At 43.5% G+C, this 144,179-nt stretch overlaps 2 protein-coding genes across 6 annotated transcripts; one reads left to right on the top strand and one right to left on the bottom strand.

Annotated features, from left to right (window-relative positions):
• Positions 1-48,645: 48,645 nt before the first annotated feature.
• Positions 48,646-90,173, top strand: EVI5L (ecotropic viral integration site 5 like). 5 transcript variants are annotated; one of them, XM_063449252.1, is made up of 20 exons: positions 48,646-48,815; positions 52,325-52,491; positions 66,766-66,931; positions 71,037-71,261; positions 71,885-71,959; positions 72,043-72,168; positions 73,172-73,315; positions 73,789-73,878; positions 76,046-76,143; positions 76,368-76,428; positions 77,465-77,518; positions 78,128-78,160; positions 78,890-79,030; positions 80,267-80,395; positions 80,911-81,051; positions 82,747-82,905; positions 83,603-83,746; positions 83,863-83,958; positions 84,066-84,161; positions 85,738-90,173. In XM_063449252.1, the coding sequence occupies exons 2-20, from the start codon at positions 52,325-52,327 to the stop codon at positions 86,020-86,022; spliced, it is 2,430 nt and encodes an 809-aa protein (XP_063305322.1). In that variant the 5' UTR covers positions 48,646-48,815; the 3' UTR covers positions 86,023-90,173. The 5 variants fall into 5 exon arrangements, with proteins under 5 accessions (XP_063305322.1, XP_063305321.1, XP_063305320.1 ...); XM_063449251.1 differs by having other exon boundaries at positions 83,600-83,746; positions 85,741-90,173; XM_063449250.1 differs by having other exon boundaries at positions 83,600-83,746.
• A 13,967-nt stretch (positions 90,174-104,140) lies between these two features.
• On the bottom strand, positions 104,141-128,917 carry TGFBR3L (transforming growth factor beta receptor 3 like). Its single transcript, XM_063446327.1, has 8 exons — positions 128,889-128,917; positions 125,289-125,466; positions 123,709-123,843; positions 123,314-123,625; positions 116,374-116,509; positions 114,790-114,831; positions 114,593-114,703; positions 104,141-104,278 (listed from the first exon to the last, which is right to left on the bottom strand). Exons 1-8 carry the CDS (start codon positions 128,915-128,917, stop codon positions 104,205-104,207), a joined length of 1,017 nt encoding a protein of 338 aa, XP_063302397.1. The 3' UTR covers positions 104,141-104,204.
• Positions 128,918-144,179: the final 15,262 nt, after the last annotated feature.

Here is a 144,179-nt window from a genome sequence, read left to right as displayed (position 1 = left end):
TGGTCTGGTATCTGACGCTGGACATCCTCACACTTTGCATTAATTATTTTAATTTGGAAATTTGGACACCTATTATTCTCTACGGGGAATGAATAAAGATGGCTGTTACAAAGTTCCAAATTAGCCACTAAGAGCGTTATCTGCTAAATTACTGAAAGATCACAATTAAGATGTTACCATGTATGGTTAGACCACAGAGCTTAGTTCTTCCGCTGATTCACTTTTACTCTCGCAGTTCTTTTAACTGTTTCTTTGTGTTAATAAGGAGGTTTCTCCTTTTGCTATATGGATCTATATTTTATCTCTGTATAATGGCACAGAACTGAGCAGTGAGACTGCACAGGCATGATCTATACACCAAAACCGCTTCATTAAGCTAAAGTCGTTGTGGTGACTATAGTGTCCCTTTAAAGAATATATTTGCATTTGAGAAGACTGGTGAGTGCACTCTTACTTTGTATAGATAGATAGACAGATAGATAGATAGATCCAGGGCTCGAGTCCTGCAGGAATGCATGGGAATGGCGTTCCTGCACTTTTTCCACAGCAGGAACGCCGTTCCCGCTACCAGTCCTGCAGGACCTGCCCTGCTACCTGCACATCACACGCTGTGTTCCCTCTCCAGCTCTAACTCTCGCAAGACCCGCGGTTGTCAGAGCGTTGCCACGGGTTACCATGGCAACGCTCCGCACAGGCGAGTCTCGCGAGAGTTAGAGCTGGAGAGGGAACACAGCGTGTGATGGCCCCTGTGTGCAGCGGCTGCCTCCCTCCACCAGACCACCAGGTGATCTCCCCCCTCCCTGGCAAGCAAAGAAGCAGGGAGGGTGGAATAAAATAAAAATATATCAACACATAAAGTAAAAAAAAATGCTCCCCCTCCTAACACACACACACACACACCATCTAGCACACACACACACACCATCCAGCACACACACACACACACCATCCAGCACACACACACACACACCATCCAGCACACACACATCATCCAGCACACACACATCATCCAACACACACACACACACACCATCCAGCACACACACACATCATCCAACACACACACACCATCCAGCACACACACACACACACACATCATCCAACACAAACACACACACACACACCATCCAGCGCACACACACACACACATCATCCAACACACACACACCATCCAGCACACACACACATCATCCAGCAAACACGCACACTCACATCATCCAGCACACACACATCATCCAGCACACACACACACACACATCCAGCACAAACACACACACATCATCCAGCACACACACACAAACACATCTAGCACAAACACACATCATCAAGCACACACACACACATCATCCAGCGCAAACACACACATCATCCAGCGCACACACACACATCATCCAGCGCACACACACAGTTAGAGTTAGAGCTGGAGAGGGAACACAGCGTGTGATGGCCCCTGTGTGCAGCGGCTGCCTCCCTCCACCGGACCACCAGGCGATCTCCCCCCTCCCTGACAAGGTAAGAAGCAGGGAGGGTGGAATAAAATAAAAATATATAAACACATAAAGTAAAAAAAAATGCTCCCCCTCCTAACACACACACACACACACCATCCAGCACACACACACACACACACCATCCAGCACACACACACACATCATCCAGCACACACACACACACATCATCCAACACACACACACACACCATCCAGCACACACACACACACACCATCCAGCACACACACACACACACACACATCATCCAGCGCACACACACACACACATCATCCAGCACACACACACACATCATCCAGCACACACACACATCATCCAGCACACACACACACACACACATCATCCAGCACACACACATCATCCAGCACACACACACACACACACATCATCCAGCACACACACATCATCCAGCACACACACACACATCCAGCACACACACACACACACACACATCATCCAGCACACACACACACATCATCCAGCGCACACACACATCATCCAGCGCACACACACACATCATCCAGCGCACACACACACACACACACACATCATCCAGCACACACACATCATCCAGCACACACACATCATCCAGCACACACACACACTTCATCCAGCACTCACACATTGCATTCATTGTACACAATCTGCACTTACTACAAACACACTACATTCATTATACACACTCTGCACTCATTACAAACACACTACATTCACTACACACACTGCATCCATTATACACACTCTGCACTCACTACAAACACACTACATCCACTATACACACACTACATTCACTATACACACACTACATACACTGCATTCATTATACACACTGCATTCATTATACACACTCTGCACTCACTACAAACACACTACATTCACTATAAACACTCTGCATTCATTATACACACTCTGCATTCACTACACACACACTACATACACTGCATTCATTATACACACTGCATTCATTATACACACTCTGCACTCACTACAAACACACTACATTCACTATACACACTCTGCATTCATTATACACACTCTGCACTCACTACACACTACATTCACTATACACACTCTGCATTCACTACAAACACACTACATACACTGCATTCATTATACACACTGCATTCATTATACACACTCTGCACTCACTACAAACACACTACATACACTGCATTCATTATACACATTGCATTCATTATGCACACTCTGCACTCACTACAAACACACTACATTCACTATACACACTCTGCATTCACTACACACTACATTCACTACATTCACTATACACAATGCATTCATTACAAACACACTACATACACTGCATTCAGTATACACACTCTGCACTCACTACAAACACACTGTATTCATTATACACACTTTGCACTCACTACAAACACACTACATTCATTATACACACTCTGCACTCACTACAAACACACTACATTCACTATACACACACTACATTCACTATACACACACTACATACACTGCATTCATTATACACACTGCATTCATTTTACACACTCTGCACTCACTACAAACACACTACATTCACTATAAACACTCTGCATTCATTATACACACTCTGCATTCACTACACACACACTACATACACTGCATTCATTATACACACTGCATTCATTATACACACTCTGCACTCACTACAAACACACTACATTCACTATACACACTCTGCATTCATTATACACACTCTGCACTCACTACACACTACATTCACTATACACACTCTGCATTCACTACAAACACACTACATACACTGCATTCATTATACACACTGCATTCATTATACACACTCTGCACTCACCACAAACACACTACATACACTGCATTCATTATACACCTTGCATTCATTATGCACACTCTGCACTCACTACAAACACACTACATTCACTATACACACTCTGCATTCACTACACACTACATTCACTACATTCACTATACACAATGCATTCATTACAAACACACTACATACACTGCATTCAGTATACACACTCTGCACTCACTACAAACACACTGTATTCATTATACACACTTTGCACTCACTACAAACACACTACATTCATTATACACACTGCACTCACTACAAACACACTCTGCACTCACTACAAACACACTGCAGTCATTATACACACTGCATTCATTATACACACTCTGCACTCACTACAAACACACTGCATTCATTATACGCACTCTGCACTCACTACAAACACACTACATTCATTATACACACTCTGCACTCACTACAAACACACTACATTCATTATACACACTCTGCACTCACTGCAAACACACTGCATTCATTATACGCACTCTGCACTCACTACAAACACACTACATTCATTATACACACTGCACTCACTACAAACACACTCTGCACTCACTACAAACGCACTGCATTCATTATACACACTCTGCACTCACTACAAACACACTACATTCATTATACACACTCTGCATTCACTACACACACACTACATACACTGCATTCATTATACACACTGCATTCATTATACACACTCTGCACTCACTACAAACACACTACATTCACTATACACACTCTGCATTCATTATACACACTCTGCACTCACTACACACTACATTCACTATACACACTCTGCATTCACTACAAACACACTACATACACTGCATTCATTATACACACTGCATTCATTATACACACTCTGCACTCACTACAAACACACTACATACACTGCATTCATTATACACATTGCATTCATTATGCACACTCTGCACTCACTACAAACACACTACATTCACTATACACACTCTGCATTCACTACACACTACATTCACTACATTCACTATACACAATGCATCCATTACAAACACACTACATACACTGCATTCAGTATACACACTCTGCACTCACTACAAACACACTGTATTCATTATACACACTTTGCACTCACTACAAACACACTACATTCATTATACACACTCTGCACTCACTACAAACACACTACATTCACTATACACACACTACATTCACTATACACACACTACATACACTGCATTCATTATACACACTGCATTCATTTTACACACTCTGCACTCACTACAAACACACTACATTCACTATAAACACTCTGCATTCATTATACACACTCTGCATTCACTACACACACACTACATACACTGCATTCATTATACACACTGCATTCATTATACACACTCTGCACTCACTACAAACACACTACATTCACTATACACACTCTGCATTCATTATACACACTCTGCACTCACTACACACTACATTCACTATACACACTCTGCATTCACTACAAACACACTACATACACTGCATTCATTATACACACTGCATTCATTATACACACTCTGCACTCACTACAAACACACTACATACACTGCATTCATTATACACCTTGCATTCATTATGCACACTCTGCACTCACTACAAACACACTACATTCACTATACACACTCTGCATTCACTACACACTACATTCACTACATTCACTATACACAATGCATTCATTACAAACACACTACATACACTGCATTCAGTATACACACTCTGCACTCACTACAAACACACTGTATTCATTATACACACTTTGCACTCACTACAAACACACTACATTCATTATACACACTGCACTCACTACAAACACACTCTGCACTCACTACAAACACACTGCAGTCATTATACACACTGCATTCATTATACACACTCTGCACTCACTACAAACACACTGCATTCATTATACGCACTCTGCACTCACTACAAACACACTACATTCATTATACACACTCTGCACTCACTACAAACACACTACATTCATTATACACACTCTGCACTCACTGCAAACACACTGCATTCATTATACGCACTCTGCACTCACTACAAACACACTACATTCATTATACACACTGCACTCACTACAAACACACTCTGCACTCACTACAAACGCACTGCATTCATTATACACACTCTGCACTCACTACAAACACACTACATTCATTATACACACTGCACTCACTACAAACACACTCTGCACTCACTAAAAACACACTGCATTCATTATACACACTGCACTCACTACAAACACACTCTGCACTCACTACAAACACACTGCATTCACTATACACACTCTGCACTCACTACAAACACACTGCATTCATTATACACACTCTGCACTCACTACAAACACACTACATTCATTATACACACTCTGCACTCACTACAAACACACTACAATCATTATACACACTTTGCACTCACTACAAACACACTACATTTACTATACACACTTTGCACTCACTACACACTACATTAATTATAAACACTGCACTTACTACACACTACATTCATTATACACATTCTGCACTCAGTACAAACACACTACATTTATTATACATACTGCACTCACTACAAACACTTCATTATACACACTCTGCACTCACCACAAACACACTACATTTATTATACACAATCTGCACTCACTACAAACACACTGCATTCATTACACACACTTTACACTTACTACACACACACTACATTCATTATACACACTCTACACTTACTACAAACACAGTACATTCATTATACACACACTGCACTCACAACAAACACACTACATTCATTATACACACTCTGCACTCACTACAAACACACTACATTCATTATACACACTGCACTCACTACGAACACACTACATTCATTATTCATACTCTGCATTCACTACAAACACACTACAATAATTATACACACCCTGCACTGCACTATATGCATAGGAGTGTAATTTTTATTTTATTTTTTAAGGGGGGGGGGGGGGGGCAGGAATCTTGGGTGAGCTCCCAAACTTTTTTCCGCAGGACTTGACCCCTGGATAGATCAATAGATAGATAGATAGATAGATAGATAGATAGATAGGAATTTAACAATAAATGAGACAATTACAAAATGTTACAAGAACAATAGGTTGATGAGCCTGCTCAAACGAGCTTACAGTCTATAGATATATGAAGATGTGTAGATATCACTTATTTATTACCAGCACCCTGAGGCTTTTTCAGTCATTTTTATTTTTAAATTGCCATAATAATCTGTTAGATAGGTCAATGTTTCAGTTCATAGATAGAAATATGTAGATATATGGTACGATATAAATAGATGTAGCGATATATATATATATATATATATATATATATATATATATACATATAAACTATAGATTTATGTATATAGATGTCGCTTATTTATTTAATCACTCTGGGACTTTTTCATATTTCTCAAGTCATTTTAATTTTTAAAATGCTATAATCATCTGTTAGATATATATATAACACAAAGTAGTAATTGCTTTGCAGTCTATATATCCACTATATCCAATATATATATAGTATTAGTATATTAGACTTGTGCAATTCATTTTGGAGCACGGTAAATATATATTATACATATTAAATGTACTGTAAGTGTTTAGAGCAAAACACAATAATAACTGTATAGTTAAAAAGAAAGTAAACTAACTTTCTAAGCTTTAAATAAATATTATCAAGGGGATTGTAGTACAACCCAAGGGAGACTGAAAAAACGTAAATGCAAAACTAGAGATCGTTATGAACGCTATAATTAAAAATTTCACTGAAGAGGTTACAGCCTTGTGTCTTGCTTCCTTTTTCCATGCTTCATGGCATTGGTTTGTATTGTAATGAGTCAGTTAACAAACAAAGTTAACGTTATCTGTGCATCATTTCCCAGTGCAGTGTGTGCTACCATGAAAACATGGAGCATTGCATTAGGAACAGGAAGTAGTGGGCAAGATTGACGATAGAGACGGTGAAAGTTTCTTAAATTGGATACCTAAAATGCATGAATTTCAGACATTACTTTATTGCTTTGTTCAACTAATTTACCATATTTTTTGCTAATATTAAAGTACAATTTTTTCTTTTTGCTTAAGAAAGTATTTTTTGAGGACTGGGATGAAACGCCTCTAGGCCTCTAAGTAGGAGAGTAGATAGGGAGAGGGTGGAGTGCGCATGTACAGGGAGTGAGTGTATGTTTTGTTAAATGTTTACTATCACAGAGCAGTCAGGAATTCTTTTTATGGTCTCTTACTATAAGGTTCCCATTGGGAAACTAATGGGTGTATGATATTCTAGAGGAGTTTTATCTCAAAGAATGTCAAGCTTTTTTAACAATGATGTGAATTGTAGGCAAAACTAGATGACTTTATAATTCTCCAGTTTGGCTAATTTCCCCAGCTTCATTACTTGGCTTAAAATTTCTAGTTCCTTTGTCAATTCTCCAAAATCTCTAGTGTAGTGAATAAACTTTGGGCATTTGTGCAAGTATACATATTATGGTACATAGACGCCAACACGCAGTGTTTGGGCCTATCCTATCCTAGTTTTTAAAAAAAGATAGAAAATATATTACTGTTTTTGAAGAATGACACAGGACACTCTACATTCCTTTTTTGACGCAGATTAGGTACTGTATTAAATTACACCACATGGACGGCATCTAGACTGGAGCTTCTCAAAGAGGATGCATGCTTAGAGACATGATCTAGCTAACTTAAGGTTCCCTGACAATAGAGAGGTCAAGTTGACCAATGATCCAATTTGTCCAGGGCAAATATTGCTGTCAGTCTGTTCCTGTTTCTGCCATAAAATGACTCCAATTTTAAATGCTAAAAGGAATTACAGATATTTTTTCAATAGAATGGTATTTAAATTTTATAACATGACAGGAGGCTTCCTATTTTGCATTAACTCTCTTTACTAAACTCCACAGCAGTAAAGAAAAACGTAAAGAGTAACAAGTAAATCACTGAGCAGCATAGTATATAAGGGTCATGCTGCCTGCACAACTTCCTCTTTCTTTACTGCTCCATCGCAGACAGGTCAGACTTTTTGCTCCCCTGGAGCTTTATTTACTTATTGTACATTAATCTTGATTATATTCTACTATTATCATTATTTGCTTTTACTATTATTATTATTGCTTTTTACCTGTATTCTTGTTCTGGGCTGTGGGACTAGGGGCTCTCTGTGGGTTTCCACCCTTCTTTCCTGCCCCTCTAGTCTTTCTGGGACCCCCCCTTGGCTTCCCCTCGGTTTCCCCAGGTTCCCCCACTGCCCTCCTAGCCTGGAGTGCCCTCCTGGGCTTCCTCCTTGCGGCCGAAACCACTCGCGGCCGTTTTCGCGCCGGCCCGCTTCCAAACGCAGCCGGCCTCCAAAAATTTAGTCCCCGGCTTGCGGCCTACACTCGCGGCCGCCATTTTGGATCGCGGACATTGCGAGATTTCGCCCATCTTAATTTTACCTCGTGCATCTCATTGGGGGCTCAGTGTGACTGTACTAACTTGCTGTTACCCCTACATTGCTGTTTTTTTCACCTCCTTTGTGTCTGGCACCCCTCTTTATATCAGTATCACATGCTGTGACATAGCTCTGCATTGCTGGACAGTTGAGGCTGTCTCATATAGTGTGCTGCACTATGCATTATATCAGTATTACATGCTGAGACATTACTTTGCAATGCTGGACAGTTTGTGACTGTCCTATATAGTGTGCTGCACCAGTGGCGGATCCAGGGGGGGGGCAACGGGGCAATTGCCCCCCCCGAGAATACCGACGGTCTCCCTCTCCCTCCCCCTCCCCTGCCAGCCCTTAAATGTGCGTGCGGACCGGAGGGGAGATCACAGATCTCCCTCCCCGGTCCGCAGGCACAGTGCTGGCGGCCGGCGGGGGAGGGAGGGAGTTAGAGGGAGGACCCGGAGGTCAGGCTGCAGATCCTCCGGGTCCTCCTCTCGCGAGATTTGGAGCGTTGCCGCGGTTACCACGGCAACGCTCCAAATCTCGCGAGAGTGAACTCTAGCCCGGGAGCGTGGGCTAGAGTTCACTCTCCCCACTGGGACCACCAATGAATCGCCCACCGGACCACCAGGGAAATGTCCCCCCTCCCCCAGTAAAGGTAAGAAGGGAGGGGGGACATAGAATATTTATTTAAATAAAAAATAAATATATATATAAAAAAAAAAGACCCCATACCCTTATATCACACACACTGCCCCCCATTACACACACACTGCCCCCCATTACACACATACTGCCCCCCATACACCCACACTGCCCCCCATACACACACACTGCCCCCCATACACACACACTGCCCCACATACACACACACTGACCCACATACACACACACTGACCCCCATACTGCCCCCATACACCCATACTGCCCCCCATACACCCACACTGCCCCCATACACACACACTGCCCCCCATACACACACACTGCCCCCCATACTGACCCCCATACACACACACTGCCCCCCATACTGCCCCCATACACCCACACTGCCCCCATACACCCACACTGCCCCCATACACCCACACTGCCCCCCATACACCCACACTGCCCCCATACACCCACACTGCCCCCATACACCCACACTGCCCCCATACACCCATACTGCCCCCCATACACCCATACTGCCCCCCATACACACACACACTGCCCCCCATACTGCCCCCATACACCCACACTGCCCCCATACACCCACACTGCCCCCATACACCCACACTGCCCCCATACACCCACACTGCCCCCCATACACCCACACTGCCCCCATACACCCACACTGCCCCCATACACCCATACTGCCCCCCCTACACCCATACTGCCCCCCATACACCCATACTGCCCCCCATACACACACACTGCCCCCCATACTGCCCCCATACACACACACTGGCCCCCATACACACACACTGACCCCCATAGACCTGTACTGCCCCCATACTGCCCCCTCATACACACACACTGACCCCCATAGACCTGTACTGCCCCCCATACTGCCCCCTCATACACACACACACTGCCGCCCCATATACACACATTGCCCACACTCACACATACACTGCAATACTCACACACACACACTGCAACTGTTACACACACATACTGTCCCACACATACACTGCATCCCTGACATACACTGCCGCTCTCACACACGCTCACACACTGTCCCCCTCACACACACACTGCACCCCTTACACATTGCACCACTCCCACACACTACTGCTCCAATGCACTACTGCAGCCCCATTTCCCAGCAGACTTCAGGTAAGTTTTCAAACTGTTCTTAAACGGTTTGACTACTTACTCTGGGAGGGGGTCCCGGCACTATAGACACCATAACCACTACACTGAGCTGTAGTGGTTATTGTGTCTGGATTATTTCTTTAAATAATCTACAAGTGCCCCTCCCGAGATCAGGCTCTGGATCCGCCACTGTGCTGCACTATGCATTATGTCAGTATTACATGCTGTGACATTGATTGGCATTGCTGAACAGTTTGAGACTGTCTCATATAGTGTGCTGCACTATGCATTATATCAGTATTACATGCTGTGACCCTACTTTGCACTGCTGGACAGTTTGTGACTGTCTTATATAGTGTGCTGCACTATGCATTATGTCAGTATTACATGCTGTGACATTGATTGGCATTGCTGAACAGTTTGAGACTGTCTCATATAGTGTGCTGCACTATACTTTATATCAGTATTACATGCTGTGACATTACTCTGCATCGCTGGACAGTTGGGGCTGTCTCATATAGTGTGCTGCACTATGCATTATATCAGTATTACATGCTGTGACATTACTTTGCAATGCTGGACAGTTTGTGACTGTCTTATATAGTGTGCTGCACTATGCATTATGTCAGTATTACATGCTGTGACATTGATTGGCATTGTGCCTGTCTAGGATTACCTGCTCAGCATTCCATCTGCTTCTAACAGACTGCTATTCAGTGTGACTGTCCAGGATTACCTGCTCAGCATTCCATCTGCTTCAAACAGACTGCTACTCCTATCAAGCTCTATCCTGTGGCTGGGTCAGTCAGGTCAGTGCTGCTGCCTGTTTATTATTGTGACCTGCACTTAAGGGTCCCAACCCTGTGCAACCGGGGTGAGCCCCCACTATAAATACGCTGCTTATTGGGAGACTAGCTGTTGCAGTTCTCTCTAACTGGGTGAGCCCCAGTTTTAAAAGGTCACTACTATACCCTGCTGGGGTTTATACTGGGCTCTGTTCCCATACTATTAAACTGACCCTACGCCTGCTCTCAAGACCTGGGTGCCCGTTTATTACTGTGCCTTTCAGTGACATACCAGCCTACCCTTATCATGGAAGATTCCCAGAACGTCCCTGTGGACTTCCAGGCCATGATTAACGCAGCTTTCGCTGCCTCTGTGGAAAAGGCACTCTCCAAGGCCCGAGCTTCGGCTCCTGATGTACCTAAAACCCGCAGACGTCCACGTCACGAGTCGGACTCCGAACTGTCCGACTATCAGACAAGGGATGAATCCCGCCCTACAAAACGCCATGACAAAGGCGAGGACTATGCACCCAAACCACCCAAGGGTAAGGCACCTGCCAAGCGTAAATCTGCCAAACTACACACCCCGGCCCCGCGTCAGGAGTACTCTTCAGATGAAGAGCAGGGCCCTGCCCAGTCTATGTCAGTGCTGGATGAGTGGCAAGCTGACGCTTCTGAGTCGGATTACGACACATGGGGCTCGGATGAGAAGTCTGTCTCCGCTTTCATGCGGGAGACCCTCCTGGGTGCGGCCCAGACAGGAGGTATCGAGGACACTGCGGATGCAGAACCTCCTCTTGACTCAGACACCATTGTGGACCCCTCAGGTCAAGCGATGTTCAACCCCCGCAACATACGGCACCTCAGATCGGGTGACTGGTCGCCTCCAGAACACCTTTCCAGGTTCATGCACCTGTGGCTCCGCAAACCTCTGGAGAAAGAGGTCCGCAGCCGACTCAGGTCTGAATGCCCACGCCCTTCCCTGCCGGATAAGGTCGCTCAGACCCCAGAATTTGACAAGGTTATGACGACCTTTATGATGCGCAGTGGCAGAGACCCTCGACGAGGGGTAGAGAAAGGCCTATGGGGCGCCCAAGATAACCTACTGGATTCCGTAGGCCCCCTGGCTCGCATTATGTATCTGGCGGATGACGCCAAAGCCGATTCTTTCTCCACCGAAGACATCAGGGAATGGGCACATGATATTCGTGAGTGGGCACTACGGTGTTTTGTTTCATCGGAAACACCAATGTTACGCTCTCTTCGGAGAGACGAAAAGCAGCGTTATACCGTATTAACGGTAAATTGGCAGACCTTGGCACAAAGGAGTTTGGGCCCCAGGCACAAGGGAAACTTTTCGGTGAACAGTTCCTCAAGGAACTAAACAAACATGTCAACGTGTTCACCTCCCTAATAAGGCGCAATCCTCTATGCGCAGAGTTTTCAAGAGCAACCCTACCAGAGGGGTTTTTGGAAGGGCTGGCCGGCAACGGGGCCGTGCCGCCAGCCGATTTTGGCCTTCAGGCCCCCGTACTCAACCAACTCCATTCTATCCAACAAGTGTCTACCAGCAACGACCCTTTTCCAGAGGCTCGGATAGAGGCCGTGGACCCCGCGGACGCGGACGTTCCCGCTTTGCTGCAGGTAAGGACCCATATTCCTCCGTTGTTACCATGCACCCGCACTGCGGGACGTATTTCCCTTTCTTTCCACAATTGGGCCGCCCTATGCTCACCTGGCAGTGTCCCTACTGGGATCTCTGGGTTTCATGGTGAACCAACAGAAATCGGAGCTGACTCCTACCCAGACGATACAATTCCTCGGCTTCGAGATCGACTCGACGACTTGCACTCTGAGACTACCAGCCTCAAAGATCACAGCCATTCGCAAGGAGATTCGCAGGCCAGGATTGTAGGACTCCTCTCTGCTTCCATTCAGGCCATATTTCCGGGTCCCCTCCACTACAGGGCCATGCAACGTCTCAAGGCGAAGTACCTATGCCACAGGCCTACTTACGACCAACCCGTCCCGGTAACGACGGAGGTTCGCGAAGAGCTGTCATGGTGGCTGGACAGCATGCAAGCCTGGAACGGCAAGACCATATTCGGAGACACCCCAGATTTCATATTGGAATCAGACGCCAGCCTGTGGGGATGGGGTGCCACCAACGGAACCATCTTCGACTATTGCCTCCCTCGCAACATCACGCTACAGGCAGAATGCTTACCGGGAAAGATCAACCTCACAGCCGACTGGTTCTCTCGCCACTGGAGAGACGTCAGCGACTGGAAGCTAAACACGAGAATCTTCAGGGCCCTGGCAGCCCGGAGGGTCCCTTTCACCTGGATCTGTTCGCTTCTCGCAACAATCACCAGACTCCGGAGTTCTTCAGCTGGCTCCCGGACCCGGAGAGCAAGGCGACGGACGCATTTCTCCAACGATGGCCAACGACAGGAGCCTACGCCTTTCACCCATTCTCAATGATTGCGAGAACATTACACCAGATGCGGACGCAACAGATCAAACTGGTTGTCATAACACCCTTGTGGCAGAGCCAACCATGGTTCCCAAACCTCCTGGCCTCCTCCTACAGGGACCCTCTCCTCCTACCCTCCTTCCCGGACCTGCTCACGGATCCCAAAGGGTATCTCCACCCACTCCTCCTGGAAGACCGGCTACCCCTGGTGGCCTGGTCTCTTTCCGGGGTTCCTGGCGAGTCAGCGGACTATCGCAGGCTGCTAGGGACCTCTTATGGGACTCATGGGCCCCGGGAACTAGACGCTGTTACATTTCAGCTTGGGCCTCCTGGTCTACTTGGTGCATGGAACGGGACTCCGATCCCTTTACAGCACCTATTCCCATGATTCTTAATTTTCTCTCCTCCTTGTTCTCCTCTGGCCGCTCTTATCGTTCGGTCAACGTCGTTCGCTCCGCGATTTCGGCGGCTCACACCCCCGTCGGGGATCTCCCGGTCGGCAAAGACCCTCTGGTCTGCCGCCTACTCCGCGGTATGTGGCTCCGCCGCCCCCCGGCCCCCAGATACCCTCACCTATGGGACGTGGGACTGGTTCTCTGCTTTTTCAGGGATTGGCTTCCGAATGACCGCCTCTCCCTACGCCAACTATCCACTAAGTGCGCTTTCCTCCTTCGTCTAGTATCTTTCCGACGGGTTTCGGACGTTCGGGCTTTCGACGTGGACGCTTTCGAGGTGGCCCCTGAAGGGGTCACGTTCCACATTTCCCGTCGCACTAAGTCGGGCTCGACTTCGGTCTTTTACCCCTTCTTTCCCGACGACCCGCAGCTCTGTGTCGTGTCCACCCTTCGCAGATATGTTTCGGTTACCTCCTCACTCCGGTCCTCTACGTCGGGCCAACTCCTGGTCTCCTACGTACGCCCTCACGCCCCAGTCTCGGTCACCACACTGGCCCGATGGATCCGATGGATCCTTTCCCTCGCAGGTATAGACCCCGCGTTCGGCGCCCACTCCGTTCGCGGAGCGGCGGCGTCTTCAGCCTTCCTGGCAGGGGCGTCCCTTTCGGATATTCTCCGCACGGCGGACTGGTCTAGGGAATCCACTTTCCGTACATTTTATTTTCGCACTCCCCCTTCTGCTGGGATGTCTCTTCTTCAGCGTTAAAATTGCAAAATAGGAAGCCTCCTGTCATGTTATAAAATTGAAGATTATGCTAGCTTTAGTGTACTAATAATCTTAATTTTAATAAGGACAGGAGGCGAGTATTTTCCCTCCCTTCTGTTCCCTACCCTGACTCCTCGGGGAGGAGTTTTAGTTGTACAACATACTTACCATAACACATATTTAGCCTCTGGCCAGTTTACTATCTGTTTGTACTGATTTAATTTACACCATTTTGTTAAAACACACAGGCGTGAACTGTTACGGTTCATTACCTAACCGATTTTATACTCTCCTTTCAGTGTAACCCTCTTCAGGACCTCCACTGGTCGCTGGTTTGTTAACCTCACGACTCCGTAAGATGGGATGGCGGCTTCGTTTGGTCTTACCTCCTATCTCGTTACCAGGAGTCTCCTCAAGTTCCGCTCGCCAGAGACCACAGTTACAGTTTCGTTGAGTTTCTGGATGTTCGAGCATCTATCTGGACTTGGATGTCGCTTCAAGAAAGAGGAAGTTGTGCAGGCAGCATGACCCTTATATACTATGCTGCTCAGTGATTTACTTGTTACTCTTTACGTTTTTCTTTACTGCTGTGGAGTTTAGTAAAGAGAGTTAATGCAAAATACTCGCCTCCTGTCCTTATTAAAATTAAGATTATTAGTACACTAAAGCTAGCATAATCTTCAATTGTATCTAAATTCTACCAGCCCACCTTGGACCTATGTCTTCATGCACGTAATGTTGGAGGCACACAAACCCATTTCCATTGAACATTTCATAAGTACAGGATCCGTGTTTTTTTTTTTAACCTTATTAACATTATTCAGTAGGGATATGGAGCAGGATTCTTAGCTAGCATTACTAAGCAAAACATAAAAAATACAGTGTTTTAACACATCTACATTGCATGTTTAAATTATCCAATGTATCACTTAATATAAAATGTATTCATAAGATGGACTTAATAATAGCTTGAATTTTGAACTGGTTGGAGTGTATGAGTCTCTTCTTTTAAAGACATAGTTTTGAAACATGGTGTATTTATTCCATCTAGTGGCCATGATTATTACATCATGTAGAATACGTTGAAAATTATTCCAATCACCAAATTACCACGTCTGCTTCGTTCCAGTTTTATTAAACCAAGTCCCCCGTCTGTCTATGGGCATTTGCATTGGTCAATAGCTCCAGTGATATCATCAAAACACTTAGATCTGTTGGAGGTTCTTACAAACACACTTGCCCCCAGCAGACACAAACACTCAGACACAGAGACATATGTTAACAGATACACACACATGTGCACAGCCTGATACAAACTGCCAGACAGACTGACACACACACAAGGATACTCACTGCCAGACACACACAGATAACAATAAAAACGGCTAGACACATATACCTATATCCACTGCTAAACACAAACACACTGTCAGCACACCCACACAGCCACCCTTCTTCTTTCATACCTGCTGCAAGAATGTTTGGTTCCCTTGAGTTCAATGGGGATTTGGCTTCTTCTTCACTCTTCTGTGGCTTCATCACATCCTCCAACGATCATGTAGGAATGAAATTTTGAAAAGTATATCAGCTTGTGTGTTATTAGTTTAGTTAGATTAATTGTCAATAATTGTGACTTAGTTAAAGATCAGGACACATCTTCTGAGTAATTAATACAGAAATCCTGGCAGTTGCCGAGAGTTCACAAACTGTATTAATTTAATCTTGCTCTCCTATCATCTCAATGTTATTTGTCATGTCTACCCAATTCTTCCTTTAAAATCTCTAAAATCCCTAAAATCTGTGACAAAACCGCAGTTCTGCTACAATGAAGAGACATTGTTTCCACTTAAGAGCTGTTCTCACATTCCCTGAGGTTTCTCCTACCCCTCACCAGACACAGCCCCAAATAGTGCCCCTACTCTAAAACCCATCCGATGACCGAGCCTCACAGGGAAAGCCACAAGCCTCCTAGCAGTCAAAACCGGTTGGTGATTCAACAACATGAGTGTGAAAAGGGAGCTCTTTTGACCAAAGGAGGTGGATGGTGAGAGTTATCTAGAGACATAAGACATATGGGGGTTATTTAGGTTATTTAGGTTTTTTGTGTGTTTTTGTGGCATATGGTAATGGCACCGTGATGTCTGGGAGATAATTAACCCAGCGGTTACTGATCGACTTATCTCCTAGGAGGTGCCAGGGTAGGGTATTCACTGTTCAAACCATGGATCCCCTGTTGGGGTCGTTGTGTATAAAATTATATATGTTCTCAATAAATCAGTTCTTATTCTCCATTCACTAAGTCTTGAATAGTGTTTGGATGAGACAGCTATAACAGCTCCCAGTATCCAGCACCGTAAGAGAGGGGAATTTGATGGAGACACTCAAGCTGAGTTCTGAACTCTGTTACTTTCTTTTTTTGAGTCAGCAGGCTGAGACTGTATTAATTAGGGAGAGGTGAGTGGATAGAGACGGTGAAGGATTCCGGGTCCTGAATACCTTCCCTCCACTACCCTTCCAGAGACTCTTTGACAATATATATAATATTTATTTATTTATTTGAGGGGAGTGGAAGGGTAGAGGGTGCTTCCCATGCTCTGTGTCTAAAAGCACATTCAAAGTAAAGTCTGCCGTGCAGGTGAGGATGACAACATCTCTGTGAGAGCCGCACAATTATAAAGGGAGTGTGAGAAGAGTGAAGTGTGTAATTTGATCTTGTGTTTCCAATCCCTCTCTAGTCCACTTACCACCAACTTAAACTTCTTAGCCAGGAATGTAATAATTAATAAGGAAATAGCAATTTTAAGCCAAAATAGCAAAACTGGAAATAATTCTAGTTCAGCTATTATTGTAGCTTTGCAATTTTGGCTTGTGACAAGGTACGTAACATTTAATCTTGTGCTGAAGCCCCTGGGCTTTTGCTTCATAGCAATACCCCATGTGAAAGTATATTCTCGAGAAGATGGATTACGACTGTGGCGGTACCAGCCTTGCCACTGGGCATTGGAGAAGACTGATTGCCAGCCTCCTGCCATGTGACTATGGCCCTGGGATGTATTGCCTGCTCTCCTGTACTGCTGAGGATTGCTACCATCTAGGTGGATTTGGCTATGGAGCTTGTGTAGTGCCCTCTGTTGGTAGCAACAGTAATATGCACTACCTGAATAGCAAGACTGGTAATTTGCATATTCGGGTAGATTTGCATATCGCTAATTCTGCATGCAGGAGAGACATTTGTGTTAATTATGGTCTTCCCCACCTATTTATAAATATGTAATTATGTTATAATAAGTCACTGAATGTTGCATGCTATGATTTGACTGTTTGTAATTTTATTGAGTTTTCACAGCAATGTTAATGTAATGACCAAATGGGCTAGTCCCAAGTAAAATAAAGTTTTAGTCAGTTCTACTTCACCCTCAATTTGGAGTCCTGTCTCTTATTGGGGGAATCTGCTACAAGGGATTGCTATGCTCTGCATATTCCCTTGCTATAATCACTCCTAAGCTCTTTTAAGAGCTCGTTCCTGCTTCGCTCTGGAAGGAAGAGAGGTTCGTCCTGCGGTGGTTGTGGTGTCGGCTAGAGTGCTTGGAATCCTCAAGAAGCGCTAGGAGCATCCATCAACGGAGGTACCCAGTCGGGGTGCCAGGTGATCCGTTACATTGGTGGCAGCGGTGGGATGGCTTCCTAGCCTTGGGAAAACCAGCACTACTTCAGAGATGGAAGGCCTACTTCCTTTGATGCCAGGCTCCAGCAGCGAATACAGGATGTGATGCGCAGTATGGAGTATCCTATCCCAGAGGAAAGAGAGACAGAGTGGAGGGTGGCGCTTCGTACCGATCTCTGGAAGGAGGACATCGACGAAATTCGACCCTTCCGGTTTGAGGAAATCCTGACCAGTTTAGTTCCTCCTCCCCAGCAACCAAGCCTGTTATCAGGGGACCTTGGTACTGTACCACATACGTCCCAACCAGCACCAGAGATGGAAGATCTTATTGACTTGTCCTGGGAAGACACCCAGCTGGCAGGTGGAGATGGGACCGAGGTCTCTCTACCGGCCCTACAGGGATGCTGGGCAGTCGACCCAGATCCCCAGCGGCAGTGAGTCTCAGGGAGCCGAAGGTGCAGTCCTTCCTCCCAAGCGGAAGTGTGTGTCCTTAGGAGAGGAGACAGTTGGTCCCTCTCCCCAGCAGTCCAGGGAGCCGAAGGTGCAGTCCTTCCTCCCCAGCGGCAGTGTGTGTTACAGGGAGCTGAAGGTGTCGTCCTTCCTCCCCAGCGGCAGTGTGTGTCATTAGGAGAGGAGACAGTTGGTCCCTCTCCCCAGCGGCTGAAAGTATGTATGGGAGAGGAGCTTGTTACCCCCTCTCCCCAGCAGCTGAAAGTATGTATGGGAGAGGAGCTTGTTACCCCCTCTCCCCAGCGGCAGCTTAACCCACCAAGGGGAGACAGTAAGCTCCACAACAGTGCAGATGGGACCGTGGTCTCTGCACATGCACCACTAGGGGTAGGCAGGGCCGTCTTTAATATTGATTGGACCCTGGGCAAAGCATTTGCTTGGGCCCCCTGGTACCCTCTCCCCAGGGGTGCAATCCCGTCCTCCACCCCAACGCAGTGGCAGTCCTAATGTAGAGAGGTGCAAGAATTTTTTTTGAGCCTCCCTATCGCACGGGTGATTAAAAGGTAGTTCCCCATCTGTCGTGCAACTCCAGCAATGCATTGACAGCTGGGGCTCTACCATTTACCCATGTTTGAAGGTTTGTATTTAGCACTAAGCTGTTTTTATGTGTTTGAATGTAAACAGGTTTTTGTATGGAATGTATGTGGTGTTGGCGTACTTGAATGCATGTATTTATGTGTAGTGTTGGTTTTTGAATGCAGGGGTGTGTTTACATATAATTTTGGTGTGTGTTTGTACGTAGTGTTGGAGTTTGAATGCAGGGGTGTATTTGTATGTAGTGTTTGTATATGTGCATACATCTCCGCATTCACACACTCACACACATAGATATTTATACACACACACACACACTGAAAAACATGCAGACACACCGATATACACACTGGCACACATGTAGATATACAGACACATATACACACATGCAGATACACAGACACACACACAGATACACCGAAACACACAAAGACAGCATACAGATACACACTGATACACATACAGACACACAGATATACAGACACATATAGACAGACAAACTGACACATACATACTGACATATGGATACCGACACATACACTGACAGACATGCTGACACAGACACATACTGAGACATACTGACATACATTCACAGACACACACACAGACCTACTGAAAGGCACACAGACAAACTGACACACATACACATACCTACTGACACACACAGACCTATTGACAGACACAAACACAGACCTAGTGACAGACACACACACAGACCTAGTGACAGACACACACACACAGACCTAGTGACAGACAGAAACACAGACCTAGTGACAGACAAAAACACACACCTAGTGACAGACAAGACACACACACACACAGACTGACACACACACACCTATTGACAGACACAGACCTAGTGACAGACAGACTGACACACACACTGACTGACACACACAGTCCTACTGACAGACATAAACACACACATACTGACATACACATGGGCAAACTGTAAAGCCCCCCTCCAGTTTCCTACCTTCCCTGGGGTTCAGTGTGCTGCCTTGGGTGGTTGGGAGTTGGGGACTGGCTCTCTTTGCTCAGTCCCCCTCCTCGCTGCCTCCTGGCTCAGGCTCCCTCCCGCGCGGGTCATCATCTCTGAGGGAGGAAGTGACTCCCGGACGTCACTTCCTCCCAGGCTGCCGTAAAGCAGGAGGCCCGGTCGTGCTGTTAAACAGCCACAGCATCCGACCGGGCCCGTGCTGAAAAGTGCTCACCGGGTGGCCCTAAGTGTATTGGCCACCCGGTGAGCACCCTTAGAGTATGGGCCCCGGTGCAGCCGCAATACAAGCCCCCCAGGAGTAACTGGGCCCGGGGCAGCTGCCCCATTTGCCCCGCGTTAAAGACGGCCCAGGGGGTAGGGACAGTCGGTCCTGTCCACCAGCAGCAGGGCTGTTTAGCCAAAGGGGAGATAGTCGGTCTCCCCCTCCAGCAGCAGGGCTGTGTGTCCAAAGGGGAGACAGTCAGTCTCCCCCTCCAGCAGCAGGACTATGTAACCAAAGGGGAGACAGTCGGTCTCCCCCTCCTGCAGCAGCCCCAGATCTCGAGAGAGGAGCCTACCAACTCTTCTTTTCAGCATGGCTCCAACCAGGCTACTCCCGTGGTAGCGCTGGCACTCAGCAACCCACCAAGGCAGCCTATCAGTACCCCACACAGCCTTGGTGAGGCACCTGGACATGGACGAGCTAATCTTTTACCCAGGTGTAGTAACCATGTATTGTGGGTAGGCTGTATTACTGTTTGTTCTTCATGGGTGGGTTGCTGGACTAACCAGGGCACTGACCGGCAGGAGGTCAGATACCCTGTTAGTCTGTTTGGAAAAGGGGAGAAATGTGGCGGTACCAGCCTTGCAACTGGGCATTGGAGAAGACTGATTGCCAGCCTCCTGCCATGTGACTATGGCCCCTGGGATGTATTGCCTGCTCTCCTGTACTGCTGAGGATTGCTACCATCTAGGTGGATTTGGCTATGGAACTTCTAGTTCCAAAAGCACTCTAGTTAAAGTTTTAGCTGATCGCGGTGACTCTGCAACCCGCTTTGGAATTCCATGAGGATTTTGGGTTGCTCTCAGTCAGGTGCACCATGTCTCAGTGGTCCCCATGGCAGAGGAAAGGTGGTTCTGGATGGCCAGAAAGGAAAGCTGGGCTGTGAGACTTGGGCTGGAGGGTTAGTCCATAGTGTTACAGTCGTTATAGAAGAGGTGGAAGCCTGGGGAGACATGTACCCAGCCTAGGTGACCAGAGGGCCTGTCACACCCCAGCTTGTGACTGTTCTCCTCTCTTCCATTTAGTTTCCAAGGCACAGGAACAGGATGAATTCCACAGGAAGGTAGTGTAGACCTGATCTACATATTGCTGATTTATTGAGTTAGTTGAAAAGGCACTATGTTTATGTGTGTAATATATATGTGCAATTTAATTCTTCTCTGTACATAAATTACTACACTATATACCTTCTCCCTTCTGAGACATCATTACAGGAATATCCAAAAGGGCATGGGCGTAGGAACCCCAAAAAATCTGGGGGGGATAGAATTTTTACTCGCCGGGTATACTCTTATTCCGTAAACTAGGAGTTGTTTATCCCATTGTACAGCGCTACGGAATTTGCAGTCGCTATATAAATGATTAAATAATAACATTAAAGGGTCACTACAGGGAAGGGGTTTTACTTACCCGGATACAGCCCAGGGATCCTCCTGATTAGAACCACCCCTACCCTTCCCATGAATATTAGAACCACCCCTACCACTTCCATGCACAAAAGAACCCCACCTACCCCTTCCACGCATACTAACCCCCTTCCATGCATATTAGTACCCCCCTAACCCTTACCATGAATATTAGAACCACCCCTACCCCTTCCATGCACAAGAGAACCCCACCTAACCATTCCACACATATTAACCCCCTTCCATGCATATTAGAACCCACCCTACCTCTTCCATTCATATTAGTACTCCCTTAACCCCTTCCAATAATTTTTCTACCTCCCCCCTCCTCCCATCCATATTAGTAGCCCCCTAAACCCTTCCAATTATTTTTCTACCTACCCCTCTCCCCCTATCCTTATTAGTAGCCCCCCTAACCCTTTCCAATTATTTTTCTGCCATGTTAACTAACGCCAGTGCTGGAGTGCCGACGTTTTTACATTAAAAGGCCTACAGGGACAGGCTATAGACACCAGAACCACTACATTAAGTTGCAGTGCTTCTGGGGACTATAGTGTTTCTTTAATGTGAGGTAAATTAGAGATTAGTGCCACGAATAATATGCTAGATTGCCGACTTACAACCAGATGAGGATGATGATGGGCTCTAGGTGCAGTCTGGCTCCACTGGTCTGGTGTAGAACAGGCTCTCTGGAGGCTCTCTGTAACTGTGGTCACAAAAATCAATGTTCTGTGAGAACGGGAAGCAGCTCCATTTTTTGGGGGCCCTTTACACAGCTCAAGGTCTGGATCCTAGGGTCCACCTTCATGTTCCACCAATGAGTTTGTTCACAGGGGGTGGAGTGTGTAGGGGATGTCCTGATATGTGTGTAAGGAATGCATTGTGTGAATCTGTGTTTGTATGTGTAAGGGCTGCAAGGTGTGATTCTGTGTATGTACGGGATGCAGTGTGTGCGTCTGTAAGGGGTGCATTGAGTGTGTGTACGGGGTGCATTGAGTGTGTGTAAGGAATGCATTGTGTGTTTCTGTGTGTGTAAGGTTGCATGATTGTGTGATTGTGTGTGTGTGTGTGTGTGCACGGGGTGCATTGAGTGTGTGTAAGGATGAATTGTGTGTTTCTGTGTGTGTAAGGGTGGTATGATTGTGTGATTGTGTGTGTGTGTGGTGGATCTCAATCTCTCTCCCTCCCTTGTCACTCTCTTTCTCCCCCTCCCTCCCTTGTCACTCTCTTTCTCCCCCTCCCTCCCTCCCTTGTCACTCACTTTCTACCCCTCCCTCCCTGGTCACTCTCTTTCTCCCTCCCTTGTCACTCTCTTTCTCCCCCTCCCTCCTTTGTCACTCTCTGTCTCCCTCCCTTGTCACTCTCTTTCTCCCCCTCTCTCCCTCGTCACTCTTTCTCCCCCTCCCTCCCTTGTCACTCTTTCTCCCCCTCCCTCCTCACTCTCTTTTTTCTCCCCCTCCCTCGCCATTCTTCCCCCCTGTCAGTTTCTTTTGTCCCCCCCTCTCCCCTGTCAGTTTATTTTGTCCTCCCCTCCCCCCTGTCAGTTTCTTTTGTCCCCCCTCCCCCTGTCAGTTTCTTTCTTCCCCTCCCTCCCCTGTCAGTTTCTTTCTTCCCCTCCCTCCCCCTGTCAGTTTCTTTCTTCCCCTCCCTCCCCCTGTCAGTTTATTTCTTCCCCTGACTCCCCCTGTCAGTTTCTTTCTTCCCCTCCCTCCCCCTGTCAGTTTGTTTCTTCCCCTCCCTCCCCTTGTCAGTTTCTTTCTTCCCCTCCCTCCCCCTGTCAGTTTCTTTCTTCCCCTCCCTCCCCCTGTCAGTTTCTTTCTTCCCCTCCCTCCCCCTGTCAGTTTCTTTCTTCCCCTCCCTCCCCCTGTCAGTTTCTTTCTTCCCCTCCCTCCCCCTGTCAGTTTCTTTCTTCCCCTCCCTCCCCCCTGTCAGTTTCTTTCTCCCCCTCCCTGTTTCTTTCTCCCCCTCCCTCCCTGTTTCTTTCTCCCCCCCTGTTTCTTTCTTCCACTCCCTCCCTCCCTGTTTCTTTCTCTCCCCCCCTCCCTGTTTCTTTCTCCCCCTCCTTCCCTCCCTCCCTGTTTCTTTCTTCCCCCCTCCCTCCCTGTTTCTTTCTTCCCCTCCCTCCCCCTATCAGTTTCTTTCTTCCCCTCCCTCCCCCTGTCAGTTTCTTTCTCCCCCCTCCGTTTCTTTCTCCCCCCCTGTTTCTTTCTTCCGCTCCCTCCCTCCCTGTTTCTTTCTCCCCCCTCCCTCCCTGTTTCTTTCTCCCCCCTCCCTGTTTCTTTCTCCCCCTCCCTCCCTGTTTCTTTCTCCCCCCCTCCCTGTTTCTTTCTTCCCCCCCTCCCTCCCTGTTTCTTTCTTCCCCCCCTCCCTCCCTGTTTCTTTCTCCCCCTCCCTCCCTGTTTCTTTCTTTCCCCTCCCTCCCTCCCTCCCTCCCTGTTTTTTTCTTTCCCCTCCCTCCCTCCCTGTTTCTTTCTTTCCCCTCCCTCCCTCCCTGTTTCTTTCTTTCCCCTTGAAAAGGGTGAGAGAGATCTACTTTATTTTTTAAAGCAAGAGCTAGCTCATATAGCTTGATTATATGTTAGTGCTTTATTTGTATGTATGTTTTCAGAGTATTAAACTATGCTTGGTTTATTATTTTGCTTTTAGAATTTACCAACTCCAGATAATTGTTGATAAATTTCCATTTATATTATATGTTGCACAATTCTTTACACAGATTGGTAAATCTGAATATTGTTTGTTGGATATTTGTTTTGTGTGTTTTTGGGAATCACACGTATGAATGTGGTAGACGCTCACAGTAATAATTGATCACTTATTAGTAATTATATAATATTTACTTTTACATAGCACTCAACACGTTTATTAGTTTGTTAATTGCTGTATTGGAATTTCACCGAAATTCAAATGCAATCCAAAGTTATCATAAAACGTTTTCTTATGGTAAAGCTTGAAGTTGACAAAAGTTGACTAAAGGAGGAGCTCCACTGTCAGTTTGTGTCCAATCCCAGCAGCCGTCACAAATGACGGTTGTGTGACTCATGTTTTTTTCTGTAGAGAACCCTAGAGACTCATGGTATCCTCCATAGACCTCAGTGTTGTACTCTCGCGCATGCTCAAGAGTATAGCACTGATATGGATCCTGGCACCTGACATGCCTGGAGCTAAAGAAACATGTGACATGATAATGGTGGCCATCAGAACCATATTTCCGAGGTCTTTGTGCAAAATATCCGCTTTAACTGATTGTTTACAAGTCAGCTCCTATGTGTAAATATTGTCTTGCAATTTTATAGCATAGTCCATAGACTGAAGAGTATTGCTTACTTGAAGTTGCCCTCTCTAAAGTCTGCGTTGCCGGATTAGCATGGCCTTGTTCTGGCACTTGGGGCATAGCAGGGAGTAAGCAGTCAGGCTGACAATTTATTTGGTCTTAGCAGTTATACCGCTGACATCTTTAGGTATGTGTGACTGCAATCGTTACCATGGAAACACAGTGCGCACATTGGCATCTCTGTAATTACGTGCAAGTGGAAACCATTAGCGAGCTGGTTTTATTCTGCTACAACAGTTACATGAAAAGACCTGAAACGTTAGATGTTTGCTGCTTTGGGCTCTTCAGTAACTAAATTGCCGTGCAGGCTGATGCACAAATGGACTAGTTACATTTAATCAGAGCATTCAGGAATAACCAAAGCGTGTGAAACATTATTCGCAAAATGAAGTACAGACTCTGAAAAGTCCCGGTGCGAGGCGAAGGAATGTGAATTGTCATGGATGGGGGAATCATTCTCCTTAAATCACCATGCGGCTCTGTGTGATTATACTATCTATCATGTCGTGTTAGAATCTCAAAACTGAAAAATGCCTGAATCCACGTATACCTGGTTCATATGTACTTTACTCCTTACTTTTTACTCTCTGTTTAAGGCACTCCACAGCTCCTATAACACACACTATCTGAGCAGTATGCTCACTCCTGCTCTCCACACTTCCTACGACACACTATCTCCGCAATATGATGACACTTGCACTGTGCTGCCCAGGGGCAGATCCCTTGTGTCCAAAGATGCAGGACACCATGTAACTGATGCAGTATGGCAGAACAGTACCCTGAAATTGGGACTGTATGGCCAGGGAACCTGCTATCATGATTTGTGGTCGGGTTTGGGTAACAGGTTTACAGCCCCAAGTCCCCCTATCATCATTGGGACTACTACTATTCTCCACATCCTTTTAGCCACAGAATAGTGGGAGTAGCATGTCTGTTATGTCCAATTCATCACCTGGGAGGTGTTTCTTTTTTTTTTTTTCTCGTCCTTTTATAATTTAATTGATGACTCAGAGTCTAAACAGACAGAAACATCTGTAGTTGCAGCAACAAAGTCAGCTAGGCCCTTGAATGTGATTACCAGTTCCACAGCAATTTCTGGCAGTCAATAAAAAAAAATCTAATTTTATTTCTGGTGCAGCTGCGGCAATTCCTTTTTTTTCAAATGCCTATTATTGTAGTGGTTTCGTCCTGCCTGGCTGGCTCTTTCTGTGTCTGCTCCCTCCGCAGACGCAGTTGGAAGACGTTAATAAGGCATTGAGGATTTTCCACACTGAAGGACAGACTGGCTTTGTGAGGAAACTTTATTCTTGTCAGGGTGGAAGGGGTGCGCGATTTGTCAACTTCCCACTATCTGTTTCCCTAAATTTGTTGGTAAATCCCCTTTTTTGAACTTGAAATGAGTCCTGCTCACTAGTTTCATTAATACAAGATAATGGAAGGCAAAAGATTGCAATCAATCATTCTATATTCTCTCATATTCTCTCACTTCCTTTTTTTTTTTTATCCAGATATTTAAAAAAAAAAAAATCTAATTTTGGCAACTCAGATTGTCAAAATGATTGATATTACATAGCCATTAGGCCAGGTATTATTGTGACCATTTTTTCAATATTGTGAATGTGTGTTCGCACATTCGTACTGACGATTTTTACTTCTTTTTGGGCCTATTTCTTGATAAAGAACAGGTGACTAAACTAAATTCTGTTTACCTGAAATATTCCGGAAGAACCAAAAATGTTCGCCCTGCACAAGTCTTGTAGCCCACATGCTCTGTATGCTAGTGGCCCAAGGGCAATTGATACCAATAGCAATCCTTCCCTTCTTCCAGCACCAATGTTTGTTTTTGTCAGAATGCTATAGGAAGAGATCCACGATCTGGTAAATACCCTATTTTGGGTGTCTAAGGAGTATGTAAAGTCAACAATGCCCCCAACCTTAGCCTCATCAAGACAAAGGTATAGACAGACAAATCCTTAGTAAGAGTGATTAGGCCACTTACACAAACTTATGAGATTGAGATATAATTTCTCAACACTAGGTGGCAGTGGCATACTTCTCAGTGTCATCATACTTGATTTATAGTAAAAGTTAAGGTGAGCTTATAGTGGTCAGGAACATAGGGGTTAGCAGTGTGTGTTTCCCTTTTACAAGTATCTACATAAAATAAAGCACAAGGAGTACCCATCATGCTTTTCAAGTATGTCTCATATGACATGGCTTTTAAGACTACATTTCATATAAGCTAATTTATAGGTGGTTTTGTTTCTCAACTCTCAACATAATAGTGCCTTATGCACGTTAGAATGCCTGGTGACAGAATCCTGTATACCATATACAAATGTGATTAATATTATTATAGTACATACAGATTAAACAAATTATAATTAATGCTCTGGGCCTTCTTACATGTTTACTTCAAATAGAGTAATGATTTCCTGTAAGTAGAGAGGAATATTAAAGGGGAACTATCATGGTAAATAAACTTTTGATATAATATATAGTAAAATGTATCAGTTTGTAAAGATATACACGTAGCCCTTTGTTTTAAATAATGTTAGGGTTTTAGGGTTTTATTCTTCACTGCAGCCCCTTCCTTTGGCAGAGCAGTGCCAATAGGTGCTATTGTTGCCAATGATTGAGTTAAAGCCTGCAAGAAATTGGCACCAATGATGTTATGTGCCTCATTTGACAACCTTTAAGAACACAGGTAAATAATTAAATGGTTTTCCCTGCTTAATACCTCACCGCATATAACTCTGACTCTTAATATTTAATCTCCTAGACTCGTTGTTAGATGGCTAGGGAGTTACTCATAAAACCACTGAATGAGCCACAGCCATAGCTTCATCAAATTTAACATACATATACTTAACCAGAGACCTATCATACTGAAACAATAACATTTTATTGGTGCCATGCAAATATTCATTAAAAAAAATTATACATATTATACTATTATTATGATTTGTCAGGAAAATATATGATTTTTAAAGGCAAACTTGCTGACTTCGATACTGGAATCCCTCCTATATAACACTGCTTTAGACACTGTGAGAGGTCTATACATTAGTGGCTCCATTAAACATACATGCCTTGTAACTTCATACTTACACAGAGACTTTCATGTAAAGACAACCTGAGTTTCAAACATGCATTCACAAAAATGAATATACACACAAAAACATACAAACACACAAACACATACAAACACACAAAAACACACAAACATTACTGTTATTTTTGCTTCATAAGCTTTAAAGATTTTGCATTTCTTTAATCACAGGTTAAAAATATGCTTTTCTTTTATAAACAGACGTGGGATAAAACTGATCACTAAACGATAACCATCCAGCAATTGCTCTGATATACTCCATGGTCGCTTGGTCTGGTGCTTAGCTGAAGGTTAGAAAGGGACATCTTATGTTACAGCTTCTTGCAAATGGGAAAGAAAAAGAATCTTCCCAGATCCCTCATCTTCACATAAATACCTATTTTAATACTGCTGTTTTTCTTCACCCTGGTTGATAATATACATAGAGATATAGACATTTTGATTCCAGCTACAAAATTATTTAAACTGACCTGCATATTTGTATCAGATTTTTTGTGCTAATTAAATAGTGATTGGTTAAAAGCCAATGCTTTATTTTCCTCTGTATATCAGTTCTACTAGTGGGATGCAGTCTCTCTAATATAGGATTAAACCATAACTGGAGAGAGGCAGATTTAATAACATTCAATATGAAGTTACAGAGAGTTCAAATGTTTAAAGATAGCAGTGGAGTCAATGTGCTTGGTTAAAGGAACTCTATAGTATCAGAAATACAAACATGTGTTCCTGACACTATAGTGCTAAAATGCAGCATTAGGTCCCTAGCCCCCTCTATCCAAAGATTAAAGGTGATTTTACTCACCTTTTTCACACCGTTGCTCACCACTAGCTGGGCTCGCCTGGCTCGGCCTCCGTGGCTGAGATCATCAGTTTTGATGATCTCAGCCAATCCAGTGCTCTCCCATAAAAAAGCATTGGGAGGGTATTGCACATGCGCAACAAAACTCTGCACTGTGACAATCAGCATCTCCTGATAGGGATGCATTGAATCAATGCATTTCTACGAGGAGCGTTCAGCGCCTCCATGCAAAGTGTGGAGACGCTGATTGTCACTGTAATTTCTGAGATACAGCAATGTTCCATTGCAGGACTAAACACACAGCTCAAGTGGCTACCTCCCCGACAGGCACTAGATGGTGTTTCCACACACACAGCAGAGTCAGACACGGATCTTTGCCATTCGATTTCCTCACACATTGCATAAGGACATCAAAAGTTATATGTTGATTGGATACAATGCTTCTTTGAAAGGAGCATTTGATTGGCGAGCATGCGCCTTTTGAATACAATGCTTCTATATGTGAAGCTTTGGTTTGGACAAAATATCATCAAACCTGATGACCGGAAAGAGGTGGAAATGGCTGCTCAGAAGAGGCTGTTTCAGCACTGGATTCTTGGTGAGTAAATGTACTTTAAAAAAAAAAAAATATATTAAAGCGGGGTGCTTGAAATTTCAAACAATTTACCCTGCTATTCCAGCAGCAACAACAAAAATAAATGAGGTGCCTTTAGTGTTCCTTTAAATTTTGACATTCAGATTTTAATAATCTAGGGTACTGGCATTAGTGTTTAAAACCACATGAGCAGGAAGGGCAAAGCACTAGATGGCAATAAAATTATGAATTTAGCCTTTAAAAGCAAGAGGTGTGAGACTACAAAGTCAATTTAACATAGTAATTCCTAGGACTCATTTTGAATAGGCTAAAGTATTCACAATCAAGTTTATCACGAAAAAAATAAAAAACATGACAGAATTAAAGCAAACTGACACTATTTTGCAAAGAATCCCCCAAAAGTACCCTGTCTGAGTGCATGGTGGCACCTGGAGTCTGTATCGATGGTGTATTCTCCTTCACGAAGGCTGATGTGAAATGTCAAGAAATTGCGGTACAACCTGCTGGAATATTAGACCATTGCCACATTTAGACAGAAATCATAACAAAAAAACAAAACAAAATAATCAATTTCAATGTTTATTCATTGGAGGCTGGTCCATATGGATGCTGCGGGCCCCTAACCCCTCCAATATTTTTTCAAAACAAAAAATACAATCTATTAACGTGGTAACAACTAATGATAAGTGATAAGATGACTGGAGATGCTACTGAAAGGCTGGGCAGCTAATTATGTCAGGATTTTGAAAAATTGTCACATTTCCTGGTACTGACCTCTCAGGCATGCTTAGTCTGCTTTAACATGATTTATGACATCATACATTGGCTTTGCGTTGGGCCTGGCAGCCATAAAAGATAGACCTACTATTCTGTATTCTAGGGTTGTACTTGGGCAGGGGCAGGCAACCTTCGGCACTCCAGATGTTGAGGACTAGATTTTCCTTGATGCTTTGCCAGAATTATGGCTGTAGTCCACAACATCTGGAGTGCTGAAGGATGCCTACCCTTGAATTTGGGGTGGAATCTAATGTCCTCACCACCTCATCACTATTCACCTCATTACTAAGATTTTAGAAGAAAGAAAACATCGAATGGTAAGTTATTTATTTTTTTATTTTTTTACAGGTTCTTAGTTAAAGGTCCCCCCTCATTATTTTTAGGGTGAGGGGGGTAGATAGGGGGATCATTTTTTTTGGGGGGGGGAGGTGACTAGGGGTTTGGGGACCCCTAGTCACCTGGGGGGGAATTTTTTTTAGGGCCCCCACCCGCCGCTCAGGGGTGGGGGCCGGGGGGAGGACAATAGGTGTCTCTTCATAATTCTCCTTTAGGGCCCCCACCCGCCAGGGGGGGGCCTATTTTTTTTTTTTAAACAGTGAGCAGCCACAGGCTGCTCACTGTTTAATAGACATGCCCCTACTCGCGGTATAGCGAGTAGGGGCAACATTTACTAATACTAAGTCATTTTTACTTAGTATTGGAAAATTTGTCTGAAAGACCAATTTAGGTCTTTCAGCCTTTTGGTGGATAACTCCCTAAAACCGTGGGAATTAGGGAGTTATCTACTAAGCGGCTGCAATAGAAGTCCCGAAGTCCCGAAATTCAGAAGTTCCGAAGTGCCGAAGTGCCGAAAGTGCCGAAGTTCCAAAGTGACGAAGTTCCGAAGTGCTGAAGTTCCGAAGTTGCCTAATTTCCGAAATGTCGAACTGCCGAAGTGCCGAAGTTCCGAAGTCGCCGAAGTTCCGAAGTGTTGAACTGCCGAATTGCCGAAGTCCCGAATTGAGAAAATTCAGAATTTCGGAATTCCGAATTTCGGAATTCCGAATTTCGGAATGCCGAACCGAAAATTTTCCCCATGCACATGCCTAGTGTTGAACACAGCATGATGTCGTATCATGAGGTCAGTGGTTGAGTACATGGGGCTAAATGGACAGAGACCAGCAAGTCTGGGGCAGAGTCACCTTCTGTTCATGTTTTCATCTCTTCATGTTCTCATTATCCTTTCTGTTCTGTCATAGATGTTTTGTTAGGATCAAAATGTTTGTCTTGTTTTCCTATTGTACAGTGCTGCAAAATATGTTTGCCCAATATAAATAATTTTAATTGTTATTATAATTACTATTATTATTTACAAAGAGCCAATATAAGGTGCGACAATACAACCACGACTCTACACAAGTGTTTTAACTTCTTACAATATTATCTCTTCGGTATAACAAAGTCCTGATCGCTGCATGGCGAGACAGAAGCTGATTGTTATATGTCCTTCCAGTTCATTTACAGAATAGCCAGACTTTTATTAGGACTTAGGGTGGTGACCGAGAGATTGCAAAAATAAACAGACTGAGGTTGGGTGTTTTCAACCACAATATGAATGTGCTTACCAAAAATAGGATGTGAAACTTTGCTCAGCTGGTCCATGAAAACTTAGAGACAGTCGATTCACCTCATCTCTAGGTTCATTTTGCAATCACAGTCACACTTCTGCCAAAATATATATCTACCATAGGCCTTGATTTAATAAGCTTTCCAAATTGTTCGATACTGTTAAAAAAACTTTCTAAATAATTTATCTACAAAAGTCACCATTAAAGTCTATGGGATTTTTTTTTTGTAGATAAATCATTTGAAAAGTGTTTTGGACAGTATTGAAACATATGGAAAGCATATAAAATGTAGGCCACAGTTGCAACGTATTTACAGTTATCTATGTCAGATAATTCAGACCTGACACGTTTGTCAGTCTTGTGTTCGGAGAAGAAGGAAAGCAGGGGTGACACGTGAGGGTCCCACTAAAATAAATAGTGTTACTGACAACGTGGGTGCACATAAAGAAAGTGTGTCATGCCAGCCCTATAATGTCATCATAAATAAACAAAAGAACAGCTTTATTTAAAGTTGAAATGTTCCACAAACACAGTTATCCTGCCCAATTACGGTACATTGGTATCTTGAGAAAACTGTATTATTAGAATATATTAACTGTTTGTTGTATATGCACATGTATATTTATGTGATTTCTGAGTGTAACATGCATATATACATTTCTATTCATTTGTGCATTATATTGAGCGCGCGGGGACACACACACACACACACATTCCATACTAAATAGATGTATTATATATTAAGTAGTTTCATTTTATCTTGTGTGAGATGTGAATAGGTAAAAAAAAAAAAAAATTAAAAGAAAAAAATCTGCCTCCTAACTTTTCCTTGTGACTGCGATAATAACTCACTCTGGTATATTTTAAAAGAAATGTTAAAGCGTTCCATTAAAAAAAGTTTTAACACAAGTTAATTGGGTGATTTTCAATGTTTTCATCAAAGATGAATATTTAGAGGCGCACCTATGTTACATGTCACCCAGGACAAGTTACATGTCACCCCGTTAAACTAGAGAATTTTCTTTTGATAGGGAAATCACCTTCACATACATTCATATACACATGCATATAGGTATCATTCTACACACACAGACACAGACTCACACAGAAACACAGACTCATAAACACACATTCATACACACACAGATTCTTACAAATACACACAATCTATTTTTTATTATTTTTTTTATCTTGATGCATAATGGTATAGTGGACCCTGACCCATGGGGCTCAGTGGTTTGCTGGTGGGATCAGTCTCTGTACTCATTGCCCAGCTCCCTTCTGCTCTGTACTTAAGCCAGGGCTGGGCTGACATCGCATTCCAGCTCAAGCATCAGTACAAGGTGAGCGTGGGAGCTGATAAATCAATACAGAGTGAATCCAGCAGCCTCCTCACCACCTTGACCACAGCCACGCACAACAGCTAAAGAGCAGCCACACGCCAGTCAGTAATGGGTGTGTGGAATGGATGTGTGCTGCGGTCTCTCTAGTATGTGCTATGCTACTGATAACATTCCAAATACTACTGGCACTTCTGTAGCAGGCAGACCCCACCATCACCAGGAAGAGGCTTACCAACCAGGTGTGTCTGATTCTGATCTATGGGGTCTACTCTCATCACAGTCAGACAAAGTTTTTATGCTGCTTAGAACAGAGTCAGATTAAGATTTGCACAGGGCCGTAGGCAAACTGTCAGATTGGGGCACCACCTAGGGTCCTGGGCTCTGTTTCTATGAGTGTTGTGTGTATGCATACATAATTGTCATGGAAGCCATGACTTATCCTATACTCCCCTATTTTCACTTTTCCCGTTGTACCAAACCCTGTTTTGTCTCCCGAACGCAGGCGCGGGACCTGGTCGTCGAGTGCGTGGAACTGTATTTTGGATACTTGGCCTTGCGAACCCCAGGAAAATCGTACCGTTGCCTGCTTTGTTTCCAGACACGACAGGAGAGCACTTTTGGGGGAAAAGCCACTCCCGAACGGGGAGAACATTCGCTCCCTACAAGCCAGCCGATACCTCTTTTCCCTTGGAACTATTTTAGGCAGCAGCCACACGTGTAAAAACTTTACCCTAGTGGCGATTCGGCTATACTACATGGATCTGAGTGCTATTTGGACAACTTGGGTGCTCAGATCCGGGCTATCGGGGAATATAATACTTATGGTGATTCCTATTGATATTGTATTTATTTTGGGGTGTTTTTTATGTGCTATGTATTGTACCTCAAGAGCCTGGGAGATAATTAATTTAAGCAAAAGCAAGCTCACTTATCTCCCAGATATAGAGACGCCTGGGCGGGTTTGCTATTGTGATGAACAAGGACCCCATGCTGGGGATATTGTATATAAGCAGGCTGTAACGGAGCTCCGTGTACTCCGACCGAGTACTCTCCGTTGATGGATGCTCCTAGCGCTCTCAGAGGACTCCAAGCACTGCAGACGACACCACAACCACCGCAGGCTCCACAACCGCCGTAGCTTAACTGGAGCCGCGCCGTCTTCCTTCCACCCTGGATCGGCTTCTGTCCTCCAGGACCGTGTGGGGAAGACCTCTCCTCCAGGAGAGCGTAACAGGAACAAGCTCTTAAAAGAGCTAAGTGATTAAGAGCTCAGGGGAATATGCAGCGCATAGCAATCCCCAGTGTGATATAGCAGTTCCCTCCAATAACGAGACAAGGCTACGAATTGAGGGTCAGAAGAGGTCTGAGGACTGGAGCACCCAGCCTGCTTTTTATTAGGATAAGGTACACACAGGACACTCCCAGGGGGAGGCATAAAATCACCAATCACACATCTGGTGCAGCCCACACATTTCCTCCCCTCAGATAAACAGTTAAACCAATTATTACATACAATAAAAATACAATTTTTACACACACACTGTAACTTTAAAACCATACATTCAATTTCAATAAAAGTTGCATATTCAGACTCAGCATACATCAAACATAAACACTTCCAAAAATCAGCCAAATCCCTCCAGTGGATCAAAAGTTAGCTGGAAGTACTTTATGACCGACCGCAAGCACAATTTCCTGCCCAAAACAGTTCCATAGATTTGGGCTGTGCGGCCGGTCAATTTCATGCCGAAAAAACGACTAAGTCCCATTTCGAACGGGACTTAGTCTCTGGAGCTGCAAGTTCAGTATGGGAGAAGGTAAGGGTCAGCGGTGTTCGGCAAAATGTGTAGCCGATTTTGGTTCCACAGAATCTTTAGCATACACCGCTGACCGCATTCGAATGACTAAAATGGCCGCCGCCACGTGTTCGGCTGCCGAATGGCGGCCACCCAGCGCTCGGCAATTAACCTGCAGTAACCTCACAGCCTGGGAGGTAAATTGCCTGCACACTTTAGCTTCTGGGTGGTCCGCCTGTGTGGTACTTGGTTCAGTAAGCCCTATTTACTGAACCAAGTGGGAGAAAGCCAGGGGCAAGTTATTTTACAGGTCTGGGGACATAGTCTTAAAGGGACATTGTTCAGCAAAGTCACAATATGTCCCCAGACGGTTCTTAAAGGGCCATACACACCCAATAAATGTTAATAAGTTTTCAGGGGCACAATCTTCCAGGGGCCATAGTCATGAGGCAGGAGGCTGGCAAACATGCTTCTCCACAATCCAGGGAAGCAGGGCAATTTCTCATTTAAAGGGCCAGTTACAAATAGCGATTTGTAACACAGGCAATCTTACCATAATAAAACAGTCCTAAGTACCCAATACGACTGGTTGCGTCCAATATATTATGTGGAATTTCTACAAAGATCGGGAGAGCTATAACACTACTGAGCACATCTGGAACTAGGACTAGCAGCAGGGCTGTATTTGCCGCAAGGCAAACAAAGCATTTGCCTAGGGTGGCACATTCAGGGGGTGGCCCTAAGTGCCCAGGCAAGTGATTAGTTTGCCTCACGTCCTGGGGGGGAGCAAGAGGTGGCCGGCTGGCTCGTATTGTAGACGAATGGCGAGGGAGTCCTCAGAGCAGAGCAGGAAGAGATCAGTTCCCTCGGCACCTCTATTAAGCGCCTGCTCGCCCAGACGAGCCGGCCCAGCCAGCAGAGCCCACAGAAGCCAGCAGCTCCAGGAGTCTGTCCGCCCAGCCAGCAGCCCCAGCTAGGAGCCCAGCAACGATGAGTGTATGAGAAAGTGTGGTGGAATCTCGGTAAAAATAAATTTAGTAGGCCGAGATTACCACGTGGCATGTGTACGTGCATATGCTGACGTATCGATCAGTTGGTTGCACGAGGCAAGATACGATCAGTAGTGTACGGAGCATGTGCAAGAATACAGGATGTAGTATTCCCCCTCCTCCATTGTGCTGGACAAGCCATGCGGTCAAGCAGGAAGTTAATTCTTATTTGTGTTGATTGGTTAAGAGAATGTGCGGGTGGAGCTTAATATGGGAGGAGTTATGTGCCTATATAAGGAGCCTGCACTATTGTCCGGGGCTCAGAACTTGCTGTATTTTGGTGACGTTAGTCCCTCTGAGTCCCGATCGGTGATCCAATAAAGAATCTCTTCCTTCCTGAAGAAACCTGTGTCCATCTCTCTGTGCTTCGCTTCCGTCAGTTTCTCCGGTATCATTTGGTGCATTGGCCGGGAAGCTCATCGTTCAATGGTAGCTGAGAGGCAGAGGCGTGAGACGGTCTATCTTTGCCCACGTTCTCTACGGCTGCACCCCTGAACTTCTGCGTGGACCTCCCTTCGTCTCGGCGCCACTGGTCTGTTGTCCAGGAGATCATCGGCCTCTACGTGAGAAGTGCTGGGGTGTCCCCGTCGATGAGTGTGAACTCAGGTTCAGGAACGAGGAGGTAAGACAACTGCTGTTTTAGACGGCAGGACCCACTAGGGGTATACCGATTGTGCGGTAGGCCCAAAGGGGTTTGAATCTGTGTATCTGCCCCCTCTGTCGGAGGGAAGGAGCGAAGGCGCACCGCTCGATCGAACGCTCTTTAGTCAGACCGTTTGATTTTGTTAGTCAGGCGGGGCTCTGGTGTAAATAGCCCTAGCCGGACACCGGTGTCTTGTCTAGACTAGCGTTCTAGGGTGTATATTTTGTTCGCTAGGTCGGAGGGACCGGGAGACTAAGCGGCGTCTGTGTAAATTCGGTTCGCTAGCTCTCATCCTATCTGGGCTAAGTGGGAAGGCGTGTAAATTTGGAACCCACTAGACTTTTGATAGTGCGACTAAGAGGCGTCTGTGTAAATTCGGTCCTCTAGCTCGCTATATATGGTGATTGGGCAGTGTGGCTAACCAAAACGTATGTAGATAGTTTTTAGGTAGTCCATTCAAGGTACTGGCCAATAGTTTAGTTGGGAATTGTAAATGTGATAAAGATTGTTTAGTAAAGTGTATATCTTGTTAAATAGCGCGAGCTCAGCCGTCTAGCGAGAGTGTTAATAGTGTGTTGCTGTATTATAGTGCACGGTACCATAACCCTGTATATTTACTGACACTGTATATAAGTACTAATCATTGTCGTCCATTGCATGTTTAACACCATAACCACTAATAATTGTATTGTGACCTTAACTTGTGCTTTGACCTATGCTAACCGTACTGTAACCGCTATTTGTAAAAGACGATGTTACTGGGTGTGTTATAGACGGGTAATTCGTATATAGAGAATTATAGCGTGGGTGACTGTATAGTTACGCCAAAGGGCATAATATTGATTATCTAGTGACTGGTGTAACAGCTGTGTGTGTACGGGAATTCCCTGAGTGTTTATTGTGTTATTGTGTACGTTTCACTTGGTAACCGTACCACGTGGTGCTGTTGCCAGAGGAAACGGGTGTGACTGTTGAATAGTACGCGTGTATAGTATTCGTTGTCGACGACGTTCCATTGTTAAGTATGGGTGCGTCGCAGTCAACGATTCCGGATCCCTTAGGTTGTATGGTGAAGAATTTTAAAAAGGGATTCAAGACATGTGATTTTGGGGTTAAAATGTCTCCTGTACGTTTGGTCACTTTGTGTACTAGGGAGTGGCCTACTTTGGTTGCGGCATGACCGCCACGTGGCAGTTTGGATCCAACTCTGGTACAGCGCTTACACGTGGCTGTATCAGGTAGGCCTGAACTTTACGGCCAGTTTCCTTATATTGATTGTTGGAGACAGGCCGTAAATGACTCGCCAAAATGGCTCCAGACATGCCACGAGGAGCAGTGTCGCCTCATGGTAGCTAGGACTTGTTCGTCCACTAGGACTGGTGTTAGGCCCATTTTGGACACGCCCCCTGAGTCCGAGATCCCTTTGCCGCCCCCTTACTTTCCGTTAAGAAGAAGTGACGCAAATGCAGGAAGTCCTGCAGCCCTCCCCTCATTACCCCCATCCACTTCCGCTTCCTCCTCCAGTACAGGATCCACCCCCCCTCGTACTAAATCTCCCCTTCCGGAATCAGAACCAACCCCCATTAAAAACGAATATCCTGATTTGGCGCCACTTCAGACTTCCGGTCAAGCTTCATCTAGCTCGGCTCGAAGTGTTTTATTTACAACCTTTTCCCAAAACCAAGCTCCCACATCCCCATACCCTATTTCTCCCCGACTGGAACCTATGACTGACGCCCCTCCACGTAGCCCCATACAGACCCGACAGTTGACCGGTGCCCAACAATTAAAACACTATCAGATGCCTCTTCGTCTGAATCCTGGGCCAGCCTATATCGATGCCGCAGGCCAAATGGCACATGCTGACCCAGTCTTTGTATATGTCCCATTCACGACAACCGATCTCTTAAATTGGAAGACTCACAATTCCTCGTATACTGAGAAACCACAAGCTATGACTGATCTGTTCACCTCAATAGTACAGACACATAACCCGACATGGGCTGATTGCCAGCAGTTATTAATGACTTTATTCAACAATGAGGAAAGGACAAGGATTAACCAAGCGGCCATTAAAGCACTAGAGGATAAAGCCCGTACTTTAAACCAAGCCAATCCATCAGCATGGGCCGCAACACATTATCCCAACACCGATCCCGATTGGAATGTAAATGGTGCTGATATGGTTCAACTCAGAGCCTATAGAGACGCTATAATTGCTGGCATGAAAGCCGGAGGAAAGAAAGCTATTAACATGTCGAAGACAGTTGAGGTGATTCAGAAAAGTGATGAAGCGCCCAGTGTCTTTTATGACCGATTATTGGAGGCATACCGCTTGTATACCCCCTTTAATCCGGAAGACGCAGACAATTCCCGAATGGTGAACTCCGCCTTTGTCAGCCAAGCTTACGGAGATATTAAGCGCAAGCTACAAAAGTTAGAAGGGTTTGCAGGTATGTCAATCACCCAACTAATGGAGGTAGCGAATAAGGTTTATATGAATAGGGAAACAGAAAGTAAGAAAGAGGAAGAGCGCAAGATGCGTAAAAAGGCTGATATGCTAGCGGTAGCGATCGCAGGCGTAGATAGACGGGGCCCAGATAGAGACGATAGTAGATGGAATGAGGAACCTCTAAGTAGAAATCAGTGCGCATACTGTAGGGAAGAAGGGCATTGGAGAAATGAGGGTCCTCGAAGAGAACAGTGTGAGAGAGACAGACCTAGGACAGGTTACGGAAACTTTAGAGGCAGAGCGAGAGGTAGAGGAGGCCCCGGAGGGAGTAATGGTAATAGAGGGAGTAATGGGAACAGAGGAAGTGTTAGGGAAGACAGGTATATTCCAGCAGCGCAAAGGTCCCGCGATAGAGAAGGTAGGGACTTTGTGGGATTGGCTGACACGGTCATGGAGGACTATTGATACCGACCGGGCTCCATCCTCCTTGGTCGAGCGGAGCCTATGGTCGATGTATCAATAGGGGGAAAAAGGAGTGCGTTCATGATCGACACTGGTGCTGAACATTCAGTGGTGACTAATCTAGTTGCTCCTCCATCTGGAAGGACTATTACTGTGATAGGAGCAACTGGAAGAAGTGCTGAAAAACCGGTTCTTAAAAGTCGACTCTGTACATTGGGAGGCCACGTAATAAAACATCAATTCCTTTATATGCCTGAATGTCCAGTCCAATTGCTGGGACGTGATATGCTATCTAAGTTACAAGCGCAGATTACGTTCCTACCAAATGGAACAACATCTTTAAAGTTTAATGGACCTTCAGGTATCATGACATTATCCGTACCAAAGGAAGAAGAGTGGCGACTTTATACAGTGTTGACTAGCCAAAACCCTAGGAGTGATGAGACATTATTTAACATACCAGGAGTTTGGGCAGAGAACAACCCACCAGGACTGGCCCGCAATATTCCACCTATAAAAATTGAACTAAAACTTGGGGTTTATCCAGTGAGCCTAAGACAATACCACATCCCGCAGAAGGCTAAGAAGAACATCCAATCCTATCTGGATAAGTTCATACGGTATGGTATCCTAAAATTCTGTACTTCCCCCTGGAACACCCCATTGCTGCCTGTTCAAAAGCCCGGTACAGATGAGTATCGACCTGTGCAGGACTTGAGAGCAGTCAATGATGCGGTTGTTAGTATCCATCCAGTTGTACCCAATCCATATAACCTGCTTGCTTTAATTCCGGGCGGGGCTACCTACTTTACAGTCTTAGACCTCAAAGATGCCTTCTTTTGCCTCCGAATTGCCGCAGAAAGTCAATGTATTTTCGCTTTCCAATGGGAGAACGCTGTAACGGGCTCAAAACGCCAAATGACTTGGACAAGACTGCCCCAAGGGTTTAAAAATTCACCTACCTTATTTGGTTCAGCCCTAAGTCAAGATCTATTGGATTTCGAGTCCATCCCAGGAGAGTGTGTATTGTTACAATATGTAGATGACTTGTTGATAGCAGCAGTTACAAAAGAGATCTGTCAGCAAGCAACGCACGATCTACTACACATTCTCTGGAAGGCAGGATACAAGGTGTCTAGAAAGAAGGCTCAGTTGTGTTTGCCAACTGTCAAATATCTGGGATTCCATATCTCTGAAGGTCAAAGAATTATGGGGCCAGAGAGAAAAGAAGCTGTCTGCCAAATACCAATACCCAAGAATAGAAGACAAGTGCGAGAATTCTTGGGGGCAGCAGGCTTCTGTAGGATATGGATTCCCAGCTACGCGATACTGGCAAAACCTCTGTACGCAGCTATCAAAGGTACAGAGCACGACCCCTTCTTATGGACCCAAGAACAGCAAACGGCATTTGAAGATGTGAAGAAGGCTTTGATGAGTGCCCCAGCATTAGGTCTACCTGATCACACACGACCATTCTATTTATATGTACACGAGCAAAGAAGAATGGCTGTGGGAGTATTGACACAGTACTTGGGATCATGGCAAAGACCTGTTGCCTACATGTCTAAGCAATTGGATGCAGTGGCCAGCGGACTTCCACCTTGTCTAAGAGCCGTAGCTGCAGCCGCCCTGCTAGTAGCTGAAGCCGATAAACTCACTCTGGGTCAAGAACTTTATGTACGAGTCCCACATGCAGTACAGACGTTGTTGGATTACAAAGGAAATCATTGGTTTAGTAACAGCCGTATGACCAAGTATCAAGCAATGTTGTGTGAAAACCCCAGAGTGCATTTAGAGACTGTAAACACCTTAAATCCAGCTACCCTTTTGCCACAACCTACTGAAAGTCAACATGATTGTTTGGAAGTAATGGATGAAGTATTCTCAAGTAGACCAGATCTTCGTGATTTTCCCATCCAGAACCCCGATGTTCAATATTATACCGACGGCAGTAGTTATGTGAAAGAAGGGATCCGCTATGCAGGATATGCAGTAACAACAATAGACAAGGTGATAGAAGCTCGGCCACTGGCGAAAGGAACATCAGCACAAAAGGCAGAATTGATAGCACTGACACGAGCGTTACAATTGGCTGAAGGTTTAAGAGTGAACATCTACACGGACTCCAAATATGCGTTTTTAACCACTCATGCCCACGGAGCTTTGTATAAAGAAAGAGGACTACTGAATTCAGAAGGCAAAGAAATAAAATACGCAGCTGAAATCCTACAACTATTGGAAGCAGTGTGGGAGCCGAAAGAAGTCGGTATCATACATTGTCGAGCGCATCTGAGAGGAGATGGTGATGTAACCAAGGGAAATCGGATGGCAGATAGTGCAGCTAAGCGTGCTGCTGAATCAGGAAGACAGAAGTATGTGGGGCATATAGCTGCTCTTATACCAACTCCACTGTCCCAATGGACTCCAGTTTATACAGCTCAAGAAGAGGAGTGGTTAAAGACTGAACCAGGAAAGTATTTGGAGAACAAGTGGTATCAGCTAGAAGATGGAAGAATAGTCATACCAGCATCACTAGCGGTAGAAATTGTCCAAAATTATCATAACGGGACACATTCTGGGAGAGACAGTACTGAAGAATCTCTCAGAAAACATTTCTACATACCAAGATTGTCCAACTTGACTCAGGCCATTGTACGAAGATGTGTAACGTGTGCTAAAAATAATGCAAGACAAGGACCAGTAAAGCCACCAGGAGTCCAGTTCATGGGGGGACTCCCCATGTCCGATCTACAAATAGACTTTACAGTGATGCCTAAATCGGGTGGACATCGTTACCTGCTGGTGATTGTGTGCACCTATTCAGGCTGGGTAGAAGCATGTCCTACTCGTACAGAGAAAGCAGGAGAAGTTGTGAGATTCCTGCTACGAGAAATAATACCCCGATATGGACTACCCTGTTCTATAGGATCGGACAATGGTCCAGCTTTTGTTCATCAGTGCCTACAACAACTGACTCATATGCTTGGTATAAAGTGGAGGCTTCATACTGCATATAGACCCCAGAGCTCTGGTAAGGTAGAGAGAATGAACAGAACTATTAAGAACCAGTTGGCTAAAATGTGTCAGGAAACCCAACTTAAGTGGAACGTTCTTTTACCCATAGCTCTATTGCGAATCGCAGTACCCCTACCAGAAGGATGGGCCTCTCTCCTTTTGAAATCATGTATGGGCGACCACCTCCCGTACTTGGTAACTTAAGGGGGGATTTGAGTCAGTTGGGAGAAGGAATTACCCGGCAGCAGGTTGTAGAGTTGGGTAAGACTATGGAGGAGGTACAGAAATGGGTACAAGATAGATTACCTGTGAATATTTATCCCCCTGTTCATAGTTATCATCCAGGAGATCAAGTGTGGATTAAAGAGTGGAATAATGTACCGTTAGGGCCCAAGTGGAGAGGTCCTTATGTTGTTCTTTTGTCTACCCCTACAGCGATAAAAGTAGCCGAAGTGACTCCGTGGATACATCACTCCAGGGTTAAACCAGCAGCAGTCGATTCTTGGCAAGTTACAGCAGATCCAGAGAATCCCTGCAAGATCCGGTTAAAACGCACTACTCAGTCGGAGTAACGAGGAACTATTGTGGATTACAAATTTTATTATTTTTGGGATTTGGTGCGTGAGTGAGAAGGCCATAATAAAGCCTGTCCGCCCACCGACGTATAGTTTATAAGCCAGGGAAAGTCTCGAAGGGACTCCTGTGAAGACGAGCAGAACTCCATTCCCTGCAGCCCTTACATCCTGGAAGCTGAGGTGCCTTCGCACGGACGAAGACTGAGGATGACGGCGAAAGATGTGTTTTTGATAGTGTTTATTTATATGTGTTTTTATATTCAGGAAGGTAGAGGTACCGACACTCCTAGCTGTGAGGTATGCATTAAGACTACGAGAACAGGTAACCATATTTCCCAAACCCTAATTTGGCATTCACAATATGAGTGTAAAGGAGATGTATCGAGATGTAGATACCTAAATATAGACTATAGTGTGTGCCATTTAGGAGTAGGAGAACATAAGTGCTTCAGTCCGGAGTATCAACCTCGTACAATTTGGTTGACTCTCAGGAATGGAGATCCTCAGGGGACCCTAATTAATAAGACGGTGTTAGAATCCGTACATTCTTCGGGTGTTCTGCTATTTGATGCGTGTAAAGCGATATCGAGTGGTAGAAAGCCGTGGAATGTATGTGGGGATCTTAGATGGGAGAGGACGTATGGGTCTAATGATAAATATATTTGTCCCAGTAGCAAAAATAAATATGTGAGTCCTAGATGCCCAAATAAAGACTATAACTTCTGCCCATATTGGTCTTGTGTGGGGTGGGCGACTTGGGGACAGACAGTAGACAAAGACATGATAGTGACTAAGTTGCCGACTAGCCCATATTGTAAGTCTATGGAATGTAATCCCATCAATATACTTATAAATAACCCCGATAAGTTCTTAGACAAATATGGCAATTTATTTGGGTTTCAAATATACGGGACGGGTTTAGATCCTGGGACAGTATTGTTCATAGGGATAGAGACTGATACGGTATCCTCCCAAACTCATCAAGTATACCATTCCTTTTATGAAGAGATGAGTATAGATAATAAGATCCCCCATAATGCTAAAAACCTGTTCATTGACTTAGCTGAAAGTATTGCCGGTAGTCTTAATGTTACCAACTGCTATGTGTGTGGAGGTACTAACATGGGAGACCAATGGCCTTGGGAAGCAAAGGAGGTAATGTCCGGTTCTGAGGCAGTTGACCAACTAATATCTACACAAGCCGATTATCATATGAGTGTTAGAGGTAAATCTGAGTGGAGATTAAAGACCTCCATCATAGGTTATGTTTGCATAGCAAGGAAAGGAATAATGTATAATACTTCTGTAGGAGAATTAACTTGTCTAGGGCAAAAAGCTTATGATGATGATACAAAGAATACAACTTGGTGGTCGGCTTCAAATGTCTCAGAACCATCTAACCCGTTTGCTAGATACGCCAATTTAAAGGATGTGTGGTTTGATTTATCCATCACATCTACCTGGAGAGCCCCAGCAAATTTGTACTGGATCTGTGGTAAGAAAGCCTATTCGGAGTTGCCACAGGACTGGGAAGGGGCATGTGTGTTGGGTATGCTCAAACCATCCTTCTTCTTGTTACCGATTGAAACAGGTGAGACTTTAGGTGTTAAAGTGTATGATGTGAATCATAGGAAGAAAAGGGGACCCATAGAGATAGGCACCTGGGAAGATAATGAATGGCCTCCCCAGCGTATCATAGATTATTATGGGCCAGTCACGTGGGCTGAGGATGGTACCTTTGGTTACAGAACCCCTATTTATATGCTCAACCGTATTATAAGATTACAGGCGGTGGTTGAGATTATTACTAACGAGACATCACAAGCGCTCAATCTTCTAGCGAAGCATAACACCAGGATGAGGACAGCAGTCTACCAAAATAGATTAGCCTTGGATTACCTTTTGGCAGTAGAGGGAGGTGTATGTGGGAAGTTTAACCTGAGCAATTGCTGTCTTCAAATAGATGACGAAGGGCAAGCAATAGCTGAGCTTACTAGCCATATGGTTAAACTAGCGCATGTGCCTACTCAGGTATGGAAAGGGTATAATCCAAGTAGTTGGTTTGGTAGCTGGTACGAGTGGTTTGGAGGGCTTAAGGCAGTGGTAGGTGGAGTCCTACTGATTTTAATGTTGTGCCTACTCCTGCCGTGTCTTATACCCTTAGTAGTTAGGTCTGTGCAAAGCCTGATAGAAAATATAGCAGAGAGGAAGGCTGCTGCACAGATAATGGCGATTTATAAGTATAAGGCTTTAGATCAGGGAGAACCAATGCAGGAAGATGAGTGTTGAAGATTCACATCATAAGATAAGTCTGGTCTGGTTCATGGTAACTTGCGGTGTATGCAAACCAAGGTTAAGTGATGCCTCAAGTAATTGTGAAATATCAAGAGGCATCAAAGGGGGGAATGTGGTGGAATCTCGGTAAAAATAAATTTAGTAGGCCGAGATTACCACGTGGCATGTGTACGTGCATATGCTGACGTATCGATCAGTTGGTTGCACGAGGCAAGATACGATCAGTAGTGTACGGAGCATGTGCAAGAATACAGGATGTAGTATTCCCCCTCCTCCATTGTGCTGGACAAGCCATGCGGTCAAGCAGGAAGTTAATTCTTATTTGTGTTGATTGGTTAAGAGAATGTGCGGGTGGAGCTTAATATGGGAGGAGTTATGTGCCTATATAAGGAGCCTGCACTATTGTCCGGGGCTCAGAACTTGCTGTATTTTGGTGACGTTAGTCCCTCTGAGTCCCGATCGGTGATCCAATAAAGAATCTCTTCCTTCCTGAAGAAACCTGTGTCCATCTCTCTGTGCTTCGCTTCCGTCAGTTTCTCCGGTATCAAAAGTATGTGTGTATGGCTGTCAGTGTGTGTGTAAGTATGTCTGTGTCTTTCAGTGAGTATGTTTGTGTCTATCAGTGAGTATGACTGTGTCATTCAGTGAGTGTCTTTGTCTGTCAATGAGTATGTCTGTGCCTGTCACTGTGTCTGTCTGTCAGTGAGTGTGTCTGTCAGTGAGTGAGTGAGTGTGTCTGTCTGTCAGTGAATGTGTCTGTGTCTGAGAGTGTGTGTGTTTGTCTTTGTCTTTTAGTGAGTATGTCAGTGAGTATGGCTATGTCTGTCACTGTGTCTGTCTGTCAGTGAGTGTGTGTCTGTCAGGGAGTGTGTGTGTGTCTGTCAGTGAGTGTGTGTGTCTGTCAGGGAGTGTGTGTGTGTGTGTCTGTCAGTGAATATGTGTAGCTGTCAATGTGTGTCTGTGAGTGAGTGAGTGAATGTGTGTGCCTGTCAGAGTGTGTCAAATCAGTGAGGATGTTTGTGTCAGTGTGTGTCTTTCAGTTAGTGTATGTCAGTGTATGTGTATCAGTGTGTGTGTCTGTCAGTGAAAGTGTGGGTTGTTTAACCCCTTAAGGACACATGACATGTGTGACATGTCATGATTCCCTTTTTTTCCAGAACTTTGTCCTTAAGAGGTTAAACTGTGTGTGCCAATGGCTGTGTATCTGTCAGTGAGTGTATGTCATTGCATGTGTCAATGAGGGCGTGTCAAAAAAAGTGGAAAGCGCTTTAAACTGGATTTTTTGCCTTCTTATGGATCAACAGCATGAAGAGATGTGAAAAGGCTGAACTTGATGGACATGTGTCTATTTTCAGCCTCTGTAACTATGTGTGGTTGAGTGTTGTGTCTAGTGGATGAGTTTTATGTGTGTGCTGGTTGCGTGTGTGCATTTAGGGGAGTTTGAATGTGGCTTCTAATTTGTTCTAATTTTATGTTTTATAAAGTTGTGTGGTTCTGAGGGATTTTAAGCATTTTAATAACCACAAAACCAAGCCTACTTTGCAAAAGTTTCTCAAATTTGTTGTGATGATAAACTGTTCTATCTGCATTACACAGGCCTTGCTTTATATGGTCAGGTGGAATACATACAGGGTTTTGTTTTTTTTAAGGAAAAATATACATCTTTCTAATTTGCTTCACAATCTGCAATATGAATACATGTACTACATTCACTTAACCACCTCCATGCCTGCTTGTAGCTATGAAATAGTATTATTATTATTATTATTTTTATTATTACTTTGATTTCAAGTGTAAAATTGTTTTGCTGTCTATAAATTCCAATTCCTGTTGAATAATACAGCTTCAATGTAATACTTTACACAATAGAAGTGAATTTAAAGCTATATTTCAATATAGCTTGATTTACAATGTAATTTTAATGTGTATATGTGATATATCTTTAATTTTATATCAGTACTATAACACAGCTCCATCTGTGGATTCATTTCCAGACACTATGCTGTTTTATTCCAAATGTCCTGGAACTGTTTCCACAGCAAGACTGATGCTGGCAACTTGTGCGCTAATTGGCTGATTCTAAAGCAACTCAAACGTTTTCTCCCCCTGTGATAGGCTATAGCTATCCAATTTGTCCCCGCCCTCCTCGGCCAAACCCTCAAGACCCGCCTAACTGTCATTCTTTCGCCTGCTCTGATTGGTCGAACGCTCCCTGAGGACGAGTCGGAGCCTGCCTTTCACTCCTGTCACCGGCTTCTCCTCTGATTTACCGGCGGCTCTGCCAATCACCTGGATGCCGCGTCCTGATTGGCTGGTTGTGTTTTGACGTGCGAGGAGTGGGCGGGGCTTGTTTTGTGTGTGTCTGATGTCTCCGCTGCTCGGTGCTGTCTAGCCCGGGGGAGGGAGGAGCCGCTGTCACAGTGCTGGACCCCCGCCCCCTGGCTCCCCCGTGTCTCCGGTATGATGGCGGCTGGAGGATGGCACCGTGTGGGCCAGGCTGATGGCGGAGCGTTATAAACCCCGGAGAAGGTAATGGTTCCCGGGGTGTGTCGCCCTGAGACGGCGTCACGGGCTGGCAGTGACGTTATGCGGGAGATGCAGTCCTTGCTGGCTGTGAAGCTGCAGACCTGGGTTGGGTGACCCCACAGGGGCTATCACTGTCCTCCGCCAGCATTGCTCTGCAACAGATGGGGTTCCAAAGGTATCAGCATCACTGCCTCACACACTCACTGAGTGTGAGCATCCACTCACTGTGTCACTGCCCCACACACTCACTGACTGAGCATCCACTCACTGTGTCACTGACCCACTCACTGACTGAGCATCCACTCACTGTGTCACTGACCCACTCACTGACTGAGCATCCACTCACTGTGTCACTGACCCACTCACTGACTGAGCATCCACTCACTGTGTCACTGCCCCACATCCTCACTGACTGAGCATCCACTCACTGTGTCACTGCACCATATCCTCACTGACTGAGCATTCACTCACTGTCATTGCCCCACACCCTTACTGACTGAGCATTCACTCACTGTGTCACTGCCCCACACCCTCACTGACTGAGCATCCACTCACTGTGTCACTGCTTCACACCCTCACTGACTGAGCATCCACTCACTGTGTCACTGCTTCACATCCTGCCTGACTGAGCATCCACTCACTGTGTCACTGCCTCACATCCTGCCTGACTGAGCATCCACTCACTGTGTCACTGCCTCACATCCTCACTGACTGAGCATCCACTCACTGTGTCACTGCCTCACATCCTCACTGACTGAGCATCCACTCACTGTGTCACTGCCTCACATCCTCACTGACTGAGCATCCACTCACTGTGTCACTGCCTCACATCCTCATTGACTGAGCATCCACTCACTGTGTCACTGCACCATATCCTCACTGACTGAGCATTCACTCACTGTCATTGCCCCACACCCTTACTGACTGAGCATTCACTCACTGTGTCACTGCCCCACACCCTCACTGACTGAGCATCCACTCACTGTGTCACTGCTTCACACCCTCACTGACTGAGCATCCACTCACTGTGTCACTGCTTCACATCCTGCCTGACTGAGCATCCACTCACTGTGTCACTGCCTCACATCCTGCCTGACTGAGCATCCACTCACTGTGTCACTGCCTCACATCCTCACTGACTGAGCATCCACTCACTGTGTCACTGCCTCACATCCTCACTGACTGAGCATCCACTCACTGTGTCACTGCCTCACATCCTCACTGACTGAGCATCCACTCACTGTGTCACTGCCTCACATCCTCATTGACTGAGCATCCACTCACTGTCACTGCCTCACACACACTGACTGAGCACCCACCTGCTGTGTCACTGTCATAAAGCCTGACTGAGTGTGAGCACCCACTCACTGTGTCACTGTCATAAATCCTCACTGACTGAGCATCCACTCAATGTGTCACTGTCCCAAATCCTCCCGGAGTGTGAGCACCCACTCACTGTGTCACTGTCCCACACCCTCATTGAGTGTGAGTACCCACACCCTCACTCAGTGTGCGCATCCACTCACGGTGCCACTGTCCCACACCTTTACTCAGTGTGATCACCCACTCACTGTGTCACTGCCCCACACCCTCGCGCAGTGTGATCACCCACTCACTGTGTCACTGCCCCACACCCTCGCTCAATGTGATCACCCACTCACTGTGTCACTGCCCCACACCCTCGCTCAATGTGATCACCCACTCACTGTGTCACTGCCCCACACCCTCGCTCAGTGTGATCACCCACTCACTGTGTCACTGCCCCACACCCTCGCTCAATGTGATCACCCACTCACTGTGTCACTGCCCCACACCCTGCACTATTGTAGACATCTCACCTCATGTTTTGCCAGCAATATACCTGTAAGCGCATTATGGAAGATGTTGTCCATAACATCTGGAGTTCCAACGATTGCTTAAACCCTCATTCAGTGTGAGAATCAATTTGCTGTATCTATGTCCCCCTCTCTGTGTATTATATTAGCTAACTATAGGTTTTCCTTTTCTGCGTTACTACTATATGTGCTGTATTTCCCTTCACACCTCCTGGATAGTCCACTCATGACATTGGAAATGCTTTGGACTATTTTTCACACGACGTTCAATCATTTATGGTCACCTCCAGTCAGGGAAAGGCAGTACTGAAATACAGAGAGGTGCAGTGAAATAACCATTAGGAAAATCCATTGCTTAGGGCCTGTGGAAGGGGAGGAGGTTGGAAAGTAGTAATTAGTCATATTTACTGGTAAGTGAATGGAGATTTTAAGGTCAAAATAGCCAAACTAAAAAAATTATTTGTCCGCTATAATTTTAATTTGGTTGCTCTGGCCTTAAAGGTACACTCCAGACACCTAAAACACTATAGCTTGCTGAAGTACTTTATGTATGAAGTGTTTTCTCTTCATTTTACAAAAAAGGTCAGGTTTTAACAGAAATTGGCACTTTTCTGAATTAACATTTTTACACCCCCAGGCTGTCATTTAGACAACCGGTACTGTTACTAGTTTGTTTAGCTCAATGGAGCTAAGCTCTAGGGTCAGCAATTGCTCAGAGCGACTGCGCTTGCAAAGATTTCATATTGAGCTGCATTGAGAAGTCTGTGATTGGGCAGCCACAGAAAGTCTGGGTGGGGTTAGAAGGAAGGGATGGGAAATGCTGCTATCCTGCATCTTTTGCAAGCTGTTTTAGATATACCCCACTGAATAAAATGCATAATTGTCTATGAAAAGACAGTGCTTACAGCAAAAAGCCTACATGGACTGACTGTCCTCACCAGAACAACTCCAACTCTAAGCTGTAGTTGTTCTGGTGACTATAGTGTGCCTTTAAGTGTGGTGTTTTGGTGTCACTAGCACTTCCCAGACAGACAGTGCCATACTGTGATAATTAGATCAGTTCCAACTGGCATACATTATTGATTTCTATTATATTTAACCTATATTTCCATCCACAGCATGAGCTTTTTTTTCTTTAATTAATCATTTTTCCCTATACCCCATTTCTATTTTTGAATACAGTAGTTGCCACCAAACATTTCTCTCTTCCCCTTTATGCTTTTTCTATTTTTTTTTTGTTTGTTTTGTTTTCTTTCTGCAGCATGACTCAAAGAAGGCAAACTCCGTTACCCTAAGCACCTTGCCTTTTCCTGAATTGTTGTTATACAGGTGATTTAACATAATTGTATGTGCATCACATCTGTTTTTATGTAAGTGTAAACCTAAGCAAACTGGATGCGTTCTTTCTTCCTCATGTTTTCAACTTTTTTTTTCTGTTGCTTACTAATTAAATGTAATTATGTTTTACATTCCATTCATTCTTATCTGTTATCTGGGAGATGTGTACAAAGAGCAATTTTAGAATACAATACTAAATATGGAGCAAGCACCAATTCCATTGGTTCCCATTGCACAAACCCCACTGTATATATTTCTATATTGATATATATCTACAGTAATATTTCCTATATCATTAACATTTTCTACAAATTCTAAAACTCATCCATCTTCTTACAGATGAGCACATTGGCCCCACTTTGTCTTAGCGACATGGCCAGCCCTACCCTCAGTCCAGATGACTCTTCTATGTCTATGTCTGCAGCAGTGAGCATTTCCCCTTCAGACTCCGAGAATCTGAGTCCTGATGAATTGGAGCTGCTGAGCAAATTAGAGGAACAAAACAGGTATCTTTACTCTACTACTAGGCAACAGCTTTAGATACAATGGTTAAAAATATGGAGGTTGTCTCGCAAATCATTTCTAAAGTAGAAATTGGTTGAATATAGTGTTTGCTGCAGATTGTTCCATTCAGTGTGCATAAAACCATATTTTTTTCAGTTCTTGTGATAATTTCAGTTTGTTTCTTGGTTGCATCAAGTGAACCTTAACCATGTTTCTAGTACAAGTTTCTAATACAGGAGGTAAGCTTGCTTAGAGCAATTCTGGGACATAAACACTTTGACTATACAAACATTGAAAAGATTATATGTAGGAAGAATCTTTGGTCAAAGGTAAGAATTAGTGCAATCATTAATTAAAATATATGCCTCCATGTTTTTGACAAAAGATAAAACCTAATCATATACCGATATTCACTAACTACATAATCGCATTAATGAATGCATTCTGATATTTAAATAGTAAGTTTGATGGTTAAAGTATTTTGGCAGACACGTGGGTAATACACAGTAAATCTTATTTTTTATTGATTTATTTTGTTTGTGTGAGGATAATATATATATATATATATATATATATATATATATATATATATATATATATATATATATATATATATATATATATATATATATATATATATATATATATATAATATTGCTGGTACAATAACTGCGTTATTATTTTTAGTGAACCTAGTAAAAGATCCTGGGCAATGTTGTGCATTTTTGTTCTTTAATTTTTATGTTGTGGGAATAACTATAGTAGACAAATGGTACATGGGTCTATGGAATATGGGAAATGTTGTAAGGGATCCCCAATTATTACATGTTTATGGTACATTACTGTACAGTGGGGAATGTAGCTGAACACAAATTGTGGGATTTTAGTATGAGGAAATCCATAGCCACCGTGCCACATGTCTCAAAAAACAGAACCATTTTCTGTTGATGGTGGAAAAACGACTGCATTAAGTTTTTGAAATATCTTGGGCTGTTGTCTGTTAAGGATGATATTAAATGCTGTGCTAACTCAAAACATGAACCCACTGAAGTTTTGGGTTTGTTGTGTATATATGTCCAACATTTGGCCTCATAACTACCAAATATAGGTAAAGTAATATACGCATGGCATTGCGTTGTGTTGTGGGTATGTATCTGAACGCAAATGATCACAATTTCTAGTCGAAATTTGCATAATTGGGAAAACTGGGAATCTGTTTGCCAGGTTTTCTTTTGACTTTAAATTTTAAATTTGCTTTTGAGTTCGCCACAAACTCCAATTTAAAAAAAAAATATATATATATATATAAGACATAAACAAGCAAATCAATCTATGAAACATGCTCTCCTTGGCACTCGGAGACCATCCCTTCTTCAGTGCTCCTGATAATTGTTGTTAGTAATATGGAAATGTCACTTTAAAGGGATACTATAAGCACTAAAACAGCTTTCTCATAATTAAGTAGTTTTAGTGTATAGATCATGTCCCTGCAGTCTCACTGCTCAATTCTCTGCCATTTAGGGGTCTCTTTAAAGTGCCTGAGTGCAGTGTCCCTGTCCCACCTAGTCCTGCAATTTAAACATCACAGGTTTTGAGAAACTGCAATAATTACCTTCCTGGACTAACCCTGCATCTAGTGGCCTTCAGTCAAACAGCCACTAGAGGCACTTCTTGGATGCTATCGGAATCTAGGTCTCCTAAATGACGCTGGACGTCCTCGCGGTCTGCATGAGAACATCCAGTGTCAGTGAAATCCCCATAGGAAAGCACTAAAGCAATGTTTTTCTACGAGGAGGGCATAATGCCCACTCTGTGCATGCGCATTAGCCCCTTGTCAGGGGACATTAGAGAAGGCAGAGGAATTGGGTAAGTGACTAAAGGGTTTTTTAACCCTTTGGCTACCGGAGGGGGACCAGAGGGCACTTTGTGTTAGGAATACAAGTTTGTATTCCTAACACTAGTATCCCTTTTAATGGACACTATAGGAACCCACACCATCTTTACTCACTGTGGTGGTCTGTGTGCAGTCTTCCTGCCCCCCTTAAAGGGACACTCCAGGCACCCAGACCACTTCTGCCCATTGGAGTGGTCTGGGTGCCAACTCCCACCACCCTTAACCCTGCAAGTGTAATTATTGCAGTTTTTATAAACTGCAATAATTATCTTGCGGGGTTAAGTCCTCCTTTAGTGACTGTCTATCAGACAGCCACTAGAGGGTCTACCATGTTCTTAGAACACGAAAAAGTTTTAAAGAACGCTGGACGCCTTCATGCTATGCATGAGGACCTCCAGCGTCGCCGGAATCCCCATAGGAAAGCATTGATTAATGCTTTCCTATGGGGAGGTCTAATTCGCGTGCGCAGCCATTGCCACGCATGCGCTTTAGTTCTCCCCCGCCGGCTGATGTCGGCGAGGGAGGAGTGTGGGTGGAGCCTGACCCAGCGCCGAAGGACATCGGTGCTGGATTCAGGTAAGTCACTGAAGGGGTTTTAACCCCTTTAGCAACATGGGATGGGCCTAGGAGGAAGAGGGGCACTGCTGGGTCTTGCAGTGCCAGGAAATCGGATATGTTTTCCTGGTACTGGAGAGTCCTTTTAATCATGCAATGTAAATCATTGCAGTTTTTGAGAAACTGCATTGCAGTGTTAAGACCGTCTCTAGTGGGAGTCATTGGCTGGAGGAACACAACCATGCTGTAAACAGTTAAGTGAATGAAAGGTGTTTTTTTTTTTTTTTCTATCACTAAAGTGTTCCTTTAACCTCCCTGGCGGTAATCCTGAGCGTTGCTCATGGTTACTTTTCACGCTCGGGATTACACTGTAGTATCACTTACCTTGTCTTTACGAGCCCCTGGTGTCCGATGCCAGCATCCTTCTTCCGGGTTCCCTTTCCCTGCGAGCGCTGCCTGGCTGAATCAGGCGGGAAATTCAAAAACAAAGTAAACATACACACAATACATTGTAATACATTATAATTATTTATTATATTATAATTTATGATTTAGTATTTCAATCTTTATCATACCCGGGATGTCTACTAGACTCTTGTTTTGACATATTTAAGTGAGTTATTCCTAAGAATTACAAGCCTACAATATGAAACAACTAATTTACATACAAAACAATGTACCGCTTTAACATTCAAAAATACTGACATGATCAGATCCCCAGGGAGGTTAAATAACTTTTGTTGATATGATAAAGAAAACACACTGAATGCTATGGTAGTGCTCCCTGAAAAGACGAGAGACTACCTAGCAAGCTGGTAGGATGACAAATCGGTATTATTGTGAGCCTGATCTATCTAGAGATTAGGAGTCCAGTGGATAGGGGCGAACTAGGGGAACAAAAATAGGGAAGACCAGCAATACAAGGTGCTGGAAATAGTGGATGTAGTGCAAGAAAGTATCTCAAACTCAACAGTGTTACAGTGAAACTTTATTGACTGCTTATAAAGAGAGATACACTTGTCACTATGTATCCACAGTTACTTCTGTATCCTATAAAAGATAATCCCTGGGATGCAAATGAATAATCAGTTCAGAATGCTATTTCCAGGGAAGTATATGACAGTAAACCCCTAGACAGTATAGTCCCTAAAAGATATAAATTCGTGCAGTCTATGCATATGGTAATGAGAAGCACAATATTCAATAGGGAGAGAAAAGAGAAAAAACGTTTAGCCAATACTGATGCACAGTAATAAGTAAAAAAGAAAAAATGTCTACTGACAAACACAGGTAGCGATGAAGATAATTTATACAGAGAAGAAATCTCTTAAGGTAAAACAATTAAATCGCTAGACTGCTGGGATTCCCTTTACTTTTAATATGGTCCCTTAAACTTATATAAATCGTGCAGTCTTATACATGTAAACAATGCGAGGCACAATTATCAACAGGGAAAAGAAGAAAGAGAAAACGTTTGACAATACTGATGCACAGTAGTAAAGTGACAGGGAAAATGTCTACTAACAGGCAAAGGCAGTAGTGGTCATGAGGTATAGCGAGAGAAAGTCTCTCTTAGTAACACAAGTCAATCACTAAACTGCTTCAATTCCCTTAGCTTCTGCTAATAAACACCTTCGTGGGTGTTCTAACGCTAAATGGCTAAACTAAATACTGTTCCTATCCGTGGTATCGGACTCCAAACAAAAAATTAAATGATCAAAAGGAAAGGTTAACAACAATTAAACATAACGAAAAAAATGTGCAGAGAGGGATTTCCCTTGGTGCATATTGAGTGGTGCACGGTGAGAGGCAAAGTGCAGTGAGTGGGAATACCCCCCGTCTAAACCCGACGCGCGTTTCGGAGTCTGAAAACTCCTTCGTCAGGGGTGAAAGTTGCCGCCAGAACCCCCCCGGTATTTAAATGCATAATGGCCAATCACAGAGAAGGTGGTGTATTCGTCATCAGTGACGTAAAATTTTGACGTAAGCTTCATGTGGGTGGAGACTCATCGGCTGCTACGTCAATTGATTGGCACAGTCCCTCGGTCAGTGGGGATAGCTAAATGATATCGGTACACTAGTGTGTTACCGATTGGAAGATTAATCTAATAAAGGTTTGGTTCTTACTGGTAAGCCATTAGAATATATAGCGATCAGGAAATATCCCCAAAGAATGTAATACAATTACTACATCCTAAATATATTATATGGAAGATGGAAACATACAGTATAATACAGTTAATTATGTATGTTTTTGGATTATGGAGTGTCCTCTCATAATCTTATATGTGGTGTATATGGAGCAATCACTGGAAAGTAAAGATAATAATTTGTGGGGGAAATCCCCCTTAGTTCGTCAGTGAAGAATCCATAATACACTAAAAAAGGAACCATAATATAGAATGGTATTGATTAGATGGGGAGGGAGGCAGAAGGGGAGGAGATGGACGGTAACTACGGGACAAGTTAATGTCCCACAGATCAAATCATAATACAATAGTGTATGAAAAAAATAAAACAAAATCCCGTGAATTGATCAAAAAAATGTTATAATAAATAAAAATTATAATTAAGATAGATGAAATAGGCTATTTACAAATATACAGGATAAATAAGTATTTTGTCTGAAGAGACTTCTAGATAAAGGGGGAGTATGAAAAGCCCTCATTAAGACCTTTAGGAGACAGAGTTTTTAGGCGATAGATCCAATAGCATTCTCGTCTTTTTAGACGTTGGTCCCAGTTGCCTTTCCTCTGGTCCTGTTTGATTAATTCTATGCCTTGGAATTTGAGGGCATTGATGTCTCCATTGTGAACTGTTTTCACATGCCTGGAGACAGATGTTTCTATGTTTCTAGTTGTTTTGACTGAGTTTATGTGTTCTAGGATGCGTTTCTTAAATGGTCTGAAAGTTTTTCCCACGTACATCGCCTGGCATTGGCAGGTGATGAGATATATCACACCCTTCGAATTACAATTGAAGAAGGAGGGTGAGGAGAAATTTTCGGTATTAGAGCTATTGCTGAAATTTTTTGAGTTGGTGTTAATGTACCTACAGGCTTTGCACCTACCACATTTGTAGGTGCCTTTAATTTTTTGTGACAGCCAGTGAGTAGGTGGTTTATTCATTTGGAAGTGGCTATGTACCAAAATATCTTTCAAATTATTACCTCTTCTGGCTGTCAAGGAAGCATGAGAAGGGAGGACATCTCTAAGGTGTGTATCCTGTTTCAGGAGAGGCCAAAAGCAATTCATAATGGTTCTGACCTGGTCCCAGCCGGCATCGAAAGTGGCAATACACCTAAGTTGTTTCTGTTCACCATCTTTTGATATTGAGGGGACAGCTCCTTTCTCTCTTAATAGATCTTCCTGTTCAGTTAAGAGAGCCCTATGATATGCCCTCTTGAGGCATTTATTGGGGTACCATTTGGACCTGAACATTTGTCGCAGGTCTCTTGCTTGTGTTTTAAAATCTTCTAAGTCGGAACAGTTACGTCTCAGGCGTAAATACTGGCCCGTGGGTATTCCCCGTTTCTGTTGAATTGGGTGGTGGCTTTTCCAATTTAGAAGATTATTTGTCGCTGTACTCTTTCTGAACAGGTTAGTTTTGATGACCCCTTGTTGTAGTGGGGATACCATGAGGTCAAGGAAACTTAGGGATGGAGTGCCTATTTCTGCGGTAAATTTAAGATTCAATTCATTAGTGTTAAGGCTATGTGTGAATTGCCTAAACTGATCCCCTGACCCAGTCCATATAATTATAATGTCATCTATGTATCTTTTCCAGAGATGTATGTACTGGGTCAGGGGATTTAATGGGGGAGATGCGAATACCACTTTCTCCTCCCACCAACCCAGGTGCAGGTTGGCATATGAGGGCGCGCAAGATGTCCCCATAGCAGTCCCCTGCACCTGGTGGTAGTATACCCCATCGAAGAGGAAGAAGTTATGTGTTAGCACAAACCTTAGGAGGTCCAATACCAAATCGCTGTGTTTGTCTAGGGATGCCCCTCTCATCCTCAGAAAATGCTCTGTATGTTTTATCCCTATTGGGTGAGGTATTGAGCTATATAGAGACTCCACGTCCAAGCTGCAGATGGTGGCATTGTGTGGTAATTGAGTTTGAGTCAGGACTGCTAAGGTTTGTTTTGTGTCTCTTAAATATGACGGTAGCTGTGCAACCAGCGGTTTCATAATGTGGTCTAAATAGACGCTAACATTTTGGGTCAAATTGTTGTTGCCAGAGACAATGGGTCTGCCTGTCAGGATCTTCTGTTGCTTGTGGATCTTAGGTAGACTATAGAAAGTCGAGATGCGAGGGTTGTTAATTGCCATGTAATTATATTCATCCTTTAGAGATTAATTTGTCATCGAAGCCTTGTTGTAAAATGCTTCTTAATTTGTCTTCAAACATTTTGGAAGGGTCTTGTTTCAAGATTTTGTAGGTCGTTTGATCCGAGAGTAGTTTTTTGTTCATCTCTACGTATTTTAGAGTATCCAATATAACTATATTGCCTCCTTTATCGGAAGGCTTTATAGTTATTTGCTGATTATCCTTTAGTGTGTTCAATGCTTTATATTCCAATGCTGTTAGGTTTGAGTTTGGTTTGTAACTTATATCGTTAAATGGGATTTTTTCAATCTCCTCGCAAACCAACTCAACAAAAGTCTCTACATACTTTGAGTCTCCTAATTTCGGACAGTAATGGCTTTTGTTTTTGAGATTGGTCAAAGGGTATTTTGGTCCTACAGTATTATCACTTTCTTCTAATAAGTCTGCTAGGATCATAGCCATGCGATAATCTTTGAGGTCTAAACCTAAGTTTTTGGCTTTCTTTTCTTCATTTAGGAGAAAATTTTTGTGTAAGATGAGCTTTCTAGCGAAGAGATGAATGTCCTTAACCCAAGTAAATAACTTTTGTTTCTTTCCATGGAACCCCAGCCACACCTACTGTAGCTTTAACAGACACAGACTGCATTAAAAATTTGTTTAATTTTCAATCAGATGTTAAGTTGCCTTAGACGTAAAATGAACTTTACTCACACACCTGGAGGTTCTTGCAGGACATGAGAAATTATATATTAAACAGAATGTGCAATAAAGGCAGTTTAAACATCAGATCTCTTTTTACAGGAAGTATTTAGAAGGTCTGACATAGGCTGCATAAAGAAAGTGATTTAACCCCAAAATGGCAGATAATTGAGCCGTGAGACTGTATGGTATCATTTACACACCAAAACTGCTTCGTTAAGCCAAAGTTGCTTTTGTGCCTAGAGTGTCTATTTAAGTACAACCTGGAGTGGTAAGATAATCTTCACCCAGTGTGTTCACAGACTCTGAGCTGTAGTGGTTTTTGCTTAGAGCATCCCTTTAAATTATAGGGACACTATAGTCACCAGATCAACTACAGCTTAATGTAGTTGTTCTGGTGAGTATTCTGAGTTCCTGCAGGCTTTTTGCAGTAAACACTGCCTTTTCAGAGAAAAGGCAGTGTTTACATTACAGCCTAGTGATACTTCCACTAGCCACTCCACAGGTGGCTAATAGAGGTTCTTCCTGGGGCAGTGCTGCACACTGTGCATCACTGACATTAAGTGTCTCCACTCTCTGCATGGAGACACTGAAATTTCCTCATGAATCAATGCATCTCTGAGGAGATGCTGATTGGCCGGGGCTGTGTTTGGCATGTACTGTCTCTGCCCCTGATCTGCCTCCTTGACAATCTCAGCCTATCCAATGCTTCCCTATGGGAAAGCATTTTGATTGGCTGAGATCACCACTTCTGACGATGGCAGCCAGCAGCAGCAGACTGGGATAAAGGAACAATTTTACTATATTTAGGGGAGCTACATAGTGTTTCTTTTGTGGTTTTCTTAACACTATAGGTTCAGGAATGCAAGTTTGTGTTCCTGGCCCTAAAGTGTTCCCTTTATTTTATAGTTGTTCACATACCAGAATGTTTTTTGTGTTTTTTGTTGTTGTTTTTTTTTTGGGGGGGGGGGGGGGGGACACAAATATGGTACTACTATTACGATGGAAATCTAGTAATGCCCGTACACCCATAGCTCACTGGTATTTCTCCAGCTGTGGTTTTACTGCGATGACCATCTATATTATTTGTCTGAGCATACTGACTTGCAACCACAACCATATCTAGAAAGCTACTTGTTAGCTACACCTACTTCAAATTTGTTCAGTGCAACATTATTGCAAAGCTGAGTTATTCTGCAAAACTAAGGTGGCTGCTTTCAGTGGTAGTTTGGTTTTCCAATATGTAAAAAGAAAATAACTTTTGTAATCTCCTGCATACATTCAAGCTAGAATGGCAATGGGAGAAGTCTCGTTTAGGTTCTCATTTTATTGTTCTGATGAAATGTTGTAAAACATAGACTGTGTTTTCACATTTGCCAGGAAGTCTCCTAAATGTTTTGAGTGTATTAATACAAACATTTCAGCATTTTAACATTTTTCCTGGGATGTTGGGCCCTGATTCAAGTTATAACCCACTGTCAAGCAGACTGGCATCAACATTGCACATCAGAGTCCCATCAGTCCAAATCATGACACTGCAAGAGAAACGTCATCTGCATTTTTTTTTTCCAGTTCAATGTCCTGCACTGTACAGTAACCTATTTCTGAAGCTGAATTTGAATATTTTTTTTTTCCTGTTCATAAAAAAAGAGATTTGGTTGTGGAGCCTGTACAGCATCACCTGTTGGTTGCAATGATCTAGCAACGGCTGTATGCACTACCTGAATGGCAAGGATTGCTAATTTGCATTTTCAGGTAGATTCGCATATTGCTAATTATGCAGGCAGGAGAGATATTTTGTGTTAAATATTGTCTCCCCCACCCCCTTCTAAATATGTTATGTTCTAGTTTCCAGTATGTTTTCTGACATGTATTGGTTATTTGTATTTTATTAAGTGTGTCACAGTCAGCTTTATGTAAAACGTATGGGCTAGTCCCAAGTAAAATAAAGAATTGTATGTTCGTTCCTTTTTGGAACGGTGTCCTGTGTGGATTTTTAGGGATACCAATCATAGAAACATAGAATGTGACGGCAGATAAGAACCATATGGCCCATCTAGTCTGCCCAATTTTCTAAATACTTTCATTAGTCCCTGGCCTTATCTTATAGTTAGGATAGCCTTATGCCTATCCCACGCATGCTTAAACTCCTTTACTGTGTTAACCTCTACCACTTCTGGTTGAAGGCTATTCTATGCATCCACTACCCTCTCAGTAAAGTAATACTTCCTGATATTATTTTTAAACCTTTGTCCCTCTAATTTAAACTCTGTCCTCTTGTTGTGGTAGTTTTTCTTCTTTTAAATATAGTCTCCTCCTTTACTGTGTTGATTCCCTTTATGTATTTAAATGTTCCCATCATATCTCCCCTGTCTCGTCTTACCTCCAAGCTATACATGTTAAGATCCTTTAACCTTTCCTGGTAAGTTTTATCCTGCAATCCGTGAACCAGTTTAGTAGCCCTTCTCTGAACTCTCTCTAAGGTATCAATATCCTTCTGGAGATACGGTCTCCAGTACTGCGTACAATACTCCAAGTGAGGTCTCACCAGTGTTCTGTACAATGACATGAGCACTTCCCTCTTTCTACTGCTAATACCTCTCCCTATACAACCAAGCATTCTGCTAGCATTTCCTGCTGCTCTATTACATTGTCTGCCTACCTTTAAGTCATCAGAAATAATCACCCCTAAATCCCTTTCCTCGGATGTTGATGTTAGGACTCTATCAAATATTCTGTACTCTGCCCTTGGGTTTTTACATCCAAGATTCATTAACTTGCACTTATCCACATTAAATGCCAGTTGCCACAACTCTGACCATTTTTCTAGTTTACCTAAATCATTTGCCATTTGGCTTATCCCTCATGGAATAACCCTGTTGCATATCTTAGTATCATCAGCAAAAAGACATACCTTCCCATCAAGACCTTCTGCAATATCCCTTGTAAAAATAATAAAGAGAATGGGTCCAAGTCCAGATCCCTGAGGTACCCCACTGGTAACAAGACCATGCTTTGAATATACTCCATTGACTACAACCCTCTGTTGCCTGTCACTCAGCCACTGCCTTACCCATTCAACAATATTGAAATCCAAACTTAAAGATTGCAGTTTATTGATAAGCCTTCTATGTGCAACAGTGTCAAAAGCCTTACTAAAATCTTGGTAAGCAATGTCTACTGCACCACCCTGATCTATTATTTTAGTTACCCAATAAAAAAAAAAATAATAAGATTAGTTTGGCATGATCTCCCTGAAGTAAATCCATGTTGCCTCTGATCTTGAAATCCGTGTAATTTTCCTTTAACATGGTTTCAATCACTTTCCCCACTACTGAAGTAAGGCTTACTGGCCTATAGTTGCCCGACTCCTCCCTATTACCTTTCTTGTGAATGGGCACAACATTCGCTAACTTCCAATCTTCTGGGTCTACTCCTGTTATCAATGATTGGTTAAATCTGTTAATGGTTTTGTTAGTACACCACTAAGCTATTTTAATAACTTTGGGTGTATTCCATCAAGTCCCATTGACTTTATTTGTCTTTACTTTTGACAGTTGAAATAGAACCTCTTCCTCTGTAAACTCACGTGTAACAAATTATTAATTTGTCCTTTTTCCTAACTGAGGCCCCTTTCCTTCTTTTTCATCTGTAAATACTGAACAAAAATAGACCTTTATCTTCTACATACCTCCCTTCTTTTGTTTTTAATCTAACTAATCCTTGTTTTACTTTCCTTTTCTCATTTATGTATCTAAAAGATGTTTTGTCCCCTTTTTTTTTTATTGACTGTGCTATTTTCTCTTCTGTGTGTGATTTGGAAGCTCTTATAATTTGTTTAGCTCACAGAGTCTTCAGACCTATTGGCTGGCTGGCTGTATGATCCCTCTAGCCCAGGTATGTCGAACATGTGGCCCCCCAGATGTTGCTGAACTACAACTCCCATGATTATTTCAATGAAACAGATAGCCAGGGAATCATGAGAGTTGTAGTTCAGCAACATCTGGGGGGCCGCATGTTCGACATCCCTGCTCTAGCCAGTGGTGTATCCTGGTTTTGTGCTGCCCTAGGCAGGACAAAACTCAGGCGCTTTTTCAGCTCTTGGCACTTAATCTGCCAAGAGCCAATATCAGCACTGTACTTTAACACATGCGCGAGAGTACAGCTTTGAGGTCTATGGAGGATCCTGTGAGACCCTCCATAGAAAAAGGTTAATTTCCCTACAGTCGTGACAGCTGTTATAAAATACAAGCTTGACATTTTTTTCAAGTAGAGGAAAATTGCTGTTCCTTTTTTGTTTCTGTATATATTTTAACTGGGTTGGAATTTCAGTGAAATGGGAGTATTTGTAATAGGGAAGTAACAGCAGCTTTAACGTCAACCTGTCACCTGAGAGAACAGGTGTCCAAATATTCTGAGGAATGTTAGACCAACTGTATAATCTTAGAACACCAATTCACTGAACGTTGAAAATGTCTATATATAGTAGTAGACTATAAGTGGTATTCTGCAGGTTGCTTGTCAATGTATCACCTTTCACTGATGTGTATTTGGTAAATTGCATTGGGAAATATATGTGAGAGATTTAGAGTTTCAAAGATTTACCAGGACTGTTTAAGGGGTTTATCAGGAAACCAAAACAAAATTTTAATTTTGGTTGAAAGTTGTCAAACTGGAAATATTTGTAATCTCCGTTAAATTTCCTGCTTAACTGTTTGGTACGAAAATGTACATTTCCCTTGTTCTCTACCTTTCTTAGTATCATGAACAAACTTATTTGTATCTGTTTAGAAAAGTAAACCATTAACAGGACAATGTTATGTTACACTGTTTTTGCAGAATAAATTGTGGATATATATATATATATATATATATATATATATATATATATCTATATCTCTTCAAAAGCAGTGTATTTATTTTGTTATAATGTATGGATGCTGGTGTGCGCATGCATCTATGTCAGATTAAAGGTGCATTGTTTCACAAAATTTGTGCTTCTAGCAAAAAAAGAGATCTTGTTAGAAAATGATGCTAATTGTGCTTATTTTACTGCTCTATAAAAAAAGGGGTGGGGAAAAAAACAATTTAATGTTAAATTGGAAAAATATAGATAGCCGCGCATAGATTAGTACAACGTGTATTATTACATAAAAGTAAAATATAATGTGCCAAGATTATATTTTGTGTTTCCAAAATAATACATGTTGCACTATTATTTTTCTGTTTATTTTTGAGATACTTGACAGTGTCTAACTCGAACAGAGAATTCTATTGACATATGTATCTTATGTGATTCCACAAAAGGGTTATAATCTATCTAGGCGCGGCTATCTATATTTTTCCGATTTACTTCCACTTGTTCACAAGGTTTGGGGGAATCCTTTTGAAGACTGCCTGCTGCCTTTTTATTGGAGTATATAGTGAGCACCTTCTTTTTTTGTATTTTGTATTCGTACGATTTCATTTTAAGAAATGGGACAGTGTGTTACAGTTGTGCATTTTTGTTTACGATATGAACCTAGAATTTTTTTTTAATTTTTTTTTTTGCTGTAGTCACTCTTTGTTGCCTCTGCACTGGCTCTACTCGTTTATCTCTCCATTCCCACAAAATATGAATTGCCTGCTCTTTTATATTGAATGCCACTTGCAATCACATCTCAAAAACAAACAAAAAGTCAATAAATTAGTAAACCAGCAAATTTAATAATGGAAAATGTACAAATAAATAATATCTTTGAGAATTGTAATAGCAATATATTTTAAAGCCTTTGTGATACTTTTTTTTTCTCTCCAGATTACACAGCCCTGGTATGTGTAATGTCTGTATTAAAGATGAAGAGCAAGGTCCTTTGTTCCCACTCACTTGTTAAAGTGTCAGAAATAAATGGTTTCTTTTATTTAAAAAAACAAACAAACCTGGTAAACTGGTTTGGCTTTGGGTTATTGATTTCCCCAGTATCTGTTTTAGTCATTTAAAGTGATGTATTTTTATTTTATTTTGTTTTTGTTTTGTTTTTTTACAGCCATTTTATTTCAGATTTGTTCTTTGTGTTCTGTTTATATGGTCACAATATTACTTTATGTAGCTTATTAATGTATTAATTCCCTAGTGTTTCCTTTTAGATATTTTTTATGCAAATTGTCTAGTTCTGTTGGAGCATGGTTTTTTTTTTGTTGTTTTTTTTTTTTTACTCCTAAAGGGCAGCTATCATAGCCTGTTTTAATTTGCAATTTTTTTAAATGTATTTTATATAACCTGGTTTTAAATGAACACTGAAAGCACCATAAGCACTACAGCTTGTTATAATGTTTATGGTGCCAGGAGTGCCCTAAAAACTTATCTTGGTGACCATCCAGTCTACTTCTGCAGGAAAAGCCAAATAAAACATGGCCGATCCAGGACTTTGCCCATTGTTTGAGAGAGAGCGCTCCATTGATACTTTCGGTCAGTGAGCTTAGAGTCGCATGGCCTTGTTTAGCTTTGTTGAGCTATCCGGATTCTCCTAAAGGAGGAGATTGGACAACTACTTTAGGTTTTCACTACATCCCTGGGATGGTGTCGGAGTACTTTTGGTATCATATTATAGTATAGTGGCATGTTCATTTAAAATTGTTTATGATTTACGTTTTGATGTATTACTTTATTAGCATTTCCTAAATAGAATATTACCTAGATATTTTTGAGTAAATCAGCTGCTAGGATTTTCTTTAAATGTGACATTCTTTACTGATCTCACTACTAACAATAGGCATTATAGTACGCAAACACATTGTGTGTCCTTTCTTCTCACAGGCTCCTAGAAGCAGATTCTAAGTCATTGCGCAGTGTTACAGGATCCTGCAGGACCAGTGTCACCTCCCCGGGACCACCACCTCTGGACCAGGACAGCTGGGAACTGTGGGGGCGCATTGTTACTCACTGGGAGGAATGGACAAGGAGGAAAGAGAAGCTCCTGAAGGTATTTAACAAAAACCTATGGTCTCTGGATTGTGAAAATCTTGTGTTTTTCAGAACTGAACGTCATATGACAACACGCCATTATGCAGACTATCAACCCTTTTCCTCACACTGCATTGTAATGAAGTAAAGTAACTTCAGAAACATTTAGAATTTGTTATACGTCAAAATACACTGAAATCTCTTACATTTTAAAGGATGTTCTGGAGAGTGTGTTTCATATCACATTTAACTTCTACCTTGTGCAATTTGTTAAAACATGGTCAGTACGATTACCTGCTTTTCATATATACTGTTTTCTTGTGGCAGTATTCATGGTTTCTTGCTTCCCTTTTGAAATAAACTCACACTTCCAGAAAGCGGAGAGATAATCTAATAATTATATCACAAAGAAGAACATAAATCATCCATTCGTCAAACATCAATATCTCTAAAGATTCCGTACACCATTGCTAAGTCTTCCAAACTTCACTTTATTGATCAGGAACTGGGTTACATAACCCTTCATTAGCCTGCACAGTTGTGATTTGTTGTCTGTGTGCCCCCTGCTAATCCTGAGAGGAACAGGTCACACCATGCATTGCAGAGAATTACACAATATACTGCAGAGCTTCATCATAGCTGGAATCCTGGCTCTAGCTACAAGTATCATTGTTTTAATGCATCATACATACAATTGTTTTGCTATACCCATGTATAGCGACTCTTTTCCTCTGCAAGGTCATTTAAACCTCCAGATATTCGTCTCTGAGACTGTGCGGCTGTGATGCTGAAATTGGGTCATGCAGCAGGCTACAGTAGAGTGTTTTCAGAGCTTTAATATGGACCTGACCCGTAGTACTCTGTGAAGAAGATATCTTGCTATGATTTACTAACATTTGTTGTCTTCATTCATGTACATGCCTTTTTACATGCAACACCATGAATTAGCTCTGATTACACTTTTTATTATTATTGATCTGTGTAGACCTCCAATATATTGCACAGTGCAGCAAATGACTGTGTTTGCTACTAGTAGTGATCGCTCACCTGTCAGTTGTTTCAAACAGTATTTCTTATTCTCATGCGTCACTTGGTAGTTTTCATAGTGGAGCATTTTCATCTTCCAGCAACTTGTTGGCACAGGAAGTGAATTCCAAATTTATGGGCGAAGTAGAAGTGACTTTTTTTCTAGTTTGGCTGTTTTGGCCTTCCATTTGAATTTCACTTTGAATTCTCACTTTAGCAAATACCATGATAGTATCTATGAGATGCCATTCTTCAGGGCAAGCCAAAACACTCTTGCATTGACAAACATGCTGATGATGACTTTCCCAAACTGCTTGTAAGTATAAATTCCCCTGGTATTGATAGAACATCCAGGGGTTTTCTGGCTGTTGAACACTAATGTGAGCATGTTGGGATATGCATTACATTGGTGCTACGCCAGAGGGCTTGGTATCTATGGAGTTTCACGCAACAATGTGTCAAACTGCCACCCACTTTGAAGTCCTATTCCTGTCTATATAAAATTGCACGTAAACATTGTGGCTGCTTACACCGTGTTGTACAAGTTGTCTCTTTACTGTTTATATAAAGTGTGTGTGTGTGTGTGTGTGTGTATGTGTATCACATATATAAACATACATGCATACGAGTATTGGAAAGCATAGGTCTATACATAGTACTTTGTATATTGATATACCGTATATACTCGAGTATAAGCCGACCCGAATATAAGCCGAGGCCCCTAATTTTACCCCAAAAAACTGGGAAAACCTATTGACTCGAGTATAAGACTAGGGTGGGAAATGCAGCGGCTACTGGTAAATTTCTAAATAAAATTAGATCCTAAAAAAATATATGAATTGAATATTTATTTACAGTGTGTGTATATGAGTGCAGCGTGTGTATATGAGTGCAGCGTGTGTGTAGTAGTGCAGTGTGTGTAGTAGTGCAGTGTGTATGAGTGCAGTGTGTATGAGTGCAGTGTGTATGAATGCAGTGTGTGTATGAATGCAGTGTGTGTATGAATGCAGTGTGTGTATGAATGCAGTGTGTGTATGAGTGCAGTGTGTATGAGTGCAGTGTGTATGAGTGCAGTGTGTGTATGAGTGCAGTGTGTGTATGAGTGCAGTGTGTGTATGAGTGCAGTGTGTGTATGAGTGCAGTGTGTGTATGAGTGCAGTGTGTGTATGAGTGCAGTGTGTATGAGTGCAGTGTGTATGAGTGCAGTGTGTATGAGTGCAGTGTGTATGAGTGCAGTGTGTATGAGTGCAGTGTGTATGAGTGCAGTGTGTATGAGTGCAGTGTGTATGAGTGCAGTGTGTATGAGTGCAGTGTGTATGAGTGCAGTGTGTATGAGTGCAGTGTGTATGAGTGCAGTGTGTATGAGTGCAGTGTGTATGAGTGCAGTGTGTATGAGTGCAGTGTGTATGAGTGCAGTGTGTATGAGTGCAGTGTGTGTATGAATGCAGTGTGTGTATGAATGCAGTGTGTGTATGAATGCAGTGTGTGTATGAATGCAGTGTGTGTGTGTGTGTTGAAGAGCCTTGGTGGGGGGTGGGCAATTTTATTATTTTTTTAAAAAATATATTTTAATTTTTTTTATTTATTATTTCTTATTATTTAATTTAATTAACTTTTTTATTTTATTATTATTCGTTTTTTTTTTCGTCACCCCTCCCTGCTTGATTCATGGCAGGGAGGGGGCTCCTTCCCTGGTGGTCCAGCATTGGCAGTTCAGTGGGGGGAGAAGGGGGCTGTCAGAGCTGTACTTACCTTTCCTGCAGCTCTTATCAGCTCTCTTCTCCTCCTCTGCGCCGTCCGTGCAGCTCTTCTGTCAGCTCCCAGTGTAAATCTCGCGAGAGCCGCGGCTCTCGCGAGATTTACACTGGGAGCTGACCGAGGTGCTGAACGGACGGCACAGAGGAGAAGGGAGCTGACAGGAGCTGCAAGAAAGGTAAGTACAGCTCTGCCAGCCCCAGTCTGTATTATGGCAATGCAAATTGCCATAATACAGACTATTGACTCGAGTATAAGCCGAGTTGGGGTTTTTCAGCACAAAAAATGTGCTGAAAAACTCGGCTTATACTCGAGTATATACGGTAATAAACATGTCATTGGAATGCAATTTAAAATGTTGATACATATGACAGAACAGTAAGATAATGCTGGGGGAGTGTTCATATAAAGTGTTGGTAGTGGGACAGGAAACCCAAATCAATTATTAGTCCTCTATTCTTGAAAAGTCCCTAGTGGACTGAAACGTCGACACTATGTAATCAACTTTTGAAGCTTGAATAAATGGCACATTTTTGGCAACAGTATTTGAGTCCTGTGAGTGCACTTCCAACAAGGTATTATATATATTATATATAATTATATATACATTTTAAATTGCATTCCAATGACATGTTTATTATATCAATATACAAAGTACTATGTATAGATCTATGCTTTCCAATACTCTTATGCATGTATGTTTATATATGTGACTGTGCATTATATTTGTGTATATGAGTTCATGTGCATGTATGTATGTGATTATGTATATGTACATGTGTTTATGCGTTCGCATATACATATTTGTGTGTGTGTGTGTGTATGTATAAAGTGTACCATCTTCTGCACTGTCTGTTTTTCTTCTCCCTCTCCCCCCTCACTCTGCTCTTAAGAAAGATATTTATGACCCTCTGCAAAAATGGTGTATTTTCTAACAAACCTGTGTCTTATCTGCACTCAAGTAGCTTTAACCCCTATATCACAACTCGACACTTTGAATTCTATGTGTCGTCTTGCTCAGAAATGCTTCAGACTTGAGAAAGGGGGTTTCTCCCGAAAGCTTGTCATTAAAAAATTCTGTTAGTCCAATAAAAAAGGTATTACAAGATACAAATTGTATCTGTTTTTTACATCTACATCACTGGACTAATACGGCTACAATCTCTACTTGAAATAAATAATATAATAATATTTTTTTATTTTTTTCATTCTGTGAGCACTGTTTACTGTGAACACGTGTGTCAGTGTAAAAAATAAAATACAAATATTTTCATCATGGCAAAGGTTGCACTTCACATTTTAAATTGCACTTTTTTTGTGTGTGACATTTCTCCTCTCTGCAGGAGTTGATTCGAAAAGGTATCCCATATCACTTTAGGGCCATGGTATGGCAGATGCTGTGTAACGCATCAGACATGCCCGTGAAGAAGCAGTATGCAGATCTCCTGAGAATGTCTTCTCCTTGTGAAAAGCTCATCCGCAGAGATATTGCACGGACCTACCCCGAGCATGACTTTTTCAGAGGACAGGACAGTATGGGGCAAGAGGGATTGTTCAATGTGATGAAGGTAAGCACGTTGGAAGGGTATCACTTATTTTTATACGGAAAAGGACCTGAAGGTTGCAAATTATTTCTGCACAGCTATACTTGAGACTTGTCTGTAAAAAAGAAGACTGCACTTGAAATGAAGTCCATGTCCAAAGCGGTGATGCTTTAAATTAATTAATAATGTCATGTACTAAACATAAAAAGTGGCAGGTATGAGAAAATATACAATTGGAGAAAAGCTATACGAGTTTCACCTCTTAACATGCTACCTCAGCAGCCATCTCTCAACAGATGCCCTCTGCTGGTAAATGGGTACTTAGTAGAAATGGTTAGTGTGCACAGTCTTGCGGCAATTTGTTTGGGAATGGGAAGGGATATTGAAGCAGAAAATAAGAATGGATTTAGGTTATATAAACCTATTTGAAACTTTCCCAGATATATAGTGAGAGAGAACAAAATGGGATATAAGTTGTCTGTTTAAGGAGTTATGTAGTAACACGACAAAAATGTTGTCATCATACACATGGTTAGGCTATGCTAATGCTGTTCTGATGTGGAGCAGCAATTAACTGAATAGATTGAAAGTGGGTGTGCAAGACCTTTTTTAAATTTTTTTGTTTGTTTGTTTTTCTTTCCTACTAGGCATATTCTTTAATAGACCGAGAAGTAGGATACTGTCAGGGCAGTGCCTTCATCGTGGGCCTACTTCTAATGCAGGTGAGGTATTTTCTGGTACATCTGGTTCACTTCTGTTTTGTTTTGTGTAATTTCTTCCTTATTTGTTTTCTGTCCTCATGTAGATGCCAGAAGAGGAGGCCTTCTGTGTGTTTGTTCGGCTCATGCAAGAGTACCGACTGAGGGAACTCTTCAAACCGAGCATGGCTGAGCTGGGCCTGTGTATATACCAGCTGGAGTACATGTTGCAGGTATGCTGTAATTATATTGATCATATCTTATTGTACACTCAGATGCCGTTTTACAGTGGACTATATTTTTGCTCCATAATCCTAGGGCTACATTTCCTTCCTACTGTTCGAGCATGTTTTCCCAACCGCTTCTAAAATTAAGCGCAGACCTCCATGCACTTATGTTCACACATGCTCTAAGCCTATACTTCGAAAAGCTCTGCTATTCATGGATAATGGTACTACTGTCACTGTGTGTGAAGTAGGGTGGATACAAATGGTTTTTTTAAATTAAAAAACATATATATATATATTTAAATTAAATTTCATTCACTAAAATTCTTTTTTAGGAATATATATGTAAAAAATGTTTTTCTATTTTAGATGCATTCATGTCCAAATGGTTTTCAGCTGTAGCATGAGCCTGTCTATGCAATGTTTACATATTTGGTAAATGAATTCCATTAATCCAAGTTAATTCTGCAGAGGTAACTTGCAAATGTTTTAATCAAAAAAAAAAAAAAAAAGATTTTAAAATAAACATATAAAGACTTTAATACCATTGTTCTTCTGTAAATCTATTTACAAACAATGAACACCTTTAATTTAAGCTGTTCTCAAACATTAGTGAATTGATTTTAAATTCAAATCCACCCTGTTATGAAACATGTCCATTATTCGTAGCCTCTGTGGTTGTTTTTTGTTTTTTTCTGAAGCTATGGCATTTGGTAGCTCATTTCTGGAAATATTCTAGCAAATCATATACCTTTGAGATCTAGTAAGTAGTGCTAAAACTTGATACAGAGAATAGATAAAATGCTAGGTATGATAAATAAAAGTGGGTGGGAAGTATTAAGTAGAACGTTAAGCATTATTTAAACAAAGAACTAGTCCATATTTAATGCTAATGAAGCCCTGAGTAAATCTCTACAGGAGTGAATAATGTTACTATTTTGTGGTTTTTGTTTTGTTTTTTTTGTTTTGGTAAACATGTATTTTTTTTTTTTCTTTCTTTCAATTTCAGGACCAACTTCCTGAATTAAACCTTCACTTTCGCTCCCACTGCTTCCATACCTCTATGTATGCCTCTTCCTGGTTTCTAACCTTGTTCCTCACTACGTTCCCTCTGCCTGTGGCCACCCGTGTTTTTGATATTTTCATATATGAGGTGAGTGACCAATTTATTAAACTTGGTGAACAGCTTTGATGGATGTGTTATGGGTCATTTATCCCATTTGTCTTACAAATGTAAGTGTCCGGTTTATTACCAGAGCTGTCAGCTGAACATATCAGGAATACTGCTGCTAATGTGGCAAACTATTAATTAGAAGTTACATTCATAAAATAAACAATGCTTCTCCCCAATATTATGTTAAACTGCAATGTGATATCAAGGAGGTGGCTGTGTATCCCTCTTCTTAAGCTTTCAGGAACTTTGCAACTTTGCTTCACTGTGTACCAAATGGACCCTGCATTTAAACAGATTTTGCTCTCATTCTGCTCCTCTATTATTTCCTAGAAAACGAATAGGATCCAATGAACTACATTATCCTGAAATACTGTGTTCACTGTGGGCAGCAAATGCTTATTCTGCAATAAGATCTGTCTTACTTGTAGTGACTTTTTTTGTTTTTGTTTTAGGGGTTGGAGGTCATATTTCGTGTTGGTATGGCACTGCTTACCGTGAACCAAACTGAACTTATGCAGTTAGACATGGAGGGCATGTCCCAGGTAAACTTCCTTTCATTCATTGCCCTGATAAGCAGTGGAAAGATTGAAAAACGTTATAAGTCATTGTTTTGTTTTTTATTATCCTTACTTAAGTGATTTTGTTTGTTGTAAATTCACAAGAAAGAGGGTAATTATATAGTTGCTTGTCTGAATTAAGCTTTTTATTCTTACATTATAGAGTCTGGCATCCCATAATACCCACTTCAAGAAATTTAAGTGATTATGGAGCCTGGAGTCCATGGCTGCCCGGTCCTACATCACTACTAAATTGTCGCTCACTCATTAGTAGAGATTCTTGGTCACCTGCAGCCTGGCATCCATTGATTAAATTGCAGAGATGAAGCTTGCTCCACTTCAGACTATGCAAAGGGTAGTGGGCAGTGACAGACTGAGTGCATCAGCTAATCTCTATGGCAATCACTGGCCCAATCCCTGGTATGAGTTGGCATACCGCAAGGTATAAGCATAGCTCTGCGTCTGCCATGCTATTGGAGGCTGTCCTCCAGGCTGATCAAAATCTCTGCTAAATGATGAGTAAACAGAGTAGTAGTGATGCCAGACCTGGTGTCCATGGACTCCAATCCGTTGAAGTGGTATGGTGCCTACAGTGTTCCTTTAAATGCTTAGGCAGTCTTTTCTGCTATTACAATAGGAAAGCCTTTCAAACTAATTCACTATCGCTCACTTGCAATGGGTCTATGTGCATGTATTTCCTTCCACAATGCCAAGTCAAGGATCTCTCGACACCTTTCACTAGACTGTGAGCCTTGCATGATGGGATGTCTTGTGTCGCATTACAATGAAATACATGCCCACTAATCAAGTAGGAAGTAAACTTCAGGAATTTGTATCTTGAAATCTGTAATTTTTCTTTACATTTTCCTAGCATGATGTATAGGTTAACCCCTTAAGGACCAAACTTCTGGAATAAAAGGGAATCATGACATGTCACACGTCATGTGTCCTTAAGGGGTTAAAGGAGATTTGCCTTCAGTACATTTGTATAGAACCGGTCCACTTCAGAGGCTATCTAATATAATTCTATATCAAACCTAATTGTGTGTCTTTTAACCCATGGAATATATTCATTATCTGTCTATCACTTAAATGATTAAAACAGTAGTTTCCTTGTGGGAATTCACATTCACTAAAACACAATGAAAAGTCTTGTGTATGTGCTATGAAGGGGTATGTATGTGCTCTTTAATGCCTCAGTGTATGAATTCTTTTTCTGTTGTCAATATGTATTATTTAAACACTGGCTTTATTGTTATAGTAATGACTCAGTGACATTGGATCACTCCACTGACTGAATACTATTGATATTCAGCAGAAGACAAAATACAGTACTTTTTCAGAGCAAGGTTCCTTGATTGTGTGCAGACACACGGGTTCAATGTGCTGGCATTCTTGATCTTTGGATTGATATTGGATAGAAAGGGTTTATCCTTTTTACACAGAACTTTTTGTGGTGTGAACTTTAGTACACGACAATCTCCTCAATGTTGTAAAGAACTAAAAATGGGTCAATAGCCATGGAAACATGTGGGACGAACAAGTTGTTGTTGGGGTTTTTCTGTTTTTTTTCTTAGTCTTTGGGTTCTAAAAGAGGTTATTGGTCCTGATTACAGTAAGGTTTATTTATTTAGAGGATGAGATCAAAATCGCCTTAACATATTCTATTGCAGGCCTGAATCCACAGAGGGTTGTGGTTACCCAGTGTTTGGTGTCAATGAAGAATTAGGTGATTACATGAGCCAGTTCTTAGTTCCATTCTTATACTCTAGGTTGCCCAAAAGGTAGATCACCAGGTGTTTTAAAACTACAGTTTCCATGGGCGTTGTAGTTTTACAACATCTGGGATCTACCTTTTTGGGCACCGTTACTCTAGGATATTTCTTTCTTTCATCTGCATATAAGTGTCTGTGTTCATGCTCAAATGGGGCACGTCATTACTCCGCAATCAAACACAAACCGAATAGTCCCGACTTTTCCTTTAATTGACCATATAGAATACTAGCATTAACAAACCGAAAACATTTTAAAGAGTTTGAGCTCCCTTGGTTTTGACAAAGTTTAGGTTATGTTATTTTACAGAGCACTTTTGTTTTTTGAATGGAATAAATATGTATGTTCGTTTTGACTTTAATATTTTTTTTTTTTTTAGTATTTCCAGAAAGTAATCCCACACCAGTTTGACAGCTGTCCAGACAAACTGATTCTTAAAGCTTATCAAGTCAAATACAACCCAAAGAAAATGAAAAGGTACGAATGACTCCCTTTTTATGAGGAAACCCGTTCAAACTAAATTAGCGGGAGAATTGACATACATTTACTATTCCATTTTCTAAAATGTGTTTTCGAATAAAGATGTTCTCAGGAATTGAGTTGGTAAAGTGTGGCAGATGGAAATGAGAGGCAGATTTCCAAAACAGTGGCTCAAACTATGTTTGTTTTTAAATATTGGATTTTTTTTTTTCTTTCTACAGGCTAGAAAAAGAATATGCTGCGATTAAAAGCAAAGAAATGGAGGAACAAATTGAAATTAAGGTGCGCTCTTCTATTTTCAGATTGTGGTGAATATCCTAGAACCAAGACACATGAACTAGAATATTAGGGCTAGCGAGCCATATACCTTAACAGACTGAGGTAGAATCTGATGATATGTTTTCTCAATACAGAGACTAGATTTTACTTTAAATTATTTTAGCGGGAATGAAGTTGGCTAGTTTCTGGCTTGGGATCCATACCCATCCCACTTCACTGTCAGTCCCTCTCTGGCTACCAGGAGGCTTCCAGATGGTACTTTGTCTTTCCTACCACTGCTGGGTAGCCTGCTACTCTGTAGTGATTATATCTCTACTGAGAGAATGAAGGGGGGTATTTTTCTAATATACTTGAAGTGCTAAGGATATTCACAAACCTTAACCTTGACTGAATGTAGTGAGTCAGAGAATTGCCTTTGTAGGTAGACAAAACGGTATTTAAACTTAACATTTTTTAATGGTAAACATTTGCCAGCCAGCCACACAAAATCCTGGGTTGTACCCTCTTGTTTTCCAGATCGTGTTGTTTGATTGGAGATCTCATCCTATAATGGCATACCCCAGTTTCCAGTTCAATGTTCTTATTTAAATGTTCACCCGGTTATTTATTTCAGTATTTCAGCCTAAAAGTGGCGCTTCACTTGAGAGCTCTCTTTCTGGCGCCCCCCTCGGTGCAAATTTGTTGCTTATCCAACATGAGGAATTAAGCAACCAGGAGAGACTGGGGGCATCTTAAATACATCATAAAAGTTGTCAGGGCAACAGTAGGATGTACCTGGACCTCAGGAAACCAAATATATTGCAAGCACGTGTGGGGAAACCCAGGATTTTAATCCTGCAAAGTCCAACTGGATTTTAAAACTGTCCAAAATTAAAATGAAGAAGCCCATAATGTTTGTTTTAAAGGGGCACTCTAGTTTGACACTGAACACTGCTGTTTGGATGTATTAACATATATGTAATTGTGTGCTCCCATGTTTCCTTTACATGGCTATCTGTCTGAATATTGGACAATTCTTATCTATCTTCTTACAATGCAGCGGCTACGGACAGAAAACAGACTTTTAAAGCAGCGCATTGAAACACTAGAAAAGGTAAGAAATTGCTGTCATTCTAACATCATGAAACATTTCTAGATTTGTTAATCCCTACCACACAGAATATGGTTAAGCCATATTCCTCTTTTTTTTCCTAATCTTTCCTTGTTGGATCATTAAACATGGCTGCACTTTTAAGGATCTGGTGCCAATTACCCATAATATGCCCTTAACTCTTAGCATGGAAGGTTACAAAAACAAAATTATCTCATACTAACATCCATGAACTACTTGTCTAAAGATGGCCATTTTTAATTCTCCTCTAGTGATGCCTTTCAATTAGAACGTTGAATGTTGGTTGTTGCTCATAATAAATGGGCAGAATGATGTTTATAGAAGAATCTGCAGCTGTCTAACTCTGTCCTGCTTCTTGTAGTGCGGTGGTGGTTACCTCTTTCTTTCTCTCTCCCTCTTCTCAAATCTTTTTTTCTTTCCTTCACTTTTATCAATCCCTCTTTCCCTGTTCCCCATGTGTTTTCTCTCATCCCGTTTCTTGCTCATCTCTCCTTCCTTTCCACCTTTATTTCCATCATCTTTGGCTCCCCCCCCCCTCCCCCTCTCCCTTTCTCTTCTGTTCTCTGTGGACTATCGTCTGCGATCTGATAGGAAAGTGCGGCCTTAGCGGACAGGCTGATACAGGTACAGTTACCTCTCATTTCCTTTTTCCCTTCACTTGCGTAGAAATACAGATGATTGGAAAATATTTGGGGGGAAACTAGTTTGGGAATAAGCATGATGTATATAAGAGCATGAAATTCGAAATTAAAAGGGTGTGATTAGGTTGTTTGGATACAGGGAATTGTGCATAAGAATATGCTATCCATGCAGCAGTCATGGTAAGACATTTATATCTTAAACCACGTGCACCTTTTATTAATACAGTGGTAGAAAAGATGTGCAAACCCACTAAATTATACATGGGGAGTTTATAAGAAGGAAACAGCTGCATTATATCGAACTATGGTGTATTCTGTGAGGGACTTCAATATGAGGGATTGCTGAAGTCTTGTGCCTTGCTGGGGCTTAAAATGCATCTTTCTCTTGGCTAGATTCTAGCAGCAGGGACTATCAGGAGAGGTGAAAGGAATAAGCAACATGGCATTTATTTAAGGAGAGTGAAAGGTAGAGCAGGTCCTCTCTTCAGTTGTTTTCTCCATGTATCTTTTCAGATTAGATGTATTTGTGCAACATTCTTTATTCAGAGTACCTAGCTAGGAAAATATATCTGTCCTTTGTGATACTTTGTTGGGCTGAAAAGACGAATCTACAAGTTGATGAGCAAAATTTGGTGAGGGATGGTTGGTGACTAATTCCCTTTTGAGGAATAATGATGGATGCCATTTTGTTTTCTGGTTTCCCTTCACACAGGGTCAGGTGACCCGTGCCCAGGAGGCAGAAGAGAACTACGTTATAAAGCGGGAGCTTGCTGTGGTTAAACAACAATACTACACAGCTGCTGAGAACCTGCAGAGCGCTCAAGGCCTTATCCGGCAGTTACAGGACAAGCAGGTATGGATGACAGAAAAGACTATTCACGCAATGTCCTGTTTGTCACCATTCTGAACAGTTTATCATTTCAGCATCATATGAATATTACAAATGAAAACCGTTTTTTTTTTTGTTTTTGTTTTTTTTATTAAATGGTAAACTCTATAGAGCACTTTACTGTCTACTGCTAAATATATTGCTGTTTTTGTTTTCTGTATATTTTGATTTGAGATAGGAATTATTTTGCCTCACTCGAATAGAGTTCAGGGCATATCAGGAAAACCTGCACAACTAATTATTTAATTTCCTGATCCATTCTAACTTCTACATTGATGCAGTCAATCCACCAAAGGAGAGAAGCAAATTGTTATATGCTGGCATACACATAAGGAAGAATTTGAATATATTTTCTCATGGAAACATACTAAACTTGAAAATTAAGCATTTCCTTAAGAGATACATCCAGTTTTACTAAAGGTTGATCAGAACCTCAAAATGTCTTGACAAACACCACATTTTTGTGAATTGCAAAAATTGCTCAGCAGTGACTATAGCGGAGTTGAAGAATTTTTCTGAATCTGCTTCTTTTACCTACATTTTGAAATTCAGTTTTCAATTCTCTATAACTCTGTGTTTTGTGTCATTTAAGAATATTACCAAAGCTGCGACTTAGGTTTTGTTTTTTTCCCGGTTATAAACAGATTTTGATACATGGTAAGATACAGTTTTTTTTTGGGTGAAATAATATTTTGCCTCTCTATATTAGGTAGTGATATGCGACTGTCAGCTCATCAATTTTCTTATATATGTACTTTGCTAAAATGACAAATAAAAAAAACTAAATTTGGATTGGACATGACACAGATTTACCCTTTAATAATGTTGGGAAATATTTGTATTTTCAGTATTTAACCACCCACATGTCCGTGGAGAGGCTGCTTTAATTTATTTTTGTTGTATGTAGATTCCTCATATTATTTTAAAAAAATTAACGTAAGCCTTCATTGTGTTTCATTTATTGATCAATGTAATACCAATGTGGGGAAAATGTCGTGTTCATCTGAAAAAGGGAAACAAGTTGTGTGAAAGGCAAACAGTCTAGAACGTTCTTTAAATTTTAATATTTTGCTTCCACAAAAGAGGTCCAAGTTATTGTGAAGCCTTAGTGGCTTTTCAAAGAGCCAGGTACAAATTTCTCTTCAAGGTAGGTTACTTAAAATATTCAGGGGTTATTATTCAGTCATCTCCATCTTACAGAGTGACCCACGGGTAACAGAGGAGCTGGTGCATCATCTGGAATCTGAGCTTGAACAGTCGCGGCTCAGGGAAGCAGAGACTCTGGGAGCCCTTAAAGAGATGCAGGAGAAGGTGGTGGAGCTAGAGAAGGTATGAAGCTATTCCTAGCTTATTTTTTTTTTAATTATTTTTTTTGTAATTAAGATGCTTCTTGAAATGTTTGCTTGGCAAGGTAAAAGCCAGGCATTAGAATCAAATCTCCCAACAGAAAAGGCGGCAACAAGTAATTAAATAACTTGCCAAGTTCTCCCATTAGTGGAATCCCTGAAATACAGTTCCATGTTCGTCTTATGCAGTAGAAGAAAGAAAGAGGCAAGAAAAACTGGATGGGCGGTAAAGGGCTGAGTTGGGGAAAAATGGAAATGTATGTCCTAGCAGCAATGTATCTTGCAGATCTATGCCACCAAAAGGTCCAGGGGGAAGTCCAGCAAATAGTCTCTGTCCATGGGGTCCAGATTTTGAGAAAGTGTAACAGAATCTCATTGATGGGTCATACCATAATGAATGCAAGGGATATGTTCCTATTGAATCTTACCTGTGAAATTGGATAGTGTTCATAACACAATGACTGGGATTATGGTTAATTAATCTCCTTCCTCCTACAGAGGAGCAGCGCTCTTCCTGATGAGAGTAATATTGCCATGCTCCAGGAAGAGGTCCAATCTATGCGGAAGAGAGAAGCCCACGCTCTTCAGGTTATGCGAGAAGGGCAAAAACAAGTGACAGAGCTGAGTGACAAGTGGCAGGTGAGTTGCACTTTTAATATAATCTCATCCACTTATTATAGCCTTGTTCATTATTACATTCTCTGTTAGTGTTTTTGCTTTGTGTGTGACCAACCTTTTCATTCCAAAGTTATATGTATTTATTCTTAAGATGCCAATAGCAGTCTGTAGCAGATCCCGGGTATCCTTACTAGTTACCTCCGCTAGATTCTCCCTTCAGCTGGTACAGTAAGGCTTCAGTGATTTATAATTCCATTCCCCAGACAACAGATGGTACATTATGCTCAGAATAATAACTGATTTTATTGCACACAATGCAGCATTTTATGCAAAGACCCACAGCATGGGATCTCCATTCATTACATCACAGAGCCCTCCATGGCATCTCTGTGTCTGGGAGATAATTGTGTCAAAGCTTGCCAAATTAATTATCTCCCAGATACAGAGAGCCTATACCGGGTTTGTTTTTGTTTTGTTTTTTCCCATGTAAAACATCCCCGAACACAGACATGTCAAAGTTTACACGGACTGGTTGAACAGTCTAGGCCGTAAACCATTCCAGACGTTTGAAGTCATATGCCAGTGTTTTGAAGGGGTCTCTGGTGTGCCAAGTGGCACGGGGGCTCCCTTGGCTCGTAGGTAGCGATTTGTTCCCTGTGCTTAACTGTCCCTCCAAAAAGCACTCTAATTGGACGTTGGGAAAGGGGGGAAATCCATGATGAAATGAAACCATGATGGGCAGAAGTTCCAGGGGAAACAGACACATCCCGCTGAAGTGTTCAGGAAGTTCCGACTCATGGTATTAGCTGGAACAGAGAGAGACACTTGCTGGATCAATATGGAGGGGAGGTGGACACCGGGAGCCAGGCGATTGTTATAAACTTTAACAATTTTTTAATGGTGTGCTTGGTGGCATTTGCCACACAGTCCTTAAAGCAAACCTGTAATTTCTTGTTTTCCTAATCTTTATAAAAATCTTTTGTGTTGAAATTTTATTTACATTCCAGCGCAGTTAAAATATATGCATGAGATAAAGTAGGGACTGGATGTGGATTTCTGGCAAATTGTGGCAAAGGGCACAGCTTCAAGCAACTTCCACCCAGCCATGGGTACTGAAATAACGTGCATGATAGATCTGAATGCAGGGCAATTTTGTTTGGGTACACAAGTATTCGAATGAAACAGAACAGCACACACTAAATAGAATAAAATAATCCAGGAGATGACAGAAAACAGAGAAAAGCATTGTTGTCTTTGCAACATTTATTTTATAAGTTATGTTACTATCCACCACTCGTCCTCACCAACATTTCTATTATACAATGATTTACTTATTCAGTAAGTGCCACCTCCATTTGATTTGGAAAGTCCCGTTACTTTAAATAACTTTGTGTACACATGGCAACTTTGTGAACATCGAAATCTTTTCATGAATTTATTTCTATCTCTTCAGCTGCCTTTTTCCATTTGCTGTTTTCTACTCTATGTAATGTTTACAGTATTTCCTTAGGATGACAGTTGTAACCAATTAGTATTCCTTCTATTACTCTGCCTTCCAGATTGGAATATTTGCACATGAATATAGGCATAGACTTAAAAAGAAAAAAAAAATACAATCCCCCCATTTTTTCATGTTTTTGTTTGATTTGGGTTTTTCCCCTCATATCACAATTTTTTTAAAATCTCTCACTATTTCTATTTATTTCTGCTTCACAGTCACTGTCTTCCCGTGGTGGAAGCATCTGGAAGGATTCTCCGCGTAAGACCCCAGCAGGAGAGTTGCATGATGAGGTGATGTCAAGTCGTTTGCGAGAGGTCCAGGCTCAAAGCGAGACCCGTGAACTTCGACAGAGAGTACTCGTCTTGGAGAGTCAGGTTAACAGAATGTTTCCACAGTTTCATTGCTTTTGCTACCAAACTAATTGGCTTAGCCTTTTTTGTATAAGGCAAATTAAAAAAAATAAGATTTTTTTTGCCAAATCTAACAATTATAAAAACTAAATATACAACTGTGCTAGATACATTGGCTTGTTAAAACAGGTTTTGTAAAATGATTTGTATGCTTCTTATTAAACTAATTCTGAAGATATGAGTCCACTTGGAAAAATCCGAGTAAGTAGTAAAACAATGGTTTTAAGAAGTGGAGAATGTGTGAATGGCTTTGTAAGTCAGGACAAGAAGTTAAAATCTTCTTCTCAATGAGATTGTGAGGCTGTGAGTAGGTTTACAAAGTGTAGCACCATAACCGGAGTGATGGTTGACTTGTGACAACAATTTCTAAAGATCGAGTCTGTTCAGTGTCTGTAAGATTGGATAGAAAGTTAAACAGATTTACAAAAAAAAAAAAAGATTGGATAGAAAGTTTGCAGTTTTTGAAACCGGAGATGATGATTATGATGATTAAATATATCAGAGTTTTCACAGATATAATGGATTGCTTTTTATTTTCATGCTATCCAGATGTCCAGCTAGTCTCGATGCTCACTAGTTTAGAGACATGGAATGGGTTAGAGCATTAGGGGAACAGAATGTTCTGATTGGATGAAGTGGGGTGCCATATTTCTTTCAGGAGCTGTTGCATGAGAAACAACTCTCACGCCTGGAGAAAGAGTGCAAGGAGCTGAGAGAACGATTACAGAATGAAGCTGCTCACAGTAAAGCACTACAGACACAGATGAATGAGGATAAGCGGAGGCACGCAGTCTCTGAGTGCAAGGTGAGTGCAATCTACATTGTTAGATGGTGGGAGTAACTGTCATATACTCCCCTGTTACTGTGTCCTTCCAGACTGTCAGTTTGTCTCTTACCGTAACTCTGTGTGTGCCATCTTAGAATAAAGAAGAGGTGATGGCTGTGCGCTTGAGGGAAGCAGACAGCATGGCAGCCGTGGCAGAGATGCGTCAGCGCATTGCAGAGCTTGAAATACAGGTGACTGCTACTTTATATGAATGGAAAATGTGACACTACCAGTAACACTATGAACAGATCACTGCATTGAGTGCTGTGTCCTGGATAATGTGATTTTATTCTTTCAGAAAGAGGAGGGGGTGATACAAGGAAAGCTGAACGATTCTGACTCGTCCCAGTACATCCGGGAGCTGAAGGATCAGATTGAAGAGCTGAGGCAGGAGGTCAGTGAGTTTTTAATATGTATGAAACGTGCAGCTCTATACACAAGATACCTCTCAGCCAGGTCATTGGAGCAGCTGGAAATTACAATCAAATAGAACAAGTACGGGGTATAAACACACACAGTTGGATTTGATCTTTTAAAATCTGTTGTTTTGTTATAGTGCTTCATATGTTTCTCAGAAAGTGACAGTACTGCTTTAAGTGGATCACCCACCATGTGCCGGATTGCAAATAATGATATATATATATATATATATGCGCATGTAGAGTGACCCCCAATTGTTATTTAAAAACCATGAAACCATTATTGTGATTAGCTTGCTTTGTAGAAATAAATCCAGAATTCCTTAATTTGAATCCAGATCCACTAAAACAGAAATTACACATTTGATGTCTGTACAGATTGATGAAAGCATATAGATTTTTTTTTTTTTACACTTTAATTTTTAAAGATTTTTTTGAGGAGTCAAATGGGATTATGATTGTCAATCCCGTGGACTACCCTGAACCCTGAAATACAGTGTGATTCACAAACTGAAAACCCATAGGAATCACTTTAAAATGTCTACATAAACTCATGCGTCATAACAGTGACCTTATGATTTCCCCAAGTTACAGTAAATTTAGCAGCCTATATAATGTGTTATTGTAATGTAGTGCTGCAGTAACCCCATGCAGGATGGTTGGTGTGTACCTGTCTTCATAGTACTGTGAATTTTGTAGGCAAGTACCCTTTCAACTCAAAGCATCCTTAATACTAAATATCTTCTAACTCCATCCTAAACACCCCCACAACTTGACACTAGTGGCATTGTTGTAAATAACACAGTTGGTAAAAGCCCTGTAGTGCTGCTCAAGCAGTCCTGAAGCCACAACTGAGAGAAGTCCTTGGTTTGTCCACTTGAACACAAAGCGTGGTCCATGTTTTCCCTGCAGTCTGGGTCCTAGAGACCCATTGCCAACCTGAAATATCCTACTTTTTGTGTCAACTGAGTTGTGCAGATAAGAAGTAATACACCTAAGGCCTTGCTAGAATTATAAAATCTAAAATACTGTCTAATACCTTGTCAGGATGGCTCTAGGATTAGATTTTACCCTGATGTTGCTAATCTGCCAGATTTCATTTTTGAAGTAGCATTCAGATTGCGTTCATGTTTGTGTTTCTGAAATTGTCCACCTGTAATCCACACTTTGGTTGCAGCATAGACTTTTCCAGAGTATCATAGCATTCCTACCAGTTGTATCATAGCATTCCTACCAGTTGTACATGACTGTTTCTGCAACCTCTTAAATAGAATATTGAAGAACTAGGAAAAATGACCAAGGGATTTGGCATCTGCAAATTTTCTTGTGTTTTTTAGCTATGCTTTTCAGAAACTCACACATTTAGCCCTGAAACCAGAAGCATTTTATTTGTGGATATTTTAGTCACCATCATATATTGTCACCTGCAGATTGAGAAATACTGTAAACCTATTACTGATGTATCTCTGACATTTAGTGACTGTCTTCAGAATGGTTACATACATATTTCATTTATTTTTTTTAAATTAAACATTACTTTCTTTGTCCCAGCAGATCCAACTGTTCCATGGTCACAAACCTTATTGCGATTCCATTACGTTTGAAGGTCTACATCTTACTTCCCGCCCAGTACAGGAAGATGAGGACTCCATCCCTTCCTCCGATGAGGAGCTACTCTCAAGGCCCATGGGTGCCTTACAGGATGCCTTGTATCCCCGTTCCCCACACAAGTCCTGCTTCTTACGACCTCTCAGAAGCTCTCCTAGCTCTGAGAGCGAGGAAGGAATAGAAAGCAATGGAGTCCCTTTAGACACTCCCACTGAAGCAGCTGAATAACCATTGGGAATGAGAGGGTTAGTGGATTTCCCTCATACCCTCTCTGAAAATCAATCTTTAGGGCAGGAAAATAGAAAAAGGAATATGATACCACTTAACCTTGACAAATACAAACTATGTGAAGGTGCCCTATTTTGGCTTTGGTAAAGGTTAATAAACTACGGCCATTAATGTGGAGAGTCACCTTTTTCAATTAATTTTTTTCTGGTACTAAAGACTGAGCCGATTCCTCTACAGAACCATCTGTAAACTGGAGTGTATGCTGTGTGAATTTAATGTTTATTTTCACCATACACAATTGTTTTTGGATCTATACATGTAGAGAGATGATGGAGTCCATAACATTTTGGATGCCATGGTGCAAACTGGAAATCTGTTTCTGAATTGAAGTATAACGTACAAAATTTTGGTCCATCGGAGAAAGGTAGATGTGTGCAATGTTTGTCATACTAAGTGCACAAAAAGATAATTGATTAATCAGAAGCGTCTAGGATGTATTAAAGTGTCCACTTGTCCATCACTATTAGAAGCTAAACTCCTATCAACAAACTAAAGAAAGTGTTGTGTTTTGTTTAATACATTCCCTCATTTCTAACATTCAACCGTGGTTATATAATAACCATCCACATGGAGGTTCTGGTACTTGCAAGAGGAAAGATCTCCACTGCAAATGTATTACCCAAGAGCACTTTGGATATGCAGACCTCATCTGTGTAAAAGTCTGTACACTTTATTTACCAAAAGGTTTCCATTTATTAAATGACTTGTCGATGCTAGGAAAGGACCCAGCATTAAACCTGACGGAAGAAGGTTCACTTGGCCTGACTTTGCATTTTCAATCCTTATATTTATTCATAAGATCTGCATAAGCTTTCCAAGTTATGTTGTTTTCTGAGAGTTTGTGAAGAGCAGAAAACCAGAGCAACCTGCATATTATTACTTACCATGTTTCTTAACTAATTATAAGCTATACAGTACCAAGCCGGTTCCCGTCTCACCCCATCCTGCAATTTAGTCTTTTATCAGAGGATTTGTACTACTATCCTTCGTAAGGTGTTATGGTGACTGCTTACAAACCTTTTGAATTAAAGCTGCCTCCAACCATCACTTTGAGAGCTTACCAGTTGAACGCCTTGGTTCGGGCATTCTAACTGCCAGTTGACCTCACTAGAATGTCTCCACTAAGCCACATCCTAATATTCTAAAATCTATGATTTTTATTAACCAACATCTTAACAAAGTTCTCCAGTGTTACTTAATATTTTGTCACTACAGAATAAACTGTTAATGTGTTAATATATATATATAATTATTTTGTTTATTGTAAATGATTTAAAGCTAACAAACATAAGTATCAGAGATACAGTGTTTTTTTGTATTTCTTTTCAATGGCAAGGGACTCTAAAATACCTATTTATAAAGCCAGCCATGCCAAAATATATCTGATGTAGTTTATTCTGTTTCTTTATGGTTTTATTATATAACTTTATCACTTTAAAAATCTGGGTGCGTACCACATTCACTCCAGTTTATTTTTATTGGACAAAAAATGTAGGTCACTGTGATGGGTATACAAAAATCTCCTGTCATTTGACATGAAGTTACATTCTATTTCAGAGTGATAAAATTATATAAAAGTGTAAATGTTCCCACTGTTTCTATTGAAATGTGTTATGTAAGTGTGCATATGTATCCCCATGAAATGAATCTGTGGTCATTACTAGTTAGAGTAAAAATGTCCTCAAAATAATATGTAGGGGCCTTATTTTTTTATTTTATTTTTTGCGAGATTCCCCACCTCAAGGTGTACCATAGCTATCACATGTTAATATGCAATAACACATTATTTTATTCACAAAGCAGTTTGTTGAGTCCAATGCCCGTTTCAACCCTTCCACTTTTCTCTAAATTTTTCAACTTTGTTGTAAATTACCCAAGAGTTGGAGATCTCTTGTCCAATAATTTGATTTCATATTTGAACAGAGACATGCCTCTCCCAATATTCAGAAGCATTATCAGGGGAAACTTTGGATGTTGAACAGCTGTAGAAAGAAGCATGGGTAATTTGTGGAACTATGGTACTTCTAGCGGTGGAAGGACCATCTGTGTAATATGTGTAGATAACCAATTTCTATTTAAAATATTCAGGTGAAGTTTTTTACTCCTTCTAACAGATGTATCTAGATTGTCACTCGAAGTCATCTGCCTAACACTTGTGATAAAGGGGTTTAAAGGACTCGTCACCATAAAAAACAGAATAGTAACCTATTTATTATTTATATATGTGTATATATATATATTGGTTTTAAAGTGCAATAATTCCATATCTAATATTAATACGAAGATTAAATACCATCTAAGATTAATACAGGCATACATAAACTCTAATGTGACAAAGAATTTAAGTGGACCTTTTAATCTGAAAAGCAAATGTTATAATTAACAAAGCAAAAATTTGCTATTTGTTGTGTTAAGAATAGAACCATTTCAAAAATGTTTCCTTTATTAATAGAAATGTACTAAAACTTTGAATATTTCCTGGATTACTGTTAAATAAAACGAAGAGGCGTTCCACTGCATGCTGGGAAAGATTTTTTTTATTTTTTTATACCCCCAGCTACCAACTCCTGCATCTGTAAAGTCTGTGCAAATGAATTATTTTAGACACAACATTTTTAGAATGGTTCAAGTTTTAACTCCCAACATGCAATATGTATGCTGTAATAATCAATATAATGTGTATTATCCCCAATTAATCTCCGCTTTAAACAACTTCCTTAGTTTATTTTAAAGAATTGAGAATTATCAGAGTACAAATATATTAGTTTTGTAATGCTGTTTAAAATGGAAATGTCTTAACTGCCATTCAGTGGAGTAAAGCGCAAGGGGGATATTTGTATTCCTTCTATATAAAGTATTATAATGGAACTTTATGAATTTCTGTAAAAATCTGAAAAAAATGTTTTTGTGAATGGTGCACTACATTTAGAGTGAGGATATTGCCTTCCTATTTGTTGCTGTAACTTGTTCTCTATATTTTGTGTCATTATTGCTATCCGTATGTGTTTTGAGTGCCAAATCCTTCTGAAACGGGTGATAGTGGGTGGACAGATTGCTAGTTTCTTCTAGTTAAGGGCTAAGCGTGAGCATCTCTGTGTGTCACAGATCCGTATGCAGTGATATCTGCAGTGCTTGATACAAGAGGATTACAAGCTTAAATAATGGTCTACAGATAGTAGGGAAGTATTCAACACTACAGCTCTCAGCCAGGTTGTGACTAACAGTCAGGGGTGTTTTAGTTAAACTACTACTGGGAAGTTTGCCCGGTGCATATAAACATCAAAACTGTTACCATGTAGTATTCTCAGAGATTTTGGTAATTGAGGTATAGGATAAGTTGATGGGGTAATGAATCCTGGGTGCCCACATACTCCCCTCAGGATAATATTAGCTCCACTCCTTGGCAATACAACTAATTTTTATTTATTTATTTATTTTAAATTCGAGAATACCAATAAAGATTCTGGCCTTTAGAAGACTGGCTTTCAAACATCTGGTCCATAGGTGGGTGTGGAAAGGAAGTAATGCTCTGCAGCTAGAGAAATGCCAAATGGTTAGTGCACATATATACTACTGATGTAGACTGGAGGTTAGAGGAATGATAGTCTAGAGGTACAGTTAGTGGTCAGTATATAGATGGTCTTCAGGTACAGTTAGTGGTCAGTAAATAGATGGTCTATAGGTGAACATTGGTAGTCAGTCGATAGCACTAGAATGAAGTTTATGGACAGTGACCAGATGGTGGACAGTTAGAGAGGTTGGTGCTTAGTGGAAAGATGCAGGTGCAGGTACAGGTAGAAACTGGTTAGAATGGGATATATGTCGCTACAGATAGAGGTTGGTGCTCAGTGGAGTAATGCTTGCAGATGACTTACAGTATTGCAGTTCTTTTCTTTATTTCAAGTATGTTACGACGGTGCCATATCACTCCCACCCTCTGAGCGTGTTTACACAGCATGTCACTGTAAGGGGAGGGATAATCCTGTTATTTTGCCCCTTACTGGGACTGGAGGAACAGCGACTGTTAAAGCTGTAGCTTCACTCAATAAATAAACTCACACTGTCTTACTAATAAACTGTCTGGAAATGTATTCATGAAGTATTTCATTTATTTTTATTTACAAGCACATTAAGGTATATTTTTATGTAGGTATTGAGAGCCAGTTGGTTCTCCGTTTCTGTTCATACCAAGGGCTGTGTTTAACAGTAAATGGGCTATGCTGGATAGTCAATATCACTGAAGTGTTCATGGTGCTTGGAGTCAGGACTGCCAAACATACGGGCTGCATATGGCCTGCGGGCGGACTCTTAGATCAGGAGCTAGATTGGGCGCTGTGGCTTTTCTTTTTTTTTTTTGGTTAAGCACACTGGACCAGTCTGAGACCTGCTGGGAAGAAATTAGTTCAAGTAACTTTCTTCCATTTTGTTAGAGCCGTGCTGGGAGGCAGAAGGGAAGTCTGGAACCTCAGACTCCCTTAAGCCTTTGCCAGGCAGCACCCAATTGCATTTGTCACTACTACATCCAGATATTCTTGCATTCCAATGGCAACACTACACACATACACCCCTGCATTCAAACGCCAACACTACACACCACACAAATACACTAATTCTTGAAATAAATTACAATTTATGACATTATGTGAAGTTGTTCTTTGTGCCTAAATTTGAATGGGAGGGGGGGGGGGGTGAGGGATACAATTTAGCAACGAGGTTATAGTTTTTTTTTTTTTTTTCTACCCCTGACAAAGGTGCGGTTTAGAGCACTGAAATGCTCATTGGGTCCATGCACTAATCTTTCACTTGCTGGTTTGTTTGTTTTTGTTTTGTTTTTTATTGGATTTTGGTGGGAGTGAGGATCGAAAGGGGATGCTAATCTAATTTAAATTTAATTCAAAAAGGGTTAAGCCCAAGGGAAATTGGTACCACCCGTACTGACCAGCCCTTATCTGGAGTATCATCTGGAAAAGGGTATGTATTCTTTTTCTTCGGATTTGTTCTTTGTGCCTTTTTTTTTTTTGTGTGTGTGTGTGTGTGTGTGTGTGTGTGTGTGTGTGTGTGTGTGTGTGTGTGTGTGTGTGTGTGTGTGTGTGTGTGTGTGTGTGTGTGTGTGTGTGTGTGTGTGTGTGTGTGTGTGTGTGTGTGTGTGTGTGTGTGTGTGTGTGTGTGTGCATATTTACATTTTATGCAGTCTGCCCTCTGTATCTATTTAATTGGTACATTTAGCCCTCCAGAGCAAAGAACATCATTTAAAATGGACAAAGAAGAGCACTTTAATTTTAGGGGTGTGGTTGGGGGTGGACTTTTCTGAGAAAATGTTGGTGACTTACCATTTAGGCAACTAAAATATAATTTTAGAAGAACAGTGCACAGACTGATTTCTAAACCCATTCATTGTAGTTTGACACGTTACTATGAGTATAATTGCTATGAAGCACTGTTGTACACTCAGACACACAATATGGAGCTCCTAGAGAAGAGGGACAGAGAGATTTAGGCCAAAAATATGGACTGTCACTACAAATAGGGACTCTTTGGAGGCACAAATGAGTTTGACACTCCTGCTTTAAGTGTATGCATAGCTCTTTGAATGAAAACAAAACACTTCACAGTGCTAAATGCACTCACCGAAGTAGGTGCTTAAAAGGGTCCCCTTAAGGACCACAACAACCATAGTTTATGGTGCCAGAAGTCTATGGCACTATCTATCCCCACCCCACACGGTCTTGGGGTGGTAAAAAAAAAAAAAAACTCTCTCCCCAGTGTCCATAGTTTGATGTGACCCAAAGGTAACCACCCTGATAATATGGAAAATAAATTTAAACGTTACCAAATGCAGTTGGTTCCAACAAACATACCTTATTTTTATTTTTTTAATGTAATCTAGATTTCATTGTATACAGTAATATCCAGACAATGTAAGTGATGAATTGGTGTTCCTAATTCCTTAGTCCTAATTTGGATCAGGATTTCACTACATACAATTTGATTAAAGGATGGAAAAAAGGTGAAGTAGTTAAGCCATAGTTTTACAAAAATGTCACTAAAACAATGCCTGCAAAATAAGTAACTAGAGTGGTTAAACCCTCTAGTGGTTTCAGCTGTGAACTGCATTTTCTGTAATTAATAGTGTGTTTTATTTATATATATATATATATATATATATATATATATATATATATATATATATATATATACACACACTACACTATTAATTACAGAAAATGCAGTTCACAGCTGAAACCACTAGAGGGTTTAACCACTCTAGTTACTTATTTTGCAGGCATTGTTTTAGTGACATTTTTGTAAAACTATGGCTTAACTACTTCACCTTTTTTCCATCCTTTAATCAAATTGTATGTAGTGAAATCCTGATCCAAATTAGGACTAAGGAATTCTTCCCATATATATATATTTATTTATTTCCTGTCCATACATGGCAGCATCACATATGGGTAAGCTCCTTTATCCAGCTGTCAGGACAGGAATAATTAAACTTTCCCATAGAAGCCCCCTCCCCTCAAAACCCTCAAGTCTTTTTTTTTTTTTTTTACTGTCCCAGTTGAGAAAGGGATTTTGGGATACCTTTAAAATACTTTTCTTTCTGGGCTCACTATCATGCTTAACATAGTTCATCCTCTCTACCCCTGAAGAAACCAGTAAACCGGCTGCATTGGCAGCACTAACTGGTTTGAGTCTCTTTTTAGTAAAATAGATCGTGGGAATAAACTGCTACACACATCATCCTTAGCAGCATGGATTAGATAATTATCTAATAGTCTGTTTTACACCCTACGAAGAAAGTGTGGGAAGCCATCATCTTACCTGGCAAGCCTCCGAAGGCCCAGAACTGCAAAACTGTATTTGTTGCAGACTTCATGAGCTCTGGCATTGCGTTCCCGGTTTCCAAGATGGTGGCCGCAAATTACTTTTGTGTACTGACCGTGGGGATGTTGCGCATGCGCGGTAAGTTCTTGTCAAAACACGGGAGTCATCTAGTGGTATAAAAGTATACGGCAGCTAAAAATTACCCAGGAAATTCAACATTTCAAGCGTTTGAACGTGTAGCCTGCCTATACTTCCTGCATAGGACAGACTTAAAACATAAGCTTAATATGTCTTCTTTGAAGACTTAAGATCTGCCAGGCCTACTTTTCCACTCCATTCTACAATAAAATAACCCATTCTGAATGGTCAAAACCAGAAAAGAAACTATCTTTACAAGCAAAAGTGAAAAAAAAATTATCCATTTGCATCAGAAGAAGTGAAGCATTGGGAAACCATTCCAAAAATTGATGTGGCTGTGATACATTTAGCAAAGAAGACCATACTTCCCATAGATAGCATGGCATACCTGAAAGAGTCCTTTCTTTTTTTTTCCATAGGTTCTAAGCTGGTTAAACAATATCTGGCAATTGGATTGGGGTTACATCCAGCTGCAGCCTTAACATCAGTAGCCAGAAGCGGGAAGGTCTGGATTGAAAATCTAGAAGAAGATATAGCCAGTGGCATAAGTAGAGATAACCCTGAAAGACATAAAACTGGCAACAAATTTCATGTCAGAATCTGCCCTAGACGTCACAAAAACCCTATCAAAAAGCCTTGCATTATCAGTAGTGACTAGAAGAGCGCTGTGGCTTCATTCCAGGGGAGCGAACTATGCCTCCAAAGCCAGCCTTTGTGCCTTTCCATTGCAAGTGGAAAGGCTATTCGGTAAAGTCCTAGATGATTCCATTCAGAAGGCCACTGATGGGAAGAAAGCTTTTCTACTGCAGTCAAACAAGAAGACATTGCATCTTACAGAGACAAGTACAAGAAATAGGTCATTTCTAGAGACTAGGTCATACAAGCCTGGAAGGGAAAAGTTAGATCAGTGGTTCCCAAACCAGTCTTCAAGGCACCCCTGCCAGTCCAGGATTTAGGGATTATCCAGTTGTGTCTAAAGTTTTGGTTTTTTTTAGACACAACCGGGTAATCCCCAAATCCTGGACTGGTAGGCGTGCCTTAAGGACAGGTTTGGGAACCACTGCGTTAGATCATCCCAGTGGAGATTTCAAACTTCATCTTCCAGTAAAGGAGGAAGAGGAGCCCACCAAAACACAAAAGCTTTATGAAGGTCGGGACAACCAGACTGGAATAAAGTCCATCTGAAACAGTTCTTTCCGGTATGGACAATATGTATCAAGGACAAGTGGGTCCTGAGTATAATAAAAGACGGCTACAAACTAGAATTCAAAGAATTCCCAATAAATTATGTATTTCATCGTTCAAAGTTATCAACAGGCATGAAACAGAAGGCGATGAACTGCTTACAACAGTTGATCACACAATAAGTTATCAAAGAAGTTCCTCAAAATGAGGAACACAGGGGATTCTATTTGAATATATTTTTGGCTCCCAAGAGATGGATCCAAGTATTCCACTACTTAGATAATATCCCGGTAGTAACACAGCAGTCCATCAGACAGAAGAGGTAATTTCCACACTGCAGAATTTTGGGTGACATAAACAGAATCGAGCAATCTCCGTCCAGAAAAAGTGTTCCTAGGAGCAAGTATAAATACAGAAGCTTCAACAATTTCTCTATCCTGTGATTACTTGGATCAAGAACAAAATTTCAGAACTAATTCGAAGAACAAGAGTACAAGCAAGAAAATATATGAATATAAGAGTCTACTAGGATCCTTTATGTCAACTATAGGTCTGGTCAGATGGGCACATTGGAAAAGACAGGCCCACATGAACTTTCTCAGACAGACCAACAAATCAGTGATGAACTAGGACAGGGGTAGGCAACCTACGGCACTAGTGCCATGCACGGCACTCGAGGTGCCTTTGCACGGCACTCAAGGGTACAATAGCCAAACAGGCTCTGGCCTGTCAGGAGTCCCAGTGAAACTTAAGATATCTGTTAATATGAAAAGGTGGTGAAGGACAATCCTCCATTTATGCATTGCAGCACGTAGAGGAAGTGATCTCAGATCATTTCCTCCCAGCACTTGTGAATAGGAATCCACACTGAAGTAGAGCAGCCCACAGTCTCCTGTTGCAGCTTCTGTCCTTGAGCTGTACCTGGCCAGCCTGGTCCCCACTAAAACCCAGGGAAGCCTCAGAGCTGCAGAATAAACCTCCCCTCATACAAATAATACAAACACACACACAGTCCGCACAAACACAACACCACCAACAACCCACATACATGCACACAACCCCACATGCAGCCTTTCACATGCAATACCCCAAACAGCCCCACACATACACACACTACCAAATACACAATGTGACATATCCATCCACACACAATTCCACAAACAGCCCCCATACACAGCCCAAATTCATAGGTATTATACATGGTACCACAAACTATTAATGAACATATACAATATAATAGCTCATATACGCACAAATACAATGATACAAAGCAAATGCAGTATAAATAACACAAGCAGAATATGGCAACATACACACCTCAATTTAAAGAAATAGGACCGGCACGCTACAGGACATCACAATCATATTTTGGCACAGTGCTGCTAAAAGGTTGCCTACCCCTGGCCTAGGGTCTGACTTGGTCGAGGAACGAGACATCCATCACGGGCAAAGGAAGTCTCGCATGCAGGCAGATAACCCGGAGGAGGGCTCTTTCATAGACCCCCAAACAATTCGCCACCCAAGGTCGTCAGAGAGGGGTCTGCCGGACCACCTGGCCCAATTCATCAACTTTTGGCTGATACAGCCAATGGAGAGGGAGGTGCGTGCAAGACTACGGGCCAAATGCCCGAGACCCATACTGCCAGACAAGATTGCACACACCCCAGAATTCAATACCACCATGGTCTTATTCATGTCTCGAGCAGGCCGTGACCCACGTAAAGGCATTGAAAAGGGCCTCAAGGCCTCCCAGGACAAGCTACTAGACATGCTGGGCCCACTGACCAGAATCTTATATCTCGCGGATGGAGCCCTCACTAGAGGCAATATCCTAGACGCCCACGACATCCGGGAATGGACACAACGCGCTATTTGCATGTTGGGCAACACAAATGCCGCCATATGTGCAGAGAGACGCAAGGCTGCGTTGCTGAAGATGGACCCAAAACTCCTAGAGCTCGGCAAAAAGGAATTGGGACCGCTGGCGAATGGCCAACTTTTTGGGGATTCGTTCATCGGTGAATTAAAGAAACACGTGAATCTGTTCACTACGTTGAGTAATGCACAAACTTCGATTAAGCAAGTTTTCCGCAACCCCACACCACATAGAGGGGTTTTCGGCAGGGCTGGTCGCCAACGGGGCCAAGCCACCAGCCGTTTCTGGCCTGCAGGCCCCAGGAACCAAGCAACTCAAGCTTTTTTCCCATCATCAAGACCACCATTTTCTAGAGGATCCTTACGCCTCAGAGGAGCTCGTACCCGCGGCCGCGGGCGCTTCAATACAGGTGAGCACCCCACAGCTAATGTATTTCCAGTCACATGTAACTGCTGGCAGACTGTCTCTCTTTTCACAGAATTGGTAAAAGATATCCTCAGACGCCTGGATCCTACAAACGATTATGGGTTACGAGATCGATTTTACGGACACACCAATCCAAACACGTCGTCCAACACCGATACGGACGTCGGCGGACGTCGGCGAAGCATGAGAAACTCATAGACGAAATCCAAAACCTATTCCTCAAGGGAGCAATCGAACTCGCCCCAGACGATACAGGTTTTATCAGCAACATATTCGTAGTCCAAAAGAAGACGGGAGACTATCGACCCGTCATCAACTTGCGACAACTAAACACATTAGTAACCTACAGACATTTCAAAATGGAGGGCATACACCTCCACTTGCTCCTGGAACACGACTGGTTCACTCGACTGGACTTAAAAGATGCTTACCTATCGGTCCCGATAGCCCTTACCAGCCGACCTTTCCTTCGATTCCACTGGAGGTAACGCACATGCCAGTTCGGCCTCAGTTCAGCCCCGTGGTGCTTCACGAAGCTACTGAAGCCAGCCATGGCACACCTAAGGACAATGGGTATCCGCTGCCTGATATACCTGGACGACTTACTGATTTTCTGCGAAAACGCATCCAGACTTCAATCTCAGACGAAATTTATAATGCACTTTCTGGAATCATTAGGCTTCATTGTAAACAGAGAGAAGTCATCACTCTCTCCATCAAGAACCGTCCAGTTTCTCGGATTCGAGATAGACTCGGTAACATGCACACTACGCCTTCCCAAATCGAAGATTGCGAACATTCGAAAGGAGATACGACGGTTTCTACGGAAGGACACGGTCCCTCTACGACTCCTAGCCAGGATAGTCGGACTGCTGTCGTCCTCTATACAAGCAATTTTCCCGGGACCCCTTCACTACCGGGCCATGCAAAGACTAAAAGCTCACCACCTAGGACGAGGACACTCTTACGATCACGGGATCAAGATATCTGCAGAAGTTCGGTCAGAACGTCATTGGTGGCTCCTCCACATGGAGGCCTGGAACGGCAGAGCCATATTCGGCTCAAACCCGGACTTCATTCTAGAGTCGGATGCCAGCCTGTGGGGCTGGGGAGCCCACTGCGCACAGGCATCCACGGGAGGACCTTGGTCAGAAGAAGAGAAACTTTTACACATCAATTGCCTAGAGCTGATAGCAGGCTCCTTCGCTATCCGCAGTCTGGCCAAAAATATGTCCATATTTTTGGCCAGACTGCGGATAGCGGATAGCGAAGGAGCCTGTCGCTGTCTTCCCCGCAACAAAACTATCAAAGCGGAATACCTACCGGGTCTCGACAACCTCACAGCGGATTGGTTCTCCCGTCATTGGCGGGACAACAGCGATTGGCACCTGGACACAATAACCTTCAACATGGTGAGAGCATTCAGAGACCTCTTTGCCTCACGCACGAATGCACAACTACCAAGATACTACAGCTGGCTACCAGACCCACAGAGCGAAGCAGTGGATGCATTTCTACAACAATGGCCCCCGGTCAGAGCATATGCATTTCCACCGTTTTCGATGCTGGCAAGGGTACTTCACAAACTATGCACGTTCAAGACATCGTTGATACTAATAACACCATTATGGAGAAGTCAAGCATGGTTCCCAGAATTACTGGCATTGTCGCAGGATCACCCACTTGTCATACCAACGTTTCCAATGCTCCTCACCAACCTGAGAGGGGGACCTCATCCACTAATTCTGCAAGAACGTCTAGAATTAGTAGTTTGGACTCTTTCAGGGGATCTTGGGCAATCCCAGGCCTATCGCAAATGACTAAAGACCTACTATGGGACTCATGGGCACCAGGTACAAGACGTAGCTACATGGCAGCATGGAATATATAGGACCGCTGGTGTATGGAAAGGGGCCTCGATCCCTTTACTGCACCTGTCCCAACCATACAAAATTTCTTGTCCAACCTGTTCTCCACCGGAAAATCATACAGCTCTATTAATGTTACACGCTCCGCTATCTCTGCGGCTCATGTTCCTATTAACGGTGCCCCAGTGGGCCAGGAAGCCTTAGTGTGTCAGCTATTGCGAGGCATGAAATTAGCCAGACCACCGGCTCCAAAATACAACCAATTATGGGATGTGGATGTGGTTATCCGTTTCATCCGGGACTGGCCAGACAACGCGGCCCTTTCACTCCGACAATTAGTAGCCAAACTTACACTGCTATTATGTCTGGTCTCCTTCCGTCGTGTTTCGGACGTTCGGGCATTCGACGTGGATGGGTTTTCTATAACCCCTGTCGGTGTTACGTTTTCGATATACCGCAGGACTAAGACGGATTCCAAGTCCGTGTCCTATCCGTTTTTCCCAGCGGTTCCTCGCCTCTGTGTCGTCAACACTCTACTCCGTTATGTGGAGGTTACAGCACCTCTTCGGACCTCCAGAACGGGACAACTGTTAATTTCGTATACCAAACCATACAAACAAGTTACCACTACTACATTAGCCAGATGGATACGATGGTTATTATCTCTAGCCGGAATAGACACTAGTTTTGGGGCCCATTCGGTTCGAGGGGCGGCGGCATCTAGAGCCTTTTCGGCGGGAGCCTCCTTGACAAACATTTTGAGTACGGTGGATTGGACTAGAGAGAATACCTTCAGAATTTTCTACTTTCGCCAATCTTCGTACACGGCCTTATCGTTTTTACCTCAGCGTTAAAAATGCAAAATAGGAAGCCTCCTGTCATGTAATAAAATTGTAGATTATGCTAACGTAGTGTACAGATAATCTTAATTTTAATAATGACAGGAGGCGAGTATTTTCCCTCCCTTCTCTTCTGTCCCTCCCTATACTCTTTGGGATGCCTTTTTCTTCTCTATTTTGTATTAGTTACTTCAAGATACACATAGTACAGGATATAGGTAAAAACTAGGCTATAGGACGCTTAGATTACACGACATCAGACAGCTATCAGGTCACTTACAAATCATAAATATTATCACACGAGGTACACATGGTCATACTTCATCAAGAGATACTAAACATAGTACGTTGATTAAGTCTCAAGACTAAGAATGTAATAATATGTGGACATCAGTCGATTTCCCACACCTTTCACTTGTCTCTATCTTTTTCAGCATAACATCACTTCATAAGACGAAAGTCGGATTATCAGGACTCTTTTCCAGTTCTACAACCCAAGTTGTCAAGGTTTCTACAGTTCAAGTTTTTCGAAAAAATAGTGTAAGAAAAAACACACTTATATAATAGTTTAAGCAATCACTAAAAGTATAATGGCAATAAATGGTAGTAGTAAAATAAGGTTAGAAAAATTACTCTGACCTGTGCCTTGGCTGGAGCAGCAAAGAAAGAGGAAATGGAACGCCTGCCAGAGACTTATATACAAGATGTACTGGACTCTGATTGGTTAAAAAAAAATTCTTTTGATTGATTGACTTGTGCTGCTGGAGGCATAAAGTAAAGAAAGTTTATGCAAAATACTCGCCTCCTGTCATTATTAAAATTAAGATTATCTGTACACTACGTTAGCATAATCTACAATTATAGAAGCACACCACAGAACAGATAGACTGTAAGCTCATTTGAGCAGGGACCTTTTGTTTCTGTAAGTTTTCTTGTAATTGTCCTATTTATAGTTACATCCCCCCCTCTCATAATATTGTAAAGTGCTATGGAATCTGTTGGTGCTATATAAATGGCAATAATAATAATAATAATAACAGATACAATGCTTCAAAGCTGGATGGGTGCTAAATGGAAAAATCCCACTACCTTGATAAGACCATAATTCTAAATATTATAACACACAATAGCACTCTATAATTATAGTTTATGTATGTTTTTAAAATACACAAACACTATAAAATAAGTTAAAATGAATTCCAAAAAACTGTTTGCTACACACCATAGAGCAGGGGTAGGCAACCTACGGCACTAGTACCATGCACGGCACTCAAGGTGTCTTTGAACGGCACTCAAGGCTGCTAGAGCCAAACAGGCTCTGGCTATCAGGAGTCCCAGTAAAACTTCAGATATCTGCTAATACGAAGAGGTGGTGAAGGACAATCCTCAATTTATGCATTGCAGCACATAGAGGAAGTGATCTCAGATCACTTCCTCCCGGCACTTGTGAATAGGAATCCACACTGTAGTAGAGCAACCTGCAGCTGCTGTTGCAGCTCCTGTCCTTGACCTTTACCTGGCCAGCCTGGTCCCCACTGGAACCCAGGGAAGTCACCCACACTGCTAGAAATACACAGAAATGCAGAATAACCCTCCCCTCATACAAATAACAGCCCACACACAAACATACACACAATCCCCACAAACGCAACACCACTAACAATCAACATACATGCACACAACCACAGACGCAGCCTCTCACGTGCAATACCCCATATAGCCCCACACATACACACACTACCAAACATATCCATCCACACACAATTCCACAAGCAGCCCTCATACACAGCCCACCTTTATATGTATCATACACAATACCATAAACTACTAATGAACATATACAATATAATAGCTCATATACGCACAAATACAACAATACAAAGAAATTACAGTTAAAATAACACAAGCAGAATACGGCAACATGCACACCTCAATTTAAAAAAAATAGGATCAGCACGCTACCGGACATCACAATCCTATATCGGCACAGTGCTGCTAAAAGGTTGCCTACCCCTGAACTAGGATCTAGGATCAACTAGGATCAATGGATAATAATTCCCCAAGACCTAAAAATTCAATTAAGAAGATGGATAAAGAAGATGGATAAAGGAGTCCAATCTGAACAAGGGTTTTCCCCTAGAAGACCCCCAATGGGAGATGATTACAACAGATGCAAGTACAAGGGGATGGAAACCACATTACAAGAACCTTGTCACGCAAGGAGTATGGAACAAGCAGACCAGATTTCTCCACTCCAACATCCTGGAACTGCGAGCAGTTTTCAAGGCAATGATGTAATTTGCCATCTACCTGAGGGGGAAGAAACTACTGATGAGAACAGACAACAGGGTGGTTGCTGCCTACCTCAACCACCAAGGGAGCACAAAGAGAAATCAGCTACTTTCTCAAATGCAACCAATTATGCAATGGACATACACCTGAAAGATCTAAAAGCAGTTTATCTACCAGGAATAGAAAAAAATTTTGCAAACTTCCTAAGCAGAGCAAGCATAGAACCAGGAGAATGGTAGTGAATACATGGGGAAACAGGGAAGTATTTCTACAGGTAGTGAATACATGGGAAATCCCAAAAATAGATTTGATGGTCACATGGAGGAATTCACAAACCCCCAGATTCTTCTTGAGATGGAAAGACAACCAAGCAAAAGCCCAGGATGCCCTATCCCAACGGTGGGACTTCGAGTTGGCATACATTTTCCCACCTATGTCTCTAATACATTGCTAAAATCCAGAAAAAAAGCTCTACCTCAGCTTCCTATCACAACGAAAAGTTTAGCTTTAGGATATTGGAAAAGGGAATCATCTGTGATGAACCTAGTGTGGCAGATGTCTTGAATTTCCTTCTTAGAAGGTCTGGATAAAGCACTTAGCCTAAGCATTCTAAAAGTACAAGTTTCCACAATCTCAGCCATGACAAATACCAGATAGGCTCCAAATCCTCTTATAATAAAGTTTTTCAGAGCAGTTATGAGGATAAGACCACCTACCAAACAATTGGCGCCTCCTTGGGACTTGCCTCTAGTACTAAATGCCCTAATAAAAGTACAGTGTGAGCCATTGGAAGAAATGGGAATGTTATTTACTTACCATGAAAACACTCTTCCTTATAGCAATAACATCGGCCAGAAGGGTATCAGAGATCCAGACATTTAGTTCAGAACAACCATGTAGCAGAATGGATACCCTAACTACATTTTTATTCCCTTTTGTTCGGATGTCCATACTCCCCTGTTCATTTACCAAATCAACTTTGTGTGGTCCCATGTTAACACCTCACAATCACCGACCACCCCTGGCTGTAAACCATGAATTGCACATTAGTACAAGTGGATAGCTGGTTTACCCAAACACTAGCCGAGACTTAGTGAAGGGTGAAGTAGAACTGGTTTTATTGAGTGAACCACAGGTTTATATAGGAGTTATCACAACAGGGGGTCATCAAACAAAACAATACAAGTCACTTCTTGGTGTCTAAGACAGAATTAGGTCGAGTCCATAATTGAATTATCTGCCTGACACCAAGATACTTTGCACAATAGCTATTGTTTAATAAACAAATAATCTTCCTTTTGGTTTTATCTTTTATACACTCAGACACGCTAACACAATTATCTCCCATAGTTCAAGAAAACTCCTAAACCACATATAATAATATATAGCAGATGAAAGTGGTCTCTGGAACAATGGGACAACACTCTTCTGAGCAAACAACAAGGAAAGCGGGTGGGGGGGGGGGGGTGGGGGGGCGGGCACAGGATGACTAAAACATAGGAGTAATCTTAGGACCTCCATAAGGTGTCTGTCTTCAGCCCCCAGTAATGGTGACTATTGTCACAAGTCTCACCCTGAAGAAGTTTTGTGATAAAACTTGTTGGATACAGAGATTTTATTCTAATTTAATATTTGTATACTATCTGCACTATTTGTTTGCTTTTTTTCTACTTCTACATCTCTCAAGAGGATTAGCACTCCAGATTACAGTTCTATCAATTGATTACCCTCTTTGAAGGGACACCAACCTGAATCATATTCAATTCTGTAAGTTTTTTTCACTGTTTTGTAGTGATGTCCTTTTTGTTTGCACTCTATATAGCTTCGAGTTTAATTTTGCAGTGGGACACAAGAGGTGAAGTGGGCATACAATCTGGTGTAGTAATTGGTTAAAGGGGTACTAATTCCCATAACCACTACAGTTTATTTGTAGAGGTTATGGTGCAAGAAGTCTTTGGGTGCAGGCCTTTGGAAGTTGAAAGGCAATCATTGCTTCCCATATATGGATTGTACATATATTATGAAAGTGAAACCTCTGCATTATCTAGGTAAAATCAGAAAGGCTGGACTTAGGGTGCCTCAGATTTTGGGTCTGTATATATAAAAAAAAAAAAAAAAACTCCTACAACATAACTACAATAAGCTGTAGTCGCTATGGCGCACAGTGTGCCTTTAAAACGTACCCTGGCCAATGTTTTGTTTTTCTTCTTACATGCAGTTGGCTTACCCTTTCCTCAGAATCTCAATGATAGGACATTATCGTGTAGCCTCATTTTTCATGGACTGCCCATAGATGTTTTCCATAATATCCAGATCTTGAAAGGAACACTCACATTAAATGTCTACTTTTCCTCACTCTGCCTACCAGTGGTTATTGGCCAGGTGTTTAATGAGCCATGTAGGTTGAACACAAGACTGTGTTGTTCTAGTTGGCCATTGTTAACAATAGCTAAGAGTAGCAAACAATGCTCGTTATTGTATAGTATTCAATTTGATATGAAAGCAATGTTTTTACAGAAATCACATTGTAGTTTGGTTCAGATAAGATTTTATTGCTTTTCTTTTCTTACTTTTTATCTAGACTGAGTCATCCTAAATGTCTATAAGCCTATTTCCTAGTTATGGGAGTTGCCCTTGTAGAGCCAATCCATACTCTACTCTGTTTTTTTTCTAATTAGTAGACACACAGTTTGGTGAAGATTGAAGACCTTGGGATCCTCCATTTGTCGCTGAAGAAACAGGTGCTACAAAAAAAAAATGCACGTATGTATATAATAAGACATTGCCAAAGACAAAAGGAAAAGTATTATACAAAGTTAACCAACTAGAAAAAAAACATAAGAATATGGTTGATAGTCATAAACTTTGGGAATGACCACTTTACTTTGGTCAGGAAAATAAAGACTTCTCACACAAATATTGTGCATCCTTCAAAAAAATCTAATCCAAAGAGCATTCAACAGTGGATGAGAGTATCTATTAGAGATTTAATTTTCCCTCCTGTCTGCTTAGCTCCTTATGTACAGTAGTATGTATCTGGTTCAAATGTTCGTAGAAGAGGAGTTGGATTCAGACTGTAGAATAGCGGTTCCCAAACTATGCACACAGGGCATCGCAAAATATTTCCCTGGTGCTATGATCATAGCACCAGGAACTGTGCCTCACTCTCCCCTGCTGGCTCTGCAGCTATGTGTAATGCTGGCAGCTGGCAGGGGAGGGAGAGATGAGCCGGGGTAGCTCTAACCTGCAGCTCTGCCATTCTATTCTAGGCTACTAGAGTTCACTATCACCAGTTTGACCAACAGGGATTAGTTCTGTTCCCCCTCCCAGGCAAATATATGCAGGGAGGGGAGATATCAAAATTATTATTTTTTTCTATTTTTTTTTTTTATATTTATTAATCTACCCTCCAACCCCACAGACCAAAAATAATTCTCCCCCATACACACACATCCCCCCATACACACACACACACACACACACACACACACACACACACTGCACCCTTCAAACACACAGACACAATGCACCCCTCACACAAACACACACACACACACTGCACCCCTCACACATTTAACCCTATGCACACACCAGTGCCCCTAACCTGACAGACCCCGGTTAAGTTGTCAAACTGTTCTTAAACAGTTTGACTACTTACCCTGGGAGGGCACCATGGCACTCCTGGCACCATACATATACAGAATGTGTTTAGTGGTTATTGTGCCTGGATTGTTTCTTTAAATAATCTACCAGTGCCCCTTCCGAGATTATGTTTTGGATCCGCCCTGGGCAGGGAAACATTTCTGCTAAACAGGGACCCATTTGCCGCAATGCTGTATATGTGTGTGTGCAGGGGCGGACTGACCGGTCGGGCACTTCGGACATGGTCCGAGGGCCCGGCCGGGAGGGAGGCCCGCCATCAGGGGGCCCGGCCGCCCCTTTAAATGCTGCAGCCGCCTGAGCGCTCTCTTAAGAGCCTCAGGCGGCTGCAGCTTCTCACCTCCCCTCCCCTGTAGCGTGGCCGAGCTGCACTCCGGTCCGCGGAACAGGAGTTTCTGTTTCCTGTACCCGGCCGGACTGACAGGCCGGTGCACACTCAGTGTGCACCTTCCTATCACTCTGGCCGGGCACCGCGGACCGGAGTGCAGCTCGGCCACGCTACAGGGGAGGGGGTAAGAACAAAGAGGGGGGGGGGGTGGTAAGAACAAAGAGGGAGGGGGGGAAGAACAAAGAGGGAGGGGGGTGAAGAACAAAGAGGGAGGGGGGTGAAGAACAAAGAGGGAGGGGGGTAAGAACAAAGAGGGGGGGAGGGGGTAAGAAGAGGGAGGGGGGGTAAGAAGAGAAAGGGAGGGGGGTAAGAAGAAAGAGGGAGGGGGGTAAGAAGAGGGAGGGGGGGAGGGGGTAAGAAGAGGGAGGGGGGGAGGGGGTAAGAAAAGGGAGGGGGGTAAGAAGAGGGAGGGGGGAGGGGGTAAGAAGAGGGAGGGGGGTAAGAAGAAAGAGGGAGGGGGGGTAAGAAGAGAAAGGGAGGGGGGTAAGAAGAAAGAGGGAGGGGGGTAAGAAGAAAGAGGGAGGGGGGTAAGAAGAAAGAGGGGGGTAAGAAGAAAGAGGGGGGTAAGAATAAAGAGGGAGGGGGCGGTAAGAAGAAAGAGGGAGGGGGTAAGAAGAGAGAGGGAGGGGGGTAAGAAGAGAAAGGGAGGGGGTAAGAAGAGAAAGGGAGGGGGTAAGAAGAGGGGGAGGGGGTAAGAAGAGGGAGAAGGGGGGAGTAAGAAGAGGGGGAGGGGAAGTAAGAAGAGGGACTGAGGGGGGAGTAAGAAGAGGGGGGAGTAAGAAGAGGGGGAGGGGGTAAGAAGAGGGGGAGGGGGGTAAGAAGACGGGGTAAGAAGAGGGGGAGGGGGGTAAGAAGAGGGGGGAGGGGAGTAAGAAGAGGGAGGAGTAAGAAGAGGGGGAGGGGGTAGTAAGAAGAGGGGAAGAGTAAGAAGAGGGAGTAAGAAGAGGGGGAGGGGGAGTAAGAAGAGGGGGAGAGTGAGGGGGGAGTAAGAAGAGGGGGGAGTAAGAGGAGGGCAATTGCCCCCTCCCCTGTCCGCAGGCACCGTGCGGGCAGGGGAGGGAGGAAGAGCGGACCCGGGAGCTCAGCCTTCAGCTCCTCTGGGTCCTACTTGCGTGAGCACAGATCGTTGCCGCGGTTACCACGGCAACGTTACGGCTCTTGCGAGAGTAAACTCTAGCCCTGGAGCTACGGGCTACAGTTCACTCTCAACACTGTGATCGCAGTGGTGAGAGTGAACTCTAGCCCCATAAACACACTGCCCCCACACACCATACACATTCACACACTGCCCCCCATACACCCACACACACCACACACATTTACACACATTGCCTCACACACACACACACACATACACACATTGCCCCACACACCCTACACATTCACACACTACACCCCCTCACACACACTGAACCTTTCACACACACTGCACCCCTTACACATTGCACCACTGCTCCTATACCCTACTACAGCCTCATATCCCAGCAGACCCCAGGTAAGTTGACAAACTGTTCTTAAACGATTTGACTACTTACTCTGAAAGGGGGGCCCGGCCCTCCTGGCACCATAACGACTACACAGAGCAGTAGTGGTTATTGTGCATGGATTATTTCTTTAAATAATCTACAAGTGCCCCAGTAGCCAGCAAGCCAGCCAGCCCACAGGCCGGCCAGCCAGCCAGCCAGCCAGCCCACAGGCCGGCCAGCCAGCCCACAGGCTGGCCAGTAGCCAGCCAGCCCACAGGCCACCAGTTAGGCTTACAGCCAGCAAGCCCACAGCCTGCCAACCACAGCCAGCAAGCCACAGCCTGCCAGCCAGCAAGCCACAGCCAGCAGTCCAACAGCCTGCCAGCCGCAGCCAGCAAGCCCACAGCCTGCCGGCAGTAGCCAGCAAGCCCACAGCCTGCCAGCAAGCCCACAGCCTGCCAGCAAGCCCACAGCCTGCCAGCTGCAGCCAGTAAGCCCACAGCCTTCCAGCAAGCCCACAGCCTGCCAGCTGCAGCCAGTAAGCCCACAGCCTTCCAGCAAGTCCACAGCCTGCCACCCAGCAACAGTAATTAAGGTAAGAGGAGCCAACTTGGCCTAGGTATCAGCGAGCTATGTTGTGTTGCTATATTGTGAATAGGAACCAGAGTGTTGGAGAGACCCCCCTCCAGGCCCCATTAGACTCCATTGTAGTCTCTAATGGGACCTGGAGGAAATTCTTTCTAACACACTTGTTACGGACCGTTTTACTTACAAGAGGATAAAACCCAGTTTAGGCAATAATCCCCTTTTTCCTAGACCAGCAGCTACCAATTTCCCGAACTCCAAATTGCACGTATTCACCAACTCTCGAACAGCAGACACACGAACCCTGGAAGCAGCCGAACAGGAAAAGCAATACGAACAGCTTACACTCCTGGCAGTCGGCATACAGTCAAATTCCCCCCAAGAATGAGACAACACTTCAGCTTCAGGGTTAAGCAGGAACTCTGGACTGGCTCATCCAGCCTGGCTTTTATTTCCAACTCCCACATACAGGCCACACCCAGGGGGAGGCATAAAAGAACCAATGACATAGATGTTACATCCCACACATCCCCTCCCCTTAGTGTGACACATAATCCCATTATGCATACAGTTCAAAATATACTTTTACACAACTTTCATAACTTTAAAACCATACATCACATTCACATGAAAATACACATCCTCAATAAATCCATTCAGGGGAACAACATATTAAAAAATGGCATGAATCAGACCAGGGGTTCAAAAGTTAGTAAAAGTATCTTTTGTTCCCCCTGGCTGGCAGAAAAAACATCCCCACAATGCATCCCGGTTTCCTCCCTTCTGCCCTGGAGATAATTGGAGAAGTAATCCAATTATCCAGAACTAGAGGCAGACTCCATTAACCACATGGTTACAGAAAGACATAAAACACTTTAAAATACAGAAAGTTACTTTTTATCCATAACACACAGACATTTCACATATCCCCAGATAGCTGGGATCTGAGCGCACAAAACTACCGAATAGCGCGCAGATCCTATTCACACAGTACAATTGCCATGGAGCTAAAGTCTTTCATTATATGAATAGGCTCCATGGTATAGCTATCTGGGTTACCACAGTTCACATAGAAATACCGAATTCCGGTGTTCGGTTAATCTTGTACGATTAGGAACCAGGCGACGGACGGCTCAGCGGTGTTCGTGCAATTAAGTGTCCGTTTATAGTTCCATAGAATCCTCGCCGAACACCGCTGGTCTTTCGCACGATTAAAATGGCCGCTGCCTCGTGGTCGGCAAACGAACAAAGGCCACCCAGCGTGCATCAATTAAGCTGCGGTTAACCGCAGCTTCTGGCGGTTAATTGACGGCACACTCCATCTCCTAGGTGGTCCCTCGTACGGTAGTTTGTTCGGTAGATGAAATCTACCGAACACCCCGGCAGAAAAGGCACGAATAAGCCTTTCCTCAGGGAAAATACGCTTTTTAAGGTCTGGTCCATAGTCCAAAGGAAGCAGGCGAGCAACCAGGCTTCTCCAGTTCACAGTGGCGAAGTTGGTTTCGCCACAATTCTCCCCTTTACCAATTAGACTAACAGGGTACCTGACCTCCTGCCGGTCAGTGCCCTGGTTAGTCCAGCAACCCTCCCATAAGACAGAAACAGCAGTACAGCCCACCCACAAAAACGGTTACTCCGCCTGGGGAAGGGAAAATCTTGTCCATGTCCAGGTGCCTTACCACGGCTGTGTGGGGACTGGTAGGCTGCCTTGGTGGGTTGCTGAGGGTGCAGAGACCAGCGGTACTCTGTCCTGGTGCCAGCACTACCACAGGAGTAGTCTGGTTGGAGCCTGGTTGCTGAAGACGGACTGTCTCCCCTGTAGGTGCATAGCTCGGCTGCCGGAGGGGGAGACCGACTGTCTCCCCTTTGGATACACCGCTCTGTGGCTGGGGGACAGGACCGACCGTCCCTACCCCTTGGGCTGTAAGTGCAGAGACTACGGTCCCATCTGCACAGTCGTGGGGCTTAACATCTCCCTTGGTGGGTTAGGCTGCCGCTGGAGAGAGGGTGTAACAAGCTCCTCTCTCTGGACGGTAAACTGCCGCTGGGGAGAGGGGTTAGCAGGCTCCTCTCCCTGCCACTCTCTCTGCTGGTGGAAAGGGGGACCAGCTGTCTCCCCTTTCATTCTCTTGTCCTGCTGCTGGGGTGCGAGACTGACGGTCTCTGCTCCCTGCAGGACACACTGCCACTGGGGAGGAAGGACGGCACCTTCAGCTCCCTGGGGTACACACTGCCGCTGGGGAGGAAGGACGGCACCTTCTGCTCCCTGGGACACACACTGCCGCTGGGGAGGACGGACGACACCATCAGCTCCCTGGGGTACACACTGCCGCTGGGGAGGAAGGACGGCACCTTCTGCTCCCTGAGTTACACACTGCCGCTGGGAGGGACGGACGATACCTTCTGCTCCCTGGGACACACACTGCCGCTGGGGAGGACGGACGACACCATCAGCTCCCTGGGGTATACACTGCCGCTGGGGAGGAAGGACGATACCTTCTGCTCCCTGGGAGACACACTGCCGCTGGGGAGGACGGACGACACCATCAGCTCCCTGGGGTACACACTGCCGCTGGGGAGGACGGACGACACCATCAGCTCCCTGGGGTACACACTGCCGCTGGGGGGGGGGGAAGGACGGTACCTTCTGCTCCCTGGGACACACACTGCCGCTGGGGAGGACGGACGACACCATCAGCTCCCTGGGGTAACACTGCCGCTGGGGAGGAAGGACGGCACCTTCTGCTCCCTGGGTTACACACTGCCGCTGGGGAGGACGGACGACACCATCAGCTCCCTGGGGTACACACTGCCGCTGGGGAGGAAGGACGATACCTTCTGCTCCCTGGGACACACACTGCCGCTGGGGAGGACGGACGACACCATCGGCTCCCTGGGGTACACACTGCCGCTGGGGAGGAAGGACGATATCTTCTGCTCCCTGGGACACACACTGCCGCTGGGGAGGACGGACGACACCATCAGCTCCCTGGGGTACACACTGCCGCTGAGGGGGAAGGACGGTACCTTCTGCTCCCTGGGACACACACTGCCGCTGGGGAGGACGGACGGCACCTTCTGCTCCCTGGGGTACACCCTGCCGCTGGGAGGAAGGACTGCAAACCCCCTGGCCCGCTCTGATTCCCACGGCAAGTACTCTCGCACTGCTTGCTTCACACGCTGCACTCTATACTCTGAGGGGTTGGGTCCGCATAAAGCCAATATCGCGGTGACCTCTCTGTCATACGCCTCTTGAGTGTAGCTGGGTGCCATGCTTGCTCTGCTGCAGTTGGTTCCTTGAAGATAGGGGCGCTGTACGGGTACTGGCGTTGCCCTCACTTTGTAATCCAGGAATGGTGTTGTCTGTAGCTGTCCCTCTGGTTGTAGGAACGATCCCGCTGCTGCCACCAATTGTTGCGGACCGTTTCAGCATAAAAGGGAATAAAATCCGTTTAGGCGATAATCCCCGTTTCCATAGACCAGCAGCTACTATAAGCACCAATTTCCCGAACTCCCAAACTGCACGTATTCACCAACTCTCGAACAGCAGACACACGAACCCTGGAAGCAGCCGAACAGGAAAAGCAATACGAACAGCTTACACTCCTGGCAGTCGGCATACAGTCAAATTCCCCCCAAGAATGAGACAACACTTCAGCTTCAGGGTTAAGCAGGAACTCTGGACTGGCTCATCCAGCCTGGCTTTTATTTCCAACTCACACATACAGGCCACACCCAGGGGGAGGCATAAAAGAACCAATGACATAGATGTTACATCCCACACATCCCCTCCCCTTAGTGTGACACATAATCCCATTATGCATACAGTTCAAAATATACTTTTACACAACTTTCATAACTTTAAAACCATACATCACATTCACATGAAAATACACATCCTCAATAAATCCATTCAGGGGAACAACATATTAAAAAATGGCATGAATCAGACCAGGGGTTCAAAAGTTAGTAAAAGTATCTTTTGTTCCCCCTGGCTGGCAGAAAAAACATCCCCACAATGCATCCCGGTTTCCTCCCTTCTGCCCTGGAGATAATTGGAGAAGTAATCCAATTATCCAGAACTAGAGGCAGACTCCATTAACCACATGGTTACAGAAAGACATAAAACACTTTAAAATACAGAAAGTTACTTTTTATCCATAACACACAGACATTTCACATATCCCCAGATAGCTGGGATCTGAGTGCACAAAACTACCGAATAGCGCGCAGATCCTATTCACACAGTACAATTGCCATGGAGCTAAAGTCTTTCCCATAGTCTTTCATTATATGAATAGGCTCCATGGTATAGCTATCTGGGTTACCACAGTTCACATAGAAATACCGAATTCTGGTGTTCGGTTAATCTTGTACGATTAGGAACCAGGCGACGGACGGCTCAGCGGTGTTCGTGCAATTAAGTGTCCGTTTATAGTTCCATAGAATCCTCGCCGAACACCGCTGGTCTTTCGCACGATTAAAATGGCCACTGCCTCGTGGTCGGCAAACGAACAAAGGCCACCCAGCGTGCATCAATTAAGCTGCGGTTAACCGCAGCTTCTGGCGGTTAATTGACGGCACACTCCATCTCCTAGGTGGTCCCTCGTACGGTAGTTTGTTCGGTAGATGAAATGTACCGAACACCCCGGCAGAAAAGGCACGAATAAGCCTTTCTGCAGGGAAAATACGCTTTTTAAGGTCTGGTCCATAGTCCAAAGGAAGCAGGCGAGCAACCAGGCTTCTCCAGTTCACAGTGGCGAAGTTGGTTTCGCCACAACACTCTCTAAAGGACACTGAGATAGCCTCTGCTAGAATGCTCCCCCCCCTCCATGGCCCATTAGCCCTCAATTGTAGTCTCTACTGGGGCCTGGAGGAGACTGTTTCCAGCAGGGACACTGAGATGGCCTCTGTTAGAAAGACCCCCTTCCATGCCTATTACACTCCATTGTAGTCTCTAATAGGGCCTGGAGGGGATTCTTTCTAACACACTCTCTAAAGGACACTGAGATAGCCTCTGCTAGAAAGACCCCCCTCCATGGCCCATTAGCCCTCAATTGTAGTCTCTACTGGGGCCTCGAAGGGATTATTGCACTTTTGTTCCTTGTGTCTAAAGATTGTGTAGGGTGTGGCTGGAGGCGGTGCATGGAGGCGGGACATGGGTGGCGCTTGCTGCGGAGTATGGGTGGGGCCTGTAAGGGTGCCCTTGATTTATTTTGCCCGGGGGCCCTGAGGGTTCTCAGTCCGCCCCTGTGTGTGTGTATGTATATACATATATATATATATATATATATATATATACACACACACACAACCTAGAATTTTTTTTTTTACTTGGGGAACTTTGGAAAAATATTGAAATTTTTAGGGCGCCTTGAACCTAAAAGGTTTGGGAACCACTGCTCTAGAATGTTATTAGATAAAAAAAGGCCGAATGTCCATAGATAAACAGAACAACCAATGCCCATAACACATTTAAGAAGATATTTGAAGACATGGCTCTGATATGGTCTTCCCCCTGCCACTCTAATAACTAGTTTCAGTCTTCTTCCTAATTTTCCTTTGTTTCTCCCTGTGAGAGAAGCTCCCGTGCCACAGCCTTCTCGAGAGGCATAAAGGCTAGCCTCCTGCCCACAGGCTATATGGCCTGGTCCCAGGAGCTCCTAAAAGAGGTTGTTGTTCTTCTTGCTGAATCCCAATGCCCACAGACCCTTTGTCTATTATATGTTGTGTTATTATGAGCACCTGTATGTTTCCCCGTATGATTTAGTATTGTCCAGTTTGTATGTGCCTTTTCCCTTCCCCATTTTTCCTGTCTTATTGTTTTCCCAGAAGGGTGTTGTTCCAGGGACACTACCAGACCAATTCAAACTGGCTGCCCTGTCACTCCTTTAAGTCCCCCATGTGGTTCTCAGCCCTTGTTATTTTCTGTCCCCATGCTTGTTTGTATCACAGTACTGTATCCGCACTAATGTAATTAGGCTAGTAACCAATTACACTACAAAGCTTAAGTCCATGCTGCTATTGGTTCGGGATATGCACTATAATTGGTTACTGCCCAAGTCCATACTGCTATTGGTATGGACGCACTATAATTAGTTACTGCCCAAGTCCATGCTGCTATTGGTTGGCTTGGGGTATGCACTATAATTGGTTACTGCCCAAGTCCATACTGCTATTGGTTGGCTTGATATATGCACAATTATTGGTTACTGCCCAAGTCAAGACTGGTATTGGTATGGATGCACTATAATTGGTTACTGCCCAAGTCCATACTACTATTGGTTGGCTTGGGCTCCCTGTGCTGTTTAGGAGGGTATTACGGTGGAAAACCTGAAAAGGAACTTTGTGCCACTGTAACCCAATTGTATGTAAATGAGGCTGAAGGGGTTATAAAATAGATGTGTTCATGTTTTTAACCTTCACCAAATGTAATCTAGTGTTTGGGGAAATAGCTAGGATCACTATAGCTCTGGAAATCTTTTTTCCAGGAGTGCAATCAGAGAAGCCTGGTCCACGGTCGAAAATGCACTCAGTAATCTCAGTCTGAAGCACTCCAGCGTCCCTGATAGCAACAAAGAAGAAGACTTGGTGGAGGTAGTCGACCCGAGTACGGGAGCTCCGTTACACTTCCTATATTTCTTTTAGACTCGAGTGAGTAGAAACAGAGCTTGCCCCAATATGAATTCATGGATAGATAATAGATAGATGAAGCCAGCTGCCCCCAACCACCACCACAAAAAAAAAAAAAAACTACATGGCTTCAGTAATCTAGTTTTGATTTGTAGCAATGGAAGATTGTGTACTTCAGACAGACATTCTACTGTAAATATGCTGTCTATGCATACTATTAAATCTGCTTGTTAAATCATCATCAAGTACAAATGAACTAATATTATATTGCTAAATGTAGAATGAAACATCCTTATGGTACTGCAGTAATATTCGGTCATTCTCACCTGTTTTGCTCTGAATATACCACAGCCCAGCAGACAACATCACCCCAATGACAAAGGAGCAAAGAGTGACACCAGCAACTGCCTCCATCCCTATGCCTTGTCCTCTTTGTTCTGCAAAGAAAAATAGCAAGGAATTGTTTTGATCTACCTTACGTGCTCTACGGAGGTGATTAGTGGATAGTCATTGTTCAACTTACCTGCAGGGGTAGGGTGAGGAGAGCGAAAGGATTTCCTAGGAACTGGAGATAGAAATGGAAATCAGAACAGACAACGTATATGCAAATTACCAAATTCATCCACCACTGTTTTAAATTAAAATCGCAGGTTTTCTTTGGGAGAAAGGACATAAAACGGTTGGAGCTTCTTAATGCAGACCTTGTTCTGAAATGCTTTACATAGAACTTAACAGCCAGGAAATTCCTAGAGAATATGGAGTCAACATATATTTATCATGGATTATATTTCAAGAAAGGTCAACCTCCAAAAACAAAAGTGTTACCTCAACATGGTTTATGTGGCATAGTGTGCTTGTCCTATACCAATTTCCCCAAAATACTAAATCACTACCCTTCATTCTTACTGCCTAACCCTCCATTGATAACAACTGAGAGCACCTCTACACCTTGACTACTGTTAATTCAGGGAAACTGGGGAGAGCCGCAAGGATGTCAGTGGGACCTTGTCATATTCGCGTGGAATTCCGGCTCGGCTGCTGCTCCCAACCCGGCCAACTTCAACCCCTGTTTTCACCTACTTCCCAGACAGATAGGAGGACGCTAATTAGAGGGAAGGAATACTGTGCTGAGCAATCACTCCCAGAGAGCCAGGGTGATCACACCCTTTTCAGTTCACAGGTGCCAAAGACACTTTTGCTATAGAACCCTTTCCGGCATGGACTTTGCTAGCGGCAGGTCAAATCTTTACCCAGGTGGCAATTCTTCATGGGTCCAAGCAATATTTTGCCAACATGGGCACCCAGATCAGAGCTCTCCAGGGATTTATCATGTGTTTGTGTTCCTGTTTTACTATGTTTTGGGGGGTATTTTGTGTTGTGCTCTGTGTCCCAGAGATAATTAGCTTAAGCGAGGGATAACTCAATTATCTCCCAGACAGAGAGGCACCAGGTCGGGATCACTTTGGTATTGAATAGGGTCCTCATGCTAGGGGTCCATGTGTAAAAGATTGTACTTTTGACAATAAAAACAGTTGTACACACAGAATCGTGTCATACTGGAGGAAAAGGCTATGTTCACTAACCGGTGCTTCTTCCAGCTAGCCGGGTATTCCAGCGGAGCTATCCAGCCAGGATAAAGAAGCTCCGGTACAGATTATTTTCATTGTGGGGTGTTCAGGAGTCAATCCAGAACCTAATCTCAGGACACGCACTGATAGATTATTTAAATGAACACTCCAGGCACAATAACCACTACAGTCCTTTATAGTGGTTATGGTGCCATGAGTGACGTGGATCCTCCTAGAGTAAGTAGTCGAACCAACTTACCTGGGATGCATCGGGAGAAAGGCTGTAGTAAAGTACTAGTGGTGCAGTTGTGGAGGTTAGGAGCTTTAGTGAGGTAGATAATGGGGTGAGGGGAAAGAAGAATAAAACAAAGCACATTTAATTAAATCACAGCCAATGCTTGGCTTCTCGGGGGGTGGGGGGAGGTTCTGTATTGACTGTGGAATGTTCAACTACCTCTTTCATTTTTTATGCTATTTGTATTTGAAATGATTTATACTTCATCCAATATTTCAAAGAGAGTGCTATTTTATTTACAAACCTATGTTTGGGTAGAAAACTGAATATGGGGATGGAATGGTCACTATTAAGGGCTGCGTGACTGTTCGCAGGAAGAGTGATTTTGCAAAAGATGAGGATGGGGTGATACTGGCACATGAGTTGTGAGGTATTGAGCACTGAAAAAGAAGAAAAAAAATTAAAAAAATTGTAGAAAATCAACTGCACTAAATAAATTAAATATACATATATAAAACAGAAGAAAGAAGTCTTTACTTGAAGGCTGCTAACTTTGCAAATGAGTCTGACTCACTTACTATTAACCAACACTATGATAAAGAGTGAACACTAATATAATTCTACAACAATAATGTATTAGAAGTAACTAAAAAAAGACTACACAATTCAAATCCTGCAAGGGCTATACAAATAAACTTCATAAATAGTAGGACAAAAGTTAGAATTTGTAATACTGACAATGCAACTTTAGCATTTGTTTTCGGAAGAATCACCTATTTAAATGAAAATCAGTTTGTTCTACAAATGCCACAATGCAAGAAGGAACTAATGAACGAATCAAATCAAAGATAGCATTTTTGTTTGAGTGGTTCATGAATTAATTCATGCAAATATACCATTATGTGGCATTCCCAATCTATATTTAAAGGAACTCTATAGTCACCATATAAAAGCAAGAAAGACAGGTCCCCCAGCCTTCCTTCTTGCTTTTATATGTACTTTAATTCATTAAAAAAAAATTGAGGTGTTTTTATACTAAAAACTTACCTCCGTTCCAGCGCCGAGCTCCCCGCTAGGCCGCACCCCCTTTTTCGTCAAAATGACGAAATCGCGGGGTCCAATAGGACGCTTCTCACAGAGAAGCGTCATCGCGATGTGGTGCGCATGCGCGGCTTCGCGCTCCACCAATCGCGTTCTTCATAGAGCGGCATTGAATGCCGCCCTATGAAGAACCTGAGCGCTTTACCGCGCATGTGCGCGGAATGCGCGTTCGCGAGCTGAGCTGTCTGACAGCTCAGCTCGCTTTCTAAAATTATCAATAAGGGGGGGGGGGCCCTACTGTCCTCCCCCGGCCCCCACCCCTGTGCGGCGGGTGGGGGCCCTAAAATTATCAATGAGGGGGGGGACCTACTGTCCCCACCCCCGGCCCCCACCCCTGAGCGGCGGGTGGGGGCCCTAAAATTATCAATAAGGGGGGGGACCTACTGTCCCCACCCCCGGCCCCCACCCCTGAGCGGCGGGTGGGGGCCCTAAAATTATCAATAAGGGGGGGGACCTACTGTCCCCCTCCCGGCCCCCACCCCTGTGAGGCGGGTGGGGGCCCTAAAATTATCAATAAGGGGGGGGACCTACTGTCCCCACCCCCGGCCCCCACCCCTGAGCGGCGGGTGGGGGCCCTAAAATTATCAATAAGGGGGGGACCTACTGTCCCCCTCCCGGCCCCCACCCCTGTGAGGCGGGTGGGGGCCCTAAAATTATCAATAAGGGGGGGGACCTACTGTCCCCCCCCTGGCCCCCACCCCTGAGTGGCGGGTGGGGGCCCTAAAATTATCAATAAGGGGGGGGGACCCACTGTCCCCCTCCCGGCCCCCACCCCTGTGCGGCGGGTGGGGGCCCTAAATACAAATACAAATACAGACCCTAGTTAACCCTTCCCCCCCCCATAAAAAATATCTCCCTACCTACCCCCCTCACCCTAAAAATAATGAGGGGGGACCATTAACTAAAAACCTGTAAAAAAGAAAAAATGAGATAAAATCAACTTACCATTCGATGTTTTCTTTCTTCTAAAATCTTCTTTCTTCAGCCCCAAAAAAGGCCAAATAAAAATCCATAATAACCGACGCAATTAAAAGGCTTGAAATCCATCCAATCACAGTGCTCTGTGTCATTTTACAAGCGTGGGAAAATTCAAAAGAATTCCAAAAGACAGTAGGTCCCCCCCCTTATTGATAATTTTAGGGCCCCCACCCGCCGCACAGGGGTGGGGGCCGGGGGGGGACAGTAGGTCCCCCCTTATTGATCATTTTAGGGCCCCCACCCGCCGCACAGGGGTGGGGGCCGGGGGGGGACAGTAGGTCCCCCCCTTTTTGATAATTTTAGGGCCCCCACCCGCCGCACAGGGGTGGGGGCCAGGGGGGGGGACAGTAGGTCCCCCCCCTTATCGATAATTTTAGGGCCCCCACCCACCGCTCAGGGGTGGGGGCCGGGGGGGGACAATAGGTCCCCCCCTTATTGATAATTTTAGGGCCCCCACCCGCCGCACAGGGGTGGGGGCCGGAGGGGGACAATAGGTCCCCCCCTTATCGATAATTTTAGGGCCCCCACCCACCGCTCAGGGGTGGGGGCCGGGGGGGACAGTAGGTCCCCCCCTTATTGATAATTTTAGGGCCCCCACTGGCCGCACAGGGGTGGGGGCCGGGGGGGACAGTAGGTCCCCCCTTATTGATAATTTTAGGGCCCCCACCCACCGCTCAGGGGTGGGGGCCGGGGGGGACAATAGGTCCCCCCCTTATTGATAATTTTAGGGCCCCCACCCGCCGCACAGGGGTGGGGGCCGGGGGGGACAGTAGGTCCCCCCCCCTTATCGATAATTTTAGGGCCCCCACCCGCCGCTCAGGGGTGGGGGCCGGGGGGGGGGGACAGTAGGTCCCCCCCTCATTGATAATTTTAGGGCCCCCACCCGCCGCTCAGGTGTGGGGGCCGGGGGGGACAATAGGTCCCCCCCTTATTGATAATTTTAGGGCCCCCACCCGCCGCACAGGGGTGGGGGCCGGAGGGGGACAATAGGTCCCCCCCTTATCGATAATTTTAGGGCCCCCACCCGCCGCACAGGGGTGGGGGCCGGGGGGGGGACAGTAGGTCCCCCCCTTTTTGATAATTTTAGGGCCCCCACCCGCCGCACAGGGGTGGGGGCCAGGGGGGGGGACAGTAGGTCCCCCCCCTTATCGATAATTTTAGGGCCCCCACCCACCGCTCAGGGGTGGGGGCCGGGGGGGACAATAGGTCCCCCCCTTATTGATAATTTTAGGGCCCCCACCCGCCGCACAGGGGTGGGGGCCGGAGGGGGACAATAGGTCCCCCCCTTATCGATAATTTTAGGGCCCCCACCCACCGCTCAGGGGTGGGGGCCGGGGGGGACAATAGGTCCCCCCCTTATTGATAATTTTAGGGCCCCCACTGGCCGCACAGGGGTGGGGGCCGGGGGGGACAGTAGGTCCCCCCTTATTGATAATTTTAGGGCCCCCACCCACCGCTCAGGGGTGGGGGCCGGGGGGGACAATAGGTCCCCCCCTTATTGATAATTTTAGGGCCCCCACCCGCCGCACAGGGGTGGGGGCCGGGGGGGACAGTAGGTCCCCCCCCCTTATCGATAATTTTAGGGCCCCCACCCGCCGCTCAGGGGTGGGGGCCGGGGGGGGGGGGGACAGTAGGTCCCCCCCTTTTTGATAATTTTAGGGCCCCCACCCGCCGCACAGGGGTGGGGGCCAGGGGGGGGGGGGACAGTAGGTCCCCCCCCTTATCGATAATTTTAGGGCCCCCACCCACCGCTCAGGGGTGGGGGCCGCGGGGGACAATAGGTCCCCCCCTTATTGTTAATTTTAGGGCCCCCACCCACCGCTCAGGGGTGGGGGCCGGGGGGGACAGTAGGTCCCCCCCTTATTGATAATTTTAGGGCCCCCACCCGCCGCACAGGGGTGGGGGCCGGGGGGGGGACAGTAGGTCCCCCCCCTTATCGATAATTTTATGGCCCCCACCCGCCGCACAGGGGTGGGGGCCGGGGGGGGGGACAGTAGGTCCCCCCCTTTTTGATAATTTTAGGGCCCCCACCCGCCGCACAGGGGTGGGGGCCAGGGGGGGGGACAGTAGGTCCCCCCCCTTATCGATAATTTTAGGGCCCCCACCCGCCGCACAGGGGTGGGGGCCGGAGGGGGACAATAGGTCCCCCCCTTATCGATAATTTTAGGGCCCCCACCCACCGCTCAGGGGTGGGGGCCGGAGGGGGACAATAGGTCCCCACCTTATCGATAATTTTAGGGCCCCCACCCACCGCTCAGGGGTGGGGGCCGGGGGGGACAATAGGTCCCCCCCTTATTGATAATTTTAGGGCCCCCACCCGCCGCACAGGGGTGGGGGCCGGGGGGGGACAGTAGGTCCCCCCTTATTGATCATTTTAGGGCCCCCACCCACCGCTCAGGGGTGGGGGCCGGGGGGGACAATAGGTCCCCCCCTTATTGATAATTTTAGGGCCCCCACCCGCCGCACAGGGGTGGGGGCCGGGGGGGGGGACAGTAGGTCCCCCCCCCTTATCGATAATTTTATGGCCCCCACCCGCCGCACAGGGGTGGGGGCCGGGGGGGGGGGACAGTAGGTCCCCCCCTTTTTGATAATTTTAGGGCCCCCACCCGCCGCACAGGGGTGGGGGCCAGGGGGGGGGACAGTAGGTCCCCCCCTTATCGATAATTTTAGGGTCCCCACCCGCCGCACAGGGGTGGGGGCCGGAGGGGGACAATAGGTCCCCCCCTTATTGATAATTTTAGGGCCCCCACCCACCGCTCAGGGGTGGGGGCCGGGGGGGACAATAGGTCCCCCCCTTATTGATAATTTTAGGGCCCCCACCCGCCGCACAGGGGTGGGGGCCGGAGGGGGACAATAGGTCCCCCCCTTATCGATAATTTTAGGGCCCCCACCCACCGCTCAGGGGTGGGGGCCGGGGGGGACAATAGGTCCCCCCCTTATTGATAATTTTAGGGCCCCCACCCGCCGCACAGGGGTGGGGGCTGGGGGGAGACAGTAGGTCCCCCCTTATTGATCATTTTAGGGCCCCCACCCGCCGCTCAGGGGTGGGGGCCGGGGGGGGGGGGGGACAGTAGGTCCCCCCCTCATTGATAATTTTAGGGCCCCCACCCGCCGCACAGGGGTGGGGGCCGGGAGGGGGGACAGTAGGTCCCCCCCCTTTTTGATAATTTTAGGGCCCCCACCCGCCGCACAGGGGTGGGGGCCAGGGGGTGGGGGACAGTAGGTCCCCCCCCTTATCGATAATTTTAGGGCCCCCACCCACCGCTCAGGGGTGGGGGCCGCGGGGGACAATAGGTCCCCCCCTTATTGTTAATTTTAGGGCCCCCACCCACCGCACAGGGGTGGGGGCCGGGGGGGGACAGTAGGTCCCCCCCCCCTTATCGATAATTTTAGGGCCCCCACCCGCCGCACAGGGGTGGGGGCCGGGGGGGGACCTACTGTCCCCCCCCGGCCCCCACCCCTGTGCGGCGGGTGGGGGCCCTAAAATTATCAATAAGGGGGGGACCTATTGTCCCCCCCGGCCCCCACCCCTGAGCGGTGGGTGGGGGCCCTAAAATGATCAATAAGGGGGGACCTACTGTCCCCCCCCGGCCCCCACCCCTGTGCGGCGGGTGGGGGCCCTAAAATTATCAATAAGGTCCCCCCCCCCCCCCTTCAACCACTATTGTGGACAGTAAGCGTCCCTGTGGGTTCGGCTTCAGCTGTCAGCTGAAGCTGAAGCTGTCAGCTGAAGCCACGCCCACAGCAGTGCTGACAGGCTATCAGCACACAAAGCGCGTTCACAGTGCTTTGTGTGCTGATAGCCCGTCTGATGTATTCACCCAGAATGCATCGGACGAGAGGCCTTTTTAGGGCCTCTGAACTCGGAAGTCCCTCTGGTGGCCGTCTGATTGACTGCAACAAGAGGTGTTCCAAGCTTTCAATGTAAACACTGCATTTTCTCAGAAAATACAGTGCTTACAAGAAAAAGGCTCCGGGTAGCTGTAGCACTCACCTGAACAACCTCATTAAGCTGAAGTTGTTCAGGTGACTATAGTGTCCCTTTAAGGAAACCACTACAAAATTAGGGAGCTGTTGTGTGTAGTCGATTGTACCCTAATTTTGCATTCCCCATAAGGGTAGCAAATTAAGGTATAATCAACTAAACAGATAAAAGTCCAAAATTGCTTTTCTGAATTTAGATCTTTTGGATTTGCTATCCTTATGTGGGATTGCCATATTTAAGGTTGCCAAATAATAAGCTACATCTACTAAACAGCTCTCAAGAAGCTACATCTACTAAACAGTTTATACTCTAAAATCTAGCAAACCCACATACGATTACCAACTTTATAAAAGGAGCTATCTACTGGGCAGTTTTTTTTTGTTTTTGTTTTTTAATAAACCTGTATTGTGTTTACAATTGTTTGACATTTATGAGAGAAGGGTATTTTTGTGCATTTTTTTTTAACAAAAGGTAAAAAAAAGTTTTTTCACATCCTTCTTTGCTCATATTTACCATAGGTGCCAATATTAGGGGATGGTAATGCATATGTATTCCTGTAAGCAACAGTATGTTGGTATAGGGCAACGTTACAGACACAGACAGTGGTCCCTTGGGATAATGTTGTCACAAGTAGTACATATCCTATACCACATCTATCGATCAATCAAACTGATGATCCGCATAATAGCTCGAGAACTCTTAGAACAAGATCCGGTAAGAGAACCCGGTGAGTTGTCGGCAAGTGGACTCCCAGCTCTGGTGATCATTATTGCTACACATATAAGGACCTGCTTTCATTTGCTCTATCAATTTTACAAAGTTTGTCCTACTGTTCCAGACCTTATGGAAAGAATTTTAATTGTGTATCAATTTTTATTTGCTCCTAATAACTTGTTCTAGATTATTAGCTCTACCTCTTTTTATCATAGGACTAAAACCTTCTCCATAGTCTCTTTATTTCACTAGCACTAATACACTATCTTACATAGAGCAGAGCGGACAAATTCAAACAGTTCCCAGGCCAAATAGAACTATTTAAAAAAATATATATATATATACATATATATTTTTTTTTTTTTTTGTATTAGTGATACTTTTTAGGTTAGCCTGCTTAGAAATGCTAAGGGGCTTATATCTTTAAATCTGTGTTCCAAGCAGGGATTAAATATGTTTTATGTACCTTTGGTAGAGCAGAGGATCCCACACGCTTCATCCCACGACAGAAAGTTTCAAGCAGGCAAACACCTACTCTGCAGTGCAGGAACTGTATGGAGTTGTTGTAAAAAGGGCCAAGCAGAAAACTGAAGCTCCTCACGGGCACATCTTTAGAGCATGGTAGGGATGGGTTTAACTGGAGGGTTACTCCTACCTCCACTGGGCATCCACCCACAAGGAGCGGGAGATGGGAATTATTAAAAGGATCAGATGATGGGGAAAGGGAACACTGTGACAAGGAGATTCCTAGGGATGGAGAGGAGGAGGAGAGAGACACCTGGAGAAAGTGACAAATTGATAAAAGTTGGTAAATGAAAGATTTCCCTTTTTCTGTCTTTCAAACACAGAAAGATTTCTGACCTCAACCTGTACTCTGCTTCCAACGCTAACACTGCACACACCACCGCGTTCACATTGCACTTCAGGGCCACGGACCTGCAAGCGAACAGCTGCCCTTAGAGCACGTTCCAAAGCTCCGTGAGTGATGCAAGGAGGCTACAGGTATGGAAAATAGAGTGAAAAAGACAAGTGAGTGACATTCAACGGGCAGCTTTGGATGCGACCGATTGGACAGTTTAATAAGCATCACTTATAAAGTTAGACGTGCTTCATGCAGGACCCAGCAAAATGCAGCCAACAGGATAGAGTTTATGGATGCATTCCGGACGTGTCCCCAATAAAATTCACTATCAGGATTATTAACTAAAGTGAGAATTGCCAGAAATTTGAAGTGAATGTAAATAGCTGGATTCAAAAAAAAGAAAAAATCTTAATATAATTCACCATGTTAATAGTATTTATTTTGACTTTGGACCTCCAATTTATTATGAATTCCTGGAAATTCGCAAATTAGTGATTAACCCAGTATGTGAAGTCTTCTGCAATAGGTTGGTGTTTGTTAGGTTCAATTTTATTGCTTTGGCTTTATGTATCAAATTATATATAATCCTTAGAGACGTTTTAGCTGTATCAGTGAAGTGTTTTAAAATGCTTAGTAGGGGTTTCTTCTCTGCTTGAAAAACAAGTATTCCACCCCACCCTAAGTTATGTTGAGCAAGTTTGCTTATCTACCCCTAACACACAGAATTGTACGGGATGTGTTAGAGTTGTCTGGTTTGGAAAGAATACTGTGCCAATCTGCGATTGGCTGAATAAAGTGCAACACCCTAGACTAAAAAAAAATCTATATATCTCCTTGTTGGGAGGGGAAAATGAAAGGGCTTGATGAAACACTAATTGCGTTGTCCAGTGTGTGTTATCTCTTTCTCAGATCTGGGAAAAGGCCTCTCAGAAATAAGACAGAAAGCAGAACTTTGGTAACAAGTCCATGTCAGTGTGAGAGAGGAATATCCAGTCTTACAGTGTTACACACATTTTTATTAGTCATTGACAAGCCCATGCCATGCTGAGGGCTACTTGTACAAAGCAGTGATAACTGATACTTAAAATCCTGTCTCCTCTGCTGTAACTTGGAGAATGCAGAAGAGAGTTTCAACATTAGCCTTCCAACCCTTGGTGGCTGAGGATGAAAACAGATATGGGCATCATAAAAAAAAAAAGAGTTGCAACAGAATTGCAAATTCTAGGTGAAAACTCTTTTCCAGCTTTTAAATTTCAACCTATAATCTAAAACTAGAAGTTCATACTTGTGCATTATGACACCAGCTGACAGCAGGCTTAGGCAGCTGATTGCTCCGAGACAATTAATATATTGTGAACCTGGTGTGAGCTAGTATGATAATGTGAAAGTATAAGTAACTCAGACCAAAAGGACTACAGACACCCAGCACAGCAAGTTAAGTGTCAAACAGCTTATAAATTGTTTCACAGATCACTGTCAGACAGACAGCACCTAGGGACTCAGAGTACTCTAGTGGTTATGGTGGTTTGATTTTTATTATTTTTTTTGCCCTTCATCTAATACTACTGTATTAGCTCACCTTGGACCCCTGCAGCAGCTCATCTTTCTTGCCATGGTTACAAGTAACAGGTAGAGGAGTTGAAGGTGGCGTCTGTAAACGTTGCTCCCATGTCAGACCCCGTGGGACATCAAAATTAAACCATGGTGGGTGACATGAAAACAGCAAGAAAAACACATTGATTATATGGAACTGAGAGCTGTTTTATTATTAAGACCCTGCTCGTCTTTGCTTACAATTCACAACACGTAACTATGTGACCTCAGCTCATTGAGCAGGGCCCTCATCCCCTATGTTTCTGTACGTCAAACTTGTCTGGTAACAATTACATGTTTGTTAGTCCACCCATTGTAAAGTGCTATGGAATTTGTTGGCGCTTTATAAATATAATAATAAGAAGAAACATAGTGAAGATTAATGGGAAAATGAACATTTTGATATTAACAGAAAGAAAATCTCAAAAGATACAGTCCATGCATTTATTTTAAAGCAGTTCTGTCAACTCCCTCCAAATTTGAGCATTTCAGCAAGACAAAATCTTCATAAAAATGCTCCTAAAACACTGATGGGATTTTTTGGGGATTCCAACAGTCAAAAGATACTGTGGGGACAGCATCAGTTAAGTATATCTCACATTCTGTACAGCCATTGGCCACAAAACACCAAGTGGCAATGTTCCTATCAGGGGTCTTTGTAAATTAAGCAAACACCCCAGAAGATGACAGAGCTGCTTTAATAAGAAGGATACACTCCAAGCACCAAAACCACTACAGCACACTGTAGTGGTTATGGTGCCAGGAGTGCCTAGCACCCCCAGTGCAAGTACTTAAACCATTTTAGAATGGTTTGACATCTTACCTCTGGTCCTCTGCATGCCACTCCCTGCTTCCAGTACAGCCTCCTCACTAGCCAGAAACTTTCAGCCTGAGATAAGCACTCAGCCAATGAGCTAGCCCTTAGCACTCTCCCAGCAATTGTAAGGAGGCAGGGAGTGGCAGCAGCTGGCAGACCAGAGATAAGTTGTTAAATCATTGTAGAATGGTTTGATTACTTACAACGAGGGTTCTAGGGCCCGAGGAGAATCTTGCTGTAGTAGTTATGATGCAAAAACACCATGTGTGTAGTGTTTCTTCTTGAAACACTAACAATTAACCCTTTAAGGACCAAACTTCTGCAATAAAAGGGAATCATGACATGTCACACATGTCATGTGTCCTTAAGGGGGTTAAGCAAATGTTTCACTAATTTGTTGGAGCATATCTTCTTCCCTGTTATCGGTCAATCTGCCAGCCCTGAATGGGACTTCCAGGCCGCAGCAGACCGAACAATATAACCTATCACACGATAACTGGTTGCCAGCAGGATTCTGTTTGTGCTGTTGAACTGCCAAACCAATCAGGGCCACTAGAGGGTCTAGTGTGTAGAAATACATATATGAACAGTGACATTATAAAAGTATCTATCAAATATACATTAATATATTGACAGGGATCCTGGCTGCGCCTTGCATTAATCCACTTCTGACGTGTGCCACAAATATTATATTAACTGAACACACAAACGTTCCCATCTCAAGGTCTGTGATATCATATGACTCACATGTGAAGCTCAGGGTAAGAGACAGAGGGGGATTAACAGTGTTGACTTTTCTCTGACAGCTCCTGCCATGTCTGTCTTTTACAAGGCCAGATATATGAGCTGTATGGCTAATTGTATAACAGCTAAGTCTCCAAACCCTCTAAATGAAGTAGAAATAATCACCCTCCCCTATTTAGGAGGATCAACCTCTATTCTGTGCATAATTCCCCCTTTAAAGCAGTTCTTCCACTTGTGTTTCACTAAAATTCCAATGTAGTCGAATAATAAACACCTGGGACTGTCTGTCCTATATACTCTATGTGTAGCAGGGGCAGATCCAAAAACCTAATCTCTGGAGGGACACTGGTTGTGGGTTGTAGGGGGTAATAGGGGCTGTAATGAAAGAGTTAGGGGCTGTAGTGGAGGGGTTATGAAATGTACGGGCTGTAGTGGGGGGTTCGTGGATGACTGTGATTTGGAATATAGGCTACACTTGGGAGAGGGGGCAGTAGTGGGGGTTAAAGACTGTAGTATGGGGTGTAAAATGGGGGTTGGGGACTGTAGTGGAGGGATAGGGGTTGTAGTAAGGGAGATATGGGTGCAATTGGTGGTAGAGACTGTAGTGGGGAGAAGGAATTACAATTGGGGGATGGGCCAGTAGTGAGTTATAGAGACTGTTTTTTGGGGATAGGCCTGTAGTGGGGAATAGGGGCTGAAATTGAGGGGGTTGGGCCGGTAGTGGGCAATAGGGGCAGCAATGGGGGTGAAGGGACTGTATGGGGTATAGGAGCTGAATTTGTGGAAATTAGACTGTAGCGGGGCATAAAAGCTGCAATTGGGGAAATGGGACTGTAGCGGGACATAGGGGCCACAATTATAGCCAGGTAGGTAAAGTGTCACCCTTTTCTATCCCCCTCTTCCTCCCTGCTTCTATCCCCCCTTTCCATCCTTGCCTCTTCTATCACCCCCTTCTTCCATCCATATATCTCTTCTATCCCCCTTCTTCCATCCATATATCTCTTCTATCCCCCCTTCTTCCATCCATATATCTCTTCTATCCCCCCTTCTTCCATCCATATATCTCTTCTATCCCCCCTTCTTCCATCCATATCTCTTCTATCCCCCCTTCTCCCATCCATATCTCTTCTATCCCCCCTTCTCCCATCCATATCTCTTCTATCCCCCCCTTCTCCCATCCATATCTCTTCTATCCCCCCCTTCTCCCATCCATATCTCTTCTATCCCCCCTTCTCCCATCCATATCTCTTCTATCCCCCCCTTCTCCCATCCATATCTCTTCTATCCCCCCCTTCTCCCATCCATATCTCTTCTATCCCCCCCCTTCTCCCATCCATATCTCTTCTATCCCCTCCTTCCATCCATATCTCTATCCCTCCTCCTTCCATCCATATCTCTTCTATCCCCCTCCTTCCATCCATATCTCTTCTATCCCCCTCCTTCCATCCATATCTCTTCTATCCCCCTCCTTCCATCCATATCTCTTCTATCCCCCTCCTTCCATCCATATCTCTTCTATCCCCCTCCTTCCATCCATATCTCTTCTATCCCCCTCCTTCCATCCATATCTCTTCTATCCCCCTCCTTCCATCCATATCTCTTCTATCCCCCTCCTTCCATCCATATCTCTTCTATCCCCCTCCTTCCATCCATATCTCTTCTATCCCCCTCCTTCCATCCATATCTCTTCTATCCCCCTCCTTCCATCCATATCTCTTCTATCCCCCTCCTTCCATCCATATCTCTTCTATCCCCCTCCTTCCATCCATATCTCTTCTATCCCCCTCCTTCCATCCATAGCTCTTCTATCCCCCTCCTTCCATCCATAGCTCTTCTATACCCCCTTCCATCCATAGCTCTTCTATACCCCCTTCCATCCATAGCTCTTCTCCCCCCTTCAATCCATGCCTTTTCTATCCCCTATCCATTCATCCCTCTTCTATCCTCCTTCCCTGCCTCTTCCCCCCTTCCATCTCTGCTTCTTCCACCCTACCTTCCATCCCTGCCTCCTCCCCACTTCCATACCTGCCTCTTATATCCCATCTTTCCTCCATGCCTCACCTCCCCCCTTTTGTATCCCTGCCTCTTCTAACCCACTTCTATCCCTGCCTCTCACCCCACCTTCTATCCTGGCCTCTTCTATCCTTCCTTCCATCCATCCCTGCACCCCTCCCTCTATTCACACCTCTACCCCTATATTTCCCACCATTTCCCACCCCCCTTAAATCCATATCTCCCCCATCCCATCTCAAGCAGCAGAGGAGTGGGGTTCCTCAATGTCCAGTGTACAAGCAAGCTGTGTCAGAATGGGTGCCGGGCAGTCCTATGCTCCAGAACTTAATGCAAAACAGCCTAGAACTCTTCATCAGATCAGGGGTTAGACATGGCCCGGTCCAACTTTACATGATAATTACTTGGGCTGGGCGCTTTTGCTCTGGGTGCTTTTTAAAACTGTTATGCTTGGGGACTAGCTCTGTCCAGAGATGTATAATGGGTTTGTGTTGCTTGTAGGGAACTATATGGTTTTGGTGATGCTATTGTATGGCACCCTGGTGTCTGGTAGCACGCAGTTTGTTAGTGTTTTGTCAAATAGGTGTAAATCCCTACTGATATTTTAGAGAAGAAACATTTGCAGGAGATGATGCAGAGTGCCTCAAGGGACACTATAAGCCCAGACCTCTTAATCTCAAATAAGTGATCTGGGTGTAATATCTCTGTAGCTTTAACGCTGCAATGTAAAACATTGCCATTCTGTGTCCATAGCAGGGTTTAAATGCCTCTGGTGGCTGTCATAATGGTAGTTACTAGTGGCGCTTCCGCAGAAATAGCCAAGTTAAACTCAGCTATTCTATCAGATGGCCTCATAGAGGCCGTCTGATTGGATGATTGCTGCATTTTGCTGCGCATGCTCACTAGCCACCCAATGCTTTCCCATGGGAAAGCAAATGCATTGGCTAAGATAATTCATCTTGTTGATCTCAGCCAAGGAGACGGGATGGCAGCATGGAGACCTGCACTGCAAAGTAAAAAAATGTAAGTAAAAAGGCCTTTTTGCTACTTGCAAGCAGGTGGCTGTGAACCTAAAAGTTTAACAGGGCTCTAAAGCATTAGGAATACACATTGGTTTTCCTAGTGCTATAGCATTCCTCTTTGTGGAGAGGTAGATAACATAAATAACAGTGTCCTGCAGGGCCGCCATCAGGGGGTGACAACCATGACAGTTGTCATGGGCCCGGCGGCCCTGGGGGGCCCCACGTGGAGCAGCAAAACTGCCGCAGGTGCATCTGCACCAAGGCCCATCAGGTGGCCCAAGCATTTAGGGCCACCCGATGAGCCCAAAATTTCTTCAGGGGCCCAGTCAGCGCTGCGGCCGAGTAATAGCGCGACCGGGCCCCTTTAAAAAAAAATTGCGACTGCACCGCAAGTGCTGCTGGGAGGAAGTGACGGACGGTCACTTCCTTCCAGCTTACTCCGCACGGGGGGAGAGACAGCCGAGGCGAGGCATCCTGTCCCATCATCCCCAGCCACCCTCCTGCAACGAAAAGGTAAGAGGAGGGTGGCTGATAAATGAGGTGTGTGTGTATATGTATGTGTCTGCATGTATGTATGTGTGTATGTATGTCAGTATGCATGTCTGTGTGTGTGTGTGTATGTCTGCGTATGTATGTCTGTGTGTATGTCAGTATGTGTGTATGTATGTCAGTATGTCTGTGTGTATATATCCATCAGTATGTATGTCAGTATGCATGTATGTCTCTGTGTGTGTGTGCGCATGTATCTATCTATCTGTATGTGTGTGTGTGTATATATATATATATATATATATATATGTCTGTGTGTGTGTATGTCAGTATGTATATATGTCTGTGTGTGTGTGTATGTCAGTATGTATATATCTCAGTATGTATGTTGGTATGCATGTATGTATGTGTGTGTGTATGTCAGTATGTATATATCTCAGTATGTATGTCAGTATGTATATATGTCTGTGTGTGTGTGTGTGTGTGTGTGTGTGTGTATGTCAGTATGTATATATCTCAGTATGTATGTTGGTATGCATGTATGTCTGTGTGTGTGTATGTCAGTATGTATGTCTGTATGTATGTGTATGTATATATCTATCTGTATGTGTGTGTGTGTATATGTCTGTATATCAGTATGTATGTCAGTATGTATGTATTTCTGTTTGTATGTCTGTATGTATGTGTACGTCAGTGTGTGTGTGTGTGTATCTGTATCTCCTTATGCATGTGTATGTGTCTGCATATGTGTGTGTGTCTTTCTGTGTGTGTGTCTGTGTCCTTTTGTGTCTGTGTGTGCGTGTATTCCTGTAGGCGGGATTTGGAGGCGGGGCTTGGAGGCGGGCACCCGGGGGCCCAGATCTTGAGCTGTGTTAGGGGCCCCACAATTTCTAATGGTGGCCCTGGTGTCCTGTGTCCTATAACTTCCTATACACTGAATTAAACCAGTACCATAACAGCACAGGATCTGATGGAGAAACACCATGGAACAGAAGAGGTAAAAGGTTGTTTTTTTACTAAAGGGTAAATTGTTGAGGATTAAAATGAATTTCAAAATTATAAAACAAAATAGCGGTATCGGAAAGATTCTCACTTTAGTGAATAACTATGTTAGTTTTGTTACAGATTAATTAATATTCTGAAACCGCTGTTAAAAAGACACTACAAAAATCTCTCCTATGCATATTCTTTTGTCCTTATCTACTTGCATTTTGTTGTATATAAATACACATACTTTCTAAAAATCACTGCAGCTATGCTGATCATATAAATGACAAGGAAAATACATCAACCTCCTTTCTGCACCATTAAAATTGTGAAAGAAAAACAGTGTGTGAGCTAAATATGACTGGAAGGAAAAAATTGCTACACGGACTAGAGATGACTGTACTGTCTATAATTGTCTGTTACTATGATGGCACGTAACGATACTTTGATCTGTTTGTTCCCAAACCATTCTTCAAGACACACCAACAGAACAGGATCTAGGCAGGTCCTAGTTCTGTTCCAGGGAGGATACTGACAAAAGCTGGACTATGTGCCTTGAGGACTGGTTGACACCACTTCCCTCCTAATTCTAAAACCAGAATCCCATGCACATTACGTATTTGAATTATTTTACAAAGAATTCAAAGGGAGTATCAATACTTTCACATTAACACATTTTCAGCTCTGAACATACCTGTTGCTACTCCAGAACAAATAGAAAGAAAAAGGAATAATTGCATCTTGAGTGAACGTCCACTTCTTGAAGAAGAAGAAAAAAATCGGGACTGTCAAGGAGAAAAAGTACAATAATATAATTTCCAGGAAATGTTTATGTTGTCCAGAAAGTAGAAGTATTACGGTTAATACAGGATCAAAGCACCACTACATCTAAAGATACAGTGTAAAATTGCTAGTGTTTTATTAGGACCAGGTGCTTTCACCACCAAAAAAATCCTGTAGAACCGAGATTGGAGTACTGCAATATTTACCTAACCTAGAAGTGTTTTGTTACAAATAAACGGTTGCCTTTTAATATAACAAATCAAAAGAGAAGAGTTCAAATTACATGGGATTGACTTAATCCCTTCTCTGGCAGTCTAGAGTGGAGCCTTCACCGCCTACAGATAAAGGTTTATCAAAGGATACAGACAAGAAGTGAGGTGCACAGAACATTAGGTGGTTAAACAATTTGTTAAAAGCACACAAACTCAAATCCATTATTTAAAATAATAAAACAGCCTTGGAAGCTAAGCTGTCATCTTTCCAGTTGGTGCTTCTTGAGTTGTCATATTGAAATCCAATTTGTTAAAATTACGTTTAACATTATTATACCACTTCCTTTTGCATAAGGGCAAGGTGTAACGTACAAGTAGCAATAGATGGACCCTAGCATTTCAAGAACTACAATTCCCATGATGTGTTGACAGCCTTAAGGTTAAACATCTCCATGAAGATTGACAGATAATTGTTAGTCTCTGCTGCAAAATATCTATCAACAGTACATATTCCGTTTTCACCGCCAACTGGGGGATTTCTTGGCTGGGTAAAGTCACAACTATAAAAATGAATCTCTTGCTGCACTCTCTCTATTCCAGACACTTCCCATCCTGATTAGAATCTCAGACTTTAAACGATTACAAGCGACCATTGATAGGTTTGTCTGGAAAGGTTGGAAACCCCAGGTGCAGAGAACCACAATGTAAATCCCCATAACCCACAGAGGCATGGGTCTCCCTAATTTCCTTCATTTATCACCATGTGGCCCAAATGGCTAAGGGCGAGCAATGGCACACTCCAATGGAGCAGAAGGGCTGGGTGGACTTTGGGCATGCCAACTCACAAAGCATGCACCCATCTGTAAAGACCAGATTTCTACCATGTATACACCTCTCTGACCACACATACTTCCCATATACAGCTGCCATATGTGGCCGCTTGGGAACAAGATTTAGGGCCACCTGTCGACCCGACCAACTGGGATGATATATGGAGGCAACAAGCATAAACATCAGGCCTACAATATGCTCTTCCGCTGGTATCTAACACCCAATAGATTATACAAAATGGGACAAATGCTGGCGGCACCTATCTTCTGTTGGTTATGAAATTCATGACATACCCAAAGTGTTCCACAAGGTATTGGGCCCATGGATTGATAGTGGGCAGTAACACACTATTGCAACCTACCCTTAAAAGATGATCCCCTTTTTTGATTTACAGTAATATCACATTGGACCGGCCAACGTCCACTTCAACGCATTTTTCCTCTACCCTGCGGTTACACTTCGGCTCCCAGCCAGGGGCCCCCTTGGACTGTCTGTCTTCTTTTCACCCTTGCTGTATGTAACGGAATGCAGTATATTAGTCCACGATATCCGTTGGTATACTCAGGAAATCCACAGTCAGAGTAGAAAGCACGGCAATATTCCCAATCCTCCCAATAACCGGACGAAACACAGTTTGGGAGTCAACTAACTCAGTTTATTCACAAGCTGGCATATTTATGCAGTTCCCCATGCAAGGGGTTTCCATACAGATAATCCAGGGGATTTCTCCCAACATGCATTGTGACTTTCCCAACAGGCATTGCTGCACGAGAAGGATACTCCCACTAAAATGGACGATTAAGTGGATTATCCCCTCGTGCAGCAAAACTGACAATTTACTTTAAAATACATATTTCACGCAATATTCGGTATTTTGGGATAACCGAACGTTCGGTAGATAGCTGGGGTCGAAGCGCACACTTTGTGAGAATACCGCTCTGATCCCAGCTGAATTGACCGAACGCCGCACAGAATACATTCAAACATTGAAGTCGGTTTAAAAGTACCGAATAAGTATGGGGAACATAATGTACCGAACGCGGAACTCCCGAACGCTCTGGAAGTCCAGCGGCGTTCGGATCATTGAGTAGCCGTTTTCAGTTCCAGGCTCTCGACGACCGAACACCGCTGCAGAGACAAAGGATCCAAGATGGCCGACCGCCGCATGGTCGGTAGCCGAACGGCGGCCACCTAGGAGAGCCCTTAATTACCGATTGCAACAATGTTGCAATCGGTTAATTGGTGCCACACGACCTGTGAATGTGTGGTCGACCTGGGGAGCCCGCATTCGTATGGCGAACGGCCAGGATAGCCGTGTTTCGTCGTACGAATGCTTTGTATGCTGGCAGCGTACGGCTGTCAGCATGCGAACGGCCATAGTACAACACATATACCTTTAACGTTACATATTATGCATTCAGCCTACGGACAACCTGCAATGAATATAGTCCAGAAGTGGCTAAGTTTGCCACACTGTACTCCTTCCCTTTTACGCTTTCCTGCACTACACACCACACACCTTGTCATCATTACCATAACACTCAATCGATCTTCCAGATGTACATAGTTAAAACCCCATGCCCTCTTTTTCCACACTCAGTTTCATGATATGAAATACTAGTATTTACTTGCTCATAATCCCCTCAATCATTGCAGCTAGCATCTAGATAGCATACTAACTAGACAAAGGCCCAATAGATTAACACCATTCTGCCAGTCTAATATAAAGCTTTTTCAATAAAACAGCGGAGCGCTTCATATAAAGTGCCAAATCATTCCTTTTGCATAAATATACTTAAAAAACACTTAACTGAACTTTTTTTTTTTTTACAAACAACTTTAATCAGGTACATTTCCCTTTAAACATAAAAATAAAGTGCAATAGTGTAAATACTTTAAAACATCTTTTAGTATGTAAAATTGCCAATTAAACACTCACAATTTCAAGAGAAAAATGACCTAGATCTGGTATGCATCGCTGATTGGTCTGTTTTGGATGACCACTCCCCTCTTTGGTGGTGTGGCTATGGTTGTAACATTTTCTTCTTTATACTATCTCAGGATAAAAGAAGATATAAAATAACAGTGAAGTTCCACACCTTTACATCATACATAAGAGGTAATGATCATGCTCACAAACACAGCCTGCAAGTGCAGGAGTCAGTTTTTAAAAAATAAAATCCTTATTTGATTTTAAACCCCAATATATAGGATATTTTTAAAATCAATAGTAAAACAATAACAAGTTATTAAATAACAAATGGTACAATTAAGTCTTTGTAGTAGCAGCTATTTTATATAAGAAAATTAAGCACGCAAAATTGCACATAAGTAAGAGTTGTTTCGAATCTCTTTATTAGATCACACACATTCAAACCACTTAAAACAATATAGAGCTTTGCTTGGCCTGACAAACAATACCAGACCTAAATTGCCATGTAGGGTTATTTGCCCTGATTCGATTACTCTCTGTATTGCCAATAATGACTCTTCAATTGTACATAGTAGCAAGCTACACCCAAATGGTACTTGTGTGTTGTGGCAGTATACCCACAAGTAGCTAGGTTACTACCGCCTAGCTTGTCCCATCCCTTCGTGTTGATTAGTGATCTACACGAACATCAGAGTAATTAAGCTCTCCTACAGAATGTACCGCTGTCTCACCCAAACACTAGCAAGACTTTGTGAAGGGTGAAAATAAACTGAGTTGAGACAAAGCACAGGAACTTATACACAGACACCCATCATTCAAACTAACACAAGCACGCCCAGGCACCTCTGTGGCGTGAAGAAAATAGAGTTAGCTCTCGGTAAACTAATAACCTCCTGGACACAGAACGTGCAATACAAAAAACACCCCAAAACATAAAAAATATAACGGAGCACCCCCATGTTATATATCCCCAAAAGGTCACTTTGGAGCGCCCATTCTGTCAACAAAGCGACCAGATCGGATGTGGCTAGCCCAAATTAGGTGGAAGTCCAAATTTCAGCAGGATGCAGCTAGCCTCCTAATCTGGCAGAAAGTACCATTATACTGAGACGCGTTTCCCAGTCACCTAAAAAGACAGCGCTTTCCGTTGGTACATGGAGCTCCCCCAAGTCTTTAGTGTCATTTGTTGCCTTGCCAACCACTCTCTTAACTCTCCATAAAGTGCCCTGATTCATGGCCCTGGGACAGAGAGCACTCTGATTAAAGTTTTAGCAGACCGCGGTGACTCCGCAATCTGCTTTAGAGTTCCAAGAGAGTTTAGGGTTGCTGTGAGTAAGGCGCACCACAACTCAGCTGAAGAGCGATTTGCCTCAGGTGAAGCACAGGCAATAGCCACAGAAGAAGTACAGCCCCCTAGTGCTGCAGACATAGCCATGTATAACAGGGCTATAACTATTCAAAAGTACAGGAACTGCTGTGGCTCAGAGGGAGCAGTCCCAGGACAAAGGACCCATGTTCAAATCCTGTCTGGCACTTGTGGGATGGCCACGCCTGGCTGTCTGGATGGCATGGATTTTACCCTGACAGCCCCTATGCTAGCAGGGGAGTTTTGACTTCTATTAGCCAATGGCAGAATGGTTACCCATTACAGATATTAGGAGCTCTATACGCAATACTCTCCTCTCTATACATGAGCTCTGACGCAAAAAAACCAGGCTTATCGCACATCAACTTATCCCTGTACAGTTTATGTTACTGTTCTGAAGATACCAAGGGGACTACAATGCTTCTTGCTACACAGCAATACGTTTTGCTCTGTATACCAGACTGAACTTGTGTTTTTCTTCATGTAGCAGCTCGTATATGTATGATATTTCTATATTGTGCAACCTGTTTTTGAATGTCTGTATTTTTGCTTTAAGATGAAATATATATATATATATATATATATATATATAAAAAAAAATTGTATTCCTAACACTATAGTGTTTCTTCTTTAAGTGGGTTTCTCTACTTCAGGAGGATACGAAGATTCTTTCTTTTTGGTCTCACTCTCCAGCAGCAGAGAGTGTTCCAGGGAGTGGAAACAGCCAATCTCACTCCCCAGCAGCAGCAGGTATCACTGGGAGTGGAGACACCCGGTCTCATTCCCCAGCGGCAGGAGTTAACCCCTAGAGAGGAGAATTGTGCCCTCCATCCCCAGCGACAACTTAGTCCACAAGGAGTGAAGTGCAGCAGTTTCCCATCCCAGCAGGACCCTGGATTTACAAACGGGAGCTTGTGCCAGGAGGCCCTATGGATATCTGAACCTTTTGGGAAGGATCACCAGACTTACACAGACCCAGACCAATTGGAGTTCTAGGGTCTGGTTCGTCTCCCTGGGAGGGGGAAGATGTGTGACAAACGCTCCTTCCCACGTACGTTTGGCACGGACTCCTGGAGGAGTGTGGAAGCTGGCCTCCTGCCCACGGACTATGGTCCAGGTCACCTTTGGAGTTACCCAGCCGCCATTAGCAGCTTTCTCTGGGTGCCCCTGGTTCGGCACTTTCCCTTCTTGCCAAACCTCAGCAGTACTTAGCCACGACTGCTATAGAACTAATTTCAGCATGATGACTTTGTGGGTTCCTCAGCGGGACATATCCACTAATGTTCTGGAACTCATTTCGGCATGAGGTGACCGTGTGGTTCCCTAACAACTTGGTTTGCAGTTTTGAACCACTTCCTGCAGGAGAGTGCTTTTTGGAGAGAAGGTGCCTGAGACTAAGGGGAACAAACCCTACCTAAGAGCCAGGCGGAGCACCCTGTATTACGGCCGCAGGAGCTCCCGAAAGTTGACCGTCAAAAGCACCAAACGCCCTGGAACTATTTGGGGCATAGGACCACGTGTGCGTCCGTTCAAAACTTTAACACGGTGGTGATTCCTCTACACTGCATGGATCGGAGCGCTATTTGGAGAACTTAGGGGGGGGGGGGGTTATTTTATGTTATTATGTTTCGGGGTACTTTTGTATTTAGTATTTTTTATTTTTGTTTTTCTCAGAGATTCCTGGGATCAGCTTGTGTTGAATACAATGGAGACCCCCTGCTGGGGTCTGTGCATAAAAGGCCGACCTTGGCTCATTAAAATCAGTTGTAGTCCCAGAACTAAGTGTCGTCTAGTTACTGAGAGGAGAAAGGGCTAATCACTGCCAAGCACCTTGTTCCAGCTCGTGGAGGATTCGGCGGGGAAAGTACATGTAAGGACTAGAGCTCCCAGGACTGTGTGTCATCCAATCCCTGTGAGGGAATAGAGCCAGTCCCCTATCCTGCTCTAGGATGGAGAGGTTCCAGGAGAACCCCAGCCAAGCCACGGCAACTATGGCAGAAGCGCTAAGGTTTTCCCCTTTTCCAGCTAGGAAGCGGTCCTTGGCGGAGGTAGCCAGCCGGGTTACAGGAAGCTCCACTACAGAAAGCATTATTCAATGCTGTCCTATAGGGATTCTGGCGACGCTGGAAATCCTCATGTATAGCATGAGGATGTCCAGCATCATACAGGTGATCAAAAGTCGAATTTTCACCCGGAAGTCCCTCTAGTAAGTGCACGGTAGACAGCAACTAGAGGAGGAGTTTACCTAGCAGGTAATTATTGCAGTTTATAAAAAGTGCAATAATTACATACTCACGGTTAAGGGTGATGGGCGTTTGCACCCAGACCCAGGGCCGCCATCAGGGGGTGACAACCATGACTGTTGTCATGGGCCCGGCGGTCCTGGAGGGCCCAGGCACCCAGGCCCCACATTCCCAATGTGCATACATATATATAGCGGTTATCGCTATATACATGTGTTTTGGCAGTGGCAGAACTACCTGAGGGGGCCCATCGGGTGGCCCATGCACTTAGGGCCACCCGATGGGCATATCTCTAAAGGGGCCCGATCAGTGCCGTGGATTTTTAATAGCTAGTCCGGGCCCCTTTAAGGATCCTGGCACTGGCAGTGCTGGGAGGAAGTGATCTCACTTCCTCCCAGCTAACACCCGCGCGGGAGGAAGCACCGGGGAGTGTGAAGAGGAGAGGAGGACAGTCAGACCCACACCCACATCAGCCCCAGGCCCCCAGCCAGCAGAGTCCACCCTCCTGCAGCCTAAAGATAAGAAACAGGAGGGTGTGAGGAAGCATTGGGGAGTGTGAAGAGGAGGACAGAGTCAGACCCACACTCACATCAGCCCCAGCCAGCAGAGTCTACCCTCCTGCAGGTAAGAAACAGGAGGGTAGTTAAAAAAAGTGTGTCAGTGTGTGTATCTATGTGTACCTAAGTGTTTGTGTGTGTGTGTGTGTGTCTGTATATGTGTACCTGAGTGTTTGTGTGTGTCTGTCTGTCTGTATCTATGTGTACCTAAATGTGTGTGTGTGTGTATCTGTGTATCTATCAGTGTTTGTATCTATGTGTACCTAAATGTGTGGGTGTCTGTCTGTATCTGTGTATCTATCAGGGTGTGTATCTATGTGTACCTGAGTGTGTGTGTGTCTGTCTGTATATGTGTACCTGAGTGTTTGTGTTTGTGTTTGTGTGTGTGTGTGTGTGTGTGTGTCTGTCTGTATCTATGTGTACCTAAATGTGTGTCTGTCTGTATCTGTGTATCTATCAGTGTGTGTATCTATGTGTACCTAAATGTGTGGGTGTCTGTCTGTATCTGTGTATCTATCAGGGTGTGTATCTATGTGTTTGTTTGTATCTGGTTGGTAGTGTGCACCTGAGTGTATGTTTTTGTTATTGTTTTATTCTGTGATTTATTTATTTTTATAGCCGCGCTGCAGCTTTTATGTTCATGGTTTTCTAGTGTCTGTGCTTTTGATTTTTTTGTACACTTTTTGTCCACAATCATTTTCACTACTTAGTTGATATGCCCCATTTATTTTAGTTTTAGTTGTGGCTCTATTTAAATGTTTAAACAGATTGTTAGTTTGTTTTGTTAACTTTGTTGTAATGTATATCTTTTCTAATTGGCGCTGCCTGTCCATGTTGTGTACGTTTTTATCTTGCATATCCTGTCTTATATTTTATTATGTGCATGGCCCATTTTCGGTCGTTTGCATTTATTTTTTAAAGTGTGTTAATTAGTGCAATACATCATTTTTTTTTATATATATATATGTTTATTTGGTGTTAATCTGCCCATAGAATTGATTACTTTATTATTGTTTCTCTACATTTTTACACATATATTTTATTTATATTTAGTTTTTACGTGTATCTGTTTATGTGTCTGTATGTATCTGTGCCAATGTGCACCTGAGTGTGTGTCTGTATCTTTCAGTGTGTGTGTGTGTGTGTGTATGTATGTATCAGAGTGTTAGTGTGTGCATGTGTGTATCTGTGTATATATGGGTGCCAGATTGCACTTTTGTATCTCTGTGTGCGTGTATCTGGGTGTCTGTATCTGGGTGTCACCGTGTCTGTATATTTCCATGTATGTCAATGCATGTGCCTGTATCTCCTATGTGTGTGCATGTATGTATATCAGTGTGTGTATGTGTCTGTGTGTCAGTTTGCACCTGAATGTGTCTGTGTATATGTCTATGTATCTGTGTCAGTGTGAACCTGAGTGTATATATGTGTGTAACTATGTGCCAATATGTGTAACTGTGTGTCTGTGTATTTGCATGTATGTCAGGGTGTGTATCTGTATGTATGTATGTATGTATGTATGTATGTATGTGTGTGTGTGTGTGTGTGTGTGTGTGTGTGTGTGTGTGTGTGTGTATACACTACAGACAAATGCACGCTTGCATTCAAACACCAATATTCAAATACACACATGCTCCATTCAATACCATGTTTATATTCAAACACACATACACAGCTGAGTGCTAAATACAGCCCTGCAAATTGTAGATCCCCAGCTAGCAAAGCATTCTGGGAATTACAACAGATTCAGAACTACATTTGGCCACTTTACACACACTGCATCCACTAAACACACACTGTGCATTGACTACACACACAAACAGAGACTCTGCATTCACTCTACACACATACAGCATCCTTGTGGGCAGATTCAAGGACGGCCCTGTGGGCGGACTCGTGAGTGGGCTCTGGGGGCCCAGACCTTGAACTTTGTCAGGGGCCCCAAAATTTCTGATGGCAGCCCTGCCCAGACCACTTCAATTAGCTGAAGTGATCTGGGTTCCTACAGTGTCCCTTTAATAAGGCCTGGGGAGCAGACTTATTTGTGAAAAATAATGTACGTGGTCTGCCACTTCAGGGTGATCCCCTGTTTGGAAAAGTCTTGGATGATGCCATTAAAAAAGGCTGCAAAATGCAAGGAACTCTTTTCCCCCAAAAACACAGAAGGAAATGTAAAGGCCCTCAGTCCTGGAATGAACATCATTCTAATCCTTTTTGAACTCTAGAGGATACTAGACACGGGAAATAATACAATAGGTCTAGTAATTTAAAGGAAGGTCATCGACAAGAGAAGGAAGACAACAATTCTCAGCAGCTTTTAACCCCTTAAGGACCAAACTTCTGGAACAAAAGGGAATCATGACATGTCATGTGTCCTTAAGGGGTTAAGGGATCAGATAGAGCCTTCTGAAGAGAAGGTGGTTGTCTCCAAAAATTCTGGAGGACCTGGGAAAAGATAAATACAGACAGCTAATTTCTATCCAATTTAAGCAATGGATATAGACTGGAATTTCTAGGTCTTCCAAGAAGGAATCCCTTTTTAAAATCAAAAACACCAAAGAAAGACATTGTCTCTTAACAATACGGTCTTATTTGATATCAACAGACTTCTTTCAGCATCATGGGAGTCCATATTCACTAAATGTGTAAAAGAAACAAAACTTGTCACAGCTGTTTTCTTTGGAAGATCTGACTTGTTTGGTAGTCACTACAGATGTCAGCAAGAATGCAGGGTGCACATCTGGAACCTTGGAAATAGTGATGTTGCGAACACAAAATTTTCGGTTCGCGAACGGCGAATGGGAACTTCCGCAAACGTTCGCGAACCGGCGAACCGCCATTGACTTCAATGGGCAGGCGAATTTTAAAACCCACAGGGACTCTTTCCGGCCACAAGAGTTATGGAAAAGTTGTTTCAAGGGGACTAACACCTGGACTGTGGCATGCCGGAGGGGGATTGATGGCAAAACTCCCATGGAAAATTACACAGTTGATGCAGAGTCTGGTTTTAATCCATAAAGGGCATAAATCACCTAACATTCCTAAATCATAATGGTTATGGATTGACACCTGACATATGACATATAGACACCTTGACATATGGATTGACACCTGTCCTCAGAGACCCTGATACACACTGACACAGAGCAGAATAGGGACTATTCCCCCTACATAGGGTCACTTCACTTGGCAGATATGGATTGACACCTATCCTAAGGATCCCTGATACACACTGACACAGAATAGGGACTGTTCCCCCTACATAGGGTCACTTGGCAGATATGGATTGACACCTATCCTAAGGATCCCTGATACACACAGACACAGAGCAGAATAGGGACTGTTCCCCCTACATAGGGTCACTTGGCAGATATGGATTGACCTGTCCTCAGAGACCATGATACACACTGACACAGAGCAGAATAGAGACTGTTCCCCCTACATAGGGTCACTTGGCAGATATGGATTGACACCTGTCCTCAGAGATCATGATACACACTGACACCGAGCAGAATAGAGACTGTTCCCCCTACATAGGGTCACTTGGCAGATATGGATTGACACCTGTCCTCAGAGACCTAATTGTGTAATAATGGTAATACTATTACCTATTATATAATATTGGCAGGGGCAAGGAAATTCCCTCTAAATAGATGGGTATAGGCAGAGAGTATGGAGACCGGAGTGATAAAGTGTCAATAAGGTGATATAAAGTTAAATGTATCACAGACACACAGCCACCCTTTCTCTTAGCTAGTTTCCAGAAATGCTGGATAGGTAGAAGGGCTATAAAGACTCAGAGAGGTCTAAGAAGAATCCTCTAAACTAGCCCTAATCTCAGGGGTCAAGTCCTGGGGAAAAAAGTGTGGGAACTCACCCAAGATTCCCGCCCCCCCCCCCCCCCCCTAAAAAAAATAAAAAATACAAATACACTCCTATGCATATAGTGCAGTGCAGGGGGTGTATAATGAATGTAGTGTGTTTGTAGTGAAAGCAGAGTATGAATAATAAATGTAGTGTGTTTGTAGTGAGTATAATAAATGTAGTGTGTTTGTAGTGAGTGCAGAGTGTGTATAATGAATGCAGTGTGTTTGTAGTGAGTGTAGATTGTGTATAATAAATGTAGTGTGTTTGTAGTGAGTGCAGAGTGTGTATAATGAATGTAGTCTATTTGTAGTGAGTGCAGTGTGTATAATAAATGTAGTGTGTTTGTAGTGAGCGCAGAATGTGTATAATGAATGTAGTGTGTGTAGTGAGTGCAGAGTGTGTATAATGAATGAAGTGTGTTTGTAGTGAGTGCAGAGTGTGTATAATGAATGCAGTGTGTTTGTAGTGAGTGCAGATTGTGTATAATGAATGTAGTGTGTTTGTAGTGAGTGCAGAGTGTGTATAATGAATGTAGTGTGTTTGTAGTGAGTGCAGAGTGTGTATAATGAATGTAGATTATTTGTAGTGAGTGCAGTGTGTATAATAAATGTAGTGTGTTTGTAGTGAGTGCAGAATGTGTATAATGAATGTAGTGTGTGTAGTGAGTGCAGTGTGTATAATAAATGTAGTGTGTTTGTAGTGAGTGCAGAGTGTGTATAATGAATGCAGTGTGTTTGTAGTGAGTGCAGATTGTGTATAATGAATGTAGTGTGTTTGTAGTGAGTGCAGAGTGTGTATAATGAATGTAGTCTATTTGTAGTGAGTGCAGTGTGTATAATAAATGTAGTGTGTTTGTAGTGAGTGCAGAATGTGTATAATGAATGTAGTGTGTTTGTAATGAGTGCATAGTGTGTATAATGAATGTAGTGTGTTTGTAGTAAATGCAGATTGTGTATAATGTGTGTGTGTGTGTGTTGGATTATGTGTGTGTGTGTTGGATGGCGTGTGTGTGTGCG

This window comes from Pelobates fuscus, chromosome 3 (assembly GCF_036172605.1).
Source record: "Pelobates fuscus isolate aPelFus1 chromosome 3, aPelFus1.pri, whole genome shotgun sequence".
In the NCBI taxonomy this organism is placed as follows: domain Eukaryota; kingdom Metazoa; phylum Chordata; class Amphibia; order Anura; family Pelobatidae; genus Pelobates; species Pelobates fuscus.
The sequence above is the reverse complement of the archived record's forward strand: the minus strand, read 5'-3'. Positions and strand labels throughout refer to the sequence as shown.

Bases quoted from the DNA above. Each gene is read 5' to 3' on its own strand.
- TGFBR3L (XM_063446327.1), bottom strand. From the start codon at position 128,917: ATGGAGGAAAGATGGGATATAAGAGGCAG. The intron at 125,467-128,888 runs GTATGGAAGTGG...ATAATAAAACAG, and splicing joins AGATGGGATATAAGAGGCAG to CTCTCAGTTCCATATAATCA. The intron at 114,832-116,373 runs GTTTGTAAATAA...TTCTATCTCCAG, and splicing joins AGTTTTCTACCCAAACATAG to TTCCTAGGAAATCCTTTCGC.
- EVI5L (XM_063449250.1), top strand. From the start codon at position 52,325: ATGAGCACATTGGCCCCACTTTGTCTTAGCGACATGGCCAGCCCTACC. The intron at 80,396-80,910 runs GTATGAAGCTAT...TTCCTCCTACAG, and splicing joins AGGTGGTGGAGCTAGAGAAG to AGGAGCAGCGCTCTTCCTGA. The intron at 83,959-84,065 runs GTGACTGCTACT...TTATTCTTTCAG, and splicing joins TTGCAGAGCTTGAAATACAG to AAAGAGGAGGGGGTGATACA.